The sequence below is a fragment of the Pelophylax lessonae genome (genome assembly GCF_965119305.1).
Source record: "Pelophylax lessonae genome assembly, chromosome: 9".
In the NCBI taxonomy this organism is placed as follows: Eukaryota; Metazoa; Chordata; class Amphibia; order Anura; family Ranidae; genus Pelophylax; species Pelophylax lessonae.
In genome coordinates, this window is record NC_138776.1 from 123,990,846 (window position 1) to 124,124,245 (window position 133,400).

Here is a 133,400-nt window from a genome sequence, read left to right on the forward strand (position 1 = left end):
GAGAATGGGAGTTAGATCCCAGAATTTTTCGAAAGATAACTCAGAGATTCGGAACACCAGAGAGAGATTTGTTTGCCACAGAACAAGAAGGTGGAAAAATTCTTCTCCCTTACTCGGACCAGAGGGATGACTGGGTTGGATGCACTGGCCCAACCTTGGCAATTCAGTCTGGCTTATGCCTTCCCCCCCTCTGATGTTGATCCCGAGAGTCCTTCAGAAATTGAACCATTCAGAGGACCTCCGGTTGATTCTAATTGCCCCATGGTGGCCAAGGAGGCCTTGGTTTGCCACTCTGAAGGCCATGGCACTGGTTCCCCCATGGCACCTGCCGGTTTCAAAAAACCTATCGCAGGGTCCGGTTTTATGTCCTAACCCAGAATTTTTTCAGTTAGCAGCTTGGCTACTGAAAGCCAACTCCTAATTTTAAAAGGTTGCTCACAGAGAGTGGTAGATACTCTCCTGTTGAGCAGGAAACCTGTTACCAAAAAAATCTACACTAAGGTATGGAAGATGTTTTGTACTTGGGGTAAGCAAAAAGGTTTTGCCTCCCCCTCTATCCCTGTAATCCTAGAGTTTCTACAGGATGGGGTGGATAAGGGTGTGGCCATTTACACCCTTAGGGTACAAATTGCGGCCCTCTCGGTATTCCTAGACACCCGTCTGGCGAGAGAGCCACTAATAAAAAGATTTTTGTTAGCCAGACAAAGAGTTACTCCTTTGTTAAAGGACAGGTTCCCACCTTGGGACCTGACAAGGGTCCTAGAGGCGCTATCTAGGCCTCCCTTCGAACCTTTGGGAGAGATTCCCCTCAAAAGGTTGTCCCTTAAGTTGACATTTTTACTGGCCATCACTTCAGCTAGAAGAGTAGGGGATCTCCAGGCCCTCTCTATCAAAGAACCATTTATGACAGTATGCCCGGACAGGATAGTTCTAAGACCAGATCCTCTGTATCTACCGAAAGTAGCATCTCCTTTTCACAGAACACAGGAGATTAATTTGCCTTCTTTCTGTGATAACCCAAAGAACAGTAAGGAGGAAAAGTTCCACTGTATTGACGTAAGAAGAGCTCTGCTCATCTATTTAGATAGGACAAGAACCTTCAGAAGGTCAAACCATCTTTTAGTCCTTCACTCTGGACCTAGGAAAGGTTTGCAGGCCTCTAAGCCTTCAATATCCAGATGGATCAGGCAGGCAATTACCACCGCTTATGAGGCATCAGGTGTCCCAGCTCCTGTTAAAATTAAAGCACATTCTACAAGAGCCCTAGCAACATCTTGGGCCGAGAAGGCAGGAGCATCTTGGGAGCAGATCCGCAAGGCAGCCACTTGGTCCAGCCACGACACCTTCCTGAAACGCTACAGGATAGAAGTTCTGTCTCAACAGGACCTGACCTTTGGACGCAAGGTCTTGCAGGCAGTAGTCCCACCCTAAGGTAGGCCAGGGGTAATCTAGTATCCTCTCATGTTTGGGCCGTCCTGGAAGGCGATTAGAGAAAACTTACCGTTAGTTTACCGGTAACGGCTTTTCTGATGAGCCTTCCAGGACGGGCGGCCTACCCGCCCTATCAAAGGGTGCAAACAAATTAAAAAGGGGTAAGTACCTATGGATTTAAATTTTAACACTTCCCTCAAGAAATCTGGTTGTGGAAGATACTTTTTTACAACTGAGGATGGAGGGAAGGTTGGGGCCTTTTAACTATGTTTAATTGATTGTGTTTCCGGTAGGAGGAGCCTATCATCTCTCATGTTTGGGCCGTCCTGGAAGACTCATCAGAAAAGCCATTACCGGTAAACGGTAAGTTTTTTTTTTGGTTTTTTTTTTGTTTATAGTGCAAAAAATAAAATCACACAGATGATCAAACGAAAGCTCTATTTGTGGGGAAAAAAGGACATACATTTTATTTCGGTATAATGTTGCACGACCATGCAATTTTCCGTAACGCAGTGCCACATGCCAAAAAAAATGGCCTGGTCATTAAGGGGGCAAATTCCGGTCCAGGACTGGTTAATTCCCCATTCTGATGCTCTGTTTGAACTTCAAGTCATCTTCACCATGTCTAAATGCATTGAGTTGCTGCCATGTGATTGGCTGATTAGCAGTTTGTGTTACCAAGCAATTGAACAGGTGTACCTAATCAAGTGGCCAGGGAGTGTATATTTGTATGCCAATTTAAAACAGTTTATTGATATTTTTACTCTGTTTTCCACGGGCTTTTTTTTTTAATTTTTTCTTATTTTGAACATGTACCCAGCACATGTTAAGTGGGAGGAGCTTCTGGTCACGTTATGTTTCACTTTAAACCGGCTGGGAACATCTGGGTCATGTGACAGCTGTATATCGATCAGAAAAAAGGTACATAGATTTTTTTTTTTATTCAAATAATTACAATTACATTATCTATTAAAAGAAATAGAAGGGACAATGTAAATTAAACCGTGTGTGTTTTAGTATCACTTTAGGATGACCATACACCTGCTGTAGTGCTACCAACAATTTATTGTACAACAACCAAACTGACTAGCTACAACTTTGATTGTATTGTTCAGGTAGGGTTTAGCTACATAGTTTGAGTAGATCTAGAGGATAGATTTTAAAGGTGGTTGTATAGAAATTGTATAGTATGTGGCTAGCATCAGTGTTTTCTAACAATTTTAATATTCGAATTGAGCAAGTAAAAATCGAGCATGTAATGCTAGGAGAGAAATTAAAGTGGATCTTCAGACAAACTGCCTAATACACAGATTAAATCCATATAGTGGAGCTGTTTCACCTATAGTGGAGCTGTTTCACCTGACAAAGGTTTTTACCCCTATGACAACCAATGTTCCTTCCATAGACACAATGGAGAAGTGAGTGTAGACACAAAAGGATAGGAAAGTGGTAATAAAGATAAAAATAAAGAAAACAAATGCAGCCACTAAATCTAAGTACTATATGCAATATATCATGCTTTTGGGCGTATAGACACTTTAACAGCCCCTCCTGCGCGAACTGACGTAGCTCTATGTCAGTTGCACGCCTGCAGCTAGGCGGCCGTGCGCTCCCACTCGTCAGCGGGGACTCTGATGCACGGGGCAGACGGCTCTGATTGCCGCCTGGTACCGGGATCACTCCTCGCTGAGAGAGAACGGTCAGCTATTGTAAACACAGCTGACTGTTCTTCTCTCTGGAATGATCAGAGTGCCTGTGATCCTTCTATATAGGATCACAGGTCTCTGTGATCATTTCAAAAGCCCCGCCCCCTTCCAAAAATATATAGCAAAAAAAACGAATTGGCCTAAAATGTTAAACTTTGATTTTTTTTGTCGGTTAAAGTAATGCAGTGCCGAATTGCAAAAAAGGCCTGGTCATTAAGGGGGCAAATCTTTCCAGTCCAGAACTGGTTAAAGAGTATGTAAACCCAACATTTCATATTCCTGATCTGTGCCTGCAGTACAATGTACTTGTACTTGTATTTAAAATAAAAAAAGATATCCTGTTCTTTTTGTATAAAATCCCTAATGCTCCAGCCAGTCCCTCTGTTTCCTATTAAAACTGACTACACTAAGCAGGAGTGGTCACCCCTTCCCTCTGCACAGCCTTTCACTGAGAAAATCAGTGTAATGCTGTTTCTCATACCCCTGCTCCTATGCAGCTGATAACAGATGGAATATAATGTTTTTTAGCGCATAAAATAAAAGCTGTGCAAAAAAGAAAAAAATGCGCAGATAAACCACTAAAGTGCAAAGTATCTTGGCATAGAACTCAGAATATACCAATACATACAGTACATAAATAAATAAAAATGTCCAGAGTGAATCGGCTGCAAAATGCGGGCAAATTAATTAAGTGCTGATTGTGCAAAATAAAGTGGTATAGACATATGTTGGGTCACATGATATACTATATCCATAAGGTGCTCGTGAACAGAGGGTGATAATGAATCACAATTATGATCCAAACATTAAATAAATAAATATAAATAAATATATATATAATGTCCATAAAGTGCAGACGTGAATGTTCATATAAAGCAATCTTAATAAATATGTGCATCAAAGTTCATAATCAAATTCATGTGCGGATAGTGCAAATGCAGCAATAAACAATGGTGATCTGAGAAAATGTGATGTGAACTCAATTCCAAACGTGTCACTGATGTGAGCAAATTCCGCAGTGAATCCGACACTGAGTGAAATGGCCACTCACCTCTAAAATGATGGTAATAAGCGTGATATGGAGACGCTGTCACCAATGTGGCTCCAATTCAAATGGCAGGGAGGTAGATGGATGGTGGCTCCTAATTACTCAGGGGTCTGCCTGTCACTCTCCCTCTAAGATGATAATGACTGTGATCTAGAGACACTGTCTCAAAATAGGGCTCCAATCCAGGTGGCAGGGAAATGGATGATGCAATCAGAGTATAAGAGACAGCAATCTGCACATGTCCAACATGGCTGCCAACAGGAGGGTAAGGTAAGACCTTGACAGTGCCCTCCCCTCAACAGTCCCTCTTCCGCGGAGCAAAAAATGGTTTCTGCTACACATTTTCTGGTCCTGTCCTAAACTTACCTGTTTTTGGTCGGAGGTCCGTAGAGTAACGCAAAAATTTACAGACCATGTCATACCCAATGACCCTGCTCTCTTTCTGTTACATCTTTTAGACATTCCAACATCACAAAACAAAAAGTCAGTTATTAGGCACCTACTGAATGCTGCAAAATTATGTATACCCCTCCTTTGGAAAAAAACCCTCGCCCCCGACCGTAGTGAAATGGCTACGGAAAGTAGAAGAGATAAATAAGATGGAGGACCTGGTACTCACGGCCCAACACAAGAGGGAACAATATTCCAGGACATGGGATCTTTGGAACCTGTTTAACTTATCGGCAGAGGGCATGGCCATGCTTGGAACATAGCACTCACCTTAGGAGTCCAGCCGGATAAGTTATTCCGTGAACTACTTCCTTGCTCTCCTACAACCCCACTCCCCCCTTTTCTTTTTTTTTTTCCCCCTCCTCTCTCGCCAACCCCCCCCCCCCCCCCCCCCGCCGTCAAAGACATCTTTAATAATGCCCAAGTGGGAGGGTGAAATGCGTTGACAAATTTCCGGTGCGGTAGAGCCATTGACGTCACTTCCTGGTAGCCGTGGACGGCACACGCGAGCGTTCCCAGAACTAACCAGTGTGAGACAGCGGCAGTTCTTTTTCCTATATGCAAAATTATCACCTACCTTTTGTAAGTACATTTTTGGTTTAATAAATCTTCTCACCTTATTGGCTTCACTATCGTTAATTCCTTTGAGCACAACAGCAGAATCGGCTTAAAGGGACCATAACGATAGAGTTTCAGCCTGGAGGAATCCGACTTCCAGTGGAGGAATCGTTGGTTCCATAGCCCAGAATAATCAGCATCAAGGGGTTACAGGACTATAGAGTCAGCCTGGAGATGGTACCCTTGTACTCACATCAGTTTCAAGTCTAATATAACCCTAATTGGAGGGTCCATCATTTCTGGTGAGTAAGGTTCTGGATGGGGTTCTGAGACACCTTGCACTGGGTATTGGAGCACCTTAGCACTTCAGCACTTTTTGTTTGCAGCATCACCAGCACTTTTTTGCACCCATTTGGGACTGGTTTTTGCACATTATATTGGACTTTTATAGTACCAACAATATGTATTTTTTTTGTACTTCACATTTACAAGCACTAGTGCACTTTATTTATGGAATAATTATTCATCATTTATTCATTTTATGTATGTAATTTTCTCCTTTTTATATAAGAGAGTTATTATTCCTTTGCAAGCGTTGCTTTTTCTTGATCACTTATTTACCCGAGGTTTTCACTTGAACAGCAGCTGCAACACCTAGTATATATTTTTTCTAGTCATCTTTTCACTTAGCGCGGGTTTTAAATATTTATATCAATATGGGTGACTGACAACACTAATTTGAGGACCCATGGCGGTAATGGAGACCGCACTGGAGGAACCAAGGGTTGAGCTTCCTGGAAAAAGGTATGCACCAAGGAAAGTGTGTCCAATGGATGTTGAAAGAAAACCGCCAAGGCCTAAACCTTGCCCTTCATGGTACTTAAGGTCAGGCGCTGCTCAACCCCCGTTGAAGGAAAGCTGAGATTCGAGCCACCGAAAAGGAGCGAGGGAGAACTTCAAAAGACTCACACCACGCAACATACGTCTTCCAAATATGATGGTAGATCTTCCTAGAGGTAAATTTTCTAACCTCTAACCATGTAGGAATCACTGATTCAAACAAACCTCTATCCTTCAGCACCTGGCATTCAACATCCAAGCCGTTAAAACCAGAGACTGTAAAGCAGGATAGAAGATTGTCATTGAGACAGCAAATCTTCCCTGAGAGGAATCTCCAAGGAGCATCGGCGACCAGCCGTACCAGATCAGCCTACCAAGACCGGCGAAGCCAGTCTGGAGCCACCAGAAAGACCGGAATCCCTTGCTGCCTCGATCCTGCACAGGAGTCTTGGCCGAAGTTTGAGAGGGGAAAAGGCATAAATCAGACGATGCTGACGCCAAGGAGCCACTAATGTGTCTGCGGTGTTGGCCAGAGGATCCCGAGACCATGCCACAAACCTCTTTACCTTCTATGGAATTTGTACAGCAGAGAGGGCTAGAACAATTGTTCTGTCCACCTTAGAATGCCAGCTACTTCCTGATCTGCCAGGACACTTCTTGTGCCCCCATGGTGATTGACATAGGCCACGCCATGGCATTGTCTGATTGAATTCGTACCTGACACCTCTGAAGACAAATTGTCCAATGATCCAGACAAAGTCTGATTGCTCTGAGTTCCTGTACATTGATCTGCAGTCTGGACTCTTTCCGAATCCAGACCCCCTGAGCACAAGCTGTGTCAAAGACGCCTCCCCACTCGGACAGGCTGGCATCTGTGGTGACAACCGCGCCAGTACAGGGGAAGGATTTTCCTGTCGAAGTGCCGGAGAATGAAGCCACCTCAAGAGACTGTGGATTCTTGTCCCATTTCACCAGAATCTCTTTTTGCAGAGATCTCATGTGGAACTGTGCAAACGGAACCACCTCGAAGGTAGACACCATTAGGCCCCGCACCCACATGCAAGCCTGGAGGGATGACCGTCTGCTGGACAACAGACAGTGAATTGCCTCCTGCGATTTCTGTCGTTTTTCCAGCGGAAGCAACACTCTGGCTAAAGCCGAATCCACCCAGATAGTCCAGTTTTGTGGACGGAACCAGAGCAGACTTCTGAAGGTTCAGAATCCAATTGAACTCCCTCAGAGATTGCAGAGTAATCTCTAAGGTGTCCATCAGAGCACTGCTCGCAGAAGATCGTCCAAGTTCCCCAGTACAGCAATCCCCCGCTGACGAAACAATGCTAGCACCGGGGCCAACACTTTGTGAAGACCCGAGGAGCGGAGGCAAAAAGGTAAACGCCACAAACTGATAATTGTCCTCGCCCACGGCAAAGCAGAGAAAGCGCTGGTGATCGGCACATATTAGAATGTTAGGGTAGGCGTCCTTGAAGTCGATATAAGGGAGAAAATCCCCCATATGTAGGGACACCACTACCGTGCGAATGTACTCTATTCTGAACGTCTGTATCCGCACAAAGCAGTTTAGCGCCTTGAGGTCCAGAATTGGACGTACCTTGCCTTCCTTCCAGGGAGCTGTAAACCGGTTTGAGTAAAACCCTTGAGAACATTTCAAAGACTGAACCGGGACAATTACCCCATGAAGTAACAAGTCTTGCACTACCCCAAAGTGACCCTGTAAGCGATCTGGGGACAAGTGCAAGTTGGAAAGGAAGAACCTTTCTGGAAGAAAAGACCGAAACTCGATCTTGTAGCCAGACCGAGTGACTTTGTGGACCCACTTGACCTGTAACAGAGAGGTCCACGGATCCAGAAATCAGCGAAGACGTTCCCCCACCCCAGATACAAGTGAGGGCACCCCTTCATGCAGAGGAAGCCTTGTCCGCAGGTCTGGAAGAGCCCCTTGTGGCTTGCCAGACCAGGTCCTCTTGGAACCTCTGGGGGAGGCCCTGAAGGACTTTTATCCCTTGAGGGACGTAAAAAAGCCTCTTATAAGCCAAGAAGAGTGGCCCACCTCTACGAAGGGGCTCCTTGCCCTCGTTAGCCTCCAAACAGGCGATCCCCCACAAAGGGTAGATCAGATAAGGCCTTCTTAGAAGTCTGGACCACAGACCAGCATTGTCATCCAGAGAAGACGCTTAAGGACCACTGCTCATACAGACAGCCTAAAATCAAAGGAGCCGCATCCAAAGAGGCATCACAGATAAACTGTAGCCCCTGGATCAACTGATCTGCCATCCCTGCAAAGGCAGGCGGAAGCCGTTTCCCCTCAAGGTCCCGGCGTAAAAGTTTAGCCCACTCGTCAGTTTGACACACCAGGGCAATAGTAAATACCGGTCTAAGCCGAACCAGCCATAGTGAAAAATATGTTGGGCCAGAGCCTCTGCTCTCCTATCAACTGGATCATTATAGGCTAAGGACTCCAACTTGAAATTAAGGTAGCTTTATTCAACCTGGAAACCAGCGAGTCCACTACAGGTGAGACTGTCCACTTTTTAAGCAGGGAATCCTTATAAGGATACCGCATAGCAAAATGCTTAGGGATCACAAGAGTGTGTTTTGGACAACTCCACTGTTATGTGACAATGTTGTCAAAGTAAGCGGGAAAGGGGAACACCCCCGCCACAGTGGAGGACCTGTGGTGCCAAAAGGGACCGGCGCCTCAGAAGCAGCATCTCCGTCATGTTTAAAATGTCATGCTCTGACACAATCATTGCATCCACCAGCGCCTTTTCATGCACGGCTAGAGGAGCAAAGGAAACATCCTCACTGTCTGAGGGTGCATGGATGCAGACCCAGTATGTTGACTCGCGTCCGCAGCGGCCGAAACAGATTCAGGATCTGATGGACAGAGGAGACAGGGGAGGGCGGTGGATGCTATATACTGAGGTCACCCGGAAAAACATAACAATCAGGGGAGGGCTGCCGACTGCAATCCCGCAAGGGGGACACTGACCCAGGGTCCACGAATGGACCACCTACTGGACCCCACTAAAAACAAGGAGGTCACCCTCCGAGCCCCTCCACAGAGGCCCGCGCAATAGGAAATAGCCCCTTAAAAGGGGGCCACCCGCTGTTAAATGGACACGCAGGCAATATATCCTGATGGTCCCGTTGCGCTAAAAGGGGTAGGTGCCCTCCACAATAATGTCGGCATGGTTGCCTTCAAAAATATCAGTGCCACCCTTTCCAAGGGAGGTGCCAAGCTGGCCACATGGTCTAGTAGGCCACAAGGCGCGGCCTAAATTTATGTGGATGCCCAGCCGCCTGAGCGTGAGCCTCAGCAGAGCAGACCACCCAGGGGCAGCGGAGGGGAGGGCAGATGCCCAAACGGAGGGTAGTGGCTTTAGCCACTCTCACTGGGGCTGCCCCACACAGCTCCCTAAAAGTAGGCCGCAAAGCTGTGGCCTAAATTTGGGGCCAGATCCAGCCGCGTGAGGCTCAAACCTGCAGATGCCAATCCATCTGCACCCTCAGCCCAACGACTGCAGCCCAAAGGACATCCCTGCCCTAATCCCCAACCCCAGGGTAGCAGGGGAACCCTGCTTAACCCCCCATTGTGCACCAGGAAAACCCAGTCAGCAGCAACTCCAACACCCCCCTCTTAAGAACGAGGCAAAAGCCTGCTTTTAACCTCACCTTGGGGGGGGGGGAGTGTGAGTGGGGGCCTGAAGACCCACAGTGACCACCAAATTTTTAGAGGGTTTGGGGAAGGGGAAGTACTCGGGGGTCCCACCATCCCAGGGAGGGGCCCATGTCCACCCCAAAAACCCTCCAGGGTTAGAGGGGGGACAGCTACTTACCATACCAGGAACAGGGTGGGCACTGCTCTATCGGGATGTGGGTGGCTGTCGGCCAGGAGGAACAAGGCCAGATTGTATGTGCCCTCGCGAGATGTTTTACTTTTTTGCTCGCTAGCCAGATTTGGGGGACCCTCTGGATCTAGATTATCCAGTCTGTTGCCCAGTCCGGCAGTTGATAGTAGATTCTTACAGGAATAAAATAACAAAGATATGAAAAAATTAATTTAAAAGGAAAATATTTGCCAGGACCAGAGATTTCAGCAAGGAACTAGGTCCTTACTCCTGACTAGGAAGAAATAAACTGAGTGCCTATAGCCGAATGTGGGTGTATACCCCCTGAGACTGCCCATAGATGTAGTCAAGCTTTTTCCTGCCTAGTGTCCTACTCCTGTAGGGGGCAGGATAACCCAATGGTTAAGAAGAATCAGGAGCTGTCCTTCAATGAATGAAAGAGAAATTTTCATTATAGTTTTGTGAGCTTGTAAAGCATTCCACCAGCGATCAGCAGATCGTTGAGGCAAAGCAGGTCTCCTACAGATCTGTCAGTGTATCGGCCGATACATTCTGACAGTAAGACGCAATTAACTACCAAAGTGCTGTAGCAGGAACACATTTGGAAGATTGGGGCAAAGGGATTTTTCCAGTATCGTCCTAAGAGATTACAAACAACTTGTATAAAATCAATTACATTTATTTCACATATAAAGAAACAAAATTACAATATAAAATCAAAAAGAAACATTCAAAGTACATGAATGGGTCCCTCTAGGCTAATCTAGACAGTCCCTTCCACCTTTCTGGGAGGATACTTAAATCCAAGGATACCTCCTAGAGTAATGTAGATGGGGACAGTCAGGCTCTCAACATGTTTTGCAGCTGCCCGCTTCTTCAGGATCCAAGAAAACAAACACTACAAGTGATAAAAAAAAACATAACTACACAACATAATATTCAATTAGTAACAATTAACTTGCATATTTTGCAACTGTTCAAAAAAGATATAAAGGATCTTTACCTCAAGACCTGAGTCAACCCAGTCAGCAAACCACAGAGGTTCCAAGGTTAATGTCCCCGGGCGAGCATGGGAGCACATCCACACGGCCCCTGCAGGTATTGTATGAATTACAATATATTATAATGTAGAATCATATTTTTAGATCCCAATACACTGTTATCAGGCATGTCGCAACATGCAGGGCGTGAGGTACATACCATCATGGCAAAATCACAAGCTATGTAGGCAGTGGGGTAGATGGAACACAGATGGATCTTAAGGTCATAAAAGGAGGTTGTCAAAATTGAATATATTCCAATATTGCTTGCACCAGTTTTAATGGCGTATTAATAGCAGTGTTGTATCTAGAATAAAGACAGAAAACAGTGCCAATTCCCAAACCAGGCATATAGGGGTAGAGAGAGAGTAATAAATGTCATAGAATTCCCCCCAAAAAAACAATAAAGGAAGCAGGAAAAAGAGGGAGGGGGTAAATGGGGAAGGGAGAGGAAAAAGAGGGAAAGAAGAGACTGGGGTATGAAAGGAAGAAACAGAGAAGGGAATGGGGAGGGGAGAAGAGGGGGAAAAGGAGAAGTGGAAAGAGCAAATAAAGAGAAGGGAAGGAAAGTGTGGAGACCAAACTGGGGGCTGGGTGGCCATCATAGCTGCAAAGGACTGCCTGGACCTTGTAGTTTTCCAATCACAGAGCACTGTGAATGAGCGACGCAAGTGGAGCGAAGCATAGAATGCAGTAAGGTAAATCAAATCTGCCTTTACAACCACTTTAACATGCCGGTCATCAAGTGTTTAAAGTGGTATATCAGTCTCCCAAATAAAAAATGACGAACAGGCAATAAAAAGGGTGAACAGGCTGGATTTTTAACGCATATTTTGCCTCTTCTTCATTTAAGATACTTACCTGCCTGTCTGCCCCTGTACAGTAAGTTGGGCAAGCACATGTGCGGGAGTGAAGTCATCTCAGCCTGGCCGCTTTGGGTTCGAAACTTGGAAGAAGGCTGCTAAAGATGTCAGCAGCTGGCAGTGAGTTCTGGGGATAGCTGGTTTCAAGGTGAGTATAGTTGAGCTTTAAAGAGGAAGTAAACTCTGCCCATAAAAAGCTTCTTAATAAAGACAGTACAGTAAGGCTTTAGAAACTATTCTGAATTATTGTTAAACCCCTTCATATGTCTCTTACTTGTTTTTTAGTGTTTTGTAAAATCTTCCTGTTTGTGAGAAGCCAGCGCCATGACAGCAAATGTCTTCTGACTCTACTTCCGCCCTTTCTTCTTGTCCTGGCTGTAATCTCGCACATGCTCAGTAATCACTTAGTCAATATACAATAAAAAGAACTCTTGCACATGCTGATGCACAACTTGTACATAGAGGGGTACTTCACCAGCCCATGGCGCTGTCCATGTGTCCACCTCCTATTGGATGTATGTTGTCAAGCTATGATGTCCTGGCCGCTGCAGCTCCTCTCGCACTCCACTGGGAGGGGGGGGGGCGGATAACAAGCAATTCCAATCTATAATAGAGGGAAGTAAGGTGAGGTGGGACCTGAAGGAGGCTCCGCCTCTGAAATGCGTTGTCCGTAGCAACAGCAGAGGCAGTGCACCCGTGGTTGTACCCTCCACCTTGTAGCTCCCTGCAGCTTGTGGTTTGGGCTCCTGCTTAGGCTCTCCCGAGTCGCTGCGGTATACGGCGGTATAGTGCGCAGGCGCACTGGTACTGGCACTCGGTGACCTGGTGGTTTAGCTAGACACAGGAAGAGGAGGAGAGCGGGGTCATAGCGGCGGGAGCCGCAAGATAGGAGACCGGTGTGTCACCATCTGGAGGGACGGGAGGAGCGAGAAGCTCTTGTTGGAATGCCGATATGTGAATACCAAGAAGATAAAGTGTGAGTGCATTTTAACTGTTCTGTGAAATTTGTCCTTTAATAAAGCGTTATTGCCCGAGGTCTGCGTGCGCTTCCCTCTATTATAGATTGGAATCACTTAGTCAAGCCTCGTTTTAGTGGCAGTTACTATGGCAACTGTGTCGGCTCTCAGCTCCTGTTTGCTGTACTGTGCGGCTGACATTTACACCCCCTGTGACGTTGCGAGTCACATGGGGTGTTTCAGGAACTTGTGAAAGGGAAATATCGCGGTATCATACCTCCCAACATTTGAACTTCGGAATGAGGGACACTGAAAGAGGAAACAACCTGTGGTGCACGTAGCGCGCCGCGGCAAACTGTGGGTGTGGCCAATCACTTAGCAGTGGGAGGGGCTTAAGGGATAGGGTAAACAAAACCCAGACTTCCTAGTCCATCTAACCCCTCATGCCCCCCTCTCATCTCCATCTACCTCTCCAGCTCCATCTACCCCCCATGCCCCCCCTCAACTCCATCTACCCCCATGCCCCCCTCAGCTCCATCTAACCCCCATGCCCCCTCTCAGCTCCATCTAACTCTCCAGCTCCATCTACCCCCATGCCCCCCCCCTCAGCTCCATCTAACCCCCCATGCCCCCTCTCAGCTCCATCTAACCCCCCATGCCCCCTCTCAGCTCCATCTACCTCTCCTGCTCCATCTACCCCCATGCCCTCCCTCAGCTCCATTTACCCCCCCCCCCCGCAACTAAGTATAGTAATTAAAATCAGACCTTAGATCAGCCATGTCTTGCAGAGTCGTGTGCTGCTCCCCGCCTCCTCCTCTGTGTACATGAAAACACAGGAAGGAGGAGGGGCGGGTTCAGTGCACTCCACTCTGCACTGTCAGAGGCAGCCAGGGACTGAGACCGGCTGACGTGTTGCTCGCGGCGTGTGGTAACCAAGCCACCCGCGCCGCCGTGAGCATACCGGGACTCTGCCCTGATTCGCCGGGATCGCGGGACACGGACCATTTTCCGGGACGATCCCAGCGAATCCGTGACGGTTGGGAGGTATGCGGTATCTCAGTCCAGTGCCGTAGAGGGGAAATGTCAGAGCCACGGCATATAATGAAAGGACTGACGACACGATGAGCGCGCCGTAAACAGAGGAATATATGCACATGCGCCGGTGACGTCAGGAAAAGAAAAAGGACAGATTACAAGAGAAAGGAGAAGGTTAGAATGATTTTACACAATGTGATTAGTAAAGTGCTTATCAGAGATTTATATGATGGAAAGTCATCATGGAGAGTTTACAACCTCTTTAAAGCCACAAAAAAAAATTTCAACATACATACCCCCGGGACAGTCAGGGCTAGTACATTACACAATGGCTAGCCTCTGATCTGTCCAAGTTCGCACTTACCTTTTAGAAGAAATACTTACTTTTAAAATTTCTTCTCCAGCGCTGCCATCTCAGGTGTGGGCAGCTTGAAGCCAGTGCGACCCTCTTCTGCGTCTTCTTACGTCCTCTTCGGTCCCACGATGCACTGCGCCGGCCCCGCCGTCACTTCCGGGTCTGCAGCGTCATCCCTGCACAGCTTCTGGGCATGCCCAGAAGCTATTTAGCAAGGTATGACGCGCCTGCACCCGAACTGACGTCGGGGCCGGTGCAGGCGCATTGATTCCTGGGAGCGATGACGTTCAGCAATCATTGCAAAGCAGAAGTGACGGCGCGGGCCGCGGCCGCCAAGGGAGGAAGTGGAAAAAAGGTGAGTGTTTTTCTGCAATTACAAGGTAAGTAAAAAAAAAAAAAACAATCGTAATTATCCATTTCTGTTTCAGGTGAGCTATAGCAAGCTGATGGCCTTTTGTGGCTGGAACTCTGCTTTAAGCAGTGAGAATAGGTGAGTGAAATACATAGCTCCCAAAAATGAAATACATAAACTGGAGCTGTTTTACTGGCCAGAGTAATTGTGTTCATCCAGTCCTGAGATTTACACAGCTCCACCACATAACACACCCCTTTCTGGCAGGGCAGGAGACCTGATGTTACTCTGGTACAGTTAAAGAGGTTCTAAAGGTAATACATTTTTCAAAATAAAGTGATTGTAAAGGTTCTGTTTTTTTTCTTAAAATAATAAACATGTTATACTTAGCTGTTCATTGCAATGGTATTATACAAAGTGGCCCCTTATCGCATCCTCTGGGGTTCTCAGAGTGACTCCATAAGAAGCTGTATGCTGTGGGGGCACTTGTGCAAGCACACTCACCAGCTAGGCTGCTTGTATCCATAGACACACACAATGCAACTTGGCCCCATCCCCTTCTTACAGGATTTGATCTACAGCTCAGAAGCCAACGGCCCTTGCTGCTGCCCCTGTGTCTCATGAGAGGAAGTAGAGGACAGCGCTGCTGCACACGGGCACAGTGCTTGATTGAGAAAGGACTCAGGTAAGTATTGGGGGGTGTGCCGAGATATGCAGTGTGCATCTATGGATGCACATAGCCCAGCTCTGGAGCGCACCCACACGCGTCTGCGCCCCTTGCACATTTCTTGCTATGGGGGGACACGCACAAGAGGAGGAGCGGCGAGCGCCAGCGGGGACTACAGCAGAGAAGGTAGAGGGCAGCTCTGTGCAATACCATTACATTTCTTTCTTTTATAAAAAAAAAAGAAAAATCTCTGTATGTAACAGCATTGACGCTCCCCCAGCTTGCGACTGGACAGTGAAGTTGAAGAAGCAGACTGATGTGCTAATCTTTCTTTCAATTTGCTTATCTACATGCTTCCTGCACTGCAGAACACCTTACTGGTTCCTTGTGCTGCATTTCCCTCTCCTAGTCTGAGCTCTGTTTTATAGGGGACTTCAAGAGGCTGATACCAAGACAAGTTCAGATACCTCCATTACGAATACGCCCAGATGCTGTATTCCTGTTACTATAGCATTGCCATTTACAATCAGGTCCATAAATATTGGGACTTCAACGCAATTCTAATCTTTTTGGCTCTATACACCACCACAATGGATTTGAAATGAAACAAACAAGATGTGCTTTAACTGCAGACCTTCAGCTTTAATTTGAGGGTATTTACATCCAAATCAGGTGAAAGGTGTAGGAATTACAACAGTTTGTATATGTACCTCCCACTTTTTAAGGGACCAAAAGTAATGGGACAATTGGCTGCTCAGCTGCTCCATGGCCAGGTGTGTGTTATTCCCTCATTATCCCATTTACAAGGAGCAGATAAAAGGTCCAGAATTAATTTCAAGTGTGCTATTTGCATTTGGAATCTGTTGCTGTCAACTCTCAATATGAGATCCAAAGAGCTGTCACTATCAGTGAAGCAAGCCATCATTAGGCTGAAAAAAAAAAAAACCCCATCAGAGGGATAGCAAAAACATTAGGTGTGGCCAAATCAACTGTTTGGAACATTCTTCAAAAGAAAGAACGCACTGGTGAGCTCAGCAACACCAAAAGACCCAGAATACCACGGAAAACAACTGTGGTGGATGACCAAAGAATTCTTTCCCTGGTGAAGAAAACACCCTTCACAACAGTTGGCCAGATCAAGAACACTCTTGAGGAGGTAGGTGTATGTGTGTCAAAGTCAAGAACCCAAGAGAAGACTTCACCAGAGTGAATACAGAGGGTTCACCACAAGATGTAACCATTGATGAGCCTCAAAAACAGGAAGGCCAGATTATAGTTTGCCATACAACATCTAAAAAAGCCTTCACAGTTCTGGAACAACATCCTATGGACAGATGAGACCAAGATCAACTTGTACCAGAGTGATGGGAAGAGAAGAGTATGGAGAAGGAAAGGAACTGCTCATGATCCAAAGAATACCACCTCATCAGTGAAGCCCCAATATTTATGGACCTAACTGTACATCTGGCAATCTGTTCAAAGAAAAAATAAGAAGCAGCTCTACACTGTTCTCTGCTCTACACTGCTCTCTGACTAAGCTCTTGCCAGAGCGAAACACATTAGCTGCAGGAATGATTAATAAACTTTCATGCAAGGCTTTTCCAGTGGAGAGTAGCTTTTTCTTTTTTATTTTATTGTCACATGGAGCAGATAGCAAACTGATAGAGGTCTGCACCCACTGGCCAGAGTTGCAGGTTTCATGGACCCCAGTGCTGAGGGTAACGTATCTTGTTATGTGAAAGGCCTGAACGAGAGGGAAGTGGAGACATGACCTCAGATCTAAGGGGCTGAGAGCTGCAGAACTTACATCTAAGCAGCCTAGAGGTACATCGTACTAATTATGGTATGTAAAAAAGCAGAATTGCCGGATGTATAAAAAGGCCTTCATGATTGGGGGGATTGCTGTTGAAGGAAAGTAATTTATAACTGCTTTAATCCTGGTAAATTTATTGTGCCCAGAGTTGGGCTTAAAGAAAGCAATATTGTATTTCAGGATACAGGTATTAAACTGTATTACTACTGGTAGTAAACAGGTATTCCAAGAAGTGTTTTATCGTGCATTATTTTTCATTTATCTCTTGACAGGAAAAGCTGCTGTGAGAGAATGATGCTTCAGTTGGAGGCAAGCCATTAATTTCATGTCAGGCTTGCAAAATCCTCTTTTCCACTCCAGGAGGTAGGATGATAGATCACCTCCACAAGTAAGCTCTCTCTAAAGTTCATTGTTCTCTCTAGAATAAATGTGCCTTATTACCACCCTGTATGCCATCTACTGCTTTTGGCCATTAGAAAAACAAAAACCCTAACAGACTAACAGGTTGCCCTCCCCCATTTATGCTTATATTAGATCATTTAATTTTAATTTTTTTTTCTTGGGGGGGGGGGGGGGGGGTGCAAGTAGATGATCTTGCCTAGGGCTCTGTAAAGATGGATATCCAGTGTATGGGGGGATATGCAGTGTATAGGGGTAAGATGCAGTATGCAGTGCACAGCCCAACAACACGTCTAATAAAAGTACAAGCCTCCAACCACCCTATAGCTGGTCAAACACATACAAAAATGAAAAAGTACTGGCCTCTAACCTCCCCTATAGCCAGACCAACACACGCCTAATAAAAGTACCAGCTTCCAACCACCCTATATGCAGTCCAACACATACCTAAAGTAAAAAAATACTGGCCTCCAACCGCCCCTATAGCCAGTCCAACACAAGCCTTATAAAAGTACCAGCCTCCAACCTCCATATAGCGGATTCAACATACACCTAAAATAAATAAATACTGGTCTCCAACCTCCCCCATAGCCAGTCCAACACACGCCTAATAAAAACAAACCTTCAACCGCCATTTAGAGGGTCCAACACACCCCTAAAATAAAAAAATACTGGCCTCCAATTTCCCCTATAGCCAGTCCAACAGACGCCTAATCAAAGTACAAACCTTCAACCTCCACCTATAGCTGGTCCAACAAATGCCTGAAATCAAGTACCAGCCTCCAACCTATTCTTTTGGCTGATCCAACACACACCTAAAAAGAGACAGTGTATGGAGGGATAGGGGTGAGATGCAGTGTATGGAGGGATATGCTGTGTATGGAGGGATATGCAGTGTATAGGGGTGGGATGAGCAGTGTAAAGGATTGAGATGCAGTGTATAGAGGGATATGCAGTGCACAGCCCAACACATGCCTAATAAAAGTGCCAGCCTTCAACCACTCTATAGCTGGTCCAACACACACACAGCCTCCAATCTATTATTTTGGCTGATCCAGCACACACCTAAAAAGAGAGTGTATGGAGGGATATGCAGTGTATGGAGGGATATGCAGTGTATGGAGGGATATCCAGTGTATGGAGGGATATGCAGCATATTGAGGGATAGGGGTGAAATGCAGTGTATGGAGGGATATTCAGTGTATGGAAGGAAAACCAGTGTATAGGGGTGAGATGCAGGGTGTGAATGGATATGCAGTGTATGGAGGGATATTCAGTGTATGGAAGGAAAACCAGTGTATAGGGGTGAGATGCAGGGTGTGAATGGATATGCAGTGTATGGAGGGATATGCAGTGTATAGGGGTGAGATGCAGTGTATGGAGGGATATGCAGTGTATGGAGGGACATGCAATGTATAGGGGTGAGATGCAGTGTATGGAGGGACATGCAGTGCACAGCCCAACACACGCCTAATAAAAGTACCAGCATCCAACCACTCTATAGCTGGTCCAACACATAGCTAAAATATAACAATACTGGCCTCCAACCTCCCCTATAGGCAGTCGAACACACGTCTAATAAAAGTAAAAAACCTTCAACGTCCAAATAATGGGTCCAACACACACCTAAATAAAAAAAAATACTGGCCTCCAACCTCCCCAATAGCCAGTCCAACACAGGCCTAAAAAAGTACCATCCTCCAATATCCCCCTTATAACTGGTCCTACAAAACAAGTTCCAACCTCCAACCTCTTCTTTTGGCTGATCCAACACACACCTAAAAAAAATCTTGGCCTCCAACTTCCCCAATAGCCAGTCCAACACACGCCTAATAAAAGTACAAACCTTCAACCTCCATATAGAGGGTACAACACACACCTAAAATAAAAAATACTCGCCTCCAACCCCCCCATAGCCAGTCCAACATACTCCTAAAAAAAGTAGAAACATTCAACCTCCATATAGAGGGTACAACACACACCTAAAATAAAAAATACTGGTCTCCAACCTTCCCTATAGCCAGTGTAACTAACGCCTAAGAAAAGTACCAGTCTCCAACCTCAACCTATAGCTGGTCCAACAAATGCCTGAATACAAGTACCAGCCTCAACCTCTTCTTTTGGCTGATCCAACACACACCTAAAAAAGAGAGAGAGTGTATGGAGGGATATGCAGTGTATGGAGGGATATGCAGTGTATGGAGGGATATGCAGTGTAGAGAGGGATATGCAGTGTATGGAGGGATAAGCAGTGTATAGGGGTGAGATGCAGTGTATGGTGGGATATGCAGTGTATAGGGGTGAGATGTAGTGTATAGGGGTGAGATGCAGTGTATGGAGGGATATGCGGTGCACAGCCCAACACACGCCTAATAAAAGTACCAGCTTCTAACCACTCAATAGCTGGTCCAACACAAACCTAAAATAAAAAAATACTGGCCTCCAACCTCCCCTATAGCAAGTCCAACACACACCTAATAAAAGTACCAGCCTCCAACAGCTCTATAGCTGGTCCAACACACACCTAAAATATAACAATCTTGTTATGGAGGTAGTGGTGCGCTTCAGGGGTTAGATGTTAACTAAATCTCTATTAGAGATGGGTGGGTGAAGTGTGCAAGAATATCAATCAAAAAGTGCTCAGTGTAGGGGGTATGCTCATAAGTAATCTTGTTGAAAAAATAATGGGTGATTAGAAATAAAGGTGCGTAGTATTTCCCAGAGCAATGTGTGTATCAGTAAATAAATCAAATATCAACAAAATCTTCCTTCACACATAAAATAATAATAATGATAAAATCTTCCTTCACACATAAAATGATCAAAAAATAAAAATAAAAGTCCGTGGTGTTTTCCCAGAGCGATGTGTGTATCAGTGAATGAATCAAATTTTAAGAAAATCTTCCTTCACACATAAAATGAAATTAATACCATAAATATGTAAACACAGTATAAAACTACAATCCGGTTGATGAAAATCAAATAAATATATGGGTGCTCATATAAAGTGCTACATGCTTCTTCCAATTACCATATAAAGTGTTGCAAAGTGATTCTAATAGGTGAAAACAATAAGTAAACAGCACTGTTGAGATGCCTAAAATAAACAGTTTTGGCTAAATTAAAGTCCAAAAATATATATATATATTGTTTTCCAAAATATCTTGTGTATATTTTCTCCTTTGTGACCGTGCTTCAATGGTTAAATAAAGTGACTTTAATCTCCTCCACCTTGTGTGTCACCTCTATGTGCGCTAAACTCTCACCTTAAAGGCAAGAAAGATATGCCTCTGGTGTATATCCAGACTTTAAATAGATGTTTCTCCTTTATGCCTCTGTTTGCTTAAATCCCGATCATCGGTCCTATTTTTCCTTTAGGAAGGACTTCCTGGATTCCTATGGGTGGCTGGTTTGGTTCGCTGTCCTTGTCCTATCCTCCTTATTGTGGCTCAGAAACAAAGGGCTATCATGGTGTAGTATATCAAAACTTTTATTGTCGTATATATAGAATTGCACTTACAATGTTGCGAATATCGGTCAGCATAAGTCAAAACAACCGCCGCTGTGGAGATCGAGCTCCGTAGTAACGTCACTTCCGGGTATAGGGCTCCTGCGCGTTACGTCACGAGGTCACGTGACTTCCTCAGGGAGTGGCTATAGCTGGAGTGACGTGTTTATATAGCGGGGAAACCGGATGTTTACCAGCCGCCATTTTTCTGGAGTTCTAGTCAATTGCTTACTGGCGGAAGTGCTCCTTCGGCCATTTTACTTTCTCTGCCCGCCCGCTTCTTACGATTATGGGAGTTGCTTCATGTTAACCCTCTCCTTCAATCGGGATAGTTGATATCAATCCCGGAAGTGAGTTAGAACTTCGCTCCATTCCAGCAATATATTTACATATAGTTTATTATTAAAAACAAGTCGGTTAAAATTATAATCTTGGCTTATCTAAAATCATTAAAAATCATTAAAAAACTTATACATCATAAAATGTGTTATTAAAATATATATAGAAGAGAGAATGTGTGCTGTCTAGGCTGCTTATCGAAACTAGAGTGTCTGCAGAGGAGGATGTGTGTTCTATATAGATGTGGTGATCTGATTTTCCAGAAAGTTTTACTTGAATACAAGATGCTGATCCTTTTGTGGGTCTTTCAATGTGTAGTGGATAGGATTATATATTTAAATATGCAAATATCCTAAGGTGCTGGCAATGTTTATTTAAATATATCTCTGAATTAAAACCGGAGAGATTAATGTGGCTAAAATCAATGAATATAGGAAGTTATAAATAAATGTAAAAGGAATAATTAAAAATCACTAATAAAACAATTGGGATCGAATTCTACATTCAGGCCTTTGGGGGTAAAAGAGTCCATCTTAAAAATCCATTTGGATTCCATTTTACTGAGGGTACGAACTTTATGGCTGCCTCACCAGTGTTTTTTGTAGGGTTCTATACCCCAAAATTTTAATTGGGTTGGGTCTTTTTGGTGGTATTTCGCAAAATGCCTGTAAACATAGTGTTTGTCACTGCCCTTGATAATACTTTTTACATGTTCTTTAATTTGAATTCTCAATAATCTTTTCGTGCGACCAACGTATTGTAGTCCACAACTACATTCTAGGGCATATACTGCTCCTTCTGTATTGCAGCATATGAAATCATTAATTTTAAAGTGATTTCCATTGCTTGTGGCCACAAATTCAAAAATCTTCTCTTTTGGGTATTTTGTTTTTTGGCATGCGAAGCATCTTTTGCACGAAGAATGAAAAAATCTTTTTTGGGGGGGGTCGACCGCATTTTTTACTATTTTATTTCTCACTGTGGGTGCTCTTCTATAGACGAATTTAGGTATTTCAGGTATATTTCCTTTTAAATGTTTATCTGCTTTTAGAATATGCCAGTATTTCTCTAGCGCTCATTGACAGACGTAGTCCTCGGTGATACACCACCTTCGGGTTATGTTGCCTCCACAGGAGCAGGACTAGACAGGAAATTAAAAAGCTCTGGCCACACCCCAGGGGCAGTCCCAGAGGGTATATCCTCTCTCTCTCTCTGCCTCAGCAAATCAGTTATTTTCTGTCTAGTTAGGAGTAAGGACCTAGATACCTTGCTGGGATCTTAGGTCCTGGCAAGAATTTTTTCTTAAAGGATTTTTTAGACAGCTTTTTTTCTCCAGTGTTCCTGTGAGATCTTCAAGCAAGAAAGCTGAACTGGGCGACGGGCTGGATGTTGAGATCCGGTGGTCACCCCAGTTCAGCCTACGAGCGCGTGCAGGCCATAGCTCCGCGCTGGGTCGGCCGCGACAAAGTCTCATTAAAGGACTGTCCACGCGAGTTAAACGTCTCGCTGAAACGCCAAAGACCATGAGTCACGGCGTCCGTATCGGTCGACAGCCCTCCCGCCCCGGTGGAGAGGGGTACTGTCAGGAGTTGGTGCCCGCCTGGTTCCGGTATGGTGAGTAGTATGTTCCCCCTTTTCCCCTGACGGGTCTTGTGGTGAACGCGGGCCCCTCTCTGTATGGTAAGATAGAGTCCCTCTCTATCCTATAACATGACACAGATCCTCCTACTTTGAGTGTGATTTTATGTGCAAAAAGCCAGGAGGCTTGGTTTGGGAGCTAACAATCTAATTGTATACATGTTAAAAAGATGTAATCTGTGGCATTCTGGGAATCTTACGGTGTTAAGAATAAGCTACCTACCAGTCAGAAGCCACGGACATGTAGACTGCCTTCCTAATCAGATCTCCAGCTATTAGCAGGCCTCCCGAATGGCCATGCGGTCCGCCAGGGCCGGTACCGCCAACCACGCCATATCCCCATGCAGAGAGAGTGTTGTGTGCCCTGCAGCACACCGCTATTCAGTACAGGCCGCCGCCATTTTTTTTGCTGGATCGCACGAGCCGCCATTTTGGCGTAGCCTCGTGTCTCCAGCATGGGGGCGGCCATGTTTGAGGTGATCCAAACACCTCGTGGAGCTTGGGGGAGGAGCCGGAAGGCGTGCAGAGGGGCGGAGCCGCCTCCTTTCTTCCTGGGCAGCCAGCCAAAAGACTTCCTGTTTGTCAAGACAGCGCTGTAACCTGTTGCAGTTAAACTCTGAGCATCAAGTGGTGAGCCTGGGGGTCTATCTCTCTCTCTCTCTCGATCGATAGGGATCCCTAGCAGGTAACACTAAGGGGCTTTTGTGGCGCTGGGGGTCTGGAAAAAAAAAGAAAAAAAAAAAAGATTTTTATTTTTGAATTATATTATCCAGGAAGTGACTGGAATTATCATGGACCCTGCCACACATATTCCCCCACCTGTTTCCCTCGAGGGGGCCACGGGACCCGCCGGTGCACAGAGTATAGAGTCATTTACAGCAATTTTGGAGTCTATGGTGGCTCGGGTGGAGGCGGCCTGTCAGGGACGGGGGTCAAGGAAGCGACCCCCGCCTACCCCTATACTATCTGACACCTCTGACTCTGATTCAGAGATGGTCACTGCAGTTGCAGGTTCCTCTGCAAGGGCTGTTATCCCAGGTAAAGCCCCCTCAGACAGTGAGGAGGACGCTTCTTCTCCTGCTATAATTCAGGAAGAAGCATTGGTGGACGCACTAGTTGTGGCAGTGCAGGAAACCTTAAAACTTGAGGCTTTACCGGCAGAGGCAACGGAAACAGAGATTCCCTTTGGTACTAACAAGCCCATCAAAACGGTGAAGGTTTTTCCTGTACCTAAATGTTTCGGTAATCAGATTAAAGGAGAATGGGAGCATTCTAAACGTACCTTTACTATTTCCAAGCGTATTGCTAGACGCTATCCGTTTGAGGAATCCATCATTAAGAAATGGACGGTACCACCAGTGGTGGATCCACCTATTTCCAGGCTGAATAAAGCCACGGTTATTCCAGTGGAGGACACTTCGTCCTTTAAGGATCCGGTGGATCGAAAGATGGAAGCAGAGTCCCGCACCATCTTCTCTCTGATAGGGTCAGCATTTAGACCAGTAATTGTTATTGGTCTAGTTTCCCAGACACTTACGGAATGGGCGAAAATGGTACGCCAAGATCTTAGGGGAAAAGATATTCCCCAGGAGACATCTGATTTGATGGAACAGATTATACAAGGGCTACAGTTTATCTGTGACGCAGCCTTGGACACTACTCCCTTATTAGGGCATGCATCTAAGTCAGCGGTGATCCTCAGACGTGTGCTGTGGTTAAAATGCTGGTCAGCTGACCTAGGTTCCAAAAAGACCTTGACTAATCTCCCTTTTCAGGGGAATCGTCTATTTGGGGCCAACCTAGATGAAATCATTAAGGATGCCACTGGGGGCAAGAGCACTTTTTTGCCACAGGCTGCTAAAGCTAAGGGACCTCGCAACAAGCGAGGACCTTTCTTTACCGCCCATAAAGGGCGCCCGGCTGGTACTAGCGGGAAAGGCAAGACTCCTCCAGGAGGGTTCAAGAAGGGCTGGTCGGACAAGCATAGGACCAACCCAGCCAAACCCGAAGCAAAGGAGTACACAGCCTGAAGGTGCGCCCCCACCCGGTTTCAGGGTGGGGGGACGTTTTCACCGGTATTCAGGACATTAGATCGAGCATCAACCACTACTACCGGTGCGATTCTTCCCTTCCAACATTTAAGTACTACAGGAAGCGGTAGTTACCGTTCCCTGAATAGATCTTTTCCTTTACCTTTTCCTAAGATTAGTCCCGATACCTCACAGGAATCGGATCTGGTTGACCAGATAGGCCAAGTAGCCTCTAGTCGGGTGACTTCGGTCCCTGAGGTTCAACCAGAAAAGATCACCTTTCCTGATAACTATCAGGTATCTGATAAATGTGTGGGAACAGAAAACGACCAGACTTTCTCGGATGGTCGGGGCCAGATACCTCTAGGGATGCCTGGTTCAGATTCTATCAGCGCCAGTGGTCCTAGAAATTCTAGGCTGGCCTCCTCAAGCCGGCCTGGCCGACTTGGACATGTTAGTCGTAGACGTTCCGTGGGAACTTCGTCTCAGGGAGTGTCTGTGGTCTCAAGGACCAATTTACCATCATGCTTTACAGTCGCTGGGTTTAATGGCCTGGCCATTGAGACCCAAGTACTGAAGGACAGAGGTTTGTCTACTTCAGTCATTCCTACCCTTATTAAAGCAAGGAAAGCAACTTCCAGCAAAGTCTATTATCACACATGGAAGACTTATATTGCGTGGTGCGAATCTTTAGGATTTCCTCCACGTACCTATTCGGTGACTCGAATATTGGCCTTTTTGCAACAAGGGGTTGAGCAGAAGCTAGCCTTGAGCACCATCAAGGGTCAAGTTTCAGCATTAGCAATCTTCTTTCAGAAGCCTTTAGCTACCAAATCCTTGGTGCGGAATTTCATCCAGGGGGTGCGGCACCTGGCTCCTCCAGTCCGCGCGCCCTTACCGCCCTGGGATCTTAATTTGGTTTTGTCGGTTCTACAGAAACCTCCCTTTGAAAACATCAGGGAGATTCCCTTGCTTACTTTATCCCAGAAGGTGGCCTTCTTGGTGGCTATTACTTCTGCTCGCAGGGTGTCAGAACTGGCTGCATTATCATGCCAGTCCCCATACCTAGTGATTCATAGGGATAAGGTAGTACTTCATCCTAAGCCATCTTTTCTTCCTAAGGTGGTTTCAGATTTTCATCTGAATGAAGATATTGTACTACCTTCCTTGTGTCCTCAGCCCAAGCATCATCGGGAACATGCGTTGCATTCCTTAGATGTGGTTCGGGCAATCAGGGTATACCTGAAAGCTACGGAATCTTTCCGTAAGACGGATTCACTTTTTGTGATCACGGATGGCCCCAGTAAGGGTTTGCCTGCATCTGCCGCGACCATTGCCAAATGGATTAGACAAACGGTGGTACAGGCTTATTCTATTAAGGGTCAGAGTCCTCCGTTCCCTGTTAGGGCGCACTCCACTCGAGCGCTCAGTACTTCCTGGGCCTTTCGCCATCAGGCGTCAGTGGTCCAGGTATGTAAGGCGGCCACCTGGTCGTCGGTACATACCTTTACAAGATTCTATAAAATTGATGTGACGGCATCGGCGGATGCCTCATTTGGCCGCAAGGTTTTGCAGGCCGCAATTTGAGGAGACCGTTTAAGGATGAGCATTGTAAACTTCTAGTTGGCACCGGTTGGGCCTTCTAGATTGGGATTTGATTTCATTTTCCCACCCCTCAGTTGTGATACTGCTCTGGGACGTCCCGAAGGTGGTGTATCACCGAGGACTACGTCTGTCAATGAGCGCTAGAGAAAAATGGATTTTTGTAAAATCTTACCGTAAAATCCTTTTCTCTTAGCTCATTGACAGACAAAAGCAATATTGCCCTATGTGTATCTTTGCTCCTTCCTTATGCACCGCAACCATTTGGGAGATTTTCTACTGTGTATGACCCGGTGTTCCAAGGATCCGTTTGCGGAGAGAGTCCAGACTGGTTTTCATTATTGGGCGTGTATGCTTGAGCCTTCTGGTAAGCGTATATATGCATATATCCCACGAGTGGTGAGGTGGAGGTGCACATTGACTAACGGCAAGGTGGAGCGTTATACCCGCACTGAGGCCAAGTGGTGTTGGACTTCTCTATCAGCACGGACTTTATTCTATTTCTATTTTTATTACATTAATTACTGTGGACTTATATTTAATTCATACATTTGTAGCAATTTATTTGCTTATGATCACTTTTGCATCCTATGTGGATAACTCATTAAGCGCCGCTTGTGCGTATTTATATGCACCTTTTTTTCCATTTGTGTATTTATTTAGGTGGCTGCTCTTTTAGTCTTTTATACTAAGCGCTGGGTGATTGAGTGTTCAGGTTTTCTTGGTGCTCAGTCCTTTTTTCTGATATTTCTTTGTTTAATACCTGGCTGCTATGGAAGCTATTGCCTTTATAAAAAATAGGCCTATAGTATTGGATAATATATTTTCTGCCACTAATGACACCCTGCCTGCCGCAACAGATATTAGCGGTCAATTATCCGCCTTGAGTCATCTGTTGGATAAACAAATCCGTGCATGGTGGGATGTCAGCACGTTTGAGCGGTACATCAAAGAAAAAATCATCATGAGGAGTTTGCGGTGGGACGTAACTCCTCAGGATGGTTTGGATGATGAGGGCTCAATGGCTGAGTGGTTGGAATTTTTCAACTCCGTGGGATTAAAACTCCAGGAGTTGGTCCTAAAGAGGAAAAAGAAAAAAATGTCCCTGTTGGAAACAAAAATAGCAGTGATCCAGTCAGCTCTGGAAACGCACAAAGATAGTCCACTGTTGGAGAAATTCAACGTGGAGGTTAAGAAAAAGCTTGAAAAACTCGATAGAGATACTCAAAAAAAGAAAGTAAAAAAGTTCCACAGGGACATGAAAGATTTTAGAGAAGGACAGGTCTACTCGTGGCAATCCCTGAATACGGAAGGGCCAACGGGAGGGCCGGGTCCCAGTAATCTGAATGTGTTGGCTGATACACCCATTAGAAGCACAGGGGGTATAAATATACTTTTACAACCCCAAAGGGTCGGAACACCCAAAAAAACAGCTTCTAAAGGGAAAAAGTCTGATAAAAAATTACCGAATAATAACCCTGCTAATATACCTAAAACAGGCGGACAACAGATTTACCAACACCCAAATAAACGGAATAAAACTCCTGGTTATATTCCACATCCGGATACTCATTATTTTAATAATGGATATGCGGTAGCAACACAAAATAAATTTGAACCGTTGGCCTACCAAAATGGACCATGGAATCCCCCACCTTCCCGGCCTTTTTTATGGAGGGGCGGGAGGGGTCGTGGGCGTCGGAGAGGAGGAAGGGGGGGAAGGGGCACATATGCGGGCCCCCCACCCCTGGGCCCTCCACGTCCCGAGGGGAACAATCTAGGCCCTCAATGGAGGGGAACCCAGGACCAAAGAGATTTTTGGACAGGACCAGATATAGAGGATGCCGAGCAGGAAAGAGGACCCATAAAAAGAAAGAGGGCGGCCTAAGTGGGATCTACAATCTTGCAGGCATCACTCTAAACAATAAAGAAATCAACATTTTAAATGCTGGTTTGAAATGTGCGTCTAAACGGTCAATAGGCAAATTTGGTGTATATATGGACGTGCATAAATTTGTCCGTAAGATCAATTTAAAAAGGCACTATTTAAATAATAGCAGGCCTAAAACAACTAATCAACTGACATATACTGTCGGAGTGGATAGTGGTTTAAAAAACAAATCCCTCTACAACCCTGCACAGCCATCAAACCACTGTGTGGATGTCTTTAAGAAATTGGTTCTTAGGGATCTTGAAAAAATAGATCCTATTAAGAATATCAACCCTAGACACATACAGGAGGGTCTTGATGCTCTGGAAAGACGACAAAATGTAATTATTCGCCCAGCAGATAAAGGCGGAGGAGTGGTTATTATGAAGAAGGAATATTATCATAACCAGGTAACTGAAATGTTGGCAGATTCGGATACATATCAAATTTTGGATGGAGATCCAACGAAATTGTCACGCAACGAATTAAGTGAATTGGTTACTTATGGTTACGATATCAGGGTACTGACAAAAAAGGAGAAGAGGTACTTAGTTCCTAGCTTCAGCAGGGTGCCGACGATTTATACGCTCCCAAAAATCCATAAGGATGCAAATAACCCTCCTCCAAGACCGATAGTTAATAGCATTAATTCAGTCACATCAAGGGCTGGTGAATACCTTGACCATTTTTTACAAAACAGCGTGGTGAAGACCAAATCATACTTGAAGGATACAAAAGACTTCCTAAAATCTCTGGTATGTTTGGAAGGTTTAGATACAGGCGACGTGTTTTTGGTGACGGCCGATGTGGCGTCACTATACACGATAATCCAACATGACGATGCCCTACTAGCCCTCAATTGGGCTTTTAGTCAAAGGGAGGATATCCCTGACATCCAAAAAAGATTTCTGGCTCACCTGCTTATCTATTGTCTCTCCCACAATTATTTTTGGTTTGGGGGTAGTTTTTATACCCAAAAAAGAGGCGTGGCGATGGGGGCGAAGTATGCCCCCAGCCTAGCCAATCTTTTTATGGGAGAGTGGGAAGACAGATTCATCTATTGTTATCAGAAACCAGAACTGCTCCTTTACAAAAGATACATAGATGATATGTTCTTCATTTGGAGGGGAACTGAAGAGTCCTTATTGTTATTTATGCAACATCTAAATAACAACCAGAACAACATTCGCTTGGACTTCAGTTGGAGCAAAACCAACATCCATTACCTCGATGTGGAGGTCTTCCTGCGAGATGGTAAAGTTGGCACTAAGGCCTACTTTAAGCCCACTGACAGGAATGGGTATCTTCCCATGTTCAGTGGGCACCATCCAAACTGGCTGAAAAACATCCCAAAGGGCCAGTTCCTCCGCATTAGGAGGAATTGTACCAGTGACACGGATTATCTGGCACAATCTGGCCTTTTGAAAGAACGTTTTGTCGAAAAAGGATATTGTCCCTCGAGATTGGATAGTATTATACAAGAAGTTGGAAAGCTTTCACAGAACAACTGCCTTGAAGACAAAACGAAAGAGGAAAACAAAAGACATGAGTGGGGCTTCATTACTAATTTCAACGAGCAATACAAGGAAATCGAGAATATTTTTAAACAACATTGGGGAATCCTCTGTATGGATAAGTTCTTGGGAGAGGTCATCCCAGAGGCTCCTGTATTTATTTACAGAAAAGGCCCTTCTTTTGGGGACAAGGTGGTCAAAAAAATCATAGACCCCCCTAACAAACCCAAAATGTTCTGGGATAGACCCGGTTTCTTTGCCTGCCGGAGATGCATCTCCTGTCGACAAGTAAGAGAACATCCAAGAGGTATGAGTTCCTTTACTTCTAGTGCCAATGGGAGACAATTCGATATTAAAGAGTGTATTTCCTGCCATACCACCCATGTCGTGTACTGTCTGCAATGCCCTTGTGGCAAAATGTACATTGGACGCACAAAAAGGACTCTATCCAAACGTGTATCCGAGCATATAACAAACATCATCAAGGGATACAAAGACCATAGCGTATCCTTACATTTTAAACTAAAACACAACCAAGACCCCTCAGGTTTAAAATTTTGGGGAATTGACAGAATACACCCCAATTGGAGGGGATCAAACATGGTCAGGGAATTATCACGCCGTGAGACGTACTGGATATACCTTACGGATGTACTCCATCCTAGGGGTCTTAATGTAGAGCTGGATGTGAATTGCTTCATCAGTGATTACTGATGGGGGAAGATCACTCCAGCTCCAATCTAAGGGTTGAAATACAGTCATGTAGTTTTCACTTTAACCGTCTTTTTAGCAAAATTTTTTTAGTACAAGGCGCGCTTTACCATTGGATCGGTAACATGACTGGCACTAACAGACTAACGCAATAGCCAGGTCCTATAACTATATCTGGAACCAGTGAGCTTAGTGTTTTGCTGAATACCTGCACACCCATGCAGGATATTTTGGTATTAGGTATGTGAATGTAATCGTTCAAATATTTTTTAATATTTTTTCATATATATTCTTTTAATATTCTTTTACTATTTTATATTTTATATGAGGATTTTAGAGAATAATTCTTATATTTATAACATGTACCTAATATTTCTATTTTTAATATTAACATTTATTAGCATATATTAGATATGTATGCTTCGGGTCTGTGAAATTTGATAACGTATGTACAATGGAGCCTAGGTTGACAGGGCTATACCAAACTATGCGTGTTTGGACCAAAGCAATTGTATCATATATGCCCGACTAATGTTATAAGTATGACATATAGATTGTGGCCGCAGTCAGCATTGATATCATGTTGTGCGATAATGAACAATATATACAAGATGACCACATTATCTATATGTATGTTGATGGTGTTCTTCTGAATATGGGCTCCGTCATTAATGAATACCAATGACTCCGGCGCTCCGCCGCGGCTGATAGGCTGCAGATGGGGTTAATGTCCGGCAGAGGTATGAAATAAATTGGAGTGACGTGACCGCGCAAGCACGCTCTCCGTTGAAGTCTGATGACGAAACGCGTTAGGGCGGTGACTTGCGCGGTCACCTCGGCAACAGGACGCTGTACGACCTCGGAATCCGGAGCTTCCGGGACGCTGTGAAGCAAGCGGGAGTCCGGTAAGCGGCCGACAGTGACCGTACTGCCACACCGATCTATACATGCTTGTTCTATTCCTTTTTATGTGAGTCTAATGGGTGAAGGGGGGAGTTGTTAATAAAGGTACATGGTGTTTTAAGCAATATTGCCCTATGTGTATCTTTGCTCCTTCCTTATGCACCGCAACCATTTGGGAGATTTTCTACTGTGTATGACCCGGTGTTCCAAGGATCCGTTTGCGGAGAGAGTCCAGACTGGTTTTCATTATTGGGCGTGTATGCTTGAGCCTTCTGGTAAGCGTATATATGCATATATCCCACGAGTGGTGAGGTGGAGGTGCACATTGACTAACGGCAAGGTGGAGCGTTATACCCGCACTGAGGCCAAGTGGTGTTGGACTTCTCTATCAGCACGGACTTTATTCTATTTCTATTTTTATTACATTAATTACTGTGGACTTATATTTAATTCATACATTTGTAGCAATTTATTTGCTTATGATCACTTTTGCATCCTATGTGGATAACTCATTAAGCGCCGCTTGTGCGTATTTATATGCACCTTTTTTTCCATTTGTGTATTTATTTAGGTGGCTGCTCTTTTAGTCTTTTATACTAAGCGCTGGGTGATTGAGTGTTCAGGTTTTCTTGGTGCTCAGTCCTTTTTTCTGATAACAGATATGTAACAACTTTTAAGGAATTGGTTTTAGAAGACATAAAGAATATAAAAGTAAAGAAAGTAGAAGAACCCAAAGCGATCCAAATAGGAATAAAGAAACTTGCGACTAGACAAGATGTAGTCATCAGACCGGCCGACAAAGGGGGGGGGGGGAATAGTTGTCCTAGCCAAAGAGAAATGCCAAGAAACGATAACGAATATGCTGAATGATGAAGACACATACACCAAATTACTAAGTAATCCAGTATTTAAACATAAGAAGGAACTAGAACAATTGATACATCTTGGCTTAAAGAAGCAAATATTAAACAAAAAGGAGGCAAAATACCTAGTTCCAGAAACATGTAGAACACCGATTTATATATGTATTACCTAAAATACATAAAGATAGTGAAAACCCACCTCCCAAGACCAATAGTAAATTGTATAGACTCACTAACAACAAGACTAGGACAATACATCGATGCCTTTCTTCAACCGATTATCCCTAAAACGAAATCCTACACAAAAGACACAACATATTCTACAAATCTTGGAAGAAATCCCGCAACATAAAACATTACAAATGGCGACAATCGATGTCGCATCCCTATACACAATAATTAAACATCATGAAGCATGCGAAGCGACAAAATGGGCATTAAGAGAATATACCGATCTAATCTGTAAACAAAGAAAATTCTTAATAAAATGTTTGGATTTGTGTTTAAAGAAGAATTATTTTTGGTATCAAAGTTCCTATTACCATCAGAAAACAGGCGTTGCGATGGGCGCGAAGTTTGCGCCAAGTATCGCCAACATATTCATGGCCCAATGGGAAGAAGAAACAATATACAAGGAGAGACCGACGGAATTGATTCTATACAACAGATTTATAGATGACGGCTTATTACTATGGAATGGATCAAAAGAAACATTAGAAGAATTTTTAAACAAATTGAATTACAACGAAAAAAACATCAAATTAACCTGGCATATCAACGAGAAAGAAGTAACGTATCTGGATCTGCTTATCAGACAAGAAAAAGGAAAGATTTACACTAAAACACACTTTAAAGATGTTGATCGCAACAGCTATCTACCTGTCACGAGCTGCCACCACAAAAATTGGATTTGGAATATACCAAAAGGACAACTACTCAGGTTAAAAAGAAATTGCATGAAAGACGAAGATTTTGAAGAACAAGCAAAAATTCTGGGCCAGAGATTCATCAACAAAGGATACGAACACCAATTCATTGAGAAAAAGATTGAAGAAGTAAAAAAGACACAAAGAGGAGAATTACTAAAGAACAAAGAAAAAAAGAACACTTTCACAGACAATTTGTCCATTATACTAGAATACAACGCGCAACACAAAGCAGTAGAAAAAATAATAAAAAAATACTGGCATATTCTAAAAGCAGATAAACATTTAAAAGGAAATATACCTGAAATACCTAAATTCGTCTATAGAAGAGCACCCACAGTGAGAAATAAAATAGTAAAAAATGCGGTCGACCCCCCCCCCCCCCCCAAAAAAGATTTTTTCATTCTTCGTGCAAAAGATGCTTCGCATGCCAAAAAACAAAATACCCAAAAGAGAAGATTTTTGAATTTGTGGCCACAAGCAATGGAAATAACTTTAAAATTAATGATTTCATATGCTGCAATACAGAAGGAGCAGTATATGCCCTAGAATCTAGTTGTGGACTACAATACGTTGGTCGCACGAAAAGATTATTGAGAATTCGAATTAAAGAACATGTAAAAAGTATTATCAAGGGCAGTGACAAACACTATGTTTACAGGCATTTTGCGAAATACCACCAAAAAGACCCAACCCAATTAAAATTTTGGGGTATAGAACCCTACAAAAAACACTGGCGAGGCAGCCATAAAGTTCGTACCCTCAGTAAAATGGAATCCAAATGGATTTTTAAGATGGACTCTTTTACCCCCAAAGGCCTGAATGTAGAATTCAATCTCAATTGTTTTATTAGTGATTTTTAATTATTCCTTTTACATTTATTTATAACTTCCTATATTCATTGATTTTAGACATTGATTTTAGCCACATTAATCTCCCCGGTTTTAATTCAGAGATATACTTAATTAAACATTGCCAGCACCTTAGGATATTTGCATATTTAAATATATAATCCTATCCACTACACATTGAAAGACCCACAAAAGGATCAGCATCTTGTATTCAAGTAAAACTTTCTGGAAAATCAGATCATCACATCTATATAGAACACACATCCTCCTCTGCAGACACTCTAGTTTCGATAAGCAGCCTAGACAGCACACATTCTCTCTTCTATATATATTTTAATAACACATTTTATGATGTATAAGTTTTTTAATGATTTTTAAGGATTTTAGATAAGCCAAGATTATAATTTTAACCGACTTGTTTTTAATAATAAACTATATGTAAATATATTGCTGGAATGGAGCGAAGTTCTAACTCACTTCCGGGATTGATATCAACTATCCCGATTGAAGGAGAGGGTTAACATGAAGCAACTCCCATAATCGTAAGAAGCGGGCGGGCAGAGAAAGTAAAATGGCCGAAGGAGCACTTCCGCCAGTAAGCAATTGACTAGAACTCCAAAAAATGGCGGCTGGTAAACATCCAGTTTCCCCGCTATATAAACATGTCACTCCAGCTATAGCCACTCCCTGAGGAAGTCACGTGAGCTCGTGACGTAACACGTAGGAGGAGCCCTATACCCGGAAGTGACGTTACTACGGAGCTCGATCTCCACAGCGGCGGTTGTTTTGACTTATGCTGACCGATATTCGCAACATTGTAAGTGCAATTCTATATATACGACAATAAAAGTTTTGATATACTACACCATGATAGCCCTTTGTTTCTGAGCCACAATAAGGAGGATAGGACAAGGACAGCGAACCTAACCAGCCACCCATAGGAATCCAGGAAGTCCTTCCTAAAGGAAAAATAGGACCGATGATCGGGATTTAAGCAAACAGAGGCATAAAGGAGAAACATCTATTTAAAGTCTGGATATACACCAGAGGCATATCTTTCTTGCCTTTAAGGTGAGAGTTTAGTGCACATAGAGGTGACACACAAGGTGGAGGAGATTAAAGTCACTTTATTTAACCATTGAAGCACGGTCACAAAGGAGAAAATATACACAAGATATTTTGGAAAACAATATATATATATTTTTTTGGACTTTAATTTAGCCAAAACTGTTTATTTTAGGCATCTCAACAGTGCTGTTTACTTATTGTTTTCACCTATTAGAATCACTTTGCAACACTTTATATGGTAATTGGAAGAAACATGTAGCACTTTATATGAGCACCCATATATTTATTTGATTTTCATCAACCGGATTGTAGTTTTATACTGTGTTTACATATTTATGGTATTAATTATCATTTTATGTGTGAAGGAAGATTTTCTTGATATTTGATTCATTCACTGATACACACATCGCTCTGGGAAAACACCATGGACTTTTATTTTTTGATCATTTTATGTGTGAAGGAAGATTTTGTTGATATTTGATTTATTTACTGATACACACATTGCTCTGGGAAATACTACGCACCTTTATTTCTAATCACCCATTATTTTTTCAACAAGATTACTTATGAGCATACCCCCTACACTGAGCACTTTTTGATTGATATTCTTGCACACTACACCCACCCATCTAATTAGAGATTTAGTTAACATCTAACCCCTGAAGCGCACCACTACCTCCATAACAATATACATTTAACTGTTCAGTATCAGTATCAGTGGCGCTGCAGCAGGGAGTCTCTAATCACCTCAGACAGCGCAGGGATCATACACACCCTTTTGATAGAACAATACTGGCCTCCAACCTTCCCTATAGTCAGTCCGCAGACATCAAAAGTAGGATGTCTGCTGAGTCAGTGACAGAGCCACTGTTCTGACAGATTTCTATACCCTGTCAGATTGCTATACCCACATCACTTCCTGTGACGAGGCCGCACCAGACATGATGTTCTCCAGCTGGGGGACGGGGGTGTGGAAGTGAAACAGGAAGTGACGTGGGTATAGCATGCTGAATGCAGAAAAGGTATGGGAATCGGACAGAACAATGGAGCTTTATCTTCCAGTTCAGCAAATAATTGAAGCCTTCCTATAGTACTAATCCATACATTGCAGCCAGCATAGTAAATCCCACTTTAGTATACACATTTAAGCCATGGCAACCAAGCAGCAATAAACTGTCATTACCTACTGTAAACTGATCAAATGTAAAGCCTAAATGTCTGCTATATGTTGCTTAATGCACTCCGCCTGTGACCATACAGGAAGCAGCAGGTCTGCTCTCTACTCCAGCTGCTGCTTCCTCCAGCAGTACCCGCATGACCAGCATTACCCACCAGCAGTAACCACCATCATTCCCCGCCAGAAGTAACCGCCAGCAGTACCCACCAGCATTACCCTCCAGCAGTAAAAAGGGGTACTGCACCATTAGTATTCTTTCTGTTACTTCCAATGGTATATGAATTGTGAGCTGGAGTTTACTGTCTCAGTGCTTCATTCAGGTGCTTGGTGATTTCGTTTGGAGGGATGGTTACATCCTGGATACTGCCGATGTGACCTCCCTCTATACTATCATCTCGCATCATGATGGGTTCTCTTGCTGTGGAGTCCTTCTTGATGAGGGATGGCGGGCTGGTTCCTAGACAACTAACATTTATTATGAAGTTGTAACAATTCACCATGTCCCATAACTATTTTTGGTTTGGGGGTTCTTTTTACCTCCAAAATATGGACGTGGCGATGAGAGCAAAGTTCGCTCCTAGCATGGCAAATTTGTTTATGGCCAAGTGGGAGGAGGACGTCATCCTATGCTGCTCTGAGGCCAGATTTGGTGTTCTGGGGCAGGGTCATGGACAATGTCCTCCTCCTTTGGCATGGGGATTCATCCTCCCTTGCAGAATTTATGGGCCATCTGAATAACAACAATATGGGTATTGTTTTACAATATGAGACCAGTTCCACTAAAATCCACTTTTTGGACTTGAACATAGAAGTTAAAAATGGCTTATTGGTTACAACTACTTTTTTCAAAACAACTAATAGGAACAGCTACATAGGTCAGGGAAACTGTCATCATCCTACCTGGCTGAGAGTTGTCCCTAAAAGTACATTTTTACGTTTAAGGTGTAATTGTACCAATAGAGATGATTACTTGCAACAATCTGCTGTTTTGAAAAATAGATTTATAGAGAAGGGCTATAATGAACAGGAACTTGGAAAAGTAATAATTGATATAGGACAGAAGACAGAAGAATAGGGATGACATTTTGAAAGGACAGCATAAAAACGTTAGGGAAAGACAAACAAACGGAGCGCCTCTATGTGCAGTAAGTTTTTATTCCAGTAAGCACACAAGATATATAAACTCACATGAAGTGAAAGGTAGTAGGCCCAATCTGGTGCCGGTGGTCCGCGGAGATGGTAGTGGGGTCCAGTCTCCGGGAAATAAGATGACTGAAGCCAGTATAGGAAGACAGAGAAGCCGGCTGTAGTCTTCCGGAATTGGCTGATTTCCGCGTGCCAAGCTGTAATGCAGCGTGTGCCGCGTGACGCCACCGGGACCGGGACCAGGGGAATGACACAACGCGTTTCAGAGCATGCGCCAAGCTCGCAACGGACATGCGCGCTCTTTTTTTAAACGTTAGGGAGAAAGATCATAATGCTGCTTTTGTGACCTTATACTCTAAACAACATTTTGACATTAAGCGCATCTGCCAGAAACACTGGAAGGTTCTTAACCACTTAAGGACCGCCTGCCACAGATGTACTGCGGCAGGCTGGCCCACCTGCGCAAACTGACATAGCCCTATGTTGGTCGCACGCCTGCAGCTAGGGGGCGAGCGCGCGCTGCCATCGGCGCGTTCCCGCCCCCACTTGGCAGTGGGGACTCCGATGCACGGGGCTGGTGACTCCGATTGCCGCCAGCCATCCGTGATCGCTCCCCGCTGAGAGAGAAGGACGGTCAGCTGTTGTAAACACAGCTGACCATTCTTCCCTCTGGAATGATCACAGAACGCCTGTGATCGTGCTATATAGGATCACAGGTCTCTGTGATCATTTCAAAAGCCCAACCCCCCCACAGTTAGAATCACTCCCCTAGGCTTACATTTAACCCCTGATCACCCACTGTGTTAACCCCTTCACTGCCAATGGCATTATTACAGTAACAGTGCATATTTTTTTAGCACTGATTATTGTAGTAATGTCACTGGTCCTCCCAAAAGTGTCAAAAATGTCAGTTGGGGGTCTGATCTGTCCGACGCAATGTCACAGTCCCGCTAAAAATTGCAGATCGCCACCATTACTAGTAAAAAAAAAAAAAAAATAAAAAAATAATAAAAATGGCATAAACCTTTCCCGTAGTTAGTAGACGTGATAACTTTTGCGCAAACCAAACTACGCTTTTTGCGATTTTATTTTTACCAAAAATTTGTAGCAGAACACAAATTGGCTTAAAATGTTAAAAAATTTTGATTTTTACATTTGGCGGGGGGGGGGGGGGGGGGGGAGGAATTCTATACAGCATAATGTGGACATTTTTTTTTTATTTTTTTTTTCAGAATTCTCACTTTTTTTGTTTATAGCACAAAAAATAAAAATGTCACAGTTGATCAAATACCACCAAAAGAAAGCTCTATTGGTGGGAAAAAAAGGACATAAATTTTATTTAGGTACATCATCGCATTACTGCGTAATTGTCTGTTAAAAATAAGGCAGTGCCGAATTGCAAAAAATGGCCTGGTCATTAAGGGGGCAAATCCTTCCGTTCCAGAAGTGGTTAAAAATGATCAGGTCTTGGGCCCTACCTTCCGGACCACCCCAGTGTCATCTTTAGGGGTGTTGCCCCCTTTAGGTTGCATGTTGCCCCAAATGTTCTAGATGCTCCGAAGACTTTGCCATCTTATTTTCAATGACAAAAGGGTTTTTTTCTGTGTCGTCATTGTGGGGTGTGTAACCTTAATGCCAACAGAAGCAAAAGTACAACCTTTAAATCCACATCGAATTCTAAATAATTTGATGTTTCTTCTTTCATTACCTGTTCGTCCCAAAATGTGGTGTATTTGCTGACCTGCCCATGTGGTCTCCAGTATGTTGGCAGGACAGTGAGAGCACTTAGAGCCGGTTCACACTAATCCGACTCAAAGTCGCCCCGACTTCGGGCGACTTTGAAGTCTTCCGTGCAGCGCGACTTCATCGCGGCTTGCAAACGACTTCTCATAATAGAAGTTAACGCAAGTCGCTCCGAATTTCGCCACAAAATAGTGCAGGAACCTTTTTCTAAGTCAGAGCGACTTGAGTCGCTCTTATTAGAATGGTTCCATTGCACAGCATTGGGAGCTACTTGTCAGGCGACCAAGTCGCTTGACAAGTCCGAGTAGTGTGAACCGTCTCCTAATGTTAGGTTAGGGGAACACATTACCAATATTAAAAAAGGCTTCCTAAAGCACAGTGTCTCTCGGCATTATGATGAATGTCATGGTAGAGACCCAACAGGTACTACTTTTATGGGGATTGATAAACTATCATTCATTGATAAACTATCATCATTGGAGGGGGTCCTTTATCAGAAGAGAGGTATCGCACCTTGAAACGCAATGAATATATGATTTACAATGTTATTCACCTCATGGCCTCAACATACGGTAGATTGGGATGTGAATTGCTTTATTAATAATAGCTAGATCCAATCTCTGTTGAGGTATTTCCCTTCTTCCCCTTCTTCCCCTTCTTCCTCTCCCTCCCCTTCCTGATTTCCCCTGGCCCTTGTTGTTCAAGTTTAGTCGTAGCCTTTGGTTGTTTTATCCATTGATGTGTCAATGATTTTTGTATAATTAAATGAATGGATTGCTTTTTATGTAGGTGGCATGTTCCTATTGTGACCACTAGATGTCATCCTCATATACAATTTTTTTTTAGGCTCAACATTTAATTTCAGTATGTTTTTAGGTTTCTATCTAGGGTTCAAAATATATATTAGCCTAAGTGTTTTTATGTGTGTGTGGAAGGCTTTGGTATATGTCCCTCGAAAAAGAATATATACTGGCTGAATTGATTAGGCCTGTAGCTTTGGCCGATGTCCTTACAGACTCTGCTAGGAACACCACTGCTCTGGTTAGAGTGGGTATGACTTTCACTAGCTCCTTCCTAGGGGTATTACTCTCTAGTAGCTCTTGCAACTGAGTCAAGCAAACAAGTAGGGTCCTAGCCGTGCAAGTGGAAGCTATGGCTGGGTTGAGATTTGCTGCTGCTGCCTCCCAAGCCCTTCTCAAAAGTGCTTCTATCTTTTTATCCATGAGATCAGCAAGGATACCCGAGTCATCAAAAACCAAATCTGATTTATTTGCGACTCTAGCCAGGGAGGTGTCCACCTTAGAGCATTTTGTCCAGGGTTTGGTGTCTTCTAGCATAAATGGGTATCTGCGTTTAATCACAGCCAGGGTAAAGCGCTTCTTTTCTGGCTTTTGCCACTCTTTCTTGACCAGGTTTTTCAAAATATTGTGTACTTGAAAAGTCCTGGGTTTTTTCTGCTGTAAGACTTTATATTTTTTGTCATGCAGGGAGAGTTCTGTGACTTTCTGCTCTTTGATGCCCAGAGTGTTTGCTATGGCTCTCAGGAAATCATCTGTGTCCTCTGAGGGAAAGAGTGAAGCTTCGGCCTCTGGATCTTCACCCTCCGGGTCCGAGCTTGAATTAATTGCATATTCTGAATTTGAGATATCTGAATCTGACATTTCCACCCTCTGGTCCACCTCATCCCTGCTATAGGGATGGGGGGGGGGGTTTACAGGTAGAGGGGCTGCTGCTCCGGCCGGAGTTTGTTGGGATTTCCAGCTCCTTTATAGCCGTACGGAGGGGACTGATAGTACTTTTGATCTCTTTTTTCAAAGAATCGAGCATGTCTTTAAGGAACCCCTGTGATTTCTTAGCGACCATCTTGTTGATGCATTTTTGGCATAGTGTTTTTTTCCATTCTGGAGGAAAATTATGACCGCAAGAAGCGCATGCTTTGCTGCTGGTCTTTGCCTTTTTCTCTTCTGGGGCCTTTTCCTATAAAACAGAAAGGGAAGGCACCATGAGACAGGCAGTTTGCCATGTACCACTGTCAAATACGTATATGGTGAGGTAAAGACATAGGGAACTCCAAGAGTGCTCTCACTTACCTTGGAGCTTTCCTGACTAGCAGGTTCTACAGGGCAGGGTGGTGAGGTGTCAGACATGATCAGTCCCAGGAAAAGGAACCCAGCATAGGGATGTTTATACTGCTTCCTGCCCCCAGCTGCCCTTGTGCAGGTTGGTGGACATACCTGCACATCCTTCCGCTGGGTCTTGTCTTTTCTTTCGTTTAAAGTTACCTTAGCCACCATCTTCTCATCATTTTTTGAAAGGATTGCTGTTTTTATTTTATAGTTATTCCGTTCGCGGTGTCACCTTGAAATTACGTCATCAGAAGTATCCCTTTGAACTCTGGGCAGAAGTTTGTTTGGGGACTTCTGCCCTTCTCAATATGGCTGCCATCTGAAGTGCCACAAACTCCGCCACCGTCTTTTGCCTCCATGAGGAGCAAACTGTACTGCGGCTGGCTTGTGGCACTAATGGAAGTGGAGAGGGAGAGAAGACCTGGGGGTGCCATAGCACATCCTATGAGCTGCAGTGTATGCAGGGATATGCAGTGCACAGCCCCCAACACAGGTCCAATGAAAGTACAAGCCTTCAAACACTCTATTGCTGGTCCAACACTCCTAAAATAAAACAATAATGGCCTCCAATCTCCCCTATAGCCAGTCCAACACACGCCTAAGAAAAGTACCATCCTCCAATCTCCCCCTTATAGCTGGTCCTACAAATGCCTGGAAACAAGTTCCAGCCTCCAACCTCTTCTTTTGGCTGATACAACACACAATAAAAAGAAAAATCCTGGCCTCCAGCCTCCCCAACACTCAGAATAAAAGTACAAGCCTCCAACCACCCTATAGCTGGTTCAGCACACATCTAAAATAAAGAAAAATACTGGCCTCCAACTTCCATCTATAGCTGGTCCAACAAATGCCTAAAAACAAGTACCAGCCTCCAACCTCTTCCTTTGACTGATCCAACACACACCGAAAAAGATAGAGAGTGTATGGAGGGATATGCAGTGTATGAATGGATATGCAGTGTATAGGGGTGAGATGCAGTGTAGGGAGGGGTATGCAGTGTATAGCGGTGAGATGCAGAGTATGGAGGGATATGCAGTGCACAACCCAACATGCCCAATAAAAGTACCAGCCTCCAACCACTCAATAGCTGGTTCAACACACACCTAAAATATAAAACTACTGGCCTTCAACATCCCATATAGCCAGTCCATCGCACCCCTAAGGAAAGTACCAGACTCCAATCTCCACCTATAGCTGGTCCAAAAAATGCCTGAAAACAAGTACCAGCCTCCAATCTCTTCTTTTGGCTGATCCAACACTCACCTAAAAAGGAAAATACTGGCCTCCAATCTCCCCTATGGCCAGTCCAACACACACCTAATAAAAGTACTAGCCTCCAACTACCCTATAGCTGGTCCAACACACACCTAAAATAAAAAATACTGGCCTCCAACCTCCCCTATAGCCAGCTCAACACACTCAAGAAAAGTACTAGCCTCCAACTACCCTATAGCTGGTTCAACACACACCTACATTGAAAAAAAATACTGGCCTCAAAACTCCCCTATAGCCAGCCCAACACACGCCCAATAAAAGTACCAGACTCTAACCACCCTATATCTGGTCCAACACACCTAAAATATATAAATACTGGCCTCCAACCTCCCCTATAGCCAGTCCAACACACACACAACAAATAATGGCCTCAAACCAGGGGTGTACCAAGGGGTTGGCAAGACCGGCACCACCCTACTCAGCCTGTGCCCCCAGGCAATGTGTGGCTTCATCAAGGAACTGCACGCACAGTACCAAGGCCGGTGCTACCTATAGGCGAGAGCGGCGATGCCACTCACCCTGCCTCTTCACCAGCCGAATTGCACTGTACTGCTATTGGCTCCCCCTCCTTATGAGGCCCGCTCCTATTATTGGTCCTCCCTCTGCCCCGGGAACTCAAGTGCAGAGAAAGACGGAAGGGGAGGAGGCGGTGCATAGTGCCGATACCATGGATGGTGGAGTGATACAGATACAGCGGCTGTGCCTGTTGATGGATTAGCAGAGGATGCTGAGAAGCGATGGAGCCTGGAAGCCATGGACAGCTAATGAGGATCCACTGAGTACAGTGCACTAGGAAAGGGAGGGGGATGTTGTGCGAGGTCTCTGTAGTAGTTAGTGGTCAGTGTAATGGTTAGTGTAGTGGTTAGGGTGGTCACTGTAGTGGTTAGGGAGGTCAGTGTAGTGGTCAGGTAGGACCTACCTAACCATTACACTGACCTCTACACCGACCGCTACAGTGTAGTGGCTAGGTAGGTCAATATAATGGTCAGTTTAGTGGTTAGGTAGGTCAGTGTAGTGTTCGGCGTAGTGGTTGGGGTGGTTAGGTAGATCAGTGTAGTGGTTAGGTAGGTCAGTGTTGTGGTTAGTGTAGTGGTTGGGGTGGTTAGTGTAGTTTTTGGGGTGGTCAGTGTTTTTGTTAAGTAGGTCAGTGTAGTGGTCAGTGTCGTGGTTAGGTTGGTCAGTGTAGAGGTCTGTGTAGTGGATAGGTAGGTCAGTGTAATGGTTAGGTAGGTCAGTGTAGTGGTCAGTGAAGTGGCTAGGTAGGTCAGTGTAGTGATCAGTGTAGTTGTTAATGTGGTTAGGGTGGTCAGTGTAGTGGTTAGGCAGGTCAGTTTAGGTCAGTGTAGTGGTTGGGTAGGTCAGTATAATGGTTTTGTAGGCCAGTGTAATGATTAGGGTCATTAGTTAGGTCAGTGTAGTGGTTAGAATGGACAAATTATTGGTCAGTGTATGGCTAGGTAGGTCAGTGTAGTGGTTAAGTAGGTTAGTGTAGTGGTTAGGGTGGTTAGGTGAGTTTAGTGGTTAGATTGGACAGTGTAGTGTTTAGGGTGGTCAGTGTAGTGGTTAGGTAGGTCAGTGTAGTGGTTTGGGTCATTAGGTAGGTCAGTGTACTGTAGTGATCAATGTAGTGGCTGGATAGGTCAGGTGGGTCAGTGTAGTGGTTAGATAGGACAGTGTAGTGCTCAGTGTAGTGTAGTTGATGCGACTGTATGCTATCTACAGCTTTCGGCTATTAGAAAGACAACATTGAGGGTTGCAACAAAAAAAAGTGTTCCTAAAAATCAGCAATAGTTTTCTGGGAGGAAACTACACTTTGTTTGATCTATTTTTTTAGTGTCACTAAAGAAATTTAAGAGTTGACATTTATGACTTGCTTTTGTAAGCTCATGCTTATTAATTTACCTCATCATTTAAAACACTCACCAAATATAGTGTAAAAACCCTTAACGCACGCACACTATATTACCAAAAGTATTGGGACGCCTGCCTTTACACACACACACACAAACTTTAGTGGCATCCCAGTCTTAGTCTGTAGGGTTCAATATTGAGTTGAAGCTGTTATAGCTGCAAATGGGTGGGCCAAAACAATATTGAACCCTACGGACTGAGATTGGGATGCCATTAAAGTTCATGTGCGTGTAAAAACGGAATTTTTGTAAAATCTTACCTGTAAAATTCCTTTCTCTGAGTCCTCCGACAGTCGCCGCCTCTTCATATTCGTCACATATGGGGTATTAGACTTTGCTCCGAAGGAGTAGCTAGGCAACAGAATATGTTAACAATAAAGCTTTAACATATCCCACCCTCAAGGGGTGGTCCCCTCAGTCAATACCCTCCTACTTCCTGCAACCATATCTCAGTTTTAGTGGAATAGCAGTAGAGTATACATTCAAACCCCAAAAGAGGGGCGGCGACTGTCGGAGGACTCAGAGAAAGGAATTTTACAGGTAAGATTTTACAAAAATTCCGTTTTCTCTTACGTCCTCCGACAGTCGCCGCCTCTTCATATTCGTCACATATGGGGACGTCCCAAAGCAGTGCAAACATGAGGGGTGGGAAACGCATCCGCGCCGAAAGGCAACGCAGTCTCCACATCAAAGAAAGGAACCTTACCAAAGGAAGGAAACCAGCTGGGCAACAGCAAAAATAAGTGCTCAACAGGAGCAACAACCCAGGAAAAGACAAAAAAACCAGGGGATACAAAACTTATCCCAACAGCCAGGAGTCCCCAACAAGGGACCCTAGGGAACAGCCGCACTAAGAACCTTGCGGCCAAAGGAAGCATCCGCCGATGCCTGAACATCTACTTTGTAGAATTTTGTGAAAGTGTGTACGGTCGACCAAGTCGCCGCCTTACACACCTGGGCTACAGAAGCCCCATGACGACAGGCCCAAGACGTACTCAGAGATCTAGTAGAGTGCGCCTTCACAGGCACAGGGGGAACCTTCCCCTGCAAAGCATAGGCCTGTTCAATGGTCTGCCTGATCCATTTGGCAATGGTAGAGGCGGAAGCCGCCATGCCCTTCCGAGGACCCTCTGGAAGAACAAACAAGGAGTCCGTCTTTCGAAAAGACTCAGTCGATTAAAGGTAAACCCTAATCGCCCGAACAACATCCAGAGAATGCAATCTCACCTCCTTTGGATGTTTAGGCTTCGTGCACAACGAAGGCAAAACAATATCCTCGTTAAGATGGAATTCCGAAACTCGGTTCGGCAGAAAAGAAGGATTAGGTCGCAAGACCACCTTATCCAAATGAACAACCAGGTACGGAGACTTGCAGGACAAAGCCGCCAGTTCCGACACTCTGCGAGCCGAAGTGATCGCCACCAAAAAGGCGACCTTTTTGGACAACATAGACAACGAGATCTCCCTGATCTGTTCAAAAGGAGCACGTTGTAACACAGATAGGACTAGATTCAAGTCCCAAGGGGGCAAAGGATCCCTCCTAGGAGGAACCAGATGCCGCACACCCTGAATAAAAGTGCCAACCAAGGAGTTGGAAGCCACGGGACGTTGAAACAGAACGGCCAGCGCAGACACCTGACCCTTTATCGTAGCCAGCGCCAAACGCTGATCGACACCCGTCTGAAGGAAAGACAGCACACGGGAAACCGAGTACGTGCGGGGTGAAAACCCCCTGGACTCACACCAGGCAAAATAGGCCTTCCAAGTACGGTAATAAACCTTTCCCGAGGAAGACTTCCTCGCGTTGATCAAGGTATGAACAACCTCTGGAGAGAGACCCTTCTCCTTCAGGACCTCGGTCTCAACAGCCAGGCCGTCAAAGCCAGCGACTGTAAAGCAGGATGGTAAATCGGTCCTTGAGACAGTAGATCGTCCCGAAGAGGCAGACGCCAGGGGGCGTCGACCGCCAGATTCACGAGGTCTGCGTACCAGGACCGGCGAGGCCAGTCCGGTGCCACAAGAATCACCGTGCTGCGTTCCGAGTGTAACCTGCGAAGGAACCGGGACAGCAACTGAATCGGTGGAAACGCGTACATCAGCCTGTACTGATGCCACGGGGCCACTAACGCGTCCGACGCGTCTGCCCGAGGGTCGCGCGTCCTTGCCACGAACCTCTTCACCTTGTAGTTGAGGCGAGACGCGAACAAGTCCACATCTGGAAGACCCCACTTCGCGCACAACATCTGGAAGACAGCCGGATGGAGAGACCATCCCCCCTGATCCAGGGTCTGGCGACTCAGATAGTACGCCTGCCAGTTGTCCACTCCCGGAATGTGAACCGCCGTTATCGCCGGGACATGAGTCTCGGCCCAAGACAGAATGTCGGCCACTTCTCGAGCCGCTCGGGCACTCCTGGTGCCCCCTTGGTGGTTGATGTAGGCCACCGCCGTGGCATTGTCCGTCTGCACCCGAACCGGGCAGCCCTGCAGCCGGTCCGTCCAGCGATGAAGACAGAGCCTTATCGCACGCAATTCCAGAATGTTGATCGGGAGGGAAGACTCCCCCTCCGACCAGGTCCCCTGGGCGGACAGAACGCCCAGAACACCACCCCAGCCCGACAGGCTGGCATCCGTGGTGATTATCGTCCACGAGATCGGACGAAACGACTTGCCCCCGGACACCAACGGGGACTGGAGCCACCACAGAAGGTTTTCCCTGGTGCGATGACTCAACGAGATCTGAAGATCCAGAGATTGAGGTCGCCCGTCCCACTTGGACAAGATCTCTGCCTGGAGACCCCGCGTGTGAAACTGCGCGAAAGGAATCGCCTCGAAAGCCGAGACCATCAATCCCAGACATCTCATACACGTCCGCAGAGACGAGTTCGGAACGTCCCTGAGGGACCTGACTTCCTCCTGAAGAGTCCTGAGTTTGTCTTCCGGCAGGAAGACCTTCGCCTGCACCGAGTCCAGTATCATTCCCAGATAGGGAAGACGAACCGACGGACTCAGTGTCGACTTTGGAACATTTATCGTCCAACCGAACTCCTGCAGAGTTTGCATCGTGACAGACAGGTCCTTCTCCAGACCCTGACTGGTCGCAGACCGAATCAGAATGTCGTCCAGATACCCCAGGACAGAAATGCCCTGGGCCCTCAATAATGCCAGAACCGGTGCAAGCACCTTGGTGAAGACCCGCGGAGCCGAGGCGAGCCCAAAGGGCAACGCCACGAACTGGTAGTGATCCTCCGCAATGGCAAATCGAAGGTATCTCTGATGACCCTCGAATATGGGGATGTGAAGATACGCATCCTTCAAATCGATGGAGACCATGAATTCCCCCGGAACCAGGGCAGCCACCACCGAGCGCAGGGATTCCATGCGGAACTTGCGAACCCGCACAGAGCGGTTCAGAGCTTTCAAGTCCAGAATCGGACGAACCTTGCCCTCCTTTCTGGGCACGGTGAACAGATTGGAATAAAACCCCCGAAATCTGTCCCGATGAGGCACCGGAACCACCACTCCCTGAGCCCTCAGGTCCCGCACCGCCAGGTGCAGATCCCGCAGGCGCTCTGGAGACAGTTGTAGATTTGAGGGAAAAAATCTGCTCTCTGGCCGAGAGAGAAACTCGATCTTGTAACCAGATCGAACGATTTCCAGAACCCATCTGTCCCGCACACGGGCCAACCAGGGCTGAAGAAAACCGAGCAAGCGTCCCCCCACCCCAAAACTGGGTGAGGGCGCCCCTTCAGGCCGAACTGTTATGGGCCGCAGGTCCGGATTGGCCGGACTTCTGTTTCCCAGACCAGGGTTTCTTCTGAGAGCCCTGGCCTTTGAACGGTTTGCCCTTGTAGTGCGGCCGAAAGGCACGAAAGGACCCCTGAGGGGGCCGAAAATTCGCATGCTTCTTCCCAGAAGCCCCCTTAGCCTTGGGGAAATGGGGCAAGAGAGTGCTCTTACCCCCGGTGATCCCCTTAATCAACACATCCAGGGACTCCCCAAAAAGGCGAGACCCATCATAAGGCAGATTGGCTAAGGTTTTACGTGAAGATTGGTCCACCGACCAACATTTCAACCAAACCAGGTGGCGAGACAACACCGCCACGCTGTGCACACGTGCAGCCAACGGAATCAGGTCCAGGTCCGCATCACACAGATACATGACACCCTGGTGGATCTGATCCACCATGTCCAGGGTCGCAGCCGAGGCCGAATCGGCCACTAGGACGCGCCTAAGCATCTGCGTCCAACTTGCGATCGCCTGGGCCGCCATGAGAGAAGCAAATAGAGCCTTAAGCATAGAACCCGTAACAGAATAAGTATGACGGGCAAGAGACTCCAGTCTCCTATCCGTGGCATCACGGAAAACAGGGGATCCCTCTGCAGGAATCGCAGTGGCTTTGTTCAAAACTGCAATTGCATGATCCACTGGTGGAGGCACACACCACCGTTCATCAGTGGCAGGGGAGAAAGGATAACGCAGCTTGAATTTACTTGGTACCGCAAAAGGCTTGCGCAGATCGCGCCATTGATCCTTTACAGCGCGCTGAAAATCAGCATTGCAGGGAAAAACCTGCGGCGTCCTGCGTTTTCTCTGTGTCCCATAAGCCGCCAAGGCAGCGGGGGGACACACTTCGTCCTGCAAACGTAGCGTCTGCTTAATGGAAGCAATCAACTCATCCATGATTGCAAGCTCTTCAGGCGAGCCAGGGGGAGAATTATCAACCCCCTCAACCTCAGCCTCTACCTCAGACCCCACTAGATCAAGAGAGGAGCGGGACCCCGATAGGGGGGTCCCTGCCAGAACAGCCCCATCACCTTCACCCTCAGAATCGGAGGACAGAGCAACTCTGGGCCGTTTAGTAGATTGAGCAGCCACCAGCATGTGCACCTGGGCAGCAAGGCCAGCCACAATAGTGGCTAAATCCCCCCCTGGGGGGGAGACAGCGGTCCCCTGGCTTTCCACCAATACTGTGGGAAACTTGCCCTCCTGAGAATCCATTGCCCCAGTACGCCAGACAACCAAGGGTTAACTGCCCCCTTTCAGCAAGCGCGGTAGGCGCAGCCCACCGCACACACTCAGGCACAATGAGACCCCCACAGGGAATATACAGACTGAATACAGGCAATGGACAACAGGAATAGAAGGATAAAACCTGAGGAGACCCCGCTGCTGCTGCTGCCTCGACCGGTGTTCCAGGAAAAAGGAAGTGATGCTGCCAGGGCGCTCTATGTAAGCCTATGGAGGCTACAAGAAAATGGCCGCCGTGCATGTAAACCATGCGGCCGGAGCGGGCGCCGGTAAAATGGCGTCGTTTGGCGCCGAAATCGCCGCTCCACAGTGCATAAAAACACACACAATTTCATCCCATTATATGGATACATGTTAGATCGCCGCAGCGATCGCTGTATATGTCCCAACATGCCATTAAAAACATGCCCCACAGCACACAGCTTCCCACACTGCCCAGCCTGACACACACAGTGTCATACAGCTCCCCCCCCCCCCCCCTTGCAGCCCACAGCATGCAGCCGAGAGATAGGGAGACAAGCAGTGTGATTTAAAGGCAGGTTACACAGTCCCAGACTGAGACCCCCCCCAGACAGACAGGTCCCCACATAGACACACTTACCTCATATGGCGTGGGGAACCCGCACAGGCGAACAAGCCGCTGCACATGAGGCAGGGAGAGTCGCAATTCAAGACGCACACAATGGCGGTTAAGAAACCGCACAGCGTCCGGTGAGGTAGCCACCTCACCAAACATCCCTGCACCGAACAGGGATGGGTCGTTCACCGTGCCAGGAGCGTTACCTGGCTGAACGCTCGATGGCAGACTGGGAAGCCACTGACCCACGACCTGCGATCAGGGGGATCAGCCCGAGACCCAGTCCGCATGATCCTCTTCGTCCGAAGAACTAACTAATGCTGACAAAAACAACAGCTAAGTAAAGGTAGAGAAAAAACTCAAATAAAATATTAAAAAGAAGAAAGAGTCTGGGACAAAAAGTCCCAGCACAGAGAGAGCCAGCCACTCCTGACAAGCTAGACATTAAAACTGAGATATGGTTGCAGGAAGTAGGAGGGTATTGACTGAGGGGACCACCCCTTGAGGGTGGGATATGTTAAAGCTTTATTGTTAACATATTCTGTTGCCTAGCTACTCCTTCGGAGCAAAGTCTAATACCCCATATGTGACGAATATGAAGAGGCGGCGACTGTCGGAGGACGTAAGAGAAAGCAGGCTTTTCCTTTTGGTGATATAGTGTATAATATTTACACTGTTAAAATTAAAGAAACACTTTTTTTTTTATAGAATATAGCATCCAGTCAATTAAACTCCTTGGATATTGATCTGGTCAGTTAAGTAAAAGAGGGGGTTGTTAATCAGTTTCAGCTGCTTTGGTGTTAATGAAATTAATAACAGGTGCACTAGATGGGCAACCTCCAAAACAGAAATGGTTTTACAGGTGGAGGCCACCAACATTTTTTTTTCCCCGCTCATCTTTTCTGACTGTTTTTCACTAGTTTTGTATTTAGGTCAGGGTCACTACTGGTAGCAGGAGGCATTACCTGGACCCTATAGAGGTTGCACAGGCAGTCCAACTCCTCCAGGATGGCACATCAATACGTGCCATTGACAGGTTTGCTGTCTCCCCCAGCACAGTCTTAAGAGCATGGAGGAGATTCCAGGAGACAAGCAGTTACTCTAGGAGAGCTGGACAGGGCCATAGAAGGTCCTTAAACCATCAGCAGGACCGGTATTAACTCCTTTGTGCAAGGAGGAACAGGATAAGCACTGCCAGAGGCCTACAAAATGACCGCCAGCAGGCTACTGGCATGAATGTCTCTGACCAATCAGAAACAGACTTCATGAGGGTGGCCTAAGGGCCCAACATCCTCTAGTGGGCCCTGCGCTCACTGCCCGGCACCATGGAGCTTAACTGGCATTTGCCATTGAACACCAGAATTGGCAGGTCCACCACTGGCATCCTGTGCTTTTCACAGATGAGGGCAGATTCACCCTGAACACGTGACAGGGTATGGAGAAGCAGCCAAGAACGTTATGCTGCCTGTAACATTCAGCATGACTAGTTTATTAGCAGGTCACTGAAGGGTTTGCGAAGGCATATGCATGGAAGGACGCACAGACCTCTACAGACTAAACAATACCACCCTGACTGCAATTAGGTATCGGGATGAAATCCTTGAACCCATTATCAGACCCTACACTGGTGCAGTGGGTCCTGGGTTCCTCCTGGTACATGACAATGCCCGGCCTCATGTGGGGTGAGTATAAAGCCAGTTCCTGGAGAATTAAGGAATTGATACCATTGAATAGCCCCCACACTCATCTCCCCTAAATCCAATAGAACACCTCTGGGACATTATATTTCAGTCCATCCCACGCCCCCAGGTTGCACCTCAGTCTGTTCAGGAGCTCAGTGATACCCTGGTCCAGATCTGGGAGCAAATACCCCAGCACACCATCCGTTGTCACATTAGGAACATTTGAGTTGCTGCAATTACATTTTTAGCAAAATGGACAAGCAAATGATTTTTTCACTTTGATTTTTGGGGTGTCTTTGAATTCAGCCGTCTGTAGGTTGATAATGTTCATTTCCATCAAACGACGTGGCATCCTTTCGTTCCTAACACATTACCCAGTCCACTTTATTAGTTATGCCTGTTCAATTGCTTGGCAACACAAATTTCTAATCAGCCAATCACATGGCAGCAACTCAATGCATTTAGGCATCTAGACGTGGTAAGGATGACTTGCTAAAGCTTACACCGTGCATCAGAATGGGGAAGAAAGGGGATTTAAGTGACTTTGAACGTGGCATGGTTGTTGAACGGGCTGGTCTGAGTATTTAAAAAAATGACCGATCTACTGGGATTTTCACAGACACCCATCTTTAGGGTTTACATAGAATGGTCTAGAAAAGAGAAAATATCCAGTGAGCGGCAGTTGTGTGGAAGAAAATGCCTTGTTTGCCCCCAAGACCAACTGGGAGGGGGATGTGGGATCCTTGGAGGACGAGGAGTGGGGCGATGCAGTTAATACATGTAAACTGGTCTCCCCCTGGGACTGCCCACAGGCATAAAACAGAACTTTTTTTTCTGCCTAGTGTCCTACTCCTGTAGGGGGCAGTATAACCCTACTGTTATGAAGAACAGACTGCGTCCGTCAATGAACGATAGAGAAATGGAGGACTTCATACTTGCAGCACAACACAATACTGTAGGGAAAAGTACTCCAAAATTTGGAGGATATGGAACATGTTCATCCTCTCCGAAACAGAGAAAGTCCTTATGAGACCAGGATTTACATAAAATTGCTACCCCTTATGGAATTAAGCAGAGCACCTGAATGACATCCATAAGCCTTCCTACACACCTTTCTTCCCCCACCCCCCCTTTTCTTTTCACACTATTACCTTAAGAAAAAAAAAAAAAAAAGGGGGGGGGGGGGAGATTAGGCAGTTCCAACTTCCTTATCGAAAGATTTACATTTACTCGGTTCAACCTCAAATAGGACAAATCTGTTTTAACCACTTTAAGACCGGAAGATTTGACCCCCTTGCTGACCAGGCCCTATTTTGCGATTCGGCACTGCGTTACTTTAACGGATAATTGCACGGTTGTACGACACTGTACCCAAATAAAATTTATGTCCTTTTCTTCCCACATATAGCTTTCTTTTGGCGGCATTTGATCACCTGTGCGAGATTTATTTTTTGCGCTATATACAAAAAAAGTGACAATTTTGAAAAAAAATTATATATTTTTCACATTCTGCTATATAACATTCCCAAAAAAAAAAAAAACATTTAGAAATCAATTTAACATTTTAGGCCAATTAGTTTTCTGCTACATATTTTTGGTAGAAAAAAAAAATAGAAAAATCACAATAAGCGTATTTTGATTAGTTATTAAGTTTTAGTTATCATGCCTACTAAGGGAAAGATTTGTCATTTTTATTGCTTTTTTTTAACTAGTAATGGCGGTGATCTGCGATTTTTTGCGGGACTGCGACATTGGGGCGGACAGATTGGAACCCTGACATTTGACACTTTTGGGGGGGGACCAGTGACATTACTACAGTAAACAGTGCTATAAATATGCGATCACTGCCTCTCCTCCTCTGGCCCAACTCCTGCTGTGTCTAAACACAGCCTGGGGGAGGGGCACTAGTTTGTGGCACCTACAGGATGGTAAGGCGGGACCACCTCTGTGTAGGCACACAAACGGGTCACAGATTGTAGTAAGAACCACCGGAACCAAGACCCCCCCCCCCCCCAACAGCACCGAATGAACATCAGTGCCCCCTTATCCCTACACTTAGTCTTTGCCCTAGGTGAATGTCACTGGTCATTTCTGATATTACCAGACCAGTATTCTCCACACGATCCAAAATCAAAAAGAAATATGAAAGCATTTATCAAGTTATTTATCTATAGTAAAGATTAAAAAAAAAAAAAAAAACACAAATGACCCAAATTGCACTTTTTGAAGAGATTGTATAAAATGCGTTTTTCTTTATTTTTATGGAAAAAGCGACAGTAAGATTTGTAAAAGATTTGTGATTTGTTTTATACATATTGCCCATATGAAACTCAAACTAGAAAAAAAAAAAAAAACATTGCAGAGAACAAGAAATAAAACAGTTTTTCCTTAGCAGTGCAATTCTTTCACATTGCAATGAACTGGTCAAGTATGCAACAAAATTAAAGAAAAAAAAATATATATATATATTCTCCACTATTAGCAAGAATTACAGTGCAAAGATGATTTAAGTTTATTCATTTGAAGGGGACTTTGCAGTTTAATTGGAAATTCATCATCTGCTTGGACCCCCCTATATACAGTAGCACAGAAAACTACCATAGATAATTTAGGAAAAACAGACAATACCTCCACCCTGTTCCCAGGGCTTATACAAAAGTCCAATCCGATACAATCGTGCTCACAGCAGGGCCACTTCATATATGGCTGCGCTGTGATACCAGATTTTACCAGCAGGTGACATCTGCAAATACTGGTCCCACTAAAGTTTTGAAGCTGCATAAGGAGGCTTGGACTCCTCCCTGCTACTATACAGATGGGTCCCAAGCAGAAAGAACGTTTACAGTTGAAACAGAAAACCTCTTTATCCAGGTTCAGCTTGAAGTTTTGGGCTCTTGCAGTTTTACCTTGACAATACTAAGCATACAAGGAAAAAATAAAATAAAAAAAATCTAAAAATGAGTTTACTTACAAAGTTAAATAAAGTCTATACAGTAAAAAAAAAAAAAAAAACAAAAAACAAAAAAAAACACAACAATTAAATAGTAAGCTAACAGACCAAAATCTGAACACAGATTTACAAAAAGTAAACTTACATATATGCAGTATTTGTCAAGTTAATTAAAAAAAAAAAAAAAATTGCCAGTCTAAGTGCTTGTTTTTTGCATTACAAATGTTGCAGAAACATGCAGAGTCTTAAACAGCATCGACTGTCTTAATGTACACAAACTTAATTTTATCTTCATCTTGGCTCTTTTGGAATTTTACCTTGGAGAAGTATTTAAAGGTCTAAAAATCAAAGCATATAGGGGTTTAATGGTCTCTGAACAGAAAGCTGTGCCCAGTTTCTCATAATCTAGTATTTTTTTTTTTTTTCAAGAATTTACAGTACACTGGATTATATGAAATTATAGTTTCACGAGTTTACATTGCATATTTCTGAGTCCATTCTCTTGCTATTCTGTTGTACCTGTAAGAAAAAAAACAAAAACAAACAAAATTAGACCTTTGTGCGGTATAGGAACACGCGATTTCACACTGCACCTGGCGTGAACAAGCCTTAAAAATGTACTCCGAGGCAGAGCTCAGTGGTCTGCAGGTTAACACTCCACCCACCCCCCTCCCAAATCCCCATCCCAGCACAAATGCTGCTGTCCCCCCACCCCCAATAACCCACCTCTTCTAGCAGACCCCTCCCCCCTCCGAATCCCCACTCCTAGCACAAGCCCCCCCCCCCTTCCTCGCACAAATTCTGTCCCTTTAGTAGTGAAAGCAGAGAGAAGGGGAAAGCCAGGTGGAGGTGTGGGTTGGACTCCCTCCTCTTGTTTCTGTACACAGATGTTAACCATGCTTTCTCCCTCCAGTAGCACAGAAGCTAACAGTTAACAGAGGATCACTCAGATCTAAATGTACGGAAAAAAAAAAAAAAAAAGAAATGAAAGGATCTATAAAGAAAACTGCACAATAAAGCACCTATGAGAAGGGGTAAAGAGTATAACTAAACTGAGGACACCGGATGCATGGCAAATATTACAGGAGTTAAATAAATCATGCAATTAAAAAGGAACCTTACTGAGAGAAATGAAACTGCTACTGCATTTCTCGCTGTCTACATTTTCAGCCCCGACTCATGGGCCAGAACAGGCATGCAACATGTGAAGTCAGAAAACTCAATTTGGTTGAAAATATTCAAACATGAACACTTTGTCCATTAAAGGAAAAGTGAGTGTCTGACTAGTATGTGTAGAGACAGTGTCTATGTGGATAGGTCTGCTGACCTACAGACATTTACCTCTTGCTTCCATTCCACTGTGCTCACTGCTCCAGCCACTGAAAATAGCCATTGCTTCAATGGATGGGGAGCATGTGACCACCCCATGTTAGTGCCCGGGTCTAGCAGCCAATCAGTGCGACCAAGCACGGTCACACATTGAAGTGACATCACCACTCTCTCTAGAGCACTCTACTAGCTACAATGGAGGAAGAAGTAGCGAGGAAAAGCTGGCATTGCAAGTATTACTGAGTAAAGGTGACCTCTAACAGATACAATATTTACTGTATACTAGAGCTGCACGATTCTGGCAAAAATGAGAATCACGATTTTTTTGCTTGGAATAAAGATCACGATTCACTCACGATTCTCAACACCACGTATATTTATACATTTATTTTTTTTTTTTTTTTGGGATTACATTTTCTGCACATAACACTACCTTTTCAGCATTTTTACTTGTGAATTATCAATATAATAATTAATGAAATTATTATTTTCATTATAATTATATATATGTGTATATATATATATATATATATATATATATATATATATATATATATATATATATATATATATATATATATATATATATATATATATATATAAAACAATAATATAATGAAAATAATTTCATTAATTATTATTATATTGATAATTCACAAGTAAAAATGCTGAAAAGGTAGTGTTATGTGCAGAAAATGTAATCCCTAAAAAAATAAATAAATAAATGTATATTATAATGAAATTTATATATATATATATATATATATATATATATATATATATATATATATATATATATATATATATATATATATATATTCATTACAATATTTAATTATTTATTTTTTAGGGTTTTCCCCTCTCTCTCTCTCCCCCCCCCCTCCTCTGTCCTTGATTACCTCATGGAAAGCTCATCATGCCATAATTTTCTCGGACCCGTGAACAAATAGGACCTCGTCACTTGCGGGGACAGAGCAGGCGGGGCTGAGGTGGGACGGAAGACACCGTTGCGTCATCTGCAGACTTGAATTGAGGAGGCGTGATGGAGGTGCGGCCTGCCGCGTCATCTGCAGAGTGCTCAATGGAGGAGGTGTGACGGAGGTGCGGCCTGCCTCGTCATCGGCAGAGCGCTGAATAGAGGAAGCGTGACGGAGGTGCGGCCCGCCGCGTCAGAGGAGGCGTGACGGAGGTGCGGTCGTGAAATAACCCCACCCCCAGAATCGCCGATATTTGTGATGGAGATCGCATAGGGGGTGGATCGAGATCGCGATCCCAGAACGATTAATCATGCAGCTCTACTGTATACCCCTTGAAATTATCCACATTTTGTCAAGTTGCAACCAAAAACGTAAATTTATTTAATTGAGATTTTATGCGCTATATTAACACAAAGTGGCACATAATTTTGAAGTGGAAGGAAAATCATAAATGGGTTTTCAAATTTTACAAATAAATACCTGAAAAGTATGGCGTGCATTTGTGTTCAGCCCCCTTTACTCTGATACCCCTAACTAAAATCTAGGGATATCACATAATTCGTAAATAGAGTCCACCTGTGGTTAATTTATTCGCAGTATAAATAAAGCTGTTCTGTGAAGCCCTCAGAGGTTTGTTATAGAACCTTAATGAACAAACAGCATCATGAAGGCCAAAGGAACACAACTGACAGGTCAGGGATAAAGTTGTGGAGAAGTTTAAAGCAGGGTTACGACGTTTAAAAAAAAAAAAAAATTATATATTTTATATATATATATATATATATATATATATATATATATATATATATATATATATATCCCAAGCTATGAGCATCTTACGGAGCACTGTTCAATCCATCATCCGAAAATGGAAAGAGTATGGCACAATAGCGAACCTACCAAGACATGGCCGTCCACCTAAACTGACAGGCCGGGCAAGGAATCAGAGAAGCAGCCAAGAGGCCCATGGTAACTCTGGAGGAGCTTCAGAGATCCAAACATGTGAGAATTTGTCCACAGAACTGAGTTTTGCACTCCACAAATCTGACCTTTATGGAAGAGCGACAAGAAAGCCATTGTTGAAAGGAAGCCATAAGAATTCCCGTTTGCAGTTAGTGAGAAGCCACGTGGGGGGGGGGGCAGCAAACATGTCTGAGAAGGCGCTCTGCTCAGACGAGACCAAAATTGAACTTTTTAGCCTAAAAGCAAAGCGCTATGTGTGGCAGAAAACTAACACTGCACATCACCCTGAACACACCATTCCCACCGAGAAACATGCTGGTGGGGATGCTTTTCTTCAGCAGGGACAGGGAAGCTGGTCAGAGTTGATGGGAAGATGGATGCAGCCAAATACAGGGCAATCTTAGAAGACGACCTGCCGAGTCTGCAAAAGACTTAAAACTGGGGCGGAGGTTCACCTTCCAGCAGGAAAACGACCCTTAACATACAGCCAGAGCTACAATGAAATTTTTTAGATGAAAGCATACTCATGTATTAGAATGAACAAAAGTGTCACTCTAGATATACAAAGCGGGTAAAGACATACCCAAAAAGACTTGCAGCTGTAATTGCAGCGAAAGGTGATTATACAAAGTATTGACTCAGGGGGGCTGTATACAAATGCACGCCACACTTTTCAGACATTTGTGAAAAAAGTTGAACCATTTATCATTTTCCTTCCACTTCCCAATTAATGTGAAACTTTTTTTGTCTATCACATAAAATACATATACCTTTTTTGGTTGCAACGTGACAAAATGTGGAAAATTTCAAGGGGTATGAATACTTTTTCAAAGCACCGTACGGTCACTGTGCCCTGAATGGAAAAGGTGACAGTGTCTCTTTAAGCAAGAAAATCAACTTTCATTAATCTAGGCAAATGCTGAAAGGAAAAACATGAATGTTGTGTATTACTGACCACCACTGTAATCCACTTTATACTGCCCACAAAAAACTTTAAACCTGGTATTCTCAATTCTCTTATCTGGCACCCTGTTCCATTCAACCAGACCCAAAGCAAGGAAGCGAATGCCATGACATCGGGACCTGGATGAATTTCATAATGCACAGAGCTAAGAAATGACAAACCCTGTAAAGAAAACATTTTTCAAAAAGCATATTATATTTATGTGAGGGGGACATCATACAACATTCTTTCCCAATTTTTAGGAGGAAAATAAACAAACATACTTATCCTTATCTGTCTTGTAGGTCTGTGCAATATCCGGTACTAAAGGATCATCTGGGTTTGGATCACAGAGTAAGGAGCATATGGACAACAAAACTGCAATAAATAAATCAATAAAATAATATACAAAATTATATCCAGCACTTGTGAATGCAGAAACATTTAGCACCCATGAAACCAGCACCTGGCCCACAGAGGTGTACTTAATCATTTAACCCTGTGTCATCTAGGAAACAAATCAGGATGACTTAGGCCTCATTCACTATTTGTAGACGTGTGTTTCTGCCACTGTCTATGCAAAGGTACAAAAGAAAACAATTGTATTCTATGTGCCCTGTTCAAACAACACTGGTATCACGTGTACTTTTTCTGTGCAGAAATATGCAACACATTTGCAGTTTTCTGTGTAGAACAAAAAACCTCTTGACAAACAAAATTGTGGTGTTAACAAGGCTTTGCGAAAACAATTACGTTCATTGATGGACACGGCTCCTGATCTTCTTAACCACTGGGTTATACTGCCCCCTACAGGAGTAGGACACTAGGCAGAAAAACCTGAACCCTTCCTGCCTGTGCCATTTTCTGAGGCCTAGGGATCCCTCCTGGGTCTCTGGGTGCCGTCAGTTACTTGTAGCCTGTGTGCCCCCTAGTTGCTAGGCTGTTTCGGCAGTGGTCCTTCAGCTTATTTTTTTGGCTCAAATGCTGGTCTTTGGACCAAACGTCTAAAAAGGCCTTGATTGATCTTCCATTTCAGGGAGATCGCCTGTGTGGAGCTACCCTGGATGACATCATTCAAGGTCTCATGGGGGGAAGAGAGTAACTTTCTTCCGCAGGCTAGTAAGGGCAAGGACTCTGGTCGTAGATGTGGGCCATCTTTCTCGACTCATAAGGGGCGACTGACAAGGGATTAAAGCCTTTCAGGGCATTCTCTGGTGGATCCAAGCCAACTTGGTCTGGCAAGTCGAGAGCGGGCTTTTCCAGACCCGCAGACAAGGCTCCTTCAGCATGAAGGTGCGCGTTCACCCATATCTGGGGTTGGGGGGGGGGGCCCTCTTCGCTGGTTTCTGGACTTGGACTTCCCTGGTGCAAGACAAGTGGGTCCACAAAGTCATACGGTCCACATACAAGATTAAGTTTCGTTCTTACCTTCTAAAAAAGGTTCTTTCCTTCCAACTTGTGCCTGTCCATGGACCGCTTACAGGGTCCGTTTGGGGCGGTGCAAGACCTGTCACTTCGAGGGGTGATTGTCCCGGTTTCCGACATCCGAACATTTTCAGGGATTTTACTCAAACCGGTTTACAGTTCCCAGAAAGGAAGGCAAGTTGCATCCAACTCTGGACCTTAAGGCGCTGAACTGCTATGTGCAGGTGCAGAAGTTCAGAAGGGAGTCTATTCGCACGGTGGTGGCATCCCTGCATCAGGAGGATTTTCTTGCCTCTATCGACATCAAGGATGCTTACCTTCACATTCCAATATGTGCCGGTCACCAGCGCTTCCTCCGCTTTGCCGTGGGCGAGGAGCATTATCAGTTTGTGGTGTTATCCTTTGGTCTCGCCTCCAGCCCTTGGGTCTTCACAAAAGTGTTGGCCCCGGTACTAGCATTGTTACACCAGTAGGGGATCGTGGTACTGGACTACTTGGACGACCACCTTCTGCGAGCGGAGTCTCCTTCTGCTCTGATGGAAAACCTGGAGATCACCAAAAAAAACTGAGGGAGTTTGGCTGGATTCAGAATTTTCACAAAGCTGGACTATCTGGGTCTGACTCTGGACTCGGCCTTAGCCAGAGTGCTCCTTCTTTTTGACAAACTCCAGAAACTAATTTAGGTCTTGCTGTTCAGCAGATGGTCATCTCTCCGGACTTGCATGAGAGTGCTGGGCCTGATGGTATCTGCTTTTGAGACAGTCTCGTTTGCACAGTTCCATACGCAGTCCCTGCAGGGAGATTCTGAGCAAACGGGAGAAGAATCCACAGTCTCTGGACAATAAGATATGGCTGAGCCGGGAAAGAAGAGCGACCCCGATATGGTGGCTTCATTTTCCGGCGCTTCGGCTGGGCAAATCCTTCCTCCTTGTATTGGACAGTGGTCACCACGGATGCCAACCTGTCCGGGTGGGGAGGCATCCTCTGCAAAAATTCTGCTCAGGGGGTTTGGACACTGGAAGAGTCCAGACTACCGATCAATGTCCTAGAACTTTGAGCGATCAGACTGTGCCTGGAACATTGGACGGATCGCCTTCAGGCATGTCCATTGTGCATTCAATTGGACAATGCCATGACCGTGGCTTATGTCAATCACCGGGGGGGGCACAAGAAGTGCCCCGTCGGTTCTGGAGGTAGCTGGCATTTTAAGGTGGGCAGAAAGTTTCATTCTAGTCCTCTCCGCCGTACAAATTCCCGGGGTGGAAAACTGGCAGGCGTTGGACCCAGGGGGAATGGTCGCTTAATCCGGAGGGGATTCATCAGTTGCATTCCCGAGGTGGATCTGTTGGCGTCTCAGCTCAACAGAAAGTTGAAGAGGTTAGTTTCATGGTCACAGTCAGGGGATCCTCTGGCTAACGCCAGACACGTTGGCTGCCAAGACTTATATGCAGGATCGAGGCAGAAGGGATTCCGGTCATCTTAGTGACTGGGACTGGCCATGCTAGGCTTGGTATGCCGATCTGGTGCGGCTGGTTACCGACGTTCCTTGGAAGCTTCGTCTCAGGGAGGATCTGTTGTCCCAAGGGCCAATCTTCCATCCTGCTTTACAGTCGCTGGCTTTGACGGCCTGGCTGTTTAACGCCAGGTGCTGATGGATAGAGAAAAACAAGAACCCAACAGAGGGCGCACCAGCCTTGTACATTATGCCTAAAACAGTTTAATGCAGGCCTCGACAAATCCCTGGCGCCAGGTCGCATTTGCGACTAGAATTAGCGACCTGGCGCCTGGGGTGCCCTGCTTGAGCTGTCCTGTCCCTTTTGCGCCCCCCACCTCCTCTTCGAGTTCACGGACTTCCACGCCGTCCAGAAATTTAGTCCCCGGCTTTTCGGCCTTCTTCTGTGAGATGAGAAGCTAGGGGAACTGGCGCCCTCTTGTGGTGGCCGGGAGTAATGCATGTTCTCAATGCCTTTTCTTCTCCTTCCAAAGAGGAGAAGAGAGGGAAGTTTTTTAAGGCTTCATCTCTCTGTCCAGTTACCTTTGCTTAAAGGTAAGTGGACAGGGAGTGTGGTTATTATTATTAATTTATTTTTTAAATGTAAAAAAAATAATAATTTTTTCTTTTTTTTTTTAATTATTAAAAAAAAAAATAAAAAAATGTTTTCTTTTTTTTTCTTCAATTCATATTAAAAAAAAAAATATATATATATATATATAAATATATATATATCTTTTTTTTTTTTTTCCTCATCGCCGTGCCACAGCCAAAGGCCCCTTTCACACGGGCTGTCTGATCAGGTCCGCCTGTCAGTTTTTCAGGCAGACCTGATCGGACCGTTCAGTCTCCTCTATGGAGCGGTAATCTGCCGCCATCTGACCCTGCCCGCCAAAAACAGACGGATGGTGGTTCTATTTTCTATCCATCCCGTGGATCCGATCAGATGGCATCGGATGGAAAGAGACAGACAGTCTGTTTCCATCCAATTGCGCTATATAGGAGAGTGGGGTTCTAGTCGTATTTATGTGTAAATTTAGTATCAGTTTTATTAAATAAAGCTTGGTTGTTAGTTTAAAAAAAAAAAAAAACTGGCTCCTAACTTTTTTAGCTGGCTCCTAGATTTCAGGCAAATTTGTCAAGCCCTGGTTTAATGTATAAAAAGGTATAAAAAAGGGGGTACTCACAAACATGTGTTTGGTATAGTCATATCAAAAAATGACTATGAAGTCCACAGTATCCCAACAGGATGAATAAAAACGTAAGTAGGTAGGCTGACAGGTTTCAAGGCCCTGCCTCTTCCTCAGAGCCTCATGGATAGAGGTTAGTCTCTGATTCCAACGCTGTTAAAAGCTAGGAAATCTACTTCTAGTCGTTTTGGTTAAGCTATTGTTTACCTGGTTGGCTATAGTTTAGCCTTGGGAGTTTGTTTTCGCTGCCCCCCCCCCCCTTCATGTTTAACACTGTTTTGGGATGTCCCAAAGTTTAAGAAGATCAGGAGCTGTGTCTGTCAATGAACAAAAGAGAAAATGTGATTTTTGTCTTACCGTAAAATCCATTTTTATGATGTTCATTGAAGGACACAGCACCCACGCCTCTGTGGAGTTCTAATTCTTCTGACAATGATGGTAACAAAACTGAGTACCTATAGCAGAGAGTGGGAGTATACCCCCTGGGACTGCCCACTCACGTAGCCAGACTTTTTTTCTGTCTATTGTCCTTTTGTAGGGGGGCAGTAAAACCCAATGGTTAAGATCAGGAGCCGTGTCCGTCAATAAACATCAGAGAAATTGATTTTACGGTAAGTAAAAAATCCCATTTTTCTTTGTGTCCTTCTTCGCACATGGTGTGAACAAGCCTAACACATTATATACAAGTCAAACCTGCCATTTTTCCCCCCACATATGGTGTGAACGGGAACTTACAGTAGCATTGGGAGAACTTCATAGCATAGATCTATTGGTTGGCAATCTCTGTCTACATTAATAACAGCCAAGTACGTAGTCGTAGAGGACAAAATTATGCTTTCTTTTAGGGGGGATAATTATTTAATCTGTGCTTGTATAGCTGAAACCTTTCCTCTGCTCTTATTGACTCCTGACCGTTTATATTCTGATGGATTAAAAGCATTTTATCCTCCAAGCATCCAATTTACTATAAGACCCCTTTTACACAGACAGACTGCTCCATATATAGCAACGGATGGTAAGATCGGGTCTGCTGTACAGACTTGCGGACCTGATCGGACCATCCACTGCTCTCTACGGAGTGGCAGACGTCAACAGACAGTAAAATAATCATAAAGATAGTTGTATGTACAAGAATATACAAACACCAACAATAATAAAATAAAAGGTTGCAGTGCTGAAAATTAAATATATGACACAGCAGTGATGTAATGAATACTAATAAAAACATAATATGAGAAACTGTACACATTATAAAGTCCATATTAAAATTGATTGCGACAATTTCCAGTGTGAAATAATAATTCAAGTGTCACCACAGTGATGTCCTCCACCAATAGTAGGAATGCAAACTCACCAGAACCATATGAGGTCTATAACTTGGGGAGAAAAAAAATAAACTACTGCTGTGCCACATACAGACTAAGGCTGACCATACACGTCTTTGTTCAACCAGAGGGTTGAATGAAAAAAACTACTTGATTCCCCTATCCACACATTTATTTTGAGATCTACCAGACAAACATCTAGGTCACCTACACTAATAAAACTGACTGTGTAATGATCAACAGTCAGCTTGAGTTCCAGGCGAACTCAAAGCAGATGGTCAATCCTATTTAAAAAAAGGCATACAATATAGTACAGTGGCTTAATTTCAGAAACACTATTCTATAGGAATACAATAGTCAAATAATTGAAAAAAATGAAACATGAACGGACACCAGCTTGATGATTATTTACCTTTTGAAACAGTCAAAGCTGGAGACCACTGTGATCGCAGAATGTCAAGACAAATACTTCCGTTGCTGTTTATGTTTGGATGGTATATTTTTGTTGTAAAAGCAACCTACAAAATAAAAAAATAATATTTTATAATACACATACACACATATATAAACTTGTCAAGTTCATACACGCATAAAGGTCATATTCAATGTTTCAGGTTGTGGATGAGGTTAGAATGTTACACGGGGTATTTATACAGTGGGTACAGAAAAGGATCAATTGTTTGTGGACAGGCACAAGTCAGGAGATAGATAAAAACAAAAAAACAAAAAAAAAACCGTCAAAATGATTTATCAATGCCTGGAAATCCACTGAAGTCTATTCTTAAAAATTGGAAGGTATTTGGTGCAATACAGACCCTCCCTGGATTCATTACCTCGTTACAAACTGGATGAAAGAGCTAGGAGGAAACTGGTCAGAGAGGCTACCAAGAGGCCTTCAGCAACTCTGACGCAGTTGCAGGAATTTGGTCATTGTGTGCATGTGACAAGATCACAAATTCTCCACAATTGTGGCTTGTATGTGAGGATTGCAAGAAAAAAATCCACTCCTCAAGAAATGCCACATGCAGTCACGACTGTGGTTGTATCTTAATACATTCTTTGCATTAAGATTAAAAAAAAAAAAAAAAAACCCTGTGCAGCAGCCCCCCTAATACCTACCCGAGCCCAATCTCAATCCGGCAATGTTGCGCGAGAGACTCGGCAGTCCGGGACTGTCCCTTCTGATTGGCTGACACAGCAGTGAGCCAATGAGGAGAGGGGGGTGGGGCCAAGCAGCGGCCCTGTGTCTGAACGGACACACAGAGCTGCGGTTCGGGTTTCCCATAGCAAGCTGCTTGCTGTGGGGGCAGGAGTGCCGAAGAGGGAGCTGATAAGATGCAGATCGGGGCTGCTCTGTGCAAAACCACTGCACAGAGCAGGTAAGTATAACATGTTTGTTATCTTTAAAGAAAAAAAAAAAAAAAATGAGACTTAAGTATCACGTTAAGTATTTGTCAGTATAGAAGACAAATGGATGGGGCAAAATGCCACCAGATTTTAGAGGAAAATCTGCTGCCCTCAGTCAGAAAGTGGTCAATAGAAGGAGGTTTACCTTCCAACATGAGTGACCAAAAGCACACAGCAAAAATGACCACACAGTGGTTGAAGGAGAAAATGGTGAACGTCCTTGCATGGCTTAGAGCCCAGACTAAAACCACATTGAAAGTCTGTGGAATGACTTCAAGACTGCAGTCAACAATAAAATTTAACTGAACTTAAGAAGAGTGGGTAAATATTGCAAAGTCTCGATGTGCAAAGTTAGAGCCATATCCCAACAGACTAAGGGTTGCAATTCAAATAAGAGGTAGTTCAACAGAATACGACACAAGGGGTGACATTTTTCCTCCAACTTCTTAAATTTGTTTTAGGACATGTTAGGGTTATACAGCTGCAAGAAAAAGTATGTGAACCCTTTGGAATGATATGGATTCCTGCACAAATGGTCATAAAATGTGATCTGATCATCATCTAAGTCACAACAATAGACAATCACAGTCTGCTTAAACTAATAACATACAAAGAATGAAATGTTGCCATGTTTTTATTGCACACCATGTAAACATTCACAGTGCAGGTGGAAAAAGTATGTGAACCCCTAGACTTATGATATCTCCAAGAGCTAATTGGAGTGAGATGTCAGCCAACTGGGGTCCAATCAATGAGATGAGATTGGAGGTGTTGGTTAGAGCTGCCCTGCCCTATAAAAAACACCAGTTATGGGTTTGCTTTTCACAAGAAGCTTTGCCTGATGTGAATGATGCCTTGCACAAAAGAGCTCTCAGAAGACCTACGATTAAGGATTGTTTCCAGCTTTATGCAAGTAAAGGGTTATAAAAGTATCCCCAAAAGCCTTGCTGTTCATCAGTCCACGGTAAGACAAATTGTCTATAAATGGAGAAAGTTCAGCATTGCTGCTACTCTCCCTAGGAGTGGCCGTCCTGTAAAGATGACTGCAAGAGCACAGCGCAGACTGCTCAATGAGGTGAAGAAGAATCCTAGGGTGTCAGCTAAAGACTTACAAAAGTCACTGGAAAATGCTAACATCCCCGTTAGCGAATCTACAATATGTAAAACACTAAAGAATGGATTTCATGGGAGGATACCACAGAGGAAGCCGCTGCTGTCCAAACAAAACATTGCTGCACGTTTACAGTTTGCACAAGAGCACCTGGATGTTCCACAGCAGTACTGGCAAAATATTCTGTGGACAGATGAAACCAAAGTGGAGTTGTTTGGAAGAAACAAACACTATGTGTGGCAAAAAAAGAGGCACAGCACACCAACATCAAAACCTCATCCCAACTGTGAAGTATGGTGGTGGGGGCATCATGATTTGGGGCTGCTTTGCTGCGTCAGGGCCTGGACGGATTGCTATCATCGAAGGAAAAATTCCCAAGTTTATCAAGACATTTTGCAGGAGAACTTAAGGCCATCTGTCTACCAGCTGAAGCTCAACAGAAGATGGGTGTTGCAACAGGACAATGACCCAAAGCATAGAAGTAAATCAACTACAGAATAGCTTAAACACAAGAAAATATGCCTTCCGAAGAAGTGGCCCAGTCAGAGTCCTGACCTCAAATCGATTGAGATGCTGTGGCGATTCACACCAGACATCCCAAGAATATTGCTGAACTGAAACAGTTCTGTAAAGAGGAATGGTCAAGAATTACTCCTGACCGTTGTGTGAGTCTGATCTGCAACTACAGGAAACGTTTGGTTGAAGTTATTGCTGCCAAAGGAGGTTCAACCAGTTATTAAATCCAAGGGTACACATACTTTTTCCACCTGCACTGTGAATGTTTACATGGTGTGTTCAATAAAAACATGGCAACATTTCATTCTTTGTGTGTTCTTAGTTTAAGCAGACTGCGATTGTCTATTGTTGCGAGTTCAATGATGATCAGATCACATTTTATGCCAAATTTGTGCAGAAATCCATATCATTCCAAAGGGTTCACATACTTTTTCTTGCAGCTGTATCTTTGACTTGGAAGTTATAAGTAGCACTGAGTACTGAATACAGCTGAATAAAAACAAAAAATGGGATTTTGTACTTACCGTAAAATCAATTTCTCTGAGTTCGACAGACACAGTGCTCCATAATCATAAACTACTGGGTTATTTTGCCTCCTCCAGGAGTGGGACTAAGCAGAACAAAACACACCTGGCTATGCCCATGGGCCGTCCTCAGCTTGGTATATAAGCCCCCTCTCTGCTCTAGGTAATCAGTTTAGTAGCAAGCAGTATTAGAAGTATCAGAACTCCATAGGAGGGTTGGTACTAGGTCAGTCGAACTCAGGAATGGATTTTACGGTAAGTACAAAAATCCCATTTTCTCTTTTGTTCGATGGGCACAGCTCTCCATAAATCATAACTACTGGGACGTCCAAAAGCAGTGCCAAAAGGAAAACGAGGGGTGGGGAAAATAACCCAAGGCTAAACATAAGAGCTCTTAACCAGGACACAGAAGCCTTAAACAGGTCACAGGAGCCCCGTCTGAAAAAAAAAAAAAAGTTTAAAACAAAAAAAAAAAAAACAAAAAAAAAAACGGTCCTCAAGAGGGAACAGCCCCTCAAACAGCAGCCTGCAAAAAACTTTATGGCCAAAAAACATCCACAGATGCCAAAGTAGCTACCTTATAGAATTTTGTGAAGGTATGCACCGAAGATCAAGTGGCTGCCTTGAAAACTTGCGATACTGATGTCTGATGACGGAAGGCACAAGAAGCACTCAGCGCCCAAGTAGAATACGCCATGACAGGAAAAGATGAAACCTGACCTTTAACCACTTTACCACCAGTCACGTAACCTCTACGTGATCAGACTTTGCGGGGTTATACCGGGATGATGCCTCTAGCTAGAGGCATCATCCCGGTACCGTTGTTTGAAGCCGACGGTCGGCTTTCCGTCGGTAACGATCGATGCGGCTCGGGAGCCGCTCGATCGTTACCCGGGGGGGCGGGAGGGGACGTCCCCCCCCTCCCGCCGCCTTCCGCGGCTTTGCTCGGGGCTACCGTCCCACCGGGAGCCCCGAGCACCCAGCCGGCACGTCCGCCGGCTGGATGGAGTCCCGATGAATGCCGGAAACGGCATCGATCGGGTCTCCGATGACGTAACCCGGAGGCGGCGTCCATGACGTCACGTCCGGGTTACTGTGCTGCAAAAGGCGGCAGATTTGAAAAACGGCTGTATGCAAAAATGCCGTTTTCGGCGTTTTGCATACAGGGAAGTGTAGTGGAGGGGTCCAGGGTCTTTTAGACCCTCGATCCCTCCATAAAGAGTACCTGTCACGACATATTGCTGTCACCAGGGATGTTTACATTGCTTGTGACAGCAATAAAAGTGATCAGATTTTTTTTTTTTTAAAAACCTGTAATAAAGTTTAAAAAAAAAGAAAAAATAAATAGGAAAAAAAAAAAAAAAAAAAAAAAAAATTTAGCCGTCCCCGTCACCGTTAGCTCGCGCACAAAAAAAAACGTATACGCAAGTCGAGCCGCAAATGAAATCGCTGTTCAAACCACACATGTGAGGTATCGCCGCGATCGCCAGAGCGTTAGCAATAATTAAAAAAAAAGAGCTACACTCTAACTCTAAACTGGTAACCGTTAAATTTAAAGCGTCGCAGATTGAGATCTCTATTGACCGTAGTTTGTCGCCATCCCACGGGGGGGCGCAATTTTAAACCGTAACATGTTTGGTATCTATTTACTCGGCGTGACATCATCTTTCACAATATACAAAAAAAATGGGCTAACTTTACTGTTTAGTATTTTTTAAATGCAGTGAAATGTGATTTTTCAAATTTTTTCCAAAAAAATGGCGTTTTAAAGACCGCTGCGCAAATACCGCGTGACAAAAAATTTTGCAATGACCGACATTTTATTCTCCAGAGTCTTTGCTAAAAAAATATATATAATGTTTGGGGGTTCTAAGTAGTTTTCTAGGAAAAAATACTGGTTTTAACTTGTGAACAAAAAGTGTCCGAAATAGGGCTGGGGCTAAAGTGGTTAATGGAACAGGCCTGAGTCACCATCTGCCTGATCCATCTGGAGATGGTAGCCGAAGAAGTGGCCAACCCTTTTCTTGGTCCGTCTGTAACAAAAAGCGAGTCTGACCTCCGAAAGGACCCAAATCGCATTAACCACATCCAAGGTATGCAAAGCAAATTCCTTGGGATGAGCCGGCTTGGGACACAAGGAAGGCAACACAACATCCTCATTCAAATGGAAGTCTTTGGGCAGGAATGATGGACAAGGACAAAGAAACACTTTATCCCTATGGACCACTAAATAGGTAATGCGACAGGATAATGCCGCCAATTCCGACACCCTGCGGGCCGAGGTAAGCGCCACCAAGAATGTCACCTTCTGGGATAACGTAGGCAAGGGAATCTCCTGAATATTCTCAAATAGAGATTTCTGGAGAACCTAAAGAACTAAATTTAAAGCCCATGGCAGCAAAAGAGACCGTACAGGTGGAGCCAAATGTTGAACCCTATGAATGAAGGTACGAACTAAAGAGTACATGGCTAGGGGGTCGCTGAAAGAAGATTGTCAGGGCAGACACCTGGCCCTTGATGGTACTCAAGGCCAACAATCAATGCCCTGTTGAAGAAAGGTTAAGATGCGAGCCACAGAAAAGGATCGAGGATGAGCGCCAATCGACACCCAGATAAGTACGCTTTCCACGTACGATGGTATATCTTGCTGGAAGACGACTTCCTCGCCTTCACCATAGTAGGGATCACTGATCCAGACAGACCTCTCTCTCTCAGCAACTGGCTTTCAATATCTAAGCCATTAAAACCAGCGACTGTAAAGCAGGATGGTATATCAGCCCTTGGGACAACTAGTCTTCCCCAAGAGGAAGCACCCAAGTGACATTTATGATTAAAAGATCCTCACCCTTGATTCCTCACAGGAATTGCGGAAGAAGCCTGAGCCGAGGACGATCCTTGCCTTACCGTGGCCCTCGGACGCCTGCCAGAGCCTGCCATGATCTTGCCACGAAACTCGGTATCCTCCTGTGGAGCCAAACCTGCTAAAAAGGAGCTGCATGTAGGACTGTGCAAACAGAACTGTCTTGAAGGTGTATACAACCAGAGGCAAAACCTGTATGCAAAATGGGAGAGAGAACCATCTGTGTGACAGTAGCCGGTGAATCACAGCCTGTGGCTCCTGAAGTTTGCCTAGAGGAAGGACCACCCTGGTCAGAATTAGAATAAGACCTAGGTAAATCTATTCACTGAACAGGGAATTGGGGGGAGACCTTAGGTAGTTCAGACATAACCTAAACTTTTTCAGGAATTAATCTGCACAAGGAGACCAGGGACCTAAAAAATCTGAAAAGGACAAGCTTTATCCCCCTTTCTGGGTACCCCCAAAACAATCATTTTGTGGATCCCCTTGACGGTCATGAAGGAGGTCCACGAGGCAAGAAACCAGCGAAGATGTCCCCCTACCCCAATAATGGGTGAGGGCAGACCTTCTTGCTGAAGGGGTCTTGTCTGCGGGTCTGCAGAAGCTAGCTCTAGGCTTACCAGACCAAGGATGATTGGAACCTCCTGGGGAAGATTTGAAAGATTTATTTCCCTTATTCTCCGTCCCAGGAGCACAAAATAATTTTCTATGTGCTGAGAAGGAGGGCCACCATCTGCAACAAGACTCCTCCCTTTCCTAGACTATAAAAGGAATGTACTCTTCTCTCTCCTCCCCCCTCCCCCCATGATACCCTTTAATGAGGTCATCCAGGGTAGCCCCAAACAGATGATCGCCTTGAAAGGCCAGATGAACGAGAGCTTTCTTAGAGGCTTAGTCTGCAGACCAATTCTTACGCCACAGCGCGCCTAATCACACCGATGAAACAAAGTTCGGACAACACAGGAGCTGTATCCAAAGCAGCATCACAAATAAACTGCAGCCCGTGGACCAACTGGTCCGCTAAATCAACATAAGCAGCGGGGACCTGCTCCCCCCCCCCCCAGGCCCTGGTGCAAAGGCTTGACCCATTCAGTTAGGGTCAGAGACACCAGGGCTGAGGCACAGACTGGTCGCAATGTCGAACCAGCCATAGTAAACATGGTGCGTGCAAAGCCTCCGCTTTCCTGTCAGCCAGGTCCTTAATGGACGGGGATTCCTCTACTGGGATCATGGTAGCTTTGTTCAACCTGAAAACAGGAGGGTCCACCACTGGTGGACTAGTCCACTTTTATTAAAAGTGACTCCTTAAAGGTTAATGTACAGCAAAACGTTTGGGGATCACAAGGGGTAATTTTGGTTATTACCATTGCTTACAGGAAAACCTGTCAAAATAAGGCACATAAGGAAACACTTTTGGAGTGCGAGGTGACTTATGCGTACCAAACAACACAACCACGCCCATGGCTACATCAGCTGAGGCGAGACCAAAGGCTATGTCGCGTCTGACCTAGCGCGTAGCTGCAGTCTGCACACGCTCGCTGGCTGGGTGGACCACTGGATCTAGATTATCCAGCCCGATGCCTAGCTCGAAAGTTGATGGTAGATTTCTCGATAGAAAAACAAAAAAGATAAGGAAGGAGAAAGTTGCTAGGGCCAGAGATCCCAGCCGGAAGCCTATGTCCTTACTCCTGATTAGACAGATTAATACTGATTACCTAGAGCAGAGGGGGGGGGGGGTTATATACCAAGCTGCGGACCGCCTGTGGGCGTAGCCAGGTGTTTTTTGTTCTGCCTAGTCCTACTCCTGGAGGAGGCAATATAACCAAGTACTAATGATTTATGGATTGCTGTGTCCGTCGATAAACGGAAGAGAAACAGCGATTATTTTAAAAAAGTATTTTCTATACCCACTATACATTTCTGAGACTCTGGTGTTGAGATAGCCTGGACGCTGAGGAATGGCAAACAGACCCTTTGTGTCCATTACAAGAGGGTTCACCTCACCCCCTGCTGCATTCTGGATGGAAATAATGGACAATGCAGCCAAAGGCTGATAAAATCCAAGCGAAAAGAATTGAAAACTATTATGGTTAGAAGGTCCCACTGCTTAGGTTGCAAAGTGATTTAGAAGCCAAACGGGTGAATGAATTCAGACTATCTGTAATGATCACTTTACAGTGAAGCTTGCCTTTTGATGCAATCTAATGTATGCAAGCAGGAGGGCCAATGTTTGCATTACATGCAGTAACTATATGTACAGAGATTTACAAGAGTGAAATTCTTGCTGTTACTTAGAAAGATTTTCCAATACTACACCCCCCCCCTCCTCCCCAGGATTGCAAAGAATTATAGTGGCTCTGCTCTGCCATGAAAACTCACCCACTTTGGTGCTTATCCATTCCCTGGGAATGTTATCTTTGTATCCATTATTAAAAGGAGACTAAATCTTAATCTTTACTTGACTTTAACATGACAAAGACATCGGTGTCCACAGAACTTCTCACCTTTGGCGGTTTGAATGGATAATCTGTTGGAAACTGGATTGTAAGAAAGAAGACTCCACCTTGATAAGGACTGTCAGGCTGCAGGGGGAGAGAAAAAAAAAAAAAAAAAAACTTTACTTATCCTAGTCTGGAAACTGATTTAATGTTAAACCTACAACGGCATTTAATCCTAATTTCACAGCATATTAACAAAATAATATGTTCAATTTCCAGAGGAGCATATTGCAAAAGTAAGGGGAACAATAGAACACCAATAAATAAAATATAGGTTCTTGGTGTATTGACTCTAATGGATATAGACATCACTCTGCTTCGGTTGTGGACGAGAGACATATAGGTTTGAATGCGTTCTTGTATTAAATCAGCTTCACAAATATATAACATAGAAAACACACACACACACACACACACACACACACACACACACACACACACACGGAAGCAAGTTCCCTAGGAGGAATGGGAAGTAAACGAGTGGAGGGAGAGAGAAGTCTTTTTTTTAATGTAGGAAGGGTGATGTAATTCCTTTAAATACTCCAAAAACAAAAGGGCAATGCCTACATGCTCTACTAATCTCGTTTTTTATCAGCTTCTGGAGACTAATTCATGCTAAAAAAAGGTGGCAATGCACAATGGGCAAGTGATGGAGAAGTTATCCATAACATCTAAGACGCAGGCTGTCATTTTCAAACTTTTTACGAGCTCCAAATCAAATTGCTTTCTCCATGTTCCTACACGCGAGGCCTACATTAAAATTATGGTCATCTGTCCTCAGGACTAAAGAATTATATACATAAAACCCCATACTTACAGGTCCCATTATTGTGGCCTGCCAGTGAAACACTGCGGAGAGAAAACACATATCATAAGGATGTTCTGAAACAGGTCAGGCACAAACAAAATATACACATTACATTAGGTAAACTTACTATCATCTCCTACTGGTCCTGCTGAGCACTGGGCTGGAGGATCACGCTGCAAGTCTGTTAACTCCTTAAATGCACGAAACAGGGGTTTTACTCCAAGCATTCAGAAAAAAATAAGCATTTGAAAAATATAAGCAGGCTAGCAAAAAGGACATTAAGTGCATTCAATGATAGTTAATGAGAAATTTCAGCCAATATTTCTGCATTTCCCTGCAAATGACAGAAGATAATCTTCCCTATAGCTCTAGGATCTTAAAGCGGTTGTAAACCCGAAATAAAAAAAAAATAAAAAACCTGCAAGACAAAAAGGCATAATGAGCTAGTATGCATCACATACTAGCTCATTATGTATTACTTACCTTAGAACGAAGCCCCGACACGGACCCCCGGACATCGCTGTGGGCGCTGCCATGATCCCTCGGCGTCTCTTCCGGGTTCGCGTGGGAGTGATTTTCCGGCAAGCTCCCGGCAAGGAAAACTGAAGGTCCCCCCGGACCTTCAGAGCGCATGCGCCGCTCGCGTGAGCGGCTGCATGCACTGCAAATATCTCCTAAACCGTGCCGGTTTAGGAAATATTAATTGTACCTGCAGGTAAGCCTCATTATAGGCTTACCTGTAGGTAAAAGTGTCAAAAAGCGGGATACTACCGCTTAAAGGGTAACGCCACTTTTGTGGGGGGGAAAAAAAAAAAATTGCAAAACAAAAAATATAGCTCATACAATTGCTACACAAGTCATACCAACACTGAATGCCATTAAAAATGACCTTTTCTTTTTAATCTGCAGCGCTGTCATTTTCTGTAAAATGCAATGCAATTTGACAAGCTGGAGGCTTTCTGTACAACGATGTTGTACAGAATGCCCACAAAAATGTAATTTCCTGTTTGTGCAATTGGCTTACTGCTGATTTTCCCAGAGGTCTGCACTAAAGATACAAGTCATATTTTGGCATCCCCTGCACCAAAAACATTTTTGGTGAGATACTCAAAAAGAGAAATCATGTCTAAAGCGATGCAGACCCTGCCACGTTCCTCATTAGAACCCTGCAACTGCAGCAGCTGATTTAGAATTTTAAAATAACTTCTATACAGATTCACTCAGCACATGGATACAGATACAGTACCCACATCCTGGGTACAGGATGTGTGCTCTTTGCAAAGTCAATGGCCTTATTTCTTTCCAGGTTTACTTTAAAATTAACAGAATAATGAATAACTGGATTTTTGTAAGAACTTATCGTAAAATCCTTTTCTCTGAAGTTCGACAGACGCAGCTCCATCTAGTCAGAGACTATAGGTTTATGCTCCTATCAGGAATAGGCACTAGGCAGGGAAAAAGCTTAACCACACCTATGGGGTTCATTCCTGCAGGCATAACACCACACACCCTGCTATCAAACAGTTTAGTTATAAGCAGTGTTTAGAATAGAAAAACCACCCCATTCACTCAGAAGTAGAGGGGCAGGTGCTGAGTCTGTCGAACTTCAGAGAAAAGGATTTACGGTAAGTTCTACAAAAATCCAGTTGTATCTATTGTTCGACAGACGCAGCTCCATCTAGTCAGACTATAGGGGTTTCCCAAAGCAGTATATTCATGAGGAGTGGGAAGACAAGTCAAACGGAAACGTAACTCCCCAAAGGAAGGAAGGAAAAAAAAAAAAAAAAAAAAAAAAAAAAAAAAAAAACTTAGCCAACCAGGTAACATGGAGCTCACCCTGAAAACACAATACACCCTCAAAGAGAAACAAATTTAAAAAAAAAAAAAAAAAAAAAAAAAAAAAGTTCTCTAAAGCGGAGTTCCACCCTGAAAAAAAAAATATTTACCTAAAAATACCCCCGGGACAGTCAGGGCTAGTGCATTTAGGCAATGATAGCCTCTGAACTGTCCCGTTTCACTTGCCTTTTAGAAGAAATACTTACCTTGAAAATGTATTGTCCAGCGCTGCCATCTCAGGTATGGGCAGCTGAAGCTGGGGTGTCCTTTCGGTGACGTCGGAGTCCCAGAATGCCCTGCTAGTCACATGCCAACACATCTACTTTGTAGAATTTTTTAAACGTAAGCACAGACGACCAAGTTGCCGCCTTGCAAACTTGCAGCACTGATGCCCGATGGCAAAAAGCACATGAGGGCTCAGTGCTCCCGTAGAATGTGCCTTCACCAGAAAAGGTGGAACTTGACCCTTCAGTGAATAAGCTTGTCCATCCGGATATGGCCACCGCAGACGCAGCCAATCCCTTAGGAGATCATTCGGGAAGGATAAAAAGAGCGTCTGATCTTCTAAAAGACTCTGTGGTCTCCGGATAGACCCTGATCGATCGTCCGAACCACATCCAAAAAAATATATAAAAAAATAAAATTAGCAGACACTGACCCCAAGGAGCCACCAGAGAGTCTGTGGCGTCGGCCAGAGGATCTCGAAACCTGGCTATGAATCTCTGAACCTTTTTGTTGAGGCGGGAATCAAACAGATCGACGTTGGGAGTCCCCTCCCCAAACACACAGGAGATGAAACACCTCTGGGTGCAGGGACCACTCCCCTTGATCCAACACCTGACGACTTAGGTAGTCCACTTGCCAGTTCTCCACACCTGGAATGTGTACAGCATAGAGAGCTGGAATAAATTTTGCTCCACCCAGGCCAGAATCTCAGCCACCTTCTTGGCTGCCAAGACACTCTTGGTGGCTGGTGCCCACCTGGTGATGGATGCAAGCCACAGCTGTGGAGTTATCTGACTGAATCCAAACCGGACAATCTTGCAGACGAGTGGTCCAATGGCTCAGACAAAGCTTTATTGCTCTGAGCTCCAAAATGTTTATAGGTAGTTTCGACTCTGCCTTCATCCAGATACCCTGGCACAAAGCTTCCCTAGCACCCCGCCCCAGCCTAATAGGCTGCCATCCATGGTCACCACTGTCCAAAACAAAGGGAAGAAGAACTTGCCCTGGCATAGTGCTGGAGACAGAATCCACCACAACAGAGCAGACTGTGTTGTGGATTAACCAAATCAAAGAGTCCAAGGACTTTGGATCCTTGCTCCATTTGACAAGAATCTCCCTTTACAAAGGTCTGGTATGGGACTGAGCAAACGGAACCACCTCGAAGGTTAATACTATCAAACCCAAGGCCCGCATGCAAACTCGGAGAGGACAGATTGTTAGCCAACAACAACCGAATCGCCTCCTGCAACTTTTGCAGCTTGTCTGGGGGAAGAAATACCTTGGCCAAGGCTGAATCCAGAGTAAAGCCCAGATAATCCAGTCTCAAGACAGGTGTCAGCGTGGATTTCTTGAAATTGATGATCCAACTGAAATTCTGCAACTGAAATCCTGCAGAGTTCTGACAGTGACCGTCCGATCCCCCAACAAGACTGAAGGAGAGTCCACTCTCCTAGGAGATTGTCTATACACAAGAACAAAACAAGCGCTCTGAGTATAGGCTAGTAGGAGTGATGTAGGAATGCTAAAAAATGGAACACAGATATAGCTCAACTGCAAATATGAACAATCTGTGGACTGGGTATGAAGGGGCGTTAGTCCAATAAAAAGTCCAACAGGTGTAGATCAGACTAAGTCCAATTGCTGCTGTAAGGGCTGCTCCGTGGGACACAGTGAAGTCGGTGCTGTGGGACAATGTAAAGAAAACAGAAAACGGAGCGCCTCTAAGTGCAGCATTTATTGAAGAAAAGCAAACGCATTATAATGGCAACTCACATGGTGAAGGGAAAAGACAAGCTGTGAAAGATCCGGTGGTAGGGCTGATGGAAATCCAGGGGTCCCGGAGAGTGGAGATGCCGAGAGCTGGTCTGAAGGGCGGAACGACACTGTCCTGGGAATCGTCCGTCTTCCGGATGCGGCTGGGCGCCAAAGGACCAAGCTGGAACGCAGCGTACGCTGCGTGACGTCACCGGAGGTAATGGGATGACATGACGCGTTTCAGAGCTCGCGCACGGGACCCCTGGATTTCCATCAGCCCTACCAGCGGATCTTTCACAGCTTGTCTTTTCCCTTCACCATGTGAGTTGCCATTATAATGCGTTTGATTTTCTTCAATAAATGCTGCACTTAGAGGCGCTCAGTTTCTGTTTTCTTTACATAGGAGATGGTCTAGGTACCCCAGTACCGCAACCCACCGTTGGCGCAGCAATGCCAAAACCGGTGCTAAGACCTTGGTAAACACTCTGGGAGCTGAGGTGAGACCAAAGCTTAACGCCAAAAATTGATAATGCTCCTCTGCGAAGTTGGTGTCCAGCGTAAATAGGGATATGAAGATATGCGTCCTTGAGATCTATGGAGGCCAAGAAATCTCCCTGGTGTAGTGACTACACTACTGTGCGGATGGATTCCATCCGAAACTTCTGTACCCGCACTAAGCGGTTCAGGTCCTTGAAATCCAGGATGGGATGCACCCTGCCTTCCTTCCTGGGCACGGTGAAGAGGTATGAATAAAACCTTTGAAAACGTTCCTGCAAAGGAACCAGTACAATCACTCATTGTAAAAGCAAATTGTGTACTGCCCCTCACAAGTCCCTTAACCAGACTGGGGATAGTCGAAGATTGGATGGGAAGAAACTGTCCGATGGGCAAGACCAGAATTCGATCTTGTACCCAGATTGGATCAGTTTGTGAACCCATTTGTCCTGAATCAAGGAGGTCCAGGGTTCCAGAAAGAAACAAAGAGATCCCCCTACCCCAGAATGGGGTGAAGGCGCCCCTTCATGCAGATGAGGTCTTGTCTACAGGTCCAGAATGGCCGTTCTTTGCTTTTCCCGATCATGGCTTCTTGGAACCCCCAGAAGATCTCAACGATTTACCCTTTTCGTGCGACCTGGAGGCACGAAAAGAAAGTTTGAGCATTAAAGGAAAACCCTTACCTAGGATGTGGCATCTTGCCCTTAGAGGATTGGGGAGATGAGTGCTCTTGCCATCGTGATACGTTTGATCAACTTGTCCAGAGAGGATTCAAACAGCCTCTCCCCTAAGAAGGGAAGATCAGTCAAGGCCTACATGAACACCAGGGCTTGAGCCAACTGGTCCAGTAGTTCCAACACTGCAGGGGGGAGCCGTTCAGCTTCCAAGTTACTTTTAAGTAACTTCACCATTCCGTAGCAGTCTGCGCTACCAAGACATTCACAAAAGGTAGTCTTTAATATGTGACCTGCTACCACATGTAAAACGGCGGGACAAGAATTCCACCCATCTATCCATGGGGCAAAAGTTGGAGACTCTTTCACCAGTACCAGAGTCGCTTGGGGGAACCTGGGGGGGGGATCCACTTTTGGTGGTACAGTCCACCTAACGGACACTGCCTCTACAAAGGGGTAACCGCATGTAAAAAACCCTTAAGCACCACTAACATGTGCTTAATGTGCTGCCATTGTTCATCCACAATAGTATAAAACAATTATGGACAAGGGAACACCTTGCCCGATTTATAGGAGCCAAATGACACCTGCGTACGGGTTCATCAGCCAATTTTAAAGTTTCCCACACTGAAACTATCAAAGTTTCCACCAAAGTGCGTTCCCACACGGCAGCTGATGACAGGTCTTATTCACCGTCAGAATGCGATGACACCAACCCCTCAGGATGGTCTGCGTCTGCCGAAGTCCGAAGACCCTGCTGATGGAGGTGAGGGAGGAGGGCATTTGCGGCTGGCAGCACTAGCAATGACACTACTTTAGACATCAGATTTTGCAAAAATGCTGCAATCTCTGGCTGAGACTGAACCAGGGGGTCCCAGGATAATATTTCACCTGCAGACCCAAGGGGTCTGCAGGTGAAATATTATCCTGGGACATCAGGTTACACTTTTTTAAAATATTTGGGCAGAATCTCTTTAAGATCGCCAAAAACGCAGTCCCACCGCTATAAGTGCAGGCTCACAATCCCTGGTCATTATAAGTCACTAGCAGAATGAAGAAAAACCCACAGGGAACCCCAGGAAAACGTTACCAGACCCACAGAGGAGACTTCTAGCACGATCTGTGAAAAAATTAAACTGACTGTACAGGAAGAGGAAGAGAAAACTCAGCCTCTATATTTTAAAAAGCCATGCCGCGTGCCTGTCCAGGCTATGGACCTCAGGAAAATGGCCGCTCATGCATTCTCAATGGGGAATTAGAGAAAAGGGCTGCCCATATAATCTAATGGGGATATAAAAATCATGACCCACAGCAAAATGGCGGCCCCCACGGCGTGCCATGCGATCTTCAGGATCCCCAAAAGGGGGCCCAGAACAATAGGCATCGGAAGGTCCCTGACCAGGGGCCCACACAGGACAAGTCACCCCCTCAAATAAGCGCCACAATGGCTGCATTATTACCGCCCCTCCAAGGTAAACCTGCTAGGGGTAGGGGAATGCCGAGGGGTACACAGGACTAGTCCTAGGTGCCAGGGGTACTGAGGGAGCCCCTAAGGGCCAACTATTCCAGGGAAGGGCCCACGTCGACTAGGGTGTTTTTGGGGGGACAATTTACTCACCACACCACGGTACCAGGTGGGCCCCAGTCCCAAACAGATCGCCTCCCACCCGGGATGGGGGTGCTGTCAGCCAAGGGCAAGCTGCGACTCATGGTGTTCCAGGCCGTATGCGTCCCAGCGAGAGACAGTCCACTCGCAGGCTCGTCCCCATCTGTCGGGACACTGTCGTGGCGAGGCATAGTTCTGGACTATAACCTGCTCACGCTCATTGGCCAGGCTGGGAGACCTTAAAGACCTAGATTATCCAGAGTAAAACCTCAGCCGGCTGTTGCTTGCAGTTCCTCTGGATCTTGGTCCTCAGGAACTAACTAGTGAAAATAAAAAAAAAACTAACAAACTTTCCCTTAATAGCTAAGACCGAAGTCCAAGCAGGAAGCTAGGTCCTATTCCTTAAACTAGGCAGAAAAACTGATAGCAGCAGGGTGTGTGGGGTTATGCCTGCAGTGTGAGCCCCCATAGGTGTGGTTAAGCTTTTTTCCTGCCTGGTGCCTATTCCTGATAGGAGGATGTTCATTGACAAACACAGCTTCAGATCCACATAACCGTTGGGTTATACTGCCCCCTACAGGAGTAAGACACTAGGCAGAAAAAAAAAGTCTTACTACACCCATGGGCAGTCCCAGGGGGTATACTCCCTCTCTGCGCTATAGGCAGTTTAGTTACAAGCAGTGTCAAAATTACAACTCCAGGAGGTGGGTGCTGTGAGAAACGGATTTTATGGCAAGTCCAAAATCCCATTTTCCCTTTCGTTCATTGACGGACATAGCTTCAGATCTTAACTCTTGGGATGTCCCAAAGCAGTGTTAAACATGGACGGGTGGGAACAGAAAAAAAAATAATTCCCAAGGCTAAATAGTAGCCAACAGGAGCTCAAAAAAACAAAAAACAAAAAAAAACAAAAACGCTCTCGAAGAGGATCAGGTCCTCAATAACAGCCTGCAAAACCTTGCGGCCAAAAGAAGCATCCGCAGATGCCAAAACATCCACTTTTTAAAACTTTGTGAAAGTGTGCACAAAAGACTAAGTGGCCACCTTGCAAACCTGCGTCAGTGACGTCTAATGACCGAAAGCCTAGGAGGCACTAAGCGCCCAAGTAGAGTGCGCATTACCAGGGAAAGGAGGAACCAGACACTTGATGGAATAGGCCTGAGTCACCGTCTGTCTGATCCATCTGCAAATGGTCGCAGAGGAAGCAGACAACCCTTTACAAGGCTTAACCGTGAGCACAAAGAGTCTGAAGCCCCGTACACACGCACAGATCGTCGTCATACAAACGTCGGCGGACGAAAGATCTGCCGATTGTATGCGTGTTAGTATGGTGCCTCCGACAGCTGTCTGCACACAATCCGGACAAGAGTCTTTCTTGCAAACATGAAAATTTTTGTCTGCGGACACCAGAACAGACGATTGTTCGCCTGTCAGTACAGAAATCAGCCGACAGACCGCAGATTTGCAAGACTGGGCATGCTCAGAAAATAAAAACACAGGGAAAGTTAACCATTACATGACATCACTTCTGCAGTCAGCTGAAGTCTGCGGACAAAATTCTTGAGCTGTCCTTGTGCTGTCTTTGCACTTTTCAACAGACACCGACATCCCGGGGAGAAAAGACGAACATTTGTAGGACGACGATCTGTGCGTGTGTACGGGGCTTGACTTCCTGAAAGACTCCGTAACTGCCAGGTACACCCCAATTGTGCGGACCACTTTCAAGGCATGAAAGGCAAATTCCTTCAGAGGTTTAGGCCTGGGACACAAATGAAAAAAATCAGACAACCTTTTGAAGGAACGACGGACAGGGGCAAAGAACCACCTCATCTCTGTGAATCACCAGGTAGGTAAGGTGGACAGGATAACACCGCCAGTTCCTGCACGAAGAGGTGATGGCCATCAAAAAGGCCACCTGGGATAACGTAAGCAGGGTAATCTCCCGAAGATTCTCAAAGTGAGGCTTCAGGAGGACCAAAAGCACCAAATTGAGGTCCCAAAGGTGGCAACGGAGCCCGCACTGTAGGAACCAAATTTTTAGACCCCCCTGAAAAAGAAAAAGAAAACGAAAAAGAAGAAAAAAAAGATACGCACCAGGGAGTGTGTGGCTAAAGGTTGTTGGAAAAAGACCACCAAAGCCAACACCTGGCCCTTGATAGTACTTAAGGCCAATTTCTGTTCAACCCCCCGTTGAAGGAAGGTCAAGATCCAAGCCACCAAGAAGGAGCAAGGAAGAACCCCAAGAAACTCAAACCACGCAATGTACGTCTTCCACGTACAATGGTAGATCCTCCTAGAAGTAGATTTCCTAGTTTTAACAGTGTAGGAATCACAGACTCAAATCTCTATCCTTCAGCACCTGACGTTCAACAGCCAAGCAGTCAAAGCCAGCGACTGTAAAGCAGGATAGAAGATCGGTCCTTAGGACAGAGATCCTCCCTGACAGAAAGCTTCCAAGGAAGTCGGCAACAAGCCGCACCAGATCGGCGTACCAAGCCCAGCAAGGCCAGTCCGGAGCCACTAAGATGAGCGGAATCTCTTCTGCCTCAATTCTTCGTAGAGGTCTTGGCAGAAGCTTGAGAGGAGGGAAGGCGTAAGTGACTATACTGACCCCACGGGGCCACCGTCTGCCAGAGGATCCCTTGACCGAGCAACAAACCTCTGCACCTTTCTGTTGAGCCGAGACGCCAACAGATCCACCTAAGGGGTGCCCCACCGGAGACACAACTGATGAAACCCCTCCGGATGAAGGGACCACTCCTCTTGGTCCAACGCCTGCCGAATGAGGTAATCCGCCGACCAGTTTTCCACCCCCAGAATGTGTACAGCAGAGAGCTGGAATGAATTGTCCTGCCCACCTTAGAATGCCGGCTACCTCCTGAGCTGCCAGGACACTTCTTGTGCCCCCTTGGCGATTGCGGCTGGCATCCGTGGTGACCACTGTCTAATACAAGGGAAAGAAGCATTTGCCCAGCCGAAGCTTTGAACTATCGTTGACCATCAGTGACTCCTTCGTTCCGACTCAGCCAGATTGGATTGTCTAGAGACTGCAGAGTCCCATTTAGTCAGAATCTCCCTTTGCAAGGACCTTGTATAGAACTGTGCAAACGGAACCGCCTTGAAGGTAGACACCATCAGGCCCAGAACACGCATGCAAGTCCGGAGGGATGACCATCTGTTGGACAGCAGGAGACAAATTGCAGCCTGCAATTTCTGGAGTTCGTCCAGAGGAAGGAAGGAGCACTCTAGCTAAGGCCGAGTCCAGAGCCAGGCCCAGATAGTCCAGCTTTGTGGACAGAACCAGGGCAGATTTCTGAAAATTCAGAATCCAGCCGAACTCCCGCAGAGTTCGCATTGTGATCTCCAGGTTTTCCAACAGCGCAGAAGGAGATCATCCAAGTAGCCCACTACCACGATCCCATGCAAAGCTAGCACTGGGGCGAACACTTTTGTGAAGACCCGAGGAACAGAGGCAAGACCAAAGGGTAACGCCACAAACTGATAATGCTCCTCTCCCATGGCAAAGCAGAGGAAGCGCTGGTGACTGGCACATTTTGGAAGGTAAGCAACCTTGATGTCGATAGAGGCGAGGAAATCCCCCTGGCGTAGGGATGCCACCAGTGTGAATGGCCTCCATTCTGAACTGCTGCACCCGCACAAAGCAGTTCAGCGCCTTAAGGTCCAGGATTGGATGCACTTTGCCTTCCTTCCCAGGAACTGTAAACAGGATTGCGTAAAAAACCTGAAAATGTTTCGAAGTCGGAACTGGGACAATCACCCCTTGATGTAACAGGTCTTGTAATGGCTCAAACAGATCCTGTAACCGGTCCGGGGACAGGCACAAGTTGGAAGGAAAGAGAACCTTGCCGGGGGACAAGAGTGAAACTCGATCTTGTAGCCAAACCAAATGACTTAGCGGACCCACTTGTCTTGCACCAGGGAAGTCCACAGGTCTGGAAACCAAAACGAAGACTTCCCAGATCCGATACAGGTGAGGTCGCAGCTTAGGGCTAAAGGAACCTTGTCCGCGGGAAGCCTGCTCTCTGCTTGCCAGACCAGGTTTGTTTGGATCTTCTAGAGGAGGCCCTGAAAGGCTTCGAGCCCTTGTCAGTCAACCCGGAGGGACGAAACATGTTATGAGCCGAAAAGGAAAGCCCACATCAACGATGAGGTTCCTTGCCCTTAGTAGCCTGCAGAAGAAAGGTACTCTTCCCTCCTTTGAGACCTTTTATGAGGTCATCCAGGGTAGCTCCAAACAGGCGATCTCCTTGTAGGGGGAAGGTCAGTCAAGGCCTTTTTAGAAGTCTGGTCCGCAGACCAGCATTTGAGCCAAAAGACACGCTAAAGGACCACTGCCAAAACAGAAAGCAGAGCCCCTAGTTGAGCTGCATCCAAAGAAGCATCACAGATAAACCGCAGCCCCTGGACCAGCTGGTCCGCCAGCTCAGCAAAAGAGGGGGGAGCTGTTCTTACTCCAGGTCATGGCGTAAGAAGCTTAGCCCCCTCGGTCAGAATTTGCGACACCAGGGCAATAGTAAATACTGGCCTCAGCGCAGACAGTGTACATATTGCAGGCCACAGCCTCTGCCTTCCTGTCAGCCGGATCCTTAAAGGCCGGGGACTCTTCAACCGGAACCATGGTTGCCTTGTTCAAACTGGAAACCGGAGGGTCCACCACTGGTGGAACAGTCCACTTCTTAAGAAGGGACTTCTCATAGGGGTATCGCCTAGTAAAGCGCTTTAGGGACCCCACAGGAACACGTTGGTCGTCTTTGTGACAATTCTGTCAAAATAGGCTGGGAAAAGGAAACCCCTTTGCCGCTCTGGATGGCTTGTGAGTGCCAAAGGGAACCTGCGCCTCTGTTGCAGCTTCATCCTCCATCTTCAAGGTCTCACGCACAGATACAATCAGGGCTTCCACCAGAGCCTTTACGTGCGCGGTTGCAGATGTGGAGGAATCATCCTCACTATCAGGATTCCGAGTGCGTGGATACAGACCCAGCAGGATGACTAACATCCGCAGAGGCCGAATCAGATTCAGGATCTGATGAGACAAAGGAGGCAGGGGAAGGCGCTTTTTGCTAGCCCGTCGCCCAAAGACCACCTGCAGCCAGGACACGGACTCCAGGACCGCCGTCAGTGCATCGATGGATGGTTGGGACCCAGAAGGTCCCCCATCCTCAGAGAGGGGATCAGGTGGGGAGATGTGCTGACTCCACGAGTCACCAGGGGGACCCCACAAAAAGTGTAAAACACTGCAAGGAACAACCCCCACCTGGTAGCAGCACTTTTTGTAGCTGCTGAATTCTAAACAAACACAAACTCGAGTGGAACTCCGCTTTCAGTGAGTGGCTGCGTGTCCTAAGTGACCCTAAGAATGAGTAGTTTTCTCCCTATGCTAGAATCACCATGTAAATATTTGTAGATTGTGATAATATCTGCTCATAAGTGTCTCTTCTCCATAGAGAATATGTTTAAGGTTTGTAGTCATTCTTCACAATCAAGGTCCTCTAGTCCCCCTTATTAGCTTTGTGGTCTATGAACTGGAGAGAGTTCCAGCACATTCTTCCCAAGCATTGGTGACCAGATCTGGATGGCATATTCAATATATAGTCAAATCAGAGTTTTGTTAAGTGGTAGAATTATAATTTTATTCCTTGAGTAAATATCTTTTTTTTTTTTAATACATGCTGAAGGTTAGCTTGCATTGCATGCCATTGCTGAATCTGTGATCTACTATAACACCCAGATCTTTTTCCCCCATCCTTAATTCCCCTCAGTGGTTCTCCCCCCTCCCCCCTTAGTGAGTAACTTGTAACCTTTTACATAATCACCTGTTCAGGGTTTTTATAAAAATGATCAACCGCTCAATCATTTGACAACACAGTTCAGCAATGTAACTTAACTAGACCACTTTACAGTTTTTGTGTGGACATGCCTCTATTAACAAGTGAATAGGTTTTCTCTGCCCGATGCATGAATTTGCACAGGAAGCTCAAAAGTCTCTTCCTCTTGAAGCAGAACACTAGATTATAAATGTAAAGGACAGGGATAGATACGCAGTTACATTGGGCTGAAAAAAATTTCATGAAGTTGAGCCAATAGGAAAAAAGCATGGTCCAAAAGTGTGAAAAAAAAAATCTGGTGTTTTACATTTTAATATCAGCAGCCAGATATATTGTAAAAAAAAAAAAACGCTTTATCATTTTTTTTATAATATATATATATATATATATATATATATATATATATATATATATATATATATATATATATATATATATATATATATATATATACACATACATTTTTTTTTTTATCAACTGGAGTTGACTAGAGCTATCTCCAGAGGTAGCAGAAACATTAATCGCAACTGTTACCCATCATAACTCTTCCTCCACATGCCAAGAATGGCCATTCTCCTTTGAAAAGGTGAATAACTTTGCACCAAGAGTGGGTCACCTATGTTTAAATTTACACAAATGTGTAATTAAACTGAAATGTTAGGCAATAAATTGGAAAAATAAAAGCAAATTAAAATTTACATCTATTTGCTTACAGTCAGCAAATGTGATATTTTCTCTCAGCAAGAACAGAGTTGCAGAGCTGTGGCTTATTAGAACTATATGGCAGGAAAAGCATATTCCAGGTATGAAGGAGGAATTCACTTGACTGCAAAATAAGTGACCTACAGAGGTTTATAAGGAAGGTGTTCAATATGTACAAAAGGTCTACTACTCTTGGACAGTTAGTGCCAGGTCACACTAGTGCGATGCCAGACATGGCAAGTGACTCGCATTGATGTGCAGATCACGCGCAATGTCTGTGCGATGCGATTTCAGCCATACAAAATGTGATCCTTTTTGGATAACATTGACGATGGGCCACTCTGCAATACCACTGCACAAAGAATGTATAACATTATTTAAATTAGGAAAAAAAAAAAAAAAAAAAAAAAAAAAAAGCTTTTACAACTGACTGCATAACTATGTAAAAAAAAAAGTAGAGAAAGGAGAAACAGAATTCTGCACAAATTTATCATGTGACAAGCTCCAGGAGAAGAGTTTCTCTGTAAGGTGTACCTAGAATATCATCTGAATACCACATACTTTTCCCCATTCCTTTTTTTTTTTGCAGCTATAAAAAGTTGCAAAAATCTGTAAAGTACTTTCCTCCATCCCCAAATGAAACTCCTGTGAAAAGACTGACAAATGCAATATTAGGATAGGACAGGATATTATGGGTTTCATTTTACAATCCCAGGTAGGAGTCAAATGTTCCAGGCAGTAAAAGCAAGCTGTGCTGATTGATTAACTGACTGCCATCTTCAGTCATGTACATAAAATGGAGCAAGTTCTTTGAACTCTCCTTTCTAAGCCAATATACTGAATGCAGCAGGATGCAAAAAGATAGCTTGGCAAAACTAAAAACTACATCCAAGTGGTATCTGGAATTCATTCTGTTCATAAAAAAAAAAAAAAAAAAAAAAAAAAAAAGTCAGAGCATTCTTTCAGGTTTTTTTTTTTTTCCCTACAACGAACATAGGTCCCCAAACATGACCCCCTTCATCATGTACAGAATACTCTCCCAAACTTCACTTTACCCATTGGATTTAAATCAGCCAACAAACTAAACTAAAAACACTGTGTAAAGAGTTCCAGAAAAGAAAGCAAACCTTCAGACAAATGCACATTTGAAATCAGTATTACATGCCAAAAGACTCTGTAAATACTGCCTAAATAGACAATCTTGCAAATAAAAAGAAATGTACTCGGGACACGGTCCATACAGCTTAAGAATCGAAGTGTCTAAGTGTAATGACGCTTTGCAAAATTTAACATTCATTATTGTCATGTTCAATAAAACATTTTGACAACAGTGCAACATTTCAGAGTCCCCAAGGTACTCTATTTTCTTGTCACTACCTGGGGAGGAAAGCATGGCTTTGTAACGCTAGGTTGCCATCACGTGACATATAAGGAAGCTCAAGTTTAACTTGTGATGACAACTCTGCAATATTCAATCTTTCAAATCACACCCATAACTAGGGATGCACCGAAATGAAAATTTTGGGCCGAAACCGAAAATGCAGGATGCCCTTGGCCGAAAACCGAAACTGAAAATGACTTTTTCCCCAAAAATTTTTTAAAATGGATAGAACAGGGGCATACACCAAAAACAGGTAGTGACGTACACCCGTCGCTGCCACCCTTTCACAGTATATGTACCGTGATGGGTTGGCAAGAGGTTAATTTAATTACCAATGGTATTTGTATTATGAAGCATGAGGGGTTAATGTATTGTCACTGCTGGTCACATCTATTAGTGACCGACCAGTGGCAGGTAATTAAGCCCTTTGTGCTGCATTTGTGCAACCAGTATCAGTGCAACCAGTATCAGTGTTAATTAACACTGGTTGCACTAAAAGGGGTTAATTACCTGCCACTGGTCGATCACTAATAGATGAGTGACCAGCAGTGACAATACATTAACCCCTCATGCTTCATAATACAAATACCATTGGTAAGCTGCCTCAGCTTCCCCCCCCCCCGCCTCAGCGTCCCCCTCCTCGGGTGTCCTTCATTCCAAAGTCCAGCCTCTGGCCGGGGGCACCGCCTCTCAATGACGTCCCTACTACGATCTGTGCATTATGAATGGACATACCAGGCGGGGGGCGGGGCTAGCGGCCGCTATAGAGAGAACTAATGTGATCCATCCCTGTCAGCTCAGCACGACTATGTGTGAATGAGAACAGAACTGACCTGACACCGGGCGGGGGGGGGGGGGGGGGGCAGGGGGAGCGGCCGCTATTCGCTGTAACTATGTGAGCCCTTCCACTTCCTTGTCAGGCATGTATCTCCACTGACAGGAAGTGGAAGCTCTCACATAGTTACAGCCAATAGCGGCAGCTCCGCCCGCCCCCCCATCCGGTGTCAGGTCAGTTCTGTTCTCATTCACACATAGTCGTGCTGAGCTGACAGGGATGGATCACATTAGTTCTCTCTATAGCGGCCGCTCGCCCCGCCCCCCCGCCTGGTATGTCCAGTCATAATGCACAGATCGTAGTAGGGATGTCATTAAGAGGCGGACGGCCGGCCAGAGGCGGGACTTTTAAAACCTGCCCTGCGCTGCGCTGCGCCCTCCTTCCCCACAGCGGCCATATTTATTTTCGGCAATGTTAACCCATTATCGGCCAAAATGAGATAGGCTCATTTTCGGCCGATAATTTCGGTGGCCGAAATTTCGGTGCATCCCTACCCATAACACATTACAAAGTAACAGTTACCTCCTTGGTAAGTTTTGCAACTTCCTCTGTCACCCCCTCTGCATCCAGTCTGCATATTTGGACCTGCCTATCACATTTGTACACCGCTACTCATGTCAAATGACGAAACATGTTGGGGAGGAGCCTACACCAGGTGACCACATTACCTAGAGGCCACTTATGTGACCTGAATAGGAAATGGAGCATTTCTCTAGTTTGGGTGATTCATCTCCAGTGCTGGGAATCAAAACTTGGCTATGTAAATGCATTTTTTTTTAATATGCTTTTAATAAACATGTTATGCCAAAAACCTTTTGCATCCTTCCATTTCTATAAACAGCTTATGAAGAGTAGTAAGTGGAGTCTGACTGCTCTGGGCATTCAAGCCACACCAGCTAATTACGACATAAAATGTTGCTCTTCACAGGTTTTAGAGGAGTTTGCCCAGTCTGACCAAATTTTACCAAAATTGTCACGGCACACTCTGGCAACATATGTAAACTTTAATTAGGAGTACCGCATGGTTCATTGTTTTCGTATTAAACAGTATTAAATATGTTATGGTTTGTCACAGTCGGTAAAATGGTCTTCTTGGCTTTTGAATATAGTATTTAAAAATATAAATAAAAAAGTTCGGTACCTGGTAACTCTTTCTAAGAAGTCTTCCAGGGCAACACCTGAGATAAGCTCTTCCCATTAGTCCACCATTATAAAAAAAAACAGTCATACCTTCTGCCTCAGTAATATAAAAGCATCTGAAGGAACCCTCAAGTAGGCTTTTGAATCCGCAAAATCCCTTTTATAATGTTTAGGGCGGGAACGAATGCTGCCCTGGAAGACTTCTTAGAAAAAGTTACCAGGTACTCAACTCTGTTTTCTCTAATCGGATTCTAGGGCAGCAGCTGAGAGGATGTAGCAAGCAATACTTGCTAGGGAGGGGAAAATGTCTGGAGCACCTTGCGAACAAACAACTGGTCCTGACTGGACAGCTGGTCAATGTGGTAATGCCCTGCAGATTTGCTTCGGTGTTGCCCCGGCTCTCTTTCTGCGCTTGAGGATGCCAAAGCTCTGGTTGAGTGGGCCATGACTCCACTCGGCGGGGCAAGATTTATTGCTTGAATAGCAAGCTTTATCCATCTGGCTATGGTACTTTGAGGTAGGCTTTCCTTTGTGGACTCCTGCAAGGAGGATTAAGAGACTGGTTGTTTTTCGCCACTCTTTATAGTTCTCTCAAGGTAAGCTATCAGGACCTCTTAAATCTAGCTTGTTGTGACTCTTTTCCTGCTATCCATTGAATTTTCAAGCAGTTTAGTTGCAAGCAGTGTTTAGAATAGTATAATAGTAGAATAGAATAGAATAGTATAAAACTAGGGATGCACCGAAATGAAATTCTTGGCCGAAGCCGAATAATAATAAAAGGTTTGGCCGAAGGCCAAAGGCCGAATACCGAACGCGGTGTTTTGCATTTTTTCCATTTATTTTGCCAATTTTTTGTCCTCTCTCTTGTCCTCTCGTGTCTCTCTCTCTCTCTCTCTCTTGTCCTCTCACTCTCTCTCTCTCTCTCTTGTCCTCTCATGTCTCTCTCTCTCTTGTCCTCTCATGTCTCTCTCTCTCTTGTCCTCTCATGTCTCTCTCTCTCCCTAAATGTTACTGTAGGGAATGGGATTCAGTGCACACTGCAGCCTTGTACCATAGGGTTAATGTTAGTGACACTGTAGGGATTGGGAAGGATGCTGGGAATGGAAATCAGGAAGCATGCAGGCAGCCTTGTAAATTTTAATTGCAGATACAGGGCACTGGGCAGGTCAGGGTTAATGTGGTAACATCAATTACTCAGTGACAGTCAGTCAGTGTGGACTTGATCAGATTATACAGTGACAGACAGTCTCTCATAGTGGTGGTAGTAGGAGGCTGGAGGTGGACTAGTAGTAGCCTGGAAAGGAGCACAGCCGCATACATACATTACTCACTCGTGCACTGCAGCCCGCCCCACACATTCAGTGAGTCTTACTCTCCTCCCTAGTTTTTTCAATGGCACATTCAGGAAGCCAATCACGCCGTGAGTAGCGGCACAGCGGAACCAATCAGGTGTGCAGGCACGCGTGATTGGTTCGCTGTGCAGCTGTCAATGAGCTTAAGAGAAAAGGATTTTACGGTAATATTTTCCAAAAATCCATTTTTCTCTGTCGCTCATTGACAGACGCAGTCCTCTTGATTAATATCAAATCGGGACGTCCCAAAGCAGTGCCACAAATGAGGGGTGGGACAACAAATCAAAATTTAAATCCAGAAGGCCCAACCGGTGCCGACTAGAAGTCTTAAAGGCTCATCAAACCAAAGGATGAGACTCAACTGAAATCCAACAGAAAAAAACCCTCGAGGTAGACCAACGGTCTCCTCAAATTGCGGCCTGCAGAACCTTGCGGCCAAAAGAGGCATCCGCCGATGCCATCACATCAACTTTATAAAATTTTTCTTAAAAAAAAATCTTGCCAGGACCAAGATCCCAGCAAGGAACTTAGGTCCTTACTCCTAACTAGACAGAAAAAAACTGACAACCTGTAGCAGGGAGAGAGAGGATATACCCTCTGGGACTGCCCCTAAGGTGTGGCCAGAACGTTTTTCTTCTGCCTAGTGTCCTACTCCTGTAGAGGGCAGTATAACCCGATTTGATATTAATCAAGAGGACTGCGTCTGTCAATGAGCGACAGAGAAAGTTTTTTTTTTTTTTTGCTAGTAAATACCTTATTTTCTGCTTTATTTATCCTCTTCTCACTTCCGGGTCCGGTCGGCGATTACGTCATTCGGCGATTCGCAGTGTGTGCTGGGATGTATATCAGGGCATGAAATCTTGCATTATTACACAGGAGATGAGCTGCACTGCGTGCTCTGCCCCGCCTCCGCCCCCCTCTCAGTGAGCTGTAAGTATGTACTGTATTGAGGCCGTGCTCCGCCCCGCCTCCTCTCCGTGAGCTCAGTGAGGATATAATGCTTTCAGTCCTCGCTCACTGAGAGGAGGCGGGGCGGAGCACGGCCACAATACAATACATACAGCTCACTGAGAGGAGGCGGGGCGGAGGCAGGGCAGAGCACGCAGTACAGCTCATCTCCTGTGTAATAATGCGAGATTTCATGGCCTGATATACATCCCAGCACACACTGCGAATCGCCCGACGTAATCGCCGACCGGACCCGGAAGTGAGAAGGGGATAAATAAAGCAGAAAATAAGGCATTTACTAACAAAAAAAAAAAATAAAAAAAAAAAAAACTTTCCATTGGTAAAAGTCGTTTTAAAGGGGATTACATAGATCTAAATTCACTAAAATGGGTGGAACTCCACTTTAATACGCCGCCATTGTTCATCCACAATAGTATGAAAACAATTCTGGGCAAGGGAACACCTTCGCGGCGGATGATGAGGACAGTTCCTCTTCACCGTCAGAATGCGACGACACCGACCCCTCAGGTTGGTCTGCGTCCGCGGCAGCCATGTATATCTTAGAATCCAAAAACCCTGCTGATGGAAGGAGTTTTGCAGCTGGCAGCACTAGCAATGACAATCTACCTTAGACATCAGATTTTGCAAAAAAGCTGAAATCTCTGGCTGAGACGGAACCAGAAGGTCCCACAATCGCTCCCAGGAGGGTCTGCGGGTGAAATATTATCCTGGGACTCCATGTTACACTTTTTAAAATATTTGGGCAGAGTCTCGAAGACCACCAAAAACACGGTCCCACCGCTACAAGTACGGGCTCACAATCCCTGGTGATTATAAGATAATAGGAGTGAATGAAGAAAAACCCACAGGGAACCCCAGGAAAAACGTTACCAGACCACAGAGGAGACTTCCAGCCCGATCTGTGCAAAAACGAAACAGACACTGACCGTACAGGAAGAGGAAGAGAAAACTCAGCCTCGATATTTTAAAAAGCCATGCTGCATGCCTGTCCAGCCTATGGACCTCAGAAAAATGGCCACTCATACATTCTCAATGGGGAATCATAGAAAATGGCTGGCCATATAATCTAATAGGAATATAAAAATCATGAACCACAGCAAAACGGCAGACTCCACGGCACGACATGCGGTCTCCAGGACCCACAAAAGGGGGCCCTGAACAATATGCTTTGGGAGGTCCCTGCCCAGGGGCCCACACAGGACAAGTCACCCCCTCAAATAAGCACAACAGCGGTCGCATTATTACAGCCGTCCCCCCAAGGTAAAAACCTGCTAGAGGTAGGGGAACGCCGAGGGGTACACAGGACTAGCCCTCCGAGGTGCAAGGGGAACCGAGGGAGCCCCTAAGGTCCAACTATTCCAGGGAAGGGCCCGAGACTGCCAGGGGGTTAATTTACTCCCCATACCACGGTATTAGGTGGGCACCATTCCCAAACAGACCACCTCCCATCCGGGATGGGGGTGCTGTCAGCCAAGGGGAAGCTGCGACTCAGGGCATTCCAGGCCGTGTGCGTCCCAGCGAGACGGTCTAATTGAAGGCTCGTCCCCATCCGTCGGGGCACTGTCGTGGCGAGGCCTAGTTCTGGACCATTAACCTGCTCATGCTCGCTGGCCACGCTGGGAGACCTTAAGGATCTAGATTATCCAGGGCGAAACCTCAGCCGGCTGTTGGTTGCAATTCCTCTGGAACTAACTAGTGAAAATAAAATAAAAAAAAAATCAAACTAACAAACTTTCCTATAATAGCCAAGACCGAAGTCCCAGCAGGAAGCTAGGTCCCATTCCTTAAACTAGGCAGACCCAAACTGCTTGATGATAGCAGGGTGTGTGGGGTTATGCCTGCAGGGACAGCCCCAATAGGTGTGGTTAAGCTTTTTTCCTGCCTAGTGCCTATTCCTGATAGGAGGAACAACACCCTACAGTCTCTGACTAGATGGAGCGGTGTCTGTCGATGAAAGATAGAGAAAACAAGTTTTCTTTTAAGCATCTCAAATTTAAACTTGCTTTGGGTGTATAGCTGATGTAGATATTTCACGCCCATCTGTAGTAGGTCAGATTTGGGGGGGGGATAAAGGAATAGATTTAAAAAAAAAAAAAAAAAAAAACACAAGCAACATAAGGCAAGGAAGCCAGCAGCATTAAATTTACACAGGGACTGCAGTTTTCATTATGTAGAACCAGCAATTGCTACTGAGGCATTATGGGACATTAAGCTCTCTACTGATGTAGTTAACAGGCTGACCAAATGACTTCTTTGCAATAAATACAAAAATATATATGCTTTCACGTTTTTTTTAAACAAACTAAACAAATTCTGCTACATACATTGTACCTGTTTCTCTGCATTCCTCTATTCTCTACAGCCCCTTAAACACATTTTACACAGCAAATCTGAGCTCCACAAGGAAGGGGGCGGGAATCTGATGTCACACTGCACAGCTCAGAGAGGAGAGCAAAGTGTAATCTGAGACTTATGTGGAGGAGATGGACATCCCCATCCACACAGTCAAACACGCACAGCTGGGGTGATCAATCACAGACTGTGTACTGGAGCTCTTCTCACCCATCCCCCTTCATCTCAGGGAAAACATTTCAGCAGTGAGTCATGCAGATAGCAGAGGGACTAGACAGCAGGGAGAAATTTCATCCCAGTGCTTTGAATTGAAGTACACACTAAGGATACTCTTTGTTCATAATTTTTTATTTTTAAGAAAGGTTTACAGCCGCAAAAAAAAAAAAAAAAAAAAAAAAAAAAACACACACAACAACCACCACTATTGTTCCTCAAGCTGTAGCCATTTACATCTTACTTCGCATTAGCATAGGCTACCTGAACTTTTGATCAGATGCAGATATTATAAGCCGATAATGTAAAAGTAAAAAAAAAAATAGAAATATTAGGAGGATACAAAATCATCTGCCTTCATTCTACCGGGGTAATTGTGTCAGGGCAACAGAATAGTTGCAAGGAACAAAACACTTTGCGATAGCCCTCTGGATGATGCTCACATTACAAAGTCTCACATCCACTTTAAAATGCTTGAAACAACACTACGTCCTAGACTCCTGGGTAATGTAACCAGAACAGCAGTCTCAATAGCAATTATGCTTGGCTTTACTGTCTAAGCCTCCAGAATAACAAAACTGACCTAAATTACTCAGTACAAGATTGAACAATTAAACAGTGACTGTCAGTTATAACTTATGGGGGGGGGGGGGGGGGGATGTAATTCTCTTCAAAACACATGCCTGCATCAGGCAGCTTTCAATTTTCAAATGTGCATTAGATACATGGGTGTTGAAAGCATCCACCCTATTCAGAATTAGAATTTGGGATACCTGCTGGAAAACTCAGCCCTGTTGGAAAAAAGAGGTTCAATCCAAAACATTTACCTTAAACTTAGGGCCCCTCAAGATCCTCAGAGCGCAAGTCGCACCATAAGTAGCATCATCCTGATGATGTGACTTGCATTCAAATCAATTGGCTGAAAGCCGTATCAAAGACAGCTCATAGGCAACCATTGATTTTGAATAGAGGCAGAAAAGCACTGTTAAAAGCGAACGTGGCTAAATGTGCATCGACGCCAATGGAGAAAGCTACTAAAAGCACGTTTTGGGGGAGAACTTCGGCTCCGATTGCTGCGTCATTATGACCAGAAGTGGGAGCAGGTACCTGTCGAAACCTCGTATCCACTCCCCCCCCCCCCCCCAAAAGTGGCCAAATGTGGCAGTGGAGGGTGGATGCAAACCACCAGACCTTTCCCGGCTTTTAGGTGAATTTCTGCATTAAGCACATAGTTTCATCTAGTGTTTAGTGACTCTAAATTACTGCATGATCTAAAAGAGTGCAAAGGCTAATAATGATGTACAAAGTCTAGGAATCCTTAACAGCCAGTGAGATTTCAGATTACCGCAGCAAGTAAATAAAATTACTTCTGCAAATCGTTTGCAATCCTTGCCCTATCTTCTTGAAAAGGGCTTTCATAGCTAACTGAACTATGTGTAATTCTATTGGGTGGGTGTATCTAAGGCCTCATTCTACAAAAGATTACAACTCAAGACTCAGAACAGCGCTGTTAATTGAATTGCTTTGAGTGAGTTCTGAATCACTTAATCAGTATGCTGCTGTTCGTTAACTAACCAATCACAAGCCAAGCAAGTACTTGACCATGCTATAATACTTCATCTGAGGTGGAGAAAGATCACAGACCAGGCTATATAAAACTGAATTCTAAATCTTCCGTCAGGCAACACAGTTCACATGTGTATTTTGCTAGCTTTCCTATGTTCTTACTTTAATTCAATCTCTAGTTTTAAGTAGAACTAAATGCAAAAAAAAAAATCAAGAATTTGGATAGAGTGAAGTGGGATTAGAACATCTGCCAGGTTCTTTTGCAGTCTGCACTCGTTAGGGGGCACAGACAGCAGCTTTAACCATGATCCTGGTATGTTTTTTTGAGAGCCAGCAATTATTTTTACAAAAAGTGATCCGAGCAGCTATACAGCCGCTTCATACCTTTTTCAGGTGGCAGAAGGAAATATTTCTTGCCCTCGCTTTTCCTGGACTCTTCATTTCCACTGGGTAGCTGTGACCAATGTGACCTATACGATTGCATACTTCCTTCTATGATGTCAGAAACCAGAAGCGACAAGGATTTGGTCACTTCCAGTTTTTCCTTGTGCGTTTATAAGCTTAATCTGTTGCTTTGAAGGCCAAAAGGAGATATATAGGGTCTAAGACCCCAGAACTCGCCAAAAAAAGAGGACCTTTCACAACCCATGCCATCACAAGAGATGTTGTTCATTCCTTGCGATAGAAAAAAAAAAAAAAAAAAAAAAACTTACCGTAATTAAAAACACACAACATTTTAAAGCGCCCTGACTCCATGTGGTTCATTCACAAAGCTGAAAGTGCATGCAAGTCCTTATGCATATGTAAAACGGTGATCGCTCCCACACATGAGGTATTGCCAAAAATGTTAGAGCAAGAGCAACAAGATATACTTGATAAAGGAGGCAGGGCCTTTGAAACACGTTGTATACGCCCCTTTATTTCCCTATGCCTGCTATCTTGGTCCAAGAAACCCTTAGACACCACTGTCCTCACATCTCTCTTGCGGGTCCGGAATCTCATGCATGACAGCTGCTTGCCGGTTCACTGGCTGTGCTACAGTCAGCTCTCCTAGAGTTCCAAGCTCAAGCAGCACTTCCATTACTTAAAGCGGAGTTCCACCCAGTGCACATTTTTTTAAAAAAAAAATACCCCCGGGACAGTCAGGGCTAGTACATTCCACAATGGCTAGCCTCTGATCTGTCCCGGGTTGCACTTACCTTTTAGGAGAAATACTTACATTGAAAAAGTATTCTCCAGCGCTGCCATCTCAGGTGTGGGCAGCTTGAAGCCAGCGCGATCCTCTTTGGCGTCCTCTTCGGTCCCACGATGCACTGCACCGGCCCCGACGTCACTTCCGGGCGCGCGCGTCATCCCTCCACAGCTTCTGGGCATGCCCAGAAGCGGTTTAGAAGGGAATGACACGCGCGCGCGCCGGAACTGACGTCGGGGCCGGTGCAGGCGCAATGATTCCTGGGAGCGATGATGTTCAGCTCCCAGGAATCATTGCAAAAGCCAGGAAGTGACGAATCACCGCGGCCGCCGAGGGGAGGAAGAAGGAAGTAAGGCAAGTATATTTTCTCTACAAGGCAAGTAAAAAAAAAATAAAATAAATTGCGATTATCCATTTGATTTTCAGGTGACCCGGAGCGAGAAGATGGGAGGTAAGTATAAAATTAGGGTGGAACTCCTCTTTCACTTTAAGTGTTTACTTTTGCCTTCTAATAAATGAATACATGCTCTTAACATGTGCGCTGTGGCCAATTGTATGTTCTCTGAATACCCATGACAATCTTCCTGGCTCTGATGAACACTGCTGCACTATAATTTAAGCTCCCATTCACCTGTTCATCCATCCCTCTGCTCATCTATTCTATTATGGACATTCTGCTTCTTGAACCATTGGGTTATCCTTGCCCCCTACAGGAGTAGAATACTAGGCAGAAACAAAGAACTTGACTACACCTATAGGCAGTCCCAGGTAGTATACTCCCCCTCTCTGCTATAGGTACTCAGTTTTGTTACAAGCAGTGTCAGAAGTATTACAACTCCATAGAGGGGTGGGTACGGTGTCACTCAAAGAACTCAGAAAATTGGATTTGTCTTACCATAAAATCCATTTCTCTTTCATTCATTGGTGGACACATCTCCAGATTTTTCTTAACCATTGGGTGAGGCTGCTCCCTACAGGAGTAGGACACTAGGCAGAAAAAAGCTTTACCACGCCTATGGGGCAGTCCCAGGGGATATACTCCCACACTCTGCTATAGGCATTCAGTTTTGTTGCAAGCAGTGTCCGAAGAAAAATAACCCAACTCAATGGAGGGGTAAGTGCTGTGTCCGTCAATGAACATCAGAGAAAAAGGATTTTATGGTAAAACAAAATGGATTTTACAGAGAGTCAAAAATACTCTTTCGTTCATTGACGGACACAGCTCTTCAGGATTCTTAAACCATTGGGACGTCCCAAAGCAGTGCCAAACATGAGGAGTGGGACAAAAAAAAAAAATCCCAAGGCTAAACAATAGCCAACCAGGTAACAGGAGCTCAAGAGAAAAAAAAAAAGCAACAACACCAGCCCACCTGAACAATACATCCCCAAAGAGGGAACAGAAACTCTAAACAGCAGCCTGCAAAACCTTGCGGTCTAAAGGAAGCATCGGCAGAAGCCAACATATGCACTATAGAAAATAGTGAAAGTGTACACCGATGACCAAGTGGCCGCCTTGCAAAACTGTGCCACTGACGCCTGACAGAAGGCCCAAGAAGCACTAAGCGCCGAGTAGAGTGCGTCATGACAGGGAATGAGGGAACCTGACCCTTGATAGAATAGTCACCTAACCCTTGATAGGATAGTCATCGTCTGTCACATACATCTTGAAATGGTCACAGAAGAAGCAGGCAGCCCTTTTCTTGGCCCATCCGCGAGCAGACAGTGAGTTTGACCTCCAAAAAGACTCAGTAGCTGCAGGATACACTCAAAATCGCTTGAACCACACATCCAGGGCATGCAACGCAACTTTGTCAGGATGTTTGGGCCTGGGACGCATGGAAGGCAACACAATGTCTTCATTCAAACGGAAATCAGAGACTTCTAAGTAAGGAGTATGACAAAATATTGAAACCAGTTCCGACATCCTGCAGGCATAGGTGATAGCCAACAAAAAGGCCACCTTCTGGGACAGCGTAAGCAGGGAAATCTCCCAAATATTTTCAAAGGGAGGCTTCTGGAGAATTGAAAGCACCAAGTTCAGATCCCAGGGCGGTAGAGGAGACTGGACCGGTGGAATCAGATGTCGAACTCCTTGAATAAAAAAGGTACGCAGGGGGGGGGTCACTGAAAGAACACTGCCAAGGCAGACCTGGCCATTAATGGTACTCGAGGCCAATTTCCGCTCAACCCCCCCGTTGAAACAAGGTCAAGACCCGAGCCACTGAAAAAGAGTGAGGGTGAACACCAATCGACTCAGACACTCACCACGAAAAGTACACTTTCCCTGTACGATGGTAGATCTTCCTAGAGGATAAACTTCCTAGCTTTCAGCAGTGTCAAAATCACCTACCCAGGCAAACCTCTATCCTTCAATACCTGGCTTTCAACAGTCAAGCCGTCAAAGCCAGAAACTTTAAAGCAGGATGGAAGATTGGCCCTTGGGATAAGAAATCCCCCCTGAGAGGCAGTCTCCAAGGGACGTCGGCAACAAGCTACACCAGGTCAGCATACCAACGCCTGGCGACTGAGATAGAACAAAGGAGAATACATGTTTCTGTACAGGGAATTTTTTAGGCATCCCTATTTTTATCATTTACCTAAAAAGGTGCACAAAAGTTCTACCAATCCACCTGGCAGGCCAATTGTAGCTAGCATGGAGAGTCACCAGTGGGCTCTCTCAAAACATTGATTGCTTCCTACAGACCATTGTGCAATCTTTGCCTTCATACATCAAGGACTCAGGTATTGGACATTTTGAGAAATTACTGTTGGGAACCCTCTTACATTTGGCTGTCCGTCGATGTCCAATCTTTAAATACTTTCATCCCACACGAAGTTGGCCACACAGCCCTCAGTTTCTTTCTCACCAAAAAATATCATCTGCATCCTGCGCAGACCCAGTTCATTTTGGAGGGTACCCGCTATTGTTTGGAACACAATTATTTCTCTTTCCAAGGTAATTTTTTCCTCCAGATTCAGGGCACAGCGATGGGAGCCTCATCTGCTCCGTTACAGCAATCTTAAGCCCCGTACACACGTACCGATCGTCGGCCGAACGATCGGCCGTCTTTTGTCCAGGGCTGTCGTGTGTTGAAAACTGCAAAAGACTGCACATGAATTTTGTCGGCCAACAACAGCCGACTGCAGAAGTGATGGTTAACTTTCCTGGTCTTTTTTCTTTTCTGAGCATGCCCAGTCTTGCAAATCTGCTGTCTGTCGGCCAAATTCTGTACTGACTGGCGAACAATCGGCCGTTCTGGTGTTGGCCAACAAAAATTTTAATGCTTGCACGACAGATTCTTTTCGGACGAAAGTGCGCTGTCAGAAGCATCATACTAACAAGCCTACAATCGGCCGATCGGTCGTCGGCCAAATCTTTACAGCCGACAATCGGTACATGTGTACGGGCCTTAACTCTTGGCTGGTGGGAAGAGTCTCGTATCTGGAGGAAGAATCTGTTTGCTGCCCATATCGTCCTTTACAGACATACGGATATAATTGTCATCTGGAATGGCCCCCCTTCCTCAGTTGTACCTTTTGTTCAATTATGTAATGACAATACCATCGGTCTGTCCTTTACTCATGTTTGTGATCCATCTATTTTGGTTTACCTTGACCTAGGCCATACCAAATGGAAAATTACTTTCAAGACGCATTTCAAACCTAACTTAACAACATCCCTTAACCACTCCTGGACCGGAAGGATTTGCCCCCTTAATGACCAGGCCATTTTTTGCGATTCGGCACTGTTACTTTAACGGAAAATTGCGCGGTCGTGTGACGCTGTACCCAAATAAAATTGGTGTCCTTTTTTCCCCACACAAATAGAGTTGTCTTTTCTAACTTTAATGGGGATGGGCTTGTGAAATGAACACAGAGACCTGGGATGCTATATGAGGATCACAGGCACTCTGATCATTTCAGAAAGAACAATGGTCTGCTGTGTTTACAACAGCTGACCGTCATCCTCCCAGTGGGAGAGCGGCTGCCCGCCCCATGAATCGGCATCCCCCAATGCCTAGTGGGGGGCGCCCCCAGGAGGTACAGTGTTTTGCGCAGCCGAGCCAGCCTGCCGTAGTATATATGCGGCGGGCGGTCGGAAAATGGTTAAGGACAGTTTAGGAGGAACTGTACACTTGATCAGGATTATTTTGCTCAAGGTCAGATCCTCAGATTTTGGGAAAAAGGTTTCAACACCAGCTTAGATGACCAATCCTTTAAAACATGTGCCACTAGCCAGATTAGGGCCACTAAAACTGAGATTACCTTGGGGGCCGTATCAAATTTATAACCCAGTTTCACTCTTGCTTCAAAACAGATGGAGAAGGTCATTGAATGACATTGTGGGATGACTAGAAAGGGGAAAAATGGTTTGATTTACTGCAACCACCCAGTCCAAATGATTAAAAAACACTGGAATAGAAATCCATCATTTATTGAAAAGAAAAAAGGCTCATAAAAGTCACAAAACATGTATCAAAAAACTGGCATGATGAAAAAAGAAAAAAAAAAAAAAAAAAACACACCAATAGACAAACCAACACACACACAAATAAAATCATCCAAACATAACCCTTCCCCCTCCATTCATTTATGTCACTTAAACCATACAGAAAAATACTTTTACGGCACTTTTGTTCCTTACCACCCCTCTCCACCTCCGTTACTAGGGGATTTTTGGCTGTTTAAGTCATGTCGGACTATTTCACTTTCTCATGACTGGACGGTGGACTTAATCCTGGATCATTTGGAATTTCGAGCTTGGCTTTTTTCTTGTACAAAAGTTTTTATTTTGAAAAAGGCAGTGACATACATCAAAAACACGATACATGTGTACAATTGGATAAGAAAAACTGGAACGCAGAAAAATAGAGCTTGGCTTTTTTCAACATATGCTGGACATCATCCTTGGATTCCATGTTGGTTGAAACCTCATCTGAATTTCTATCAGGAGACTCTATATTTTTTGCTTAATGTCAGTCTAAGTGATCGGTCCACCAAGATAGATATAATCTCTATATATTATACTATACACACACACACCCCAACCTCTCATCCCCTTTTGCTTCTATTTACGGTCATATCTATACATATTATAATGTCTATTTTTCTATATGGTTTACATGACAAATGAATGGAGGGGGAAGGTTTATGTTTGGATGATTTTATTTATGTGGGTCTTGTGTGTGTGTGTTGGTTTGTCTATTGGTGCGGTTTTTCATCATGCCAGTTTTTTTTATACATGTTTTGTGACTTATGAGCCTTTTTTCTTTTCAATAAATGGTTGATTTCTATTCCAGTGTTTTCTAATCATTTGGACTGGGTGGTTGCAGTAAATCAAACCAGTTTTTTCCCTTTCTAGTCTGTCCATTAGCACTTACTGGTTTACTCCCTCATTTTTTTCCCCTCCTTATATTTATTGTGGCATTCAATATGACTAACAATTATTGCACAAGAATGTCCTAGAGTAGCCCATCATTTGGTTTTTCAAAGACATTGGGGGAACCTTTTGAAGGACCCCAAGTTGGGGCCGGTTCTCCTAAACAGACCTAAAATTTGTGTATAGAAGGGCTCCCAATGAGAAACAAAATTGCCCCTAGCAAATTACCATCCAGGCTACCTTCTTCAATATAGTATGGATGTTTCAATGTAAAAAACTAAAATGCAAGATGTGATCATTTGTGAACCACAGAAAAAAGTTTTACCGATATTCAATCAGTTCCTTCTTTTCCTGTTCCACGGATTTTGTTGTATACTGCCTCATGTCCCTGTGGTCTCCGCTATGAAGGCAGGACTATTCGTACAGTCTGGGTACATTTTGTTGAACACCGGAGACTCATTGAGGAAGCCAGCACTGATCAGAATGTTCCCCGCCTTTTTTCAATACACTAATGATGGCTCCACCTATGCCTTCGATTTTGGGAACAAATTCTCCTGTGACTTTGTGGTGAAGAGGTTTCATACCCTCTGCCTCAGAGAAACCATTTGGATTTATCACCTCAATACTCAGTCGCCAGGAGGCCTTAATGAGGGACTTGAGGTGCGTACTATTTTAAAGTACCCAGTCACCTCTCTGTTCTTATAGGTTTTTCAATTTTGGCAAGTTATCCGAGCTTCTGTTATGTACCTTTGCTACATACAATTCAGTCTCTGAATTAGAAATGCATATCGGATGTATGCAAGTAATTTATTTTAATTTTTTTTTTTTTTAAACCATAGATTTGTATATATATATATATATATATATATATATATATATATATATATATATATATATATATATATATATATATATATATATATATATATTATTACACATACATACACACATACACCTTTATTACCAATATATCCAGTTTTAATCATATATGAATTTATCTCTAGTATTAGTAATTGTAATATTGGAATGTAATACTTGATCCTTATATTTACAGTGCAGCCATTTTATTTTCTTGTTTTACTCCCCGTTTCCAGTAGTAACATTTAATTCCCTAATACTGGCAGTCTGCAGGCCAAGGGTTAATGGCTCAGCTATGTCTTCTGTGATTTTTCTCTCCCCTCCCACTTTCCTCCCCTTCTAGCTATATGCCGCAGCTCAGCTTTCTCCCTCCTTCCCCTCCCATGTCCCTCCCCTTTCTCCCATTTTGGCTTTATAAGTCCATCGCTTCCTTTCACTCTCCATTCATTTGAAGAAGGCGGTAGGTCCCTGGAAACACGCCATGCACACCCCCTCTCCTGACATCCACCAGGCATTTTGATAGCGGTCATCCTCGTGCGCAGCCATGAACGCCGATGCCAATATCCATACTTTGAGCTTGCCGACTGTCAGCCTTGGTCTCCGTTTACCCAGTGATGCCTACAGCCTCACACTGATTACAGCTGCTTGGTCCCAGGTGTTCCCTATCCATGCTAACTTCTATGAATGTGTGTTGCCCATTTTTATAGTGTGTTTATTTGATACAGACCTCAGCACCCTTCTATCTCATTTTTCTGAGATAGTCCACCTGCCAGTTTTGCACTCCTGGAATGTGTACAGCGGAGAGGGCCGGAACAAATCGCTCTGCCCACCGGAGAATGCCGGCTACCTCCAGAGCTGCCAACACACTTTTGTTCCTCCCTGGCGATTGACATAAGCCTCCATCGTGGCATTGTCCAATTGAATCCGCACTGGAAGCCCCCAGGGTTGATCCAACCAGTGATCCAGGCACACAGCCTGATTGCTCAAGAGTTCCAAGACATTTATCGGTAATCTGGACTCCAGACCGTCCAAACACCCTGAGCAGATCTCCGACCCAGGACACATTCCCACCCAGAAAGGCTGGCATCCGTGATGACCACTGTCCAATACAAGGGGAGAAAAGATTTACTCTGTTGAAGAGCCGGAGAGCGAAGCCACCAGAGACCCTTTGGTTGCCAAGCTCAGCCGAATCAGATTGTCCAGCGACTTCAGACACTTGTCTCATTTGACCAAGATCTCCCTTTGCAGGGACCTTGTATGAAACTGTGCAAATAGAACCACCTCAAAAAAAAGGTGGATACCATCAGGCCCAGCACCCACATGCAAGTCCGGAGGAGATGAATCTTAGCATGAAACTTCTGGAGTTTGTCCAGAGGAAGGACCACTCTGGCTGTAGCGGAGTCCTGAGTCAGACCCAGATAATCCAATTTTCTGGATGGAATAAGAGCAAACTTCTGGTAATTCAGAAGCCAACTGAACTCCCTGTATAGTGATCTCCAGGTCGTCCACCAGAGCAGCGGAGGAATTCCCTCTCAAGAGGAGGTCATCTAGGTAGCCCATTACTGCAATTCCCCACTGACGTAGCAACGCCAAAACAGGGGCCAACACTTTCATGAAGACCCAAGGGGCAGAGGCAATACCAAAAGGTAAATGCCACAAACTGATAATGCTCCTCTCCTACAGCAAAGGAGAGGAAGCGTTGGTGTCAGGCACATATAGGAATGTGCAAGTAAACATCCTTGAAGTCGATAGAGGCAAGAAAATCCCCCTGATGTAGGGATGCCACCACCGTGCGAATGGACTCTAAACCTATGTACCCGCACAAAACTGGACCCACCTTGCCCTCTTTCTTTGGGACCGTGAACAGGTTTAAATAAAAACCCTGAAACCACTTGAAAAACCTGAAAACAGCAGGTCTTGTACCGGACCCAAGGAGAGCTTGCAATTGGTCAGGGGACAGACACACATTGGAAGGAAAGAACCTTTCAGAGTGTAAAAACTAAGCTCAATCTTGTAGCTAGACAGAAACCAGCAAAGATGTCTCCCCCCCCACCCCAGGGGCACCGGTCAGAGCGCACCTTCGTGCTGAAGGAGCCTTACCCCGTGGGTCTAGAGCAGGGATCCCCATACTACGACCCTCCAGCTGTTGCGGAACTACACATCCCATGAGACATTGTAAAACTCTGACATTCACAGACATGACTAGGCATGATGGGAATTGTAGTTCCTTTACAGCTGTAGGGCCAAAGTTTGAAGACCCTTGGTCTAGAGAATCCCGTTCTCGGCTTGCCAGACCAGGGCCCCTTGAAACCTACCAAGAATGACTTGAAAGGTTTTGAACCCATGTCAGTGGACCCTCAGGGACAGAACAAATTCTTGTGAGCTGAGGACAGGCCATGTTTGCGACGAGGTTCCTTATTCTTACCAGCCTGTGGAAGAAAAGTACTCTTCCCCCATTTGAGACTCCTAATGTCATCATCCAGGGTAGTCCCAAACAGGCAATCGCCCTGAAAAAGGTAAACCAGTCAAAGCTTTTTTTTTTTTTTTTTTTAAGGAGGTCTGGTCCTCAGACCAACACTTAAGCCACAATACACGCCTAAGTACCACTGCCGAAAAAGACAGCCTAGAAATCAGGGGAGCTGCATCCAAAAAAGGCATTACAGATAAATTGCAGCCCCAGGATTAACTGATCCGCCAGTTCAGCAAAGGCAGGGGGAAGCTGCTCACCCTCTGGGTCACAGCGCAAAAGTTTAGCCCACTCAGTCAGAGGTTGCAACACCAGGGCAATGGTGAAGACAAGCAAGCAACAATGAACATATTGCAGGCCAAAGCCTCTGCTTTTCTGTCAGCCGCATCTTTAAAGGCCGGTGATTCCTCAACCGAAATCATGGTCACCTTTTTCAACCTGGAAATCGGTGGGGGTCCTCCTCCGGTGGAACACACAACTTTTTAGAGGAGGAACTCCTCAAAAGGATATCGCACCGCATAACGTTTAGGAACCACAAAGGAACGTTGTGGATGCTCCCCCTGCCTTGCAACAAATCTGTCAAACTAGGAGGGATAAGGAAAAACTTTTGCTGCTCGAAACGGCTTGCGAGTGCCAAAGGGGACAGTCATCTCCGCCGCAGCTTCATCCTCCATTTTTTAAGTTTCACACACAGACACAATCAGTGTGTCCACCAGCGCCTTTTTTGTGTACAGCTACAGGTGTGGAGGAATCATCCTCACTATCAGATAAGTCCGCAGGGTTGGACCCTGTCCACCGAATCAGATTCAGGATCTGATAAGACAAACAAGGCGGGGGTCACTTTTTGCTACCCAGTCATCCAAAAGCCACCTCCACCAAGGACACAAATTACTCCAGGACCACCGTCAGTGCATCTATGGATGGTTGGGACAAAGAGGGTCCCACATCCTCAGAGGAGGTCAGGCAGGCTGTGCTCTCAACACAACCAGGGAACTGACCACGCTGGGGTGATGTGCTTTATGTCTAGTGTAGTCCACTTGAAATAGGAAAGCAGGGGGACTGTCAGGATCACCGGGTATTACGCGCATAGTAGTGCAAATCTTTTTAACCACTTCCATACTGGGCCAATTCTGCCACTCCGCTCCTACATGTAAAATCATAATTTTTTATTGGAAAATTACTCCGAATCCCCCAGACCCTGAAGAAAAAAAAAAAAAAATAGCAGTTGTTGCAACTTAAGACACGCGACATTTGCGCAGCAATTTTTGAAATGCTTTTTTTTTGGAAATTTTTTTGTATAAGGTGAAAGATGTTACGCCGAGTAATTAGATACCGAACATGTGCTTTAAAATTGCGTCAAACTTCGGTACTTAAATATCTCAGTAGGCAACGATTTAAAAATGTTTACAGGCTACCTGTTTAGCGTTACAGAGGCGGTCCCTGGGCTAGAATTATTGCTCTCGCTCTAACCTTTGCGGCGATACCTGACATGTGGATAGAACACCGTTTACATGTGTGGGCGCGATGTACGTATGCATCTGCTTCTGCGTGCGAGCATGCGGTGATGGGGGCATTTTCAATTAATGTTTTTAACTTTACACTTTCCCTTAAATTCTTTTTTGATCACTTTTATTCCAATTACAAGGAATTTAAACATCCCTTGTAATAGGAATAGGGGATGGCAGGTCCTCTTTATGGAGAGATCTGGGGTGAATAAGACCCCACATCTCTCCTCCACAATGGAAAGCCTGCGATCAAAAAAAGAAAAAAAAAAAAAAAAAAGACCCACCTGCCAGGCCCGGACATGACGTCAAAACATCACGCCTGGGCCTTCGAGAGTCACAGACTGCCGGGGACCATCTGGTCCTCTGTATTCTCTATGGTGAACTTCAGCCGATCGCATGAGCGAGCCCCTAGAAGCACCAGAGGGCAGCGGGAAGGAAGGGGCGTCCCCTCCCGCCACTGGTAAGAACAATCGAGTGGCTGAACAGATAGATTTCTAACCTGATTGCTATCCCTGCCCCCCCCCCCCCAAAACTCAATTGCAGCTAGTGCTGTCTGGAGGTGCCTTATGCAGATCAATTTACTGCACCTTGCTTGGCCAAATTAACCCAGTTACAAAAACGTTTAGAAGTTGATTTGTACAGCTTATTATTCCAAAACTAGGTACACAGATTTTTTTTTTTTTTTAGTTCAGCTAGCCGTCTGAAAAAAAAAAAAAAAAAAAATTACACCCCAAAAATCTCAGATTCCTGCATCCACACAAATGTTGTGAATGCAGGTATTTCCGCCACTGCCCTATCGTATTATGATCCAGGCCAAAAAATCCAGGCTTGTGTACAAAAACTTAAGATCTAAACAACTTTGGTTGGTTGAGGATATCAATAGTAGAATATTCTGAAGTAGTTCCCCATGTTCTATTCTGTACAGTCATGATAAAACCAGTTTTTCAGGTTCTAAATGTCCACTTATACATGCCACAATAATCCTCAGTAGAAAAGAATCAAACAGTTGCTTCAAATCAGAATGGCGGATGATATATAAACAAGTTCTGCAGATCTGAAAGGTAAGATAGTGAAAGTAGACAAAGGGGATTTCCACCCAAGCCCAACCACTGTACAGTACTACCCTCTGTACACTTTCATCACTTACAGCAATGTGGTGGATTCCCTGCATGTCAGCCACTGTAGTTCAAACAATGAAATTTCTATTGTCATGACATGATCAACGTCCTACGCAGATGTCTAAAGCTCACCATATACGTGAATAAAGAGGTTCTAAAGCCTGAAGGTTTTTCCTTCAGCCATTCTATGTATTAAGGTAAAAGCCTTCACTATGCAGCTGCCCCCCTAACTACTAAACTAAGCCCTACTTCAACCCAGCAATGTGCACAAGAGCAGAGGTGCTCTCATTGGCTCAGACAGCAGCGGGAGCCATTGGCACCAAGTTGCTGTCAATGACAGCCAGCGAGCAGGGAGCCGGGGGGAGGGAGGGCAGGGAACCAGAGAAGAGAAGGGAACCAGAGAAGAGAAGGGAAGGGATCAGGGCTGCTCTGTGCAAAGCTATGACAAAGGAGACAGGAGGGCAAGAGTATACATCTCTAAAACATTTAAAAAAAAAAAGCGCACTGTCCCCTCGTGCTCATGCGCAGAATCGAATGCATATGTAAGTCAGGCCCGCATATGTAAACGGTATTGCCACAAACATAGCAAGGACAAAAATTCTACCGCTAGACCTCCACTGAAACTCTAAACAGGTAACCTGTAAAAATGTTTAAAAGTGTTGCCTATGAAGATTTTTAAAGAGGTAGTGTTTGTACCTACAAGTAAGCCTATAAGGCTTACTTAAAAGGTACTGTAAATATCTCTTTAATGTCATCGGTGCATACGCTCTGAAGGAACAGCGGCCGTGACGTTCCTTCAGAGTCCTGTGCCGTTAACGGCGGCTCCGGCCGATCAGCTAGCCGGATGACGTAAACAAGGAAGATGGCTTAACATGTCGGCAATGTTACCGGTTAGTGGGCGGCACTGTGGGGGGCTTTGTTCTAAGGTAAGTATTTCATAATGAGCTAGTGTGTGATGCATACTAGCTCATTATGCCTTTGTCTTTCAGGTTTATTTTCTGAGGTTTACAACCTCTTTGAGTACCGTAGTATGTCATCATTCCACGAGCGTGCGCAATTTTAAAGCATGGCATGTTAGGCATTTATTTACTCAGCGTAACCTCTTTTATATCTTACCAAAAAATAGGGTTATATATTGTGCTTTGTTTGCAAATTCACTAAAGAGTATTTAAAAAAAAAATTAAAATAAAAATTGTATTTGAAAGAATCACTGTGCAAATACCATGTGCCACGAAATTGCAATGACCACCCATTTTATTCTCTAGGGTCTCTGTTAAAAAAAAAAAAAAAATTATTTTTTACATGTAGCACATTTGTTTCAATGTGTGAAAATTCACACAAGGTACACATAGCCCTGTTTTTTCTAAGGCTCCCTTCACACCTGAGTTTATCGTTTTCAGGCTTTTTTTTTTTTTTTTTGCAGTTGTTTGGAGGTAGGCATTGACATAACAAAAACACTGGTAATCTGCCAAAAAAGAAGCTCATGTACTTTTTTGAGCTTCAGGCGAGAAAACGCTCAGATGTGAACAGGGGCCATTGAAATGGATAGGATTTTGCTTGTTGGGCATTTTGAGACTTCAGAGATGAGCGTTTTACAAGTTGAAAACGCTCAGGTGTGAACAGGGCCTAAATCACGCCACACCAAATACATGGTAATTTGTTACCATATGATTTCAGGCCCCATTGGGAATTACTGACACTGCCCTGCGCCAGCAAAAAATATGCACTTTTTTTGTGCATTGCAAGAACATGCGCAATTTTGGCATTATTATCTAGCTACCATTCCATTAGAAAACTGATTCATTGCTAAAAAAATAAATACGGACTAACTCTCTGCTTGTTCGCTGCATCATTATTGGTATGGGCTTAACATCTGCCTGGAGCATAGTCTACTGGTAATGAGGAACAGCAATAAAATATATTTATTCAGTCACTTCATTGTAAGCCAATTCCTAAAAGCAGGAGTTAGAACTTTCCAAGGTAAAGAAAAGTCTGGAGTCCTCATGGGTTAACTGATTCCTATTGGCCCACATGTAAAAACTAGGAGACAAAACATGAGGAGATTTCACAGATACTTCATATTTTAATCATTCATGTACAGCACTAGAAATGTGAAGGGATTCTGCGGACTCTACAGTCCTACAGACTGGATACTTTTGAATCTACCTGATCATTAAGGTTTTCCTTCCATATAAAGCAGCATAACTTCAGCACATATTTAAAGGAGATCCAGTGCATACGTGTGGCTCATAAGGGGTTACTGGTTTGCTGAGTATTTCACAAGCAGAATGCATCTCATGAGCCACTAGAGAATAATGTGACTGGTTCCTGGCAAGATGAGTTTCGAGTGATAGCACAAGTCAGCAATAAAAGGCATGAGGAAGCTGTAAGAGCCAAGGCCTAGAACAACCTAAAGGGCGAGTAACTGACATGACAAAGAATGAAAGACTACATATAAAACATAGGAGGACTTTATATAGAACTCCTTTATAGTAGAAGGAAAATGAATACCAGAAAGCATACCATATTCAATACCCAATTTCAATATAAACAAATTCAAAACAAATATTATATTAAGGCTGATTAAAGGGGTCATTAACACATGCTGCAGTTCTTACCGCCCTTCTGAGATGCCATGCACAGTGGACTGCTTTAAAGAGGGCAGTTGACAGATAGCTGGGAGCCAGCCTCAGCGCAACAAAACCTTTAACCCCCTTAGCGGTATCCCCGAGCGTGACTCGGGGTGGATGTGCAGAGCATGCAGCGGTGTCTCTTACCTTCTCCTGGCGATCCAGCGATGATCTCCCATTGCTGTGATCGCCAGCCGAGATCCCCGCCGCTCGTCCGTCGGTATGATGACTTCCTGGTTCCGTTCCCTGCAGCAGCAATGGTGCATGGGAGCGGAACTGGGAGGGAAATTCAAATGGTGCACAAAACACAAACACATACACACACACGTATATATTATATAACGCATGAATTATAATCTAATTAATAATATATATATATATATATATATTTTTTTTTTATTGATTAGATTATAATTAATGCGTTTGTTTCAAATTGATCACATCTGGGATGTCTACTAGAGTCTTCTTTTGGTCAGGTTTAACCACTTAAGCCCCGGAGGATTTGGCTGCTAAAAGACCAGGGGGTATTTTGCGATTTTTTTTACTGCGTGACTTTAACGGACAATTGCGCGGTCGTGCGACGCTGTACCTAAACGAATTTGACGTTTTTTTCCCACAAACAGAGCTTTCTTTTGGTGGTATTTGATCACCTGTGCGATTTTTTGATCATGCGCTATAAACAAAAAAAGAGCGTCAATTTTGCAAAAATAATATTTTTCACATTTTTTATATGAAATTCCCCAAAAAAAAAAAATGTAAAATTGTCAATTTTTTTTAAAATTTTTGGCCAATTTGTTTTATGCTACATATGTTTGGTAAAAAAAAAAAAATTGCAAAAAGCGTATTTTGATTGGTTTGCGCAAAAGTTATCGCGTTTACTAACAAAGGGAAAGATTTGTCATTTTTGGTGTTTTTTTTTTTAAACGAGTAATGACGGCGATCTGCGATTTTTTTTGCGGTACTGCGACATTGCAGCGGACAGATCGGACCCTTGACTGACATTTGACACTTTTGGGGTTACCAGTGACATTACTGCAGTAATCAGTGCTATACATATGCACTGTTACTGCAAAAATGACACTGGCAGGGAAGGGGTTAACTGTATTGGGAGAGGGAGGGGTTAAGTGTGTCCTAGGGGCGTGATTCTAACTGTAAAGGGACATGGCTATTGGTGTAAAAACAAAGATCAACGGTCCTACATAGTAGAACCGTCTGATCTTCATTTTTACACCAGGGAGAATGACAGACGGCTTGTTTACATAAGCCGCCTGACTTTCTCCCTTCACCGGAGCGATCGTGAGTGACCGGCGGACGATCGGGTCCGCCGGTCACACGCACTGACTTGTCATGAACGAGCCGGGGCGGGCGCGTGCCCGCCCGCAATTGGCTTACAAGTCAGTGACAGGTGAGTGACGTACCCCTACGTCACGCTGCCTGGCCGGGGCTGACCGCCGCAGTGTATAGTTGTGCGACGGTCGGCAACTGGTTAAGTTAGGAATTACTAAGAATTGTAGGCCTATAATGCATAACGCCAAATTTCCATGCATAAAATTGTACCGCTTTTGGTACATAATTCCTGACATAATCATACCGCCAGGGAGGTTAATAAATCCGCACCACAACCATGTGCACTGCACACAGTGGCAACACTGCCCTATTCACGCAACAGGGGCTTTACATTTTTTTATGCAATAGCAATGCACAGCATCCCAGCTGTAGCCTGTGTACAATCCCATCCAGCTGCCTTTGTAGCTTCAAGGGGGTGGTAAAACAGATCAACCAAGTTTTTTTTTTTTTTTTTTACCATCCCGACCACAAGTGTAAAAGTGGCCTTAAAAAAAGTTGTAAAGACTTATATTTTTTCCTAAATTAATAAACATGGTATACTTACCGGCTCCTTGCAATTGTATTGCACAGAGCAACCCTGAACCTACTCTTCTAGGGTCCTGCACTGGCACTTTTGTCTCCTCCTTTTCTGTGTGCCCCCACATAGCAAGATGTGTGCACTCCTGAGGCCTGCTTTGTGTGTCCATAGACACACACAGCACATCATGGCCTCACCTCCCCAACAGGTTTTAATTGGCAAAACAGGCACAACGCTGAATTGAAATGGAGGGCGGGGGGGAGCTACACATCTACTGGGACCTTAAGGGATTGTAAAAAAAAAAAAAAACTTTTTTTTTTTAGTTTAACCACATCAGCTCTGGAAGATTTACCCCCCTTCATAACCAGGCTTTTTTTGCGATACGACACTGCGTTACTTTAACTTACAATTGGGACACTGTACCCAAATAAAATGGATGTCCTTTTTTTCCCCACAGAGTTTTCTTTTAGTGGTAAACACCTCTGCGTATTTTTTTTTTTTTTTTTTGCGCTATAAACAAAAAAGAGCAACAATTTAAAATAAATATATATTTTACTGTCTGCTTTAAAATATATCCAATAATTTTTTTTTATTTTTAAATAAAAAAAAAGGTCTTAATCAATTTAGGCCAATATGTATTCTGCTAAAGGTTTTCGGTAAAAAAACAAAAATCCCAATAAGCATATATCGATTGGCTTGCTCAAAAGTTATAGTGCCTACAAACTATGGGATATATTTATAGAATTTGTATTTATTTTTTTATACTAGTAATGGCGGCGATCAGCAATTTTTCGCAGGACTGCAACGTTGCGGCGGACAAACCTGACACTAAGTGACACTTTTTGGGGACCAGTGACAGCAACACAGTGATCAGTGCTAATAAAAATGCACTGTACTAATGACACTGGCAGGGAAGAAGTTTTCAGGGGTGATCAAAGGGTTAAATGTGCTCCTTGGGAGTGCTTACTGTGTTGGGGATGCTTTGACAGGGGGAAGACAGAGATCCATGTTCCTGCCTAGCAGAAACACAGGATTTCCATCTTCCCCTCTGACAGAACAATGACCTGCCTTGTTTACATAGTCAGACCAACATTCTGTGTCTCTCTGGAATGATTGACGGGAACTGGCGAACATTAGGTCCACCGGACCCACTGATTGGCTCCTGCTGTGTCCAATCACAGCAGGAGCAAGTTGTAAACCTCGCGCTGAAGAGCCACCCTACCACAGTGTATGTACATGGGGCGGTTGAACTTAACAGCTCTGTGCAATTCCATTGCACAGAACAGCCCTAAACCTCCTCTTCTGGGATCCCCTGAGGGGGGAAATAGAACATTTTTTGGCTTTCAAACCACTTCGAAAATTTCTTGTGTTTAGAAAGATTTTAATGGTACTGAGAAGCATAACACAGTGGAAAGACATGTCCCAGGACACCCAACTAAAAACACCTACATACTATACACAGCGAGTTATCAAGGAAAACCCTTCCATGCACTCTTCTCATTCACACTGGCACTAGTAAATCTGTGTTTGGGTGTTTAGGGGATATTTCTAAACAAATAAATGCAGCTAATGATTTCTCAATGGCATAACTCAAACCGAGCATTTATCTGTGTTACCATGTAGATGTGTGTGATCGTTCCTAATACCACGTTTAGTGCCATTCACACACTAGCTCAGTTTACACACTGCTGTTGGAAGACCAGTTAGATTAATTAAATGAACTGCTTACTGCTGTAGTTGTCTTTACAGGTTGCCACGGGTTACTGCACTTACCAAACTCATCTCTGCACCAGTAAATAAACCCAGCCATTAATCATCTTTCTGAAATCACTCATAAGCCAGCACTACTTAGAAACTGCTACAGAAGGGTTTCTTCTATAAGCTAAGGCTCCATTCACATATTGGCATCCCGGATCGTGGGCAGAATTCCCGCGATTTTGCCCGCAATCCTGAAGCACAGCAAATCTCAGGACACCTGTTTGATTCTCGTCACTTCCAATGGCACCCCAAAACGCAGCACGATTTTGCCACGATTGTCGCCTGATGAATCATGGTAAAAAAAGTCGCCCAAGAAAAGTACAAAAATGTATTTTGTGCGACAGGTGTCCCCGATTCTCTTTGCGTGATTTTACCGCGATTCGTCAGGTGACAATCACGGCAAAAACTGCAGAGTGTTTGGAGTGCCATTGAAAGACGGGAATCACACGGGCATCCCGTGATTTTCCGTGATCCTGTACGCCAATATGTGAACAGAGCCTAAAACATATAGGCCTCTTTCACACAGCCGCTCTGTATATCGCCCCATCCGTTTGCGGGTGATTTACGGACATAATGCATGTCAATGGGATTGCGGATGTCAGCAGATAACCATCCGCTGACATCCGATTTGTGTCCTTTCAGTTCTGTTCCGTTTTTTTGGAACGGAACAGAACCCCATTTTTCTTCCATTTAAAAAAACGGAACGGATGCAAAATCGGATGTCAGCGTTGTCATCCGCTGACATCCACAATCAGATAGACATACATTATGTCTGTATATCATCCGCAAACGGATGGGATGATATGCGGACATACGGACCGGATGACACAAGTGTCATCCGTGTCCGTAAAGAAAAAAAAGTGCCGGAGAGGAGATAAAAAACGGAGCGGCCGTGTGAAAGAGGCCATACACACACAGGATGTTTTTACTAGTTGCTGGGTGTTTACAAACACAAGAGGAAAATATGTTCTAGAACCACCCTACATAAAAAGCACCAATGGGAGTGGTTTATGCAATTTAAAGCTGAACTGCAGGAATTCGCTCTTTTTTTTTTTTTTTTTTTAAAGTGCAGGCACACTATGAGTTAAGTCCAGTGAGGTGCACGACACCTCCTGGGCTTTATTATTTATATCTGGACAGCTTTATAGTATTCCCAAAGGATAGCCATCGCTGTAGTTCTGGGAGAGCAAAGCTGATCCTTCTAAACGCTACATCATGAACAGAAAAGTTGCTGTAGCCGCTATGCTCACCCCCTTCCTCCTCCTGCCCAATCACAGAAGTCTTGGTATTATGTAAACACATTCACAGAATACAAAGGCTTCTGTGAAAGGGCAGGGGAGGGGTGGGCATAGATGTTCTGTAAGCAATAAACCTGTCAAATGTAGATAATAGTGATAAACCCAGAAGATGTCATGCACCTCCTTGGACTTAAAGTGATTGTAAAGGCTAAAGGTTTATTTACCCGAGTCCGATTTAGCTCTCCTGGGTCTCTCATTGGCTGAGACAGCAGGGGTAGTCATTGGCTCCCACTACAGTTATTCACAGCCAGTGAGCCAATGAGGAGAAATTGGGGGTTGGGCCAAGCCACGGGGTGTGCGAATGGACACACATGGCAGTGGCCTGGGAGTGAGGCTGCTCGGGTGCCCCCGTAGCAAGCTGCTTGCTATGGTGGTACTAAGCAGAAGGGAGGGTCTTCTCTGTGCAAAACCACTGCACAGAGCAGCTAGGTAAAACATTGGGTATTAAAAAAAAAAAAAAAAAAATACTAATTTACTAAAACTGGAGAGTAAAAAATCTGGTACAAGTCTGCCAACAAAGCAATTTGTCACAGCTTAATTGAATAAGATGAAGGTAGAAGCCAAAAGCAAAATCTGGTGCAGCTGTGTATGATAGCTTTGACAAAAAAAAAAAAAAAAGCCAAACAAACTTGAAACCTGATTGGTTTTTATGCAGGGCTGCACCAGAATTAGCACTCTATAGTTTTAGTAAATGAACCCCATAGTGTTCCTTTGCTTTTTACAAAGTGGCCTGGAATTCAGCTTTAAAGATCCTGACCTAAAAACAAACCAACTATTGCAGAACAAGATATATGGGTGTTGACAATCTACTAAATGTGTAAAAATAGCCACAAGTCTACGCAGGCATTACACAACAACTTTGGAAAAGACATTTTGCTGCAGTTTAGCTGGTGCACTTACACAGGTCTGCCTCTGGGGGCTTCAAATCAATCAATAATATAAAAAAAAATGGAGTCAAAGTAAAAATGGGCCCGGCACCAGGAGAGAGAACACAGGGGTGGCCTACATCGAGGGTGGGGGATGCCGGGCATCAGTGGTATGGCCTACACAGGGGGTGCCCGGCATCAGTGGTAAAGCCGACACGGTGGGGGTTGCCCGGCATCAGTGGTACGGCCGACACGGTGGGGGTTGCCCGGCATCAGTCGTACGGCCGACACGGTGGGGGTTGCCCGGCATCAGTCGTACGGCCGACACGGTGGGGGTTGCCCGGCATCAGTCGTACGGCCGACACGGTGGGGGTTGCCCGGCATCAGTCGTACGGCCGACACGGTGGGGGTTGCCCGGCATCAGTCGTACGGCCGACACGGTGGGGGTTGCCCGGCATCAGTCGTACGGCCGACACGGTGGGGGTTGCCCGGCATCAGTCGTACGGCCGACACGGTGGGGGTTGCCCGGCATCAGTCGTACGGCCTACACCGGGGGTTGCCCGGCATCAGTCGTACGGCCTACACCGGGGGTTGCCCGGCATCAGTCGTACGGCCTACACCGGGGGTTGCCCGGCACCAGTCGCACTGCCTACACCGGGGGTTGCCCGGCACCAGTCGCACTGCCTACACCGGGGGTTGCCCGGCACCAGTCGCACTGCCTACACCGGGGGGGAGGGAAGGGGTGCCTCTGGCATCAGTGGTACGGCCTACACGGGGGGGAAGGGAAGGGGGTGCCCCTGACATCAGTGGTACGGCCTACACGGGGGGGGGGGAAGGGAAGGGGGTGCCCCTGGCATCAGTGGTACAGCCTACAGGGGGGGGGGAGGGAAGGGATGCCCTGCATCAGTGGTACGGCCTACACGGGGGGGTGCACGGCATCAGTGGCACAGCCTACATGGGGGGGGGGGGGGAGGGGTGCCCCTGGCATCAGTGGCACAGCCTACACGGGGGGTGCTCGGCATTAGTGGCACGGCCTACATGGGGGGGGAGGGAAGGGGTACCCCTGGCATCAGTGGTACTGCCTACACAGGGGGAGGGAAGGGGTGCCCGGCATTAGTGGGAAGGCCTACACGGGGGGAGGGGTGCCCGACATCAATAGCACGGCCTACACGGGGGGTGGTGGTGCCCGGCATCAATAGCACGGCCTACACGGGGGGGGGGGGGTGGTGGTGCCCGGCATCAATAGCACGGCCTACACGGGGTGGTGGTGGTGCCCGGCATCAATAGCACAGCCTACACGGGGGGGGGGGGGTGCCCGGCATCAATAGCACAGCCTACACGGGGGGGGGGGGTGGTGCCCGGCATCAATAGTACGGCCTACACGAGGGGGGGGTGGTGCCCGGCATCAGTCGCACGGCCTACACCGGGGGTTGCCCGGCATCAGTCGCACTGCCTACACCGGGGGTTGCCCGGCATCAGTCGCACCGCCTACACCGGGGGTTGCCCGGCATCAGTCGCACTGCCTACACCGGGGGGGAGGGAAGGGGTGCCTCTGGCATCAGTGGTACGGCCTACACGGGGGGGAAGGGAAGGGGGTGCCCCTGACATCAGTGGTACGGCCTACACGGGGGGGGGGGAAGGGGGTGCCCCTGGCATCAGTGGTACAGCCTACAGGGGGGGGAGGGAAGGGATGCCCTGCATCAGTGGTACGGCCTACACGGGGGGTGCACGGCATCAATGGCACAGCCTACATGGGGGGGGGGAGGGGTGCCCCTGGCATCAGTGGTACGGCCTACACGGGGAGGAGGGAAGGGGTGCCCCTGGCATCAGTGGCACAGCCTACACGGGGGGTGCTCGGCATTAGTGGCACGGCCTACATGGGGGGGGGGGGAAGGGGTACCCCTGGCATCAGTGGTACTGCCTACACAGGGGGAGGGAAGGGGTGCCCGGCATTAGTGGGAAGGCCTACACGGGGGGAGGGGTGCCCGGCATCAATAGCACGGCCTACACGGGGGGGTGGTGGTGCCCGGCATCAATAGTACGGCCTACACGGGGGGGGGGGGTGGTGCCCGGCATCAATAGTACGGCCTACACAGGGGGGGGGGTGGTGGCTGGCATCAATAGTACGGCCTACACGGGGGGGTGGTGCCTGGCATCAATAGTACGGCCTATACGGGGGGGGGCTGGTGCCCGGCATCAATAGTACGGCCTACACAGGGGGGGGGTGGTGGCTGGCATCAATAGTACGGCCTACACGGGGGGGTGGTGCCTGGCATCAATAGTACAGCCTACACGGGGGGGGGGGGGGTGCCCGGCATCAATAGCACGGCCTACACGGGGGGCATGCGATGACCACACTGCAGTCACTGAGGGAGCCACTCAGGGAAACGTGGTCACCCCAGGACAGGAAGTCAAGTGGTAGGAACACCAGGCTTAAAAAATAAAAAGGAAAGCAGCAAGGAATGGCTGTGCTGGGACCAATAGATGGGAAGGCACTCAGTGACTGGGTTTAGTCAGACTTGACAAAGAACAGGAAGATGACACAGTGATGTGCTGGGCACACAGGTAAGGGCCTGTTCAGGGGAGGGGTGTGGGGAGATGGAAGGCAGAGAACTGGAGAAGTGTGTCTTTCTGAGAACACAGACATGGTTCACACTATGAGGTGACACCAATCATTACAGAGCCCAACACTGGGGGTGACAGGGCACCGACTGAGGCGGCATCCATTGTTTCCAGGGGCTGCCCCATGTCACACTTACTTTCTGTATTCTTTTCAGCGCCATTAGGGGAGCAGCAGAATGGCGGGCGGGGACAGAGGACAGCAGCGTTCGAGGTCTCGGCTTCGGCGGGGTGGCTCCGGGGGAAGTAGGGCAGCGACTCCGGCCTCTCACTGCGGCTCCTGTGTTGTGAAGAGGAAACGAGTCACTTGCGCTTACAGCCGGCCCAGGCCTGACTCACTGGGGGCGGGGCTGGGAGCTGACGGGCGGGGCGTACATAGATCACTCGCTTTTCTCTCGGCTTTCATGAATGTCGTCATGACCGGGAAGTCAGGCGGTGGCGTTTTTTTGCCCAGTATTCACATTGCACAACTTTATTTAAACGGCCAACTATGGTGACAATGTCTTCCTTCTGTACTTTGTTAGCACCATGTGGTAAAATTAAGCATCTAAGAGAAATAAAGATAAAACAAAAAAGTATATCACGCCACTCCTACAGAGAAAGATTTATAATCCCTCAAACCATGGAAGAAGTTCAATAGTATTTGTACACAGAAACTATTGTTACATTTAGGTAGTGCTGACATATGCCACAGCGCTGTACACAGAATATTAACAGACTCATATCAGTCTGCACCACAGGAGCTTACACTTTGATGTCACTGTCACACGAAAATGTTATCTATTACAACATATACCATAGTGCTGTACAGAGAACACCAGGCTCTGCACCACAGAAGCTTACACTCTAATATCCCATCCATTGTCCATCACATGCAAATTTTATCTATTGATATCCAACATATACTATAGTGCTGTATAGAGAACACCAAGCCCTTTACCTCAGGCTCTGCACCACAGAAGCTTACACTCTAATATCCCATCCATTGTCCATCACATGCAAATTTTATCTATTGATATCCAACATATACTATAGTGCTGTACAGAGAAAACCAAGCCCTTTACCCCAGGCTCTCCACCACAGAAGCTTACACTCTAATATCCCATCCATTGCCCGTCACATGCAAATTGTATCTATTGATTTCCAACATATACTATAGTGCTGTACAGAGAACACCAATCCCTTTACATCAGTCTCTGCACCACAGAAGCTTACACTCTAATATCCCATCCATTGTCTGTCACATGCAAATTTTATCTATTGATATCCATCATATACTATAGGGCTGTACAGAGAAAACCAAGCCCTTTACCCCAGGCTCTGCACCACAGAAGCTTACACTCTAATATCCCATCCATTGTCTGTCACATGCAAATTGTATCTATTGATATCCAAAATATACTATAGTGCTGTACAGAGAACACCAATCCCTTTACATCAGTCTCTGCACCACAGAAGCTTACACTCTAATATCCCATCCATTGTCCATCACATGCAAATTTTATCTATTGATATCCAACATATACTATAGGGCTGTACAGAGAACATCAATCCCTTTACCCCAGGCTCTGCACCACAGAAGCTTACACTCTAATATCCCATCCATTGTCCATCACATGCAAATTTTATCTATTGATATCCATCATATACTATAGTGCTGTACAGAGAACACCAACCCCTTTACATCAGGCTCTCCACCACAGAAGCTTACACTCTAATTTCCACACAGCAGTCACTCAGTATCATATATTTAACCACCTCAATACTGGACACTTTCACCCCCTTCCTGCCCAGGCCAATTTCCTGATTTCATGGCTGTCACATTTGAATGACAATTACTCAGTAATGCAACCCTGTACCCATATAACATTTTTTGAGACAGAGAGAGCTTTCTTTTTTTCACCCTCCACTGCCACATTTGGCATTTTTATGGGGGGAGACCAGGTACCTGGTTTTTGAAGGTACCGCTTCCACTTTCAGGTAAGATTGCCACAGCGATCCCCGATTATTTCTGGCCCCTCCTTTTTCCCCCCTCCGCTGCCTTCTGGGACACACACAGGTCCCAGAAGACAGCCGCACCATTCAGAAAGTGTGGCGGGACTTGCACATACGCAGCAGGAAACCCTTAGTGAAGATCCTGGTGCCTGCACCCAAAGCCGATTGCTGACATAGCTGCATCCCTGGACAGGTAAGTGTCTTTATATGAAAAAAATATTTGTAGCTGCTGACTTTTCATTTTATTGCCCAGACTGGAGCTCCTTTTTATGCCCCGTACACACGTGCAGATTATCTGCAGACTTTTGTCTGCAGACTTACCTTTTCTATGTAGTACAAGGGCCTGCCGGATTGCATACAAATTGAAAGTGTTTAGGTTTGACCTCATATTATATGGTTTTGGTAAGTCTGCAGACAAAAGTCTGCAGATAATCTGCACGTGTGTATGGGGCATTAATCACTACTGGCTTTTGTGTTTTTTGCTATATAAATGAAAAATAACTGAAAATTTAGAAAAAAAAATATGGAACATAAGGTGGCCGCATTTGCGGACGACGTTTTGCTCTACATATCCAATCCAAGAATAACACTCCCAAACTTGATGGAAATTCTAAGAAAATATGGAGAACTCTCCAACCTAAAAATCAATCCGGCAAAATCAGAGATATTAAACATTAATATAAAAAAAAAGAAGAAGAAAAATTAAGATCGGAATTCCCCTTCTCTTGGAACAAATCCGGCTTAAAATATTTGGGTATTATATTAACTATGGAACCCGAAAATTTATATAAAGAAAACTATATACCTCTGTTAAATGAAATCAAAACAGAATTAAATAGGATCTCATACAGACGGTTATCGTGGATAGGAAGAATTAACATCATTAAGATGGCAATATTACCGAAAATAGCCTACAAATATCAAATGTTGCCAATATCGATCCCTCAAATATATTTTGAAATCCTGAAATCTCTAGTTTCCAAATTCATTTGGAAAAAAGGCAAACCTAGAATACAATATACAGTACTAACAAAGGGCAAGAACCAAGGAGGCCTAGTGGTTCCAGATTTAAAAAAATATTACGATGCAACACTACTTTCACGGGTGATGGAATGGGGGAAGATAAAAAGTGAAAAAAGCTGGGTAAAAATAGAATGCACTATGAGCTGTACCCAATTGGGGAAAGCTATATGGATCCCTTCACAATACAGGAATTTGAATATTAATACACATTTGATTACACACAATGCATGGAGGATCTGGGATAATACACATAAAAAAATAACTGGAAATATAATTCACCACTAATTCCCTTAAGAGACACCAATTACTTCCCAACAGGACAAAAAAAGATGGAAGGAGGCTGGATCACAGATGAGGATGCATGGGTAAGGGACATTATAGATAAGGGGAAGATTTGCACATTAAATAACTTAAAACAAAAAAATTGGAAAATCAATGAATGGCAGTATTGTCAGCTAAAACATTTCGTGTCTACCCTTCCAAAGCCACTAAGATCAAGAGACGAATTGCTTCCATTTGAGCAAATTTGCTCATCTGAAAATTATAAGAACAGCATCTCAAATATATATAAAATATTGGTGGACATGATGGGTCCGAGAATACCGCCATACATAGAAAAATGGGAAAGAGAATTGGGAACACGGAATACAGATTATCACTTAGGAAAAAGTTTGAGATTAATACACAGTTCTTCAGTAGACGTGAACACAGTAGAGATGAACTATAAATGCATCGCAAGATGGTACAATACCCCCGATAGAACTCACAATTATCAAAAAGAGAAACCAAAATACTGTTGGAGGGGCTGTATAGAGGTTGGTACAATGACCCACCTATGGTGGGAATGTCCGAAAATAAAAAAAATTCTGGAAGGAGGTTTTAGCCCAAATCAAAGTAATCACGCAAATAGAGATTAAAGAAGATCCCTGGGTCTGTCTATTCCATGGCACAAAAAGTTAAATAAAACAATATAAAGTGTCATTAATCCCCCACTTAATGAACGCTGCAAAGGGTCTGATCCCGCTCTTTTGGCAGAAAACTGAAGCACCAACATTAGGTGATTGGGTGAAAAGAGTAGAAAAAATAAGAACATTAGAATACCTAAAAGAGTGGGAGCAAGACGAGACCATAGAATGGGTTGACATATGGGAGGATTGGATGGACTTTAGGCCTCTATAAGTTATCCGGAGGATGACTACTGATTGCTGCATCCTGAGGCTTTTTACGTTAAGGAGAGCAGTGATGTAACGCCGAGTGCTCCGGGTCCCGCGGCTTCCCCGGAGGACTCGAGGCGTCCTGCGGGCAGCAGCGCTCTGGTCATCGTCCCTGACCGTGAGCGCTGTTCCCCCGCATCTCTAGTAGCTTACCCACCGGGTCCCGTCCTCCCTTCCTCCCGGCGCACGCCGGGTTCCTTCCTGTCCTCCTCCCGGCGCGCGCGGCCCCGCTCCCTAGGGCGCGCGCGCGCCGCTGCATTGAGATTTAAAGGGCCAGTGCACCACTAATTGGTGCCTGGTCCAATTAGTACAAATCATATAAAAACCTACTTCCCCTTCCTGTCCTTGCAGGATCTTGTTGCCTTAGTGCCCTGAGAAAGCGATTTGTGTTTGCCTTGCCTGTGTATCTGACCTTCTGCCGTTTGCCTCTGACTTCGTACCTTTGCCGCCTGCCCTGACCTTCTGCTACGTCTGACCTTGCCTTTGCCTTGTCCTATTGTACCACGCCTGTCTCAGCTGTCATTGAGGTTGAGCCGTTACCGGGGGACACGACCTGGTTGCTACAGCCGCAGCAAGTCCATCCCGCCTTGCGGCGGGCTCTGGTGAAAACCGGTAGTAACTTAGAACCGGTCCTCTAGTACGGTCCACGCCAATCCCTCACTGACACAGAGGATCCACCCCTAGTGCCGTCATCTGCCGCCAGTCCGGACCCTGACAGTAGATCCGGCCATGGATCCCGCTGATGTGCCGCTGCCTAGTCTCGCTGACCTCACTACCGTGGTTGCCCAGCAGTCCCAGCAGATTTCCCAAAAAGGACAACAACTGACGCAGTTGACCACCATGATTCAACAGCTTCTGCCGTCACAGCCAGCTTCTACATCTCCTCCTCCCCGAGCTGCCGCTGCTACCGCTAGAGTCCGCTTATCACTCCCGGACAAGTTTGATGGGGACTCTAAGATGTGCCGGGGATTCTTGTCCCAATGTTCCCTGCACCTAGAGATGTTGTCAGACCAGTTTCCCACAGAACGGTCTAAGGTGGCGTTCGTGGTCAGTTTATTATCTGGGAAGGCCTTGGCCTGGGCCACGCCGCTTTGGGACCGCAACGATCCTGCCACTAACTCTGTCCAGTCCTTCGTTTCTGAAATCCGCAGTGTCTTTGAGGAACCTGCCCGTGCCTCGTCCGCGGAAACAGCCTTGCTAAACCTCGTCCAAGGAGACTCTACAGTGGGCGAATATGCTATACAGTTTCGCACTCTGGCCTCCGAATTGACCTGGAACAACGAGGCTCTCTGCACGACCTTTAAAAAGGGTTTATCCAGCCATATCAAGGATTGTCTGGCCGCGCGAGAGATACCTGCCTCCCTGACTGAACTTATCCAGTTGGCTACTCGCATAGATATGCGCTACATTGAAAGGCGTCAAGAGCTCCGCCAGGAGAAAGATCTTGTTCGCGTCAGGCGATACCCACGCCTGGCTCCTCTCTTCCAGCACCCTTTGCAGCCTGCTACCGTGCCTTCCGCCGAGGAGGCCATGCAAGTGGATCGGTCTCGCCTGACCCAGCAAGAGAGGTCTCGCCGGAGGAGCGAGAACTTATGTTTATATTGTGCGAGCTCTGAACACTTCTTAAAGGACTGTCCTCTTCGTCCTCAGCATCAGGGAAACGCTCGCACCTAGTGAACGTGGGAGAGGCGTCACTGGGTGTAAACTCTTCCTCTCCACGCCTGATCGTTCCAGTACGAATTTCTCCAGCCGCTAAAGTCTTCTTCTCTGCGGAGGCCTTCTTGGACTCTGGTTCGGCAAGAAACTTCATTAAAGCCTCCTTCATCAACCGGTTTAACATCCCTGTTATCCGTCTCGTCAAGCCCTTCTTTATTTCCACAGTTAACGGAGAGAATCTGAACTGCACCGTGCGTTACCGCACAGAACCCGTGCTCATGACCATAGGGGTTCTCCACTAAGAGACGATTGAATTTTTTGTTCTGCCTAACTGCACTTCTGACATCCTTCTTGGCTTGCCTTGGCTCCAGCGCCACGCTCCTACCCTCGACTGGACCTCTGGGGACATTAAATCATGGGGCCCTACCTGCCACACTCGTTGCCTCAAGTCGGTACCCACTAGACAAATCTCCTCTCCTTTGCTCGGCCTTCCTAAAGCTAAGACTAAGACTTTGCTGACGTCTTTTGCAAAAAACAGGCAGAGGTCTTACCACCACATAGACCCTTCGACTGCCCTATTGACTTACTTCCTGGTACCACACCACCCCGTGGCAGGATTTACCCTCTCTCCGCTCCTGAAACCAAGGCCATGTCGGAGTACGTTCAGGAGAATCTCAAGAAAGGTTTCATCAGGAAGTCTTCTTCTCCTGCCGGAGCAGGATTCTTTTTTGTTGCCAAAAAAGATGGGTCACTACGCCCTTGTATTGATTATCGCGGTCTCAACAAAATCACGGTAAAGAATCGCTACCCGCTGCCTCTCATCTCGGAGCTCTTTGACCGTTTGCGCAGAGCAAAGGTCTTCACTAAGCTTGACCTCAGGGGCGCTTACAACCTCATCAGAATCCGTGAAGGAGATGAGTGGAAAACCGCTTTCAATACCAGAGATGGCCACTTCTAGTATCTTGTCATGCCCTTTGGCCTGTGCAATGCTCCTGCAGTCTTCCAAGACTTTGTCAATGAGATCTTCCGGGACTTGTTGTATACCTGCGTAGTGGTCTATCTTGATGACATACTAATCTTCTCCTCCACTCTGGAAGAACACCGTCTCCAGGTTTTTCAAGTGCTCCAGCGTCTCCGTGTTAACCATCTTTACGCCAAAATTGAAAAATGCCTCTTTGAACGTAGCTGTCTTCCGTTTCTGGGGTACCTAGTTTCTGGACAAGGTCTTCAAATGGATCCCGACAAGCTCTCCGCAGTCTTGAATTGGCCATGCCCCTCAGGACTTCACTCTATCCAGCGCTTCCTCGGATTCGCCAATTACTACCGCCAGTTCATCCCCCACTTCTCCACTATTGTGGCGCCTATTGTGGCACTAACCAAGAAGGAAGCGAATCCGAGATCATGGCCTCCCCAAGCGGAAGAAGCCTTTACTTGCCTTAAGACTGCCTTCGCCTTCGCTCCAGTCTTGTATAGGACTGATCCGCTGAAACCATTCTTCCTGGAGGTAGATGCCTCCTCGGTGGGAGCCGGAGCGGTTCTTCTTCAAAAGTCCGCTAAAGGAAGAAATGTCACCTGCGGCTTCTTCTCTAAAACTTTTTCCCCTCCAGAAAAGAACTATGCTATTGGAGACCGTGAACTACTAGCCATTAAGTTGGCACTAGAGGAATGGAGACATCTCCTGGAAGGATCCCTTCATCCTATCACCATCTACACTGACCACAAAAATCTGTCGTACCTTCAGTCTGCCCAGCGCCTTAATCCGCGCCAGGCCAGGTGGTCATTGTTCTTTGCCCGATTCACTTTCCAGATCCATTTTCGTCCTGCTGATAAGAAGATTAGGGCGGATGCCCTATCATGCTCCACCGATGCCTCCGAAGCTGAAACCGTTCCTCAAAACACCATTCCTCCTGAGTGTCTGATTTCAACTGCCCCTGCTTCACTGGCACCAGTTCCTCCAGGGAAAACATTTGTTCCTCCACGTCTTCGCCTCCGGACTCTCAAATGGGGTCACTCCTCTCACCTGGCGGGTCACGCTGGAATTAAAAAGACTACTCAGCTAATTGCCAGACACTATTGGTGGCCTTCCTTTGAGAAAGATGTAACGGAGTTCGTTCGGGCCTGTACTGTCTGCGCACGGGACAAAACTCCCCGCCAGAGGCCTGCAGGTCTTCTCCTCCCTCTGCCAGTGCCCGAACAGCCTTGGTCCCACATAGCGATGGACTTTGTCACTGACCTTCCCGTATCCCATGGCAACACAGTCATATGGGTGGTTGTTGACAGGTTTTCCAAAATGGCACATTTTGTTCCGCTTCCTGGTCTCCCTTCTGCGCCACAGCTGGCGAAGCAATTCTTTTTGCACATATTTCGTCTCCACGGTCTTCCAACACATATCGTCTCCGATAGAGGCGTTCAGTTTATCTCAAAATTTTGGAGAGCACTCTGCACCCAATTAAAAATCAAATTGAACTTTTCTTCCGCCTACCACCCACAGTCCAATGGACAAGTGGAGAGGGTTAACCAGATCCTTGGTGACTATCTGCGACATCTCCTCCCGTCAGGACGATTGGGTCGACCTGTTGCCCTGGGCCGAATTCTCATATAACTTTAGAGACTCTGAGTCATCCACCAAATCTCCATTTTTTTGTGGTGTACGGCCGTCACCCGCTGCCCCCCTCCCCATTCCCACTTCTTCTGGAGTCCCTGCCGTTGATGACTTGACCCTGGACTTTTCCTCCATCTGGATAGAAACTCAAAAGTCGCTCACTCTGGCCTCTTCTCGCATGAAGAGACATGCAGATAAAAAAAGAACTCCTCCTGTCTTTGCCCCTGGGGACAGTGTGTCTCTCTGCCAAATACATCCGGTTTCGGGTCCCCAGCTACAAACTGGGTCCGCGTTATCTCGGGCCTTTTAAAATCAAAAGTCAAATTAAGGCTGTCTCTTACAAACTCCATCTTCCTCCCTCTCTCCGTATTCCTAATTCCTTTCATGTATCCCTTCTCAAACCTCTCATTCTTAACCGATTTTCCCCCAAGGTCACCGTTCCTGCTCCTGTCTCTGGCTCCTCTGACGTCTTCTCAGTGAAAGAGATCCTCGCCTCCAAGGTCGTCAGAGGTAAAAAAATGTTTTATTGTTGACTGGGAGAATTGTGGTCCTGAAGAGAGGTCATGGGAGCCCGAGTCCAATATTCTCGACAAGGGGCTCATCCACAGGTACCTGGGCTCCAAAAAGAGGGGGAGACCAAAGGGGGGGGTACTGTAACGCCGAGTGCTCCGGGTCCCGCGGCTTCCCCGGAGCACTCGAGGCGTCCTGCGGGCAGCAGCGCTCCGGTCATCGTCCCCGACCGTGAGCGCTGTTCCCCCGCATCTCTAGTAGCTTACCTGCCGGGTCCCGTCCTCCCTTCCTCCCGGCGCATGCCGGGTTCCTTCCTGTCCTCCTCCCGGCGCGCGCTGCCCCGCTCCCTAGGGCGCGCGCACGCCGCTGCATTGAGATTTAAAGGGCCAGTGCACCACTAATTGGTGCCTGGTCCAATTAGTACAAATCATATAAAAACCTACTTCCCCTTCCTGTCCTTGCCGGATCTTGTTGCCTTAGTGCCCTGAGAAAGCGATTTGTGTTTGCCTTGCCTGTGTATCTGACCTTCTGCCGTTTGCCTCTGACTTCGTACCTTTGCCGCCTGCCCTGACCTTCTGCTACGTCTGACCTTGCCTTTGCCTTGTCCTATTGTACCACGCCTGTCTCAGCTGTCATTGAGGTTGAGCCGTTACCGGGGGACACGACCTGGTTGCTACCGCCGCAGCAAGTCCATCCCGCCTTGTGGCGGGCTCTGGTGAAAACCGGTAGTAACTTAGAACCGGTCCTCTAGTACGGTCCACGCCAATCCCTCACTGACACAGAGGATCCACCCCTAGTGCCGTCATCTGCCGCCAGTCCGGACCCTGACAAGTGAGCTGAGAAAGACTTCTGAAGGTGAGGTGGTGTTGACTTTTTCTGTGTGAAAAGAAAAACAAATAGACTATTGGTTTTCTGCTGTATGACCAGCAATGTCTGCCCAGCAGTAGGTTGTGACAGACTCCATAGGTAGGTTCCTGTGTTGTGAAGGTAGACGCCCCAAGTGGCCAGGGTTTATTTTATGTTTTGTTTGATTTATGCTGTTTGGATGCTTGCACTTGTTTCCAGCAAATTGGAAGAATAAACCATAGACCGTTGTTTTCAACCACTCCTCGGCTGTCTCTCTGTGTAGCGAACCCACCCAGGGGGTCACCCACACCCGCTACCGAGCCAACCCCTTACAGAGTCTAAAAAAAAAAAAAAATAAAGAAAAATAAACCCCACACTCCCACCCCCTTCCGGTCCAGGCCTATTTTCAGCTTTCAGCACTGTCATATTTTGAATGCCAATTACTCAGTCATGTAGCATGGTACCCAAATGAAATGTTTATCATTTTTTGAGTCAAATTGAACTTTCTTTTGGTAGTATTTAATCACAACTGAGATTTTCATTTTTTGCCATATAAATAAAATAAATTTGAAAAAAATATGTTTTTCTTAGTTTTTGTTATACATCTTTGCAAATAAATAATCTTTCTTCATAAATATTGGCAAAAATGTATTCTGTTACCTTTTTTGGTTAAAAACAAAAAAACAAAATAACCCAAATCAGTATATTTGTGAAAGTTACTGATTCCACAAACTATATATATATATATTGTGGGGATTTGCTCTTGTAGGTAGGATTTGCAGGTGCAGTATAGAGGCAAAACAGATGATTCTTTAAGTAAATCAGGAGTGTTTTATTTACACTTCAGGAACACAAAAGTAACAGTCTTTCTTGGCGTTAACTCACACCCAACAAAAAGGAAAACGACAGTCTTTTAAGGCAGGTTTAAACACAGCAACAAGTCCATTCACCTGTGTCTCTTTGGTGCTGTTCACACACAGCAATGGATCAGTTCACCTGCTTGTGACTTTTCCAGCCTCAGCACTCACTTCCACAGCCTTCTGGTGCATGGAGATAATTCCCCCTCACCTGTTAGGCTGTCTGCCTTATAAACCCCAGGCAAGACCTGGCCTGGAGTGTGGGGAGCAGCCACCCACCCATACCTTAACTGCTCCCAATAAGAGCCGGCCCGGATTCGGCTTTGCAGCCACACTAAAATAAAAAAATGTCAAACAGCACTAGCTGCTGCTGACACAGAATTACCGGCTCTTATCTCACCGAGGCCAGGAACCTCGGTGACACGTATCTTCCGTCGACCACGGATCCATGTGCCCTGCCACATACCTCCCCCCTTTGTTCAAACCCTCAGGGGGTGAACACATGTCATACAGTGTGCGCGAGACAGGGCATCTGCTTTTCCCTGTAGGCGGCCTGCCCTGTGTTCCACTGAGAACTTGAAGTGCTGAAGGGACAGGAACCATCTGGTGACCCGAGCATTTCTCTCCTTGGCCTGGCTCATCCATTGGAGAGGGGAATGGTCGGTCACCAGACGAAATTTCCTCCCCAACAGATAATAACGAAGAGACTCGAGTGCCCATTTGATAGCCAGGCACTCTCTCTCCACTATACTGTATCGGGTCTCTGCTGGGGTGAGCTTCCGGCTGAGGTACACGACAGGATGTTCCTCCCCATTGACCTCCTGTGATAGTACAGCCCCTAGACCTACTTCCGAGGCATCGGTCTGTACTATAAATTCCTTCTTGAAGTCTGGTGTGACCAAGACTGGGGACCCACATAGTGCTGACTTCAAAGCGGAAAAGGCCTCTTCCGCCTTATCATCCCAGTGAACCATGACGGACTTTCGTCCCTTTAGTAGCCCTGTTAGTGGAGCAGCTAAGATGGAAAAATGGGGAATGAACCTCATATAATATCCCACCATCCCCAGGAATGACCTGACCTGCTTAGTGGTGACTGGTTGGGGCCAACTACGTAAAGCTTCTATTTTGTTTACTTGGGGTTTGATGACTCCTCGCCCAATAACATACCCCAGGTATTTAATCTCTTCTAATCCTATTGAACACTTTTTCGGATTAGCGGTCAGCCCGGCCTTCCTAAGGGCATCTACTACCGCCTGCACTTTGGGCAGATGACTTTCCCAATCCCTGCTGTGGATGACGACATCGTCCAGGTAAGCCGAGGCGTACTGACAATGAGGTCGCAGCACTATGTCCATTAGTCTTTGGAAGGTGGCAGGGGCACCAGGCAGGCAAAAGGGTAACACCTTATAGTGATATAGGCCCTGAGGAGTAACAAAAGCCGTTTTTTCCTTGGCAGACCTCGTTAAGGGTATTTGCCAGTACCCTTTTGTGAGGTCTAACACTGAAAAATACCGGGCTTGGCCTAATTCCTCAATCAGCTTGTCTACTCGGGGCATAGGATAGGCGTCAAACTTGGAGACTCCGTTTAGCTTACGAAAATCGTTGCAAAACCGCAACGTCCCGTCGGGTTTGGGTACTAAGACTATAGGACTGGACCATTCACTTTTAGACTCTTCAATAACATCCAGTTTTAACATGCGTTGTACTTCTTCCTCAACCGCATGTCGCCGAGCCTCAGGTATCCGATATGGCTTTACCCGGACCTTAACCCGGGGCTCAGTGACAATATCATGTTGGATTAGAGACGTGCGTCCAGGGAGGTCTGAGAATACATCTGTGTTCCGACTAATGAACTCCCTGACTTCCTGGACCTGTTTGGAGGACAGGCTATCTGCAGCTTTTACCGTGGTTACTGCTTCACAGGCTGCAAGAGGAGGGGCTGGAC

The 133,400-nt window shown here is 45.3% G+C and overlaps 1 protein-coding gene across 2 annotated transcripts; it reads right to left on the minus strand.

Annotated features, from left to right (window-relative positions):
* Positions 1-55,147: 55,147 nt before the first annotated feature.
* UBE2D1 (ubiquitin conjugating enzyme E2 D1) lies at positions 55,148-120,935 on the minus strand. 2 transcript variants are annotated; one of them, XM_082268033.1, is made up of 8 exons: positions 120,893-120,935; positions 74,378-74,441; positions 74,260-74,291; positions 73,449-73,526; positions 64,939-65,044; positions 59,379-59,472; positions 55,360-55,401; positions 55,148-55,220 (listed from the first exon to the last, which is right to left on the minus strand). In XM_082268033.1, exons 1-8 carry the CDS (start codon positions 120,914-120,916, stop codon positions 55,196-55,198), a joined length of 465 nt encoding a protein of 154 aa, XP_082124159.1. In that variant the 5' UTR covers positions 120,917-120,935; the 3' UTR covers positions 55,148-55,195. The 2 variants fall into 2 exon arrangements, with proteins under 2 accessions (XP_082124159.1, XP_082124160.1); XM_082268034.1 differs by lacking the exon at positions 55,148-55,220 and having other exon boundaries at positions 55,310-55,401.
* Between the last annotated feature and the right edge of the window lie 12,465 nt (positions 120,936-133,400).

What these genes read in the sequence shown, in the direction of transcription:
- UBE2D1 (XM_082268033.1), bottom strand. Translation starts at nt 120,916, where the DNA reads ATGGCGCTGAAAAGAATACAGAAA. An exon ending in AGGCCACAATAATGGGACCT is followed by an intron (nt 73,527 to 74,259) that starts GTAAGTATGGGG and finishes CTCCCCCTGCAG; the next exon opens with CCTGACAGTCCTTATCAAGG. An exon ending in TACAAGACAGATAAGGATAA is followed by an intron (nt 55,402 to 59,378) that starts GTATGTTTGTTT and finishes TTTTTCTTACAG; the next exon opens with GTACAACAGAATAGCAAGAG.